The 141199-nt window shown below is 43.1% G+C and overlaps 5 protein-coding genes across 5 annotated transcripts; 2 read left to right on the forward strand and 3 right to left on the reverse strand.

Annotated features, from left to right (window-relative positions):
• Nucleotides 1-19609: 19609 nt before the first annotated feature.
• On the forward strand, nucleotides 19610-23352 carry rfc3 (replication factor C (activator 1) 3). Its single transcript, XM_083987291.1, has 9 exons — nucleotides 19610-19795; nucleotides 20461-20598; nucleotides 20731-20798; nucleotides 20928-21025; nucleotides 21166-21347; nucleotides 21486-21622; nucleotides 21700-21798; nucleotides 22646-22715; nucleotides 22816-23352. Exons 1-9 carry the CDS (start codon nucleotides 19709-19711, stop codon nucleotides 23005-23007), a joined length of 1071 nt encoding a protein of 356 aa, XP_083843417.1. The 5' UTR covers nucleotides 19610-19708; the 3' UTR covers nucleotides 23008-23352.
• A 916-nt stretch (nucleotides 23353-24268) lies between these two features.
• On the reverse strand, nucleotides 24269-34567 carry kl (klotho). The gene is made up of 13 exons (XM_083986725.1): nucleotides 33755-34567; nucleotides 32196-32626; nucleotides 32019-32098; nucleotides 31710-31872; nucleotides 30724-30829; nucleotides 30115-30264; nucleotides 29119-29354; nucleotides 28207-28402; nucleotides 27880-28058; nucleotides 27437-27544; nucleotides 27113-27218; nucleotides 26544-26670; nucleotides 24269-25342 (listed from the first exon to the last, which is right to left on the reverse strand). Exons 1-13 carry the CDS (start codon nucleotides 34472-34474, stop codon nucleotides 25008-25010), a joined length of 2937 nt encoding a protein of 978 aa, XP_083842851.1. The 5' UTR covers nucleotides 34475-34567; the 3' UTR covers nucleotides 24269-25007.
• Nucleotides 34568-37058: 2491 nt separating this feature from the next.
• pds5b (PDS5 cohesin associated factor B) lies at nucleotides 37059-68209 on the reverse strand. The gene is made up of 35 exons (XM_083987452.1): nucleotides 68140-68209; nucleotides 61116-61243; nucleotides 60554-60757; nucleotides 60229-60315; nucleotides 56700-56797; nucleotides 55584-55710; nucleotides 55152-55232; nucleotides 54311-54451; nucleotides 53094-53209; nucleotides 52548-52642; nucleotides 52279-52424; nucleotides 51343-51494; nucleotides 48920-49033; nucleotides 48170-48251; nucleotides 48032-48080; nucleotides 47738-47877; nucleotides 46810-46925; nucleotides 46588-46693; nucleotides 45845-46005; nucleotides 45543-45666; nucleotides 45125-45283; nucleotides 44924-44992; nucleotides 44535-44671; nucleotides 44193-44316; nucleotides 43798-44002; nucleotides 43134-43248; nucleotides 42796-42928; nucleotides 42550-42669; nucleotides 41648-41710; nucleotides 41355-41500; nucleotides 41016-41088; nucleotides 39318-39739; nucleotides 39151-39231; nucleotides 37985-38081; nucleotides 37059-37869 (listed from the first exon to the last, which is right to left on the reverse strand). Exons 2-35 carry the CDS (start codon nucleotides 61221-61223, stop codon nucleotides 37837-37839), a joined length of 4224 nt encoding a protein of 1407 aa, XP_083843578.1. The 5' UTR covers nucleotides 61224-61243; nucleotides 68140-68209; the 3' UTR covers nucleotides 37059-37836.
• Nucleotides 68210-69960: 1751 nt separating this feature from the next.
• zar1l (zygote arrest 1-like) lies at nucleotides 69961-71385 on the forward strand (the record flags this gene model as incomplete). The annotated part of the gene is made up of 4 exons (XM_083986722.1): nucleotides 69961-70569; nucleotides 70915-71007; nucleotides 71087-71161; nucleotides 71242-71385. The coding sequence occupies exons 1-4, from the start codon at nucleotides 69970-69972 to the stop codon at nucleotides 71383-71385; spliced, it is 912 nt and encodes a 303-aa protein (XP_083842848.1). The 5' UTR covers nucleotides 69961-69969.
• Nucleotides 71386-74599: 3214 nt separating this feature from the next.
• On the reverse strand, nucleotides 74600-115857 carry fryb (furry homolog b). The gene is made up of 65 exons (XM_083986125.1): nucleotides 114950-115857; nucleotides 112257-112450; nucleotides 110561-110614; nucleotides 110314-110453; nucleotides 109817-109907; nucleotides 109483-109562; nucleotides 109263-109343; nucleotides 107853-108021; nucleotides 107425-107517; nucleotides 106695-106793; nucleotides 103075-103176; nucleotides 102467-102570; nucleotides 102208-102316; nucleotides 99400-99486; nucleotides 99000-99171; nucleotides 98773-98905; nucleotides 98517-98624; nucleotides 98264-98390; nucleotides 97182-97295; nucleotides 96885-97049; nucleotides 96525-96611; nucleotides 96146-96405; nucleotides 95861-96050; nucleotides 95396-95520; nucleotides 94575-94632; nucleotides 94092-94183; nucleotides 93410-93582; nucleotides 93121-93281; nucleotides 92914-93024; nucleotides 92638-92792; nucleotides 92306-92405; nucleotides 91998-92169; nucleotides 91165-91415; nucleotides 90925-91071; nucleotides 90622-90790; nucleotides 90414-90501; nucleotides 90218-90291; nucleotides 88985-89135; nucleotides 88039-88142; nucleotides 87383-87474; nucleotides 86721-86814; nucleotides 86373-86592; nucleotides 86075-86196; nucleotides 85769-85956; nucleotides 84805-84899; nucleotides 84483-84684; nucleotides 83634-83855; nucleotides 83220-83418; nucleotides 83041-83138; nucleotides 82689-82859; nucleotides 82442-82582; nucleotides 82138-82323; nucleotides 81880-82044; nucleotides 81486-81560; nucleotides 81210-81380; nucleotides 80022-80216; nucleotides 79777-79914; nucleotides 79475-79692; nucleotides 78816-79020; nucleotides 78523-78672; nucleotides 77962-78060; nucleotides 77784-77867; nucleotides 77132-77242; nucleotides 75684-75919; nucleotides 74600-74928 (listed from the first exon to the last, which is right to left on the reverse strand). The coding sequence occupies exons 1-65, from the start codon at nucleotides 115005-115007 to the stop codon at nucleotides 74670-74672; spliced, it is 9084 nt and encodes a 3027-aa protein (XP_083842251.1). The 5' UTR covers nucleotides 115008-115857; the 3' UTR covers nucleotides 74600-74669.
• Nucleotides 115858-141199: the final 25342 nt, after the last annotated feature.

A 141199-nucleotide genomic window follows, 5' to 3' on the forward strand; every position in this document is an offset into this window, starting at 1 on the left:
AGAAGTCCGGTTTTATCCCAAAGTGGGAATGCAAACAATCCAACAGCAAGGATAGTGAATGAACACAAACCTCCCCCTGACACACAAATACACACAGACAGGGATACACACTTTCGCTTAAGGGTTATCGTACCTGCTGATCCGCTGGTGATCCTCGCAGCAGCCTGAGAGGAAAAGAGAGAGAGAGAGATGGAGGAAGAAAGAAAAACACACAGTGAGTACCAAAATAAAAGAAAGAAAATATGCAAACACTTCTCATGAAGAACAGGACTTCTGGAAATTGTAAACTCAATATCAGCCAAAGACAATGACTTAGTTTCCGTGATTCGCAGCTCCACTGGGAAAATGACCCAAATTCTAAATCTGGTTCAAGATTTCCTCAGTGTTTACGCCACACGATCATATGAAGAGCTACCAGGCCCCAACAGCTTATTTATTTGACTATTAACCACATTCAGTGGGATCAGCTGAAAAAAAAATACATGTGAAGAAAATGTAGTTTAACTGGGTGACATCCGCTTGATGAATGAGGCTGAAGCTCCCCCAGGAAAAACAACTTAAATCATAATAAATGGTGCAATTGAATTAGAGGAAATTGGAGAGGATATTGCATGTGTGTGTGTGTGCGTGTGTGTGCGTTTGTATCCATGTGTGTGTTCTCTTGAGAGTTGGTTTGGAAAGAGAAGAAGGAGAAAAAGAGGACGTATCAGAGAAGGTCAATCAAAATAAATGATAGTACCTGATGGGAAATGAATACATAAATGAATACATAAATAACTAGGAAAGAAGAGAAAAGAGCGAAGGACAATAAGGTGGAGAAGAGCAGCTGTAACATCCAGCAAAAAACAACAACATGACTTCAAACTACACAGGAAATGAGAGCTTATAGACTCACGATCACGAGGAGTACAACACAAACACACGCATACACAAAAAATCCCAGAATGCACAGGAACTGACAAAGATCAGGGGACTTATGTCTGGCCTGGATTACTTTCCTAACCAGTGTGTGAAACGTTATCCCATCACAGATATGGCGTCATGAATGCTGCCACTGTCGCCAGGAAAACCCCACACAAACACAGAGAAGCTGGGATTCACCACACCAGCCACCTGCAGTGTTGCTACCATGTAGATTAGAAAACTCCTGGCTCCTCTCAAGGTCACTGTGTTTACTGGAAATGACCACACACACCACCACCTGTCATTTCAAGCTCAGAAAACACAAAAGCGAATGATTTACATTTAGTTTCTCAAGTCTGAAACTTCCAGTGTTTTTTGTTGTTGTTGTTATTCTAGATATTTTTTAGGCATTTTTTGCCTTTATTTGACCGGATAGTGGAAAGAGACAGGAAAGTGTGGAGAGAGACTGGGGGAAAGACACGCGGTACAGATCGACACAGTTTAGAATCGATCCGGCGATCACTGCATCATTGCCAACATGGGACGTGCTCCTAACCACTCGACCACCTAACAGCCCTCCAGTCTGCAGGAAATGACAGAACAGCTCACTCTCATGAATCTTTCATTCAGTATCAATATTTAACCAGACACAGCCCTAAAATTATCACCACGGTATCCGTGGATACTCATCTGCAGTGGCAGGAGATAGTTGGGTTCGTCAGATGATTCCAACGACTGGTAGTTAACTACTGCAGCGGTGATAACTCATCCTGAGTGTGACCAGACTCAGCAGCAAACATCTCCTGAGCAGAACAAAGGTAAAGCCAGGTGACATCCTCCTGAAGTGTCTGACATCAGATCAGTAGAGCAGAATAGAGTAGAGTAAAACTTTATTCATCCCCGCAGGGAAATTCAGATGTCAGAGAGCTCCTCACAAAAAAAACAGATAACAACAGCCACACTTCCAGATTTATCCAAATGAGCACAACCTAACACAGAATAAAGACAGCACAGGGACATCCCAGTCTGCAGACCAACTGTTTCCATCTTTTACATCACTGAACGCCTGGAGGTGTAACTATGACGCACACTACACATGCTGGAAGGTTGTAAACAAATACTACATCTCCCTATTGTTCAAGCTCAGTGTTTGATCTGAATGTTGCTCTTGAAGTGAAAGATGGAAAGTGAAGAGTGGAACAGCAGCAGACACTGTAACACAAGGAAGAAAACAACCATCAAATAATTTAACTACTGAGACTCTTCCACGAATTCCTGTGACACAAAATATGCTCTAAATTTAGAGAATCAGCTACATGTGTGTGTGTGTGTGTGTGTGTGTGTGTGTGTGTGTGTGTGTGTGTGTGTGGGTGTGAGTGTGTCCATGTCAGTTTGGACAGCTGTACTTTATCAGTCACGGTTAGGCGAAAAATAAACCCACTCCTTGGCATCAGTCTGATCCCACGGCCCCTGCTGCTCTCTACCTACCTACACACACACACACACATGCACACACGCACATACACACACACCTAATAATCCTGACACTTCAGGATCAACTACACACCAACCAGAGGCATGCTCCTCTTACTCCTCAGAACCAGGAGCCTCTGTTGAGAAACAAAGAGATCTGGCTCCTCACGTCTCCCTGCCCACTCAGTCTCTATAGATCAAAACATTTATTCTAGTTTTTCTTGTCTTGAACATGAAGTGTGAGGCATGTAGGTTAAACTGAGACATATTTGATTTAATTTTTTAGATTTCTGTGGCTCATATAGTTGTTTAATATGAATATTTCAATCTGTACAGTACACGCTGGTTAAATGCTCCTAATACATACTTACATTTAAGAAATAATAGACTTTTACTTTTCAACTAAATTCAACCCATTTGACTCATTTCCAAATGCTTTACATCAGAAATCTTGTTCTGTTTCATGTAAATGTCTGAAAATAAGATAAATTGTTCCACACCACACTTTTTGTTAATGTAATCAATTATCACCATTTTCATTGAATTTTGTGAATTTCATGAATGTGTAGTCTCTGTTGTCTTCACTTCACTACAATAAGGTGATATGTCTCTCAGTCCAAAAGAAAGCGTAAGAGTCAAGGTAACGAGTGAGCCTGACCTAAAAGATATAATGCAGTTATTGTGTAATTATTTTATACTCTATAATAAATAATCAACAAAGATCAGGTCCATTTAGATTTTCATACTCAACAGGAGGTTTTAACACAGAAGTCTAAAACTCTTCTCCTCTTCAGTTTGACATTATATAAATATTGAGAAATATTTAGTGGTCTGACCACTTTCTAGCTTTCCCTGGTGCTTTCACAAATATATCTTGGCAAACTACTATTTTCAAGATGAAAAATAAACTTAACTTTTAAGACACCATTGATAAAAAGACTTCATAGTGCTGACATCTAATGAGACTACACGCCAACAGATCCACATTCGTCATTAATGAGCAAACTCCCTGTTGATGATGGCTACAGTACACTGGGTTGATGGATTTTTGAAGCTAGCTTCCAGTTAAACCGTCTCACTGTTTCCCTGCCGTCATCTGTCTGACTGTACCTGTGGAGCTGTGTATGTGTGTATATGTGTATGTGTGTGTGTGTGTGTGTGTGTGTGTGTGTATGTGTGTGTGTGTGTGTGTGTGTGTGTTTTTATTTGTGGTGGGTTTTGTTGTTTGCCGCAGTGCTGACTCAGAAACAGGTGACCTTGCATAATCCTGGATGGAGCACAGCTGTCTCATCCTTTTACTTTCACCTTATTTACACAACAGCGGGAAACATGCAGACTGTACAGAAGCCCAGAGAGAGAGAGAGAGAGGGGTGGGGGGGGGCGGGGGGGCACATGAAAGGGAGGAAGGAACAGAGGATTTTACAGAAAAAGTCAAAAGAGAAAATGAAGAAAACATTTGCTTTTCCACTTTTCAGGGAGTCGCTTTGAGCTGACATGAAATACAACAAGGCAGTGCAAAGGGGAATGAGAGATCCATGTGTTTAGGAAGAGAGAGGCGGCTATGACGCGGCAAAAATAAAATCCTCATTCTTTTAGCAGAGGCTGCCTCAGAGAGCAACAGTTCACCGACCGCGATTACACAGCACACAACAGGCCGCAGCCTTCGCGTTCGACTCAAAGGCGGTTCAAATCGAGTTTGGCAGACATCAAAACATTTCCTCAGACGATCAACTGATCAACTTATATCAATCAGACGTGCCTCTGAAGCTCCTGTCTGCAGGGTCAGCTGCAAAGTGTTAGACACTGGTTCAGCTCCAAACCAGCGTGAACACACTTTTCAAAGACCGCAGGTTTCAACTCGATCTGAGAGCTGATCAAAGTCGTGGACGTCATCGAATCTGCTTGAGACGGTGAGCTGATGTTCTGAGTGAACTCTGGGCCGCAGTGGTTTCACCGTGACGTCCAGACAAACACAGAGGTTAAACTGCTACAGCTACAGTTATGCAGCGAGGCTCACCCTGGCCCGTCGGGCGTGGAGATGTGCGGGGGACGAGAGGGACGAGCGGGTCAGAGGTCTGCTGCGGGTCAGAGGTCGCGAGTGCCGTCTGGTCAGTGGCTCAGGTTTGTCTGGAGCTCTGGAGGCTCCCTGGTCCTGGATCAGGCCTCGGCTCACCGTCCTGCTCACAGCAGGAGGAGCACCCTGGGGGGACAGACAGAGACGTGTTAGTCAAATGTGGGACAGACAAGGTGAAAACTGTTCTTTGTCTGAGAGAGAGAGAGACAACACAGTGACCACAGGTTTTACTCAGGAGCTTTTTTTGGAGACGTGATCACTCTGTGTTAGATTTATTTATCGCTATGTAATAAACTGTGACAGCTGTAAGAGTGTGGCCCTCCTGCTGTTGCTGCTGTCCACTCTTTTCTCCAGTTGTCTGTTGTCTCTCAAGCTACCTGTGTGTTAAATACCAGTCCCTGTTCAGCTGAGTCTCCTTCAGTCTCTTACCCCAGTCCCTGTCTTCATGTCACCTGTCTCTGCGGCAGCTCTGTGGAGTACTGGGTGGATGTGGTGAGTAGGTGGGGACTTTTGGACGCTATAAGATGCTGGTGACGATGGATGGGCCTGCCCTCCCCTCATTCTGAAAAATGGACCTTATCTTAGATCATCCACGTCCCCTCTCTGTCTCCGCTCAGCCACAACACTGGAAAGTCCATCCCAGCTTGACCTCATGACTCATCTTACTGTACCCACTTCAGCGCTCCCCCCTCCTCCTCCTCTTCCAGTCCAACACTGAGCTGATAACATGGATATGTGTGCAAATATGTGTGTGCTACAGAAAGTGAAGGAGGAATGGCATTAATTTCTGTAAACACTGTGCTTTTTTTTTTCCTCGTCCAAGAATCCAATCCACAAACGCAGGCGTAGAGGGACACATTTTCCCTTCACCACAACATACAATGCTCCCCTGTGTAGAAAATTCCCGTTCTGACCCTGTAGAGCCTTTCCATCATAGAGATGGCATGATGCTGTTGCTAATTTCCTAACTGTGCGGTCACAGTTAGATAACAACATGAAGGACACTGTGTCTCCAAAACAAAGTGCAGTTCAAACTGAAAGCGAGTGAGCTGCGTTTCCCTATCTTTTTCATTTTAATTAAAGTGTTCTGTTCCATTCCTTCTCATTTGACTAATAGGAATTTAATGGAGGAAATTCCCAAAGTGGAAACTTAACGTAACGGAGAAGACTAGAAGTCTGCAGCCATGTTAGTGGCACTGGGAGATGAGATGTAGCCACAGTGCTGCTTTCAGACAAACCAGTGCTAAACATTAGCAAGCTAACACGCTCAGAACTGTGCTGGTGTTTAACAGGTACTGTATTGGCTAATGTTTACTCTGTTCTTAGCTCAGCATGGTAGCATGTCACCGTTTGCTAGCGCAAAGAAGAGCTGAGGCTGATGGGAATATAGCCGTCTAGATAATAGCCAGGGTTCCTACGCAAGTATGGAAAGTATGGAAAAGTATGGAATTTGATTTTATACATTTCCAGGTCTGGAAAAGTATGGAAAATGGAAACTATTATATGGAAATATATTTTTCTTAATACTTCTCTGGGTTTGGTCTCATCTGAAGTTATTTGGGTTAATTATTTTGTATGCGCTATTATACCTAGCTACAATCTCCAGGAAATTATTTGGTTACATAATGGCATACACATTCAGAATAATGAAAACAAATGATTAATTGCATGCTTTTTTTATATTATGCACATCTATTTACTCAAATATCACAAATAATATGAATATTTTAACGAGAAGTCTGGAAATTAGGGTCTGGAAAAAGTATGGAATTTGGAAATTTCAAATGTGTAGGAACCCTGAATAGCCTACACCAAATTGAACTTTAAGATGAAAAGTTAAGGGATCATTAATGCGGTTTGGCTACAATTCATCCAGAGGCAGCTATGAATGTGTGAACCAATTTTCATGGCAATTCAGCTTTTATTTTGTTGATATATTAAGACATTTCCCTAAAACCTACAAATATGCACATCACAGTAGTGGTAGATAACACACCTGATGATCACATCTTTAGGATTCATTGTCTGGGTACCACAACCAGCGAAAAGTCACAGCTATGCACAGAAGAGCTGTGGAAATATTCTGTCTAAATCCAAAGTGTCCAAAGTCTTCAGACATACTGAAGGAGTTTGTTGAAGGACACTGTGTGATCAGACTGCAGTGTAGAAGAATTAACAGATAATCAGAGAATACTGTTTGGAGTGAACAGTTATTTCAGGAGTTGGACTTGCGCTGACCGAAAGTTCACTGAGACAGTATTTAAATAAACGGTCTTGGGAGTTTTTAAAATGAACTTTTTATATTTCACTGCTGGTTTTTTCTTTTATTTTTATTCAAACAAATCTTAATTCCTTATCACTCAGCCCTTTACCCAACCCTGAAAGCTTTGCTGCCAAAGACGACGCCGCCTCCTGCTGCTGCTGCCTCACTGTTCTGGACTGAGATCATTTAATCTTAATTACGCCATAAATATTTGACATTTTTGGGATAAATGGTTTCTCAGCTGCTTTTCTCCTCTCCCGGACATTTTTATTGATTTTCCTTTTCATTCATCATCATATTCTGTAGTATTGTGTATTTTACCTTGATGGCTTACTACAAAAAAAAATCTATCCTTGCTGCAAATAAGATTGACCTTAGTGTGACATAAATATACTGAAAATAGAATGTGATACACACAGCTAAGCGTGTCTGTTTTCTGGCTGTTTTTCTAGCTTGCCCGACAGTTTGATTAAGATTAGCTTGATTAAATACAGCCTTTTTATAAGAATTCCTAAACTTCTGTGCCGTTGGTTTAAGAGCTATTTGAGGTTACCAGATTTACACTTGGTAAGCATAATGAGGCAGCTGGAATGCCCTGTGAGAGGAGAACAGAGGAGCACAGCACAGCAGCCATCTCCAGACTGTTCCTCTTCCAGGAGTTATGTTAAATATACCTTTAAAAATAATAATAAGCTGGAATAAGCTTAGCACTGATTTCCAGATGGATGCCAGACGAATCAGAAACTCCCAATTTATGAAAGGCTTTAATGGCGGAACAACAACAGGCCTGGAAACCGTCCAGACTGTTCTTCCTAATGAATCCACACCATATTAAATAGTGGGAGAGACTGCAAGCCAAGCAGCCCATTCCCCTGAGCAGGCTCTCTGTCCACCACGTGTGAGATGCACTGTATGACTGAATGGTACATTGTGCTTGAGTGTGGGAAACCAACACATTAGACAAAGTAATGGGAATCTACTCCATTTTCAATTTTAATCTAAAGTTTCTAGAAACCTTTATGTGATATCTACATTCATGTTACCATTGGTTATTTATACTCAGCAACTGTGGTGATCCAAGTGATGTTTTAGCAGCTCATTAACGTTGTCATGAACTTGTGTGAAAAGGTTAAGGCCTTTACACACTCAAGTCTGAGAGGACGTCAAGAGCAAGGGGACCTGCATGTACGGTAAATGAGCTGTGGAATTATCATGATCACTTCCATAGTTAATTTTAGTGCAGTTTGACTCCAGTTTGATAATAACCCTAACCCTTAAAAAGAAGACGACCAATTTCAATGATCCTGAACAGCAGCTGGCAGTAAGTCTAGGAGACATACACACGGGCAGCTCAGCCGGGATCTCCGTTACAGCCTCGAAACACTGACGTGACTGGTCAGAAAGACTTTTTACAGAAGCCCAAAACATAGAGTTTCCTTGAGTTTATTGTTTTTAATTGAATCATGTTTTATTTAGACCACTCTCTAAACTTTCTGTCACTTTGTCTATAATAGTGAAGCATTACACTGGTGAATAAAAAATCCTGATTTATTTCCAACTCAGTAAAAATTGTGTTTGTTTTCTTAAGATTAAAAATGATGGCAGCATATTAAGCTTTACAACAGTATATCCAGGGAGTACATCTCAAAGACTGTTTTTTTTTTTTTTTTTAATGTTCAAAAGAAAAAAGTTAAGAAAAGAAAAGGACAAGAAAAGAAAAGAGAGTCCATGGGCCAGACCAGACGTTGGTACCACTCAAGGTGGCAAAGGTTACTAATTTTTGAAAACATCCATGTCTTCCGATGATATTTTAGTATGATTTCAAAATTTGAAGTAACCTTTGCCACCTTGAGTGGTACCGACAAAGGAAATTTTGGCATCTGGCCCATTGACTGAAACCCAGTTCAGATAAGGTTGACTAAGGCCTCCCTGTTCCTCTTCCAACTCTTTGGTTTCCTCAGCCCCATAGAGTGGCGGATCCTCGTCCATGTTGACCTCGTCCTTGGTGTGAAGGCCATGTCTTCTTGGGGAGACTGGCTGCTGCTCCTCTCTGGTGAGGGGTCCATGTCTTCTTGGGGAGACTGGTTGTTCCTCTCTGCTTCGAGCTCTGCAGTCAGCTCACGGTTTAGTAAGAGCTGACTGTTGAGCTGAGCTCTCAGCTCCTCCAGCTCCGTCTTCAGAGCCAGGTCCTGGTCCAATGTTTTTTGTTGAGTTAAGCTGACCTCTTTGGTGATCTTTTGTTGGAGGGTGTCGATCTCAGCCCTCAGGTTTTGCTCCAGGAGCAGGTCTTCTGTCACCTTGGCAGCATGAGCCTTCATTTGTTTTTCCAGCTCATGCTGCAGGTTCTCAGCCTGCAGTCTGGCCCTGAGGGCTTTAGCTTCATACTTCTTGGTGTGTAGGTATGAAGTTTCTTGGAGATCTGTGTTCTTCTCTTTCTCCTCGCCAAGCTCTGCAGTCAGCTCATGGTTTAGTACGAGCTGACTGTTGAGCTGGGTTTTCAGCTCCTCCAGTTCTGTCTTTAGAACCAGGTCCTGGTCCAATGTTTTTTGTTGAGGTAAGCTGACCTCTTTGGTCATCTTTTGTTGGAGGTTGTCGATCTCAGCCCTCAGGATTTTCTCCATGAGCAGGTCTTCTGTAGCCGTGGCAGCGTGAGCCTTCATTTCTTTCTCCAGCTGATGCTGCAGCTTCTCAGCCTGATGTCTGGCCCTGAGGACTTCAGCTTCACAACCCTTCATAACTTTCTCCAGTTCTTCTTGGAGAGTCAGGCTCTTCTGTATCTCTGCCTCAAACTCTGTGGTGAGCCCCTGCTCAGATGTTCTTTGTTCAGCAAGGTTGATCTCTTCTGTCATCTTTTGTTGGAGGACGTCCATCTTAACCCTCAGGTTTCTCACCTGATGCAGCATGGCAGCATGAGACTTCATTTCTTTATCCAACTCAAACTGCAGTTTTTCAACCTGATTCTTGGAGTCGAAGACTTCAGCTTCATACCTTCGGTTGTCTTTTTCCGCCTGAAGCTCAGCTGTTAATTTCTTTTCTTTTTGCACCTGGGTGGTGATTTCTCCAGTGCTAAGGATTTCTGTGTCGATTAACCTCTGGAGACACTCCAGTTCCTCCCTGCTCTCTTTCCCTCTGTTGATACATATTTGTTTCAGGGATTTCTGTCTAGCCAGCTGCTCTTTGGTGCGTTCCAACTCTCCGGAGAGTTGGACTGCCCAATTATGTTCTTTTTCGCAGTTCACTCTTTCGTTACCCAACAGGAGATCCAGGGTGAGGGTTTCATTTTGGAGATCCCTCGACACCATCATTCCAACCTGGATCGTGTCATTCAGTCGTTGGACAGCTCTTGTTTCAGTTCCGAACTAGTAGTCGCAATTGGGTTAGCTTTAAGTTTAAAGTTGGGAAACATAATGTCTAAAAATCACACTGTGCGCTCTGAACAGATCAGCTCTACAAGGATTGCCTGATGATGTCACAACAGACATTTTGACTGTGAAGCTGAGTGTTCCAATTTGACATCACTGCCAAAAGATGTTACTTATGATGCCGCTGATGATGTCACAACAGACATTTTAATAGTGGATTTCCTACTTGGAAACACAACCCCCAAGTTTAGTGACATACGGTACGACTTCCGAGCTAAATGGAACGCAACATAACTTTGAAGATGAGTGTTTTTTCTATAAAAAAATTAATTCATTTATTTTTCTATTTTTAGTGCCATGGGGCTAATGCTCCACTGACTTCTATGACTATGAAATAGCTGTTGATAGGTATTATAGTTTTTGACCAGTCACTGTCCAATGACCTTGATCATTTTTGGAGAAATGTTGAGATTATTATGGGTGTGTGTTGCGCAGAATGTTCGGGCTACAGTGGTTGACATCATCAGCTAGAATAAGTTGTCAGAAATTGTCTGAAATTCTTCTATTTACGCACAAATTACACTTTACACATATGATTTTTTTCCCCACAGTTGTAGACAAACCTGCCCTCTCTAACAATGTGCTCACACAAACAGGGAGACTTACAGAATTTAAATTGTGAGCCTCTGAGTGCAGCCAGATCCCATTCTACTGCTCATAGACAAGCAGAAGGGACCCCTGCTTATAACACGCAAGGGTTTCCAAAATATTACTGTAATAACACCACATATCAACGTGTGAGCCTCCACATGTTGATATGTGTTTGGTGTTTCTACAGTAATATTTTGGATTTTTTTCCTGAAAAATTAGGGACTCCCTTTGATACCTCTGCAGTTAATCAACTTCTGACCCTTATATCCCATACATTTATATGAAGTCTCTGTGAAACACAATCACATACACACATGCGTGCGTGAGAGAGAAAGATGATTATGTGTCTGATTAGCTCTGTCTTGAGGTCGTGGGTTTGATTCATGGCACTCTCAAAATTTATATGAGGAAATTTTCTAGTTTCATGTTGTTCTTTTCAGCAAATACAGAACATGCAGAGCCTATTGTAAAGGATATCAACATACATTATGCTGACATGTCGGTTAACTATTCCCTCAGCCTTTTTACTTACCACAGAGCTCTGCTGCTCCTGCTCAGCGTTGGCATCGTCAGGGTCCGAGGAATCAGCACTTTGGACGTCTTGGATCCCCTCACTGAGCTGATCCAACCTATTCATCAGCTGGGTCATGGAGTCACACGTAGCCGCCTGAAGGTACGGGTCAAGAGACACACACACACACACAGGTGAGTATGGCTCAAGGGGAAAGTCTGGGGTTAACACCTTGTACTGGGGCCTTTCATGTGTGGTGGCCTCAGACAGAGAGGAAGAGATCTGCTGAACCTCACTCCACACACTCTCCTTTCCCTCATCCACCTACTCCACCCTGTCCTGCCTCCAGGCTCCTTGCAAATGAACATTGTGCTTGTTCAGCCTGCCTGGGGGTACACAGTGTACCCTACACTGTGGAGGAGGAGGTAACACCTTCTCAATGAAAGGACTGTTGAGCAAGAAAAGAGGAGAAAAAAAATAATATATAGATAAATATAACAGCTAGTGAAGTACAGGTTGTCTTTTGCTACATTTTAAACAGCGACATACGCAATGCACGTCATATCTGTTTGTGTCACAGATATGCACATATCTAAACCCTCACTTTCCCTCTCTTTCCTTCTCCTCCCATTGGTTGTGGAGTCTGACTGAGACACTTGTTCACTGGCCTTCCAGGAAATGAACAAACTGCTTTGTTTCTGGACCCTATGTGCTGCCAATCCCAGAGTCCCAGTGGCTGATAGCAGCACATAGGGCCCCTTTGAGGAGCTTGAAGTCCAAAAACAGCCCCCTCACTCACACACATACATGCATACACACACAAGCATGCATACACACCCACCCACCCACCCATCCGCTCACACACACAAACACACCCTTCTGTCCACTCCTATTCCCAAAACCCCATCATGTTGACCAGTTTAAAAAATATCTGCAGTAACGGCTTTGGCAGTAAAGCCATTTCCTGTGTGTTGCAGCCCCCACATCTCCAGATTCCTACACACAGAAACACAGAGGGCTGCCTATGTGCAGCAGGGTGCTATTTTTACCCTCACTATGGGGGACAGAGCCAGGGCCAGGGGAGAACATGGGGAGTGGAGGCTTTTCGTGGTGGCACGAGTGACTGCAAACATCAACACACACAAACACACAGAGAGAGCTGCACGTAAATGTGCTAATGCGAACACAAATGCACACCAATGTGTACACACACAGACACACTCACTTTTCACAGCACTGTGCTCTCACAGTTCATGAAATGTTAATAGGCTTCTGTCCAAAGTGTTTACAGAGGACAGAGCTCTTAATGCATCACTATATCTCTGCTTCAAGAGCATTTCATTATTTGTCTGAAGTGTCCCGGACACACTGGGCGCCTGTTACTGGGATGCATCTCAGTATGAAGAGCTAGAGACGAGTATCCTCAGTCTCTTAGTGTTCCCCGCTGCTACTTGGTGTGGTTCAAAGAGCCAAAAACCATCTCAGTGTAGTTTTAGTTTTACATCTACATACAGATTGACTGGGATTGGTGTTGTGACATCACAAAGTTACAGAAATCATAATGGTGCGTTTTAAGGTTCAGTTTCTGAATACAGGCTGTGTGCCATTCAGTGAGACATGGAAATCTCACTATATAAAATAACGGACCTTTAAGCCCGTCCAAGAAATGTTAAAGACCAAGTCGTAAGGGGGTCAAGACTAGGACAGAGTGAAAAATGACAAACTCAAATCCTCCTCTTGATCAAAGTTTCCATCAGTTCTCTATTCTGTGATTTGAGTGTTATATGTATCACAGTCTAGAATCACAAACACAGCAGTCAGCTGGATGAAAACATTTAATTGAAGCAGGAGATCTCCAGTGGTGCTGTCTGCTATTAAGATGTGTATGTATTGTAGACATCTGTCAAAGTATGTCGAACTAATTCTGGTGATTTTCCGTATCGAGAGAACCATGTGGCACATTCCTGCTAACAGGCTCGTTATACCACTGGAAATTTGGGCGAGAGGAGAGGACAACCATCTAAGATACATGCCTTTATTTTTTTAACAATTATGTCATAATCATATATGAGAACATTATTTTTTCTGTTACATTTTAAGTTTATTAATGAAAAGCTGACTTGGTCCTACAGTAACGTCACCATGTGCTCAGTGACCAGGCTGAAACCTACAGACGGAGACATGACAGAACAACTGCCCTGAGATCAGACTCTGGCATTACAGCCAAGTTTATTGGCTGCATTTCACTTTAAATGCCGTTTAATAACTTGTGCCTCACTCCAAATTCCTCAAATTATTTCATTTGGCAAAGTTGTTACCCATATTGTGGAGTGTGACGAAACTGGCTGAGCCAAGATATTCCAAGAATGTGGAGGCACAAAGGGGCCTCTTTGACTTAACAGGTATTCAAATGAGCATTGGCCTAAGCCTGTCTATAAGTGACTTTAAAAGCTACTTGGTCAAACCCTGAGGAGGACATCACAAAAGGAGCACGGGGAGAACAAATCCTTTCATATCAGGCCAGAGGGGGAGGGGGGCGGGGGGCAGCGTGCACAGTGCCAGAGGACCGTTATGGGAACGTGCCAGCGGCTGAGGGCTGCACTGACAGGTGTGAGAACACAGTCAGGGGCACACTCACACTATACGATGCCCGCTGGTGAAGTGCATGCTGGGAGGTGGAGATACCAGCACAGGCCCAGACAAAAAAAAGAGAGAGGAATTTATGATTGAAAGTACACCTGCCAGAATAATCTTATTCAGGTGCTGCTGTAAAAAAAACAGATAAACACACCGTTTACTCATGGAGCAGATAATTCAAATTATAGTGAACAATTAAACTCTGCGTTCGGCATAATATGTACAGAAAACATTCAAGAGGATGTCTCTACATCATAATACACACAGAAACAGACAGGAAACATTAGAAAGTAAGAGGAAGATCATCATAACAATGATGTTGAGCCAGAACGACAATATGACCACACCTCTACATTTCTGAATCGTTGCATTTTTAACCAAACTGAGAATAATGTCCTATTAATTCAACTTAATTAATAACTATGAAGTGTTAGAGCAGTGATCTATTTTTTCTACAATCTGCAATATAGGAGAAGATTTTCACAGCAAGCTCATGCTGGAGAATATAAATGAATCTCTTTGACAGTGCTGCCCTCTGGTGGTGCACAGTGGTATTACAGTACTGTCTTTTTTCCACTGAGGACTCTGGCATGTGGCAGTTAAGAACAGAACAGGTGTGAATAATAAAGTCAGTGATACAGTGTGTTCTGGCTCACACTGTCATTACTGAGAAGCCTGACTCATTCATTTAAAACATGTGCTTCTCGCACCCTGACAAGATAAATGTCCAGCTGTGAGCCAGGCCCACAGGCCCACAGAGCCACAGACTCTGCAGCTACACACTGATCAGGACGTCTCCGTCTGTGTTATCACACCGGCCCTGTCTTGTTTTTCTTACCTGTCTGCCATTGTTCTCCTCTTCCTCCTGACTACCTGTGAACTCGCCTCTGCCTTCGTCTGTGGGCTTTTGCCAGCCAGATGCAGCGCCGCTAGGCTGGGCATCCTGTCTATTCCTCAAGCACTTCCTGTTCCTGCTCAAGTTTCTACGGCGACGACTGATCAGGAATTCCTTATATTGTAATGTCTCAGGAAAAACATCATCCTCGTCATCGTCGTCACCCTCTCCCTCTCCTGTGTAGGAGGAGGAGGATTCTCCATCATCAGAGCTGCCGCTGGCCAGGACCTTCTGGTTGTCACAGTCACAGAAGACGATGGCGCTGGGGTGGTGCTTTACTATTCTGAGCAGATCCATCGAGCAATCCTCTGATGCATTCACAGGTGCAGGGAGACGGCTACAGCTGCTTTCATCCCGGGCTGGTGACAAGGCAGGAGGCAACCCATCAGGACAGGAGGTCTCTGTGGGCCTCTGGTCCTGTTGCTGAGGTGATGTGGCTCCACAACGTGCCTCCACCTGACAGTTACTGTGGACAGCAGCTCGGTCCGACACCTCCATGTCCTGACCCGATGCAGGAGCCACGTGTGAGCTCTGGCTGCTCCCACAGTGTCCGTTCTGCTTTAAATCAGGTTTAGCTGTATCACAAGTGGAGCCGCGGCCCGTCTTCAACTCCATCCAACTCCGAGCATGGCCGGCCACAGGATCTGGAGCGCAGCTGAGCAGAGGAACAGGCTCAGACATGGTTCCTCTTTGATTGCTGAAGCTTTGGGTCAAGAGGGGAACTTGACCTTGCAGGTCACCCAGAGGAACAGCCACAGCCTGGGGGTGAATATGCCTGTCAGGCTGCTGCTGAACAGGCAGGGCAGCTACTGGACCATCATGCATTACGAGGGAACCAGTCCTCATCTAGACGTTCTTCGCCCGTGTCGCTAATGTTGAGTTGATTGGGTAAAGCTGCTTAAATGAATCTGTGATTGATCAATATTTAACACTTTGTCCCATATTTGAATCTTCCAGAAAATTCCTTTGATGTCTGAGCTGGAGAGATGAAGAGATATCATGTAAATTTGGGGAAATTGATCTGTTAACACATGCAGACTAAAGAATATGTGCATGTATAATGCAGTGTCATACGTTCCTGTAAGTGGGTGTGTATGTCTGGATTCAGATGTGCTACTTAAAAAGGGATTAAATTTCTGTTTAGACACATTTACAGTATCTGTCCCTTCAATCATCTTTGTCTCACACACGTGTGGGCAATGAGATAACGCCCAGAGTTTAAACTCTACTACATTACATGCAGCTAAGTTTGAAATAAAAAATGTAGGGGAAAATAAGTTCAATATACTAAATTACCTTTTTTTTTTACAGCTACAATTTAAATGGTTAAGATTTATATTTTTACTTTTTCTCCCTCCATTTTTTGTTATAATACATGTTGATGTGATTTTAAATAGCTTAAAAAAGTCAATTTTATAACTTTTTTTTTTCACTATTTTGAAATGATTAAACTCCACTGGTGATAATGGATACAAGCCCAGTGGGATAAATGTGATTGGCTCATGCCAAAGTAATCAAAGTTTGTCTTCATAACAAACACACAGGGCACCACTCAGGAGCTGTCAGAGTTTGTTTTTTTTGTTTGATAAAAAGCATTTTGCTGAAACACATTGTTTTTTCCTGGTGGATATTTTTGGCTGCAGCCAACACACCCTTTCCTGACGTATTTTCTTTGTCTTTCAAACACAACAGTGTTGGGTTTTAAAATCCTGGAAATTCTACAGCTCTGAAACTCAAGACACTGTGTGTGTGTGTGTGTGTGTGTGTGTGTGTGTGTGTGTGTGTGTGTGTGTGTGTGTGTGTGTGTGTGTGTGTGTGTGTGTGTGTGTGTGTGTGTGTGTGTGTGTGTGTGTGTGTGTGTGTGTGTGTGTGTGTAAAACATACAAGCACTTCATAGTACTGTACACACTTGCAAACAAAGAGACGTTTGTTACCGGGCCACGTGTCTGTGTGATAAAATATTACTGTGCAGTCACTTTAGTAACTAGTATTCAATTACTACCAATAATACAAACATAGAGGAGCATTCAAAGCTTTGAACATTTGCCAAAAATGTCCTGTGGGAAGTTTTAAAGAAACACAGAATTCATAATTCAACATACCAGATGTTTTTGTACAGAAGTTGTATCAGCAGAGAACACATCCAGCGCAGCGGCCTGAGGAACCGGGAGGCAACACAAGTATCCAGCTGAGGCGACTCAGTGTTTGTATCCTGCATGACACAGATAATACAGAGAGAGTGGGTTTACGTCTAAAAAGACATGAAATGCTCAGAGGGGAGGAGAGATGAAGAGAGGGCTGAGGAATTCTTTTCCCTCCTACATTACCTCAGCAAGAAAACAGGGAGCTCCACAGGCAGGTGTTTGTGCTGCTGCTACTGGTGCAAGTGTGTGTGTCTCTGTGTGTGTGTGTGTGTCTCTGTGTGTGTGTGTGCAAGGAGTGAGACTGCTAATTTTAAAACGTATGCGCTGAAAGCAAATCTAACACTGTTGTGGAAGTGATGAAGCAGGTTAAGTAGCTGCATGTACATTAGTCTTACAGACTTTGATGAAAAGGCTCGGGGTCTGTTGCCCTCCCCATTCCTCCTTTTCAATCACTGCTGTATAATGTGGCTCGAGGCAAAAGATTTTTCACCTTGAAAGCACATTCCTTGACAACACATGAGGTAATGCTTCAAACATGCTCTTATCCTCTCAAAGACTCACTAATTTCAGAGGTTTTGTTACTCCAGCAAAGCTGTCTGTGAGCCTTAATCAACAAGGAAGACTTATGGCCCTTACAAAGCTGTCGACAGACTGTGGAATTCCTCAGGTTTGCCAGCAAACATTGAATTTCATGTTTTGGGGGGGAATGTCTTTGGTCAGGACTAAAGACCTACTATTTGTACTTTAACACTGAGGCTGATTCTGCCTGTTGAGGCGTGTTGGACCCTCAACATCTTGTGGAGAAGAGGTCTGGTCAAGGTTGAGGTGAAGTGTGACTGCAGTATTATGATTCTGCTTTCTGTTATGTCCCCTCACAATAACACACAATAAAACTTTCTCTCATCGACCGTGAAGTATGGAAAATCTTCATATTTACTCAGGTATAGTTATTAGGTAGCCTACATAATTATCTAAGGACAGTTTTGCAACAACATCAGTGGTTTATGATGTAAATGTTTTTATAGTGTTTATGGGTGAAAAGACCACAAAGCAAATACCATTTAAAGTTCCACCATGTTCTCAGGTTCCTGGGCTCTATTGAACAATCATACAGCATAAGCGCAAGTTCAACTACCAGGCAGCCAATTCATAATAACACACTTATTCATGAGTCAAACTGATACATTATGAATGAGCTTCATAAACTGTCCTGCCTGCAGGGACATGGTAAACTTCATCCATCAGCCTTGGGATTTTACACTGTCCTACATCGCTGTGAAGATGGATGCATCTTAATTTTACTCAAACATTTCAATACAAGCAACGCCAGCCTGCCGAGACACGCTCCTTCATCTATAACATTCCTGTCACGGACAGGTATAGTTACCTGGGTCAGGAGAAAAGCAGGGCAATGAAAAATGAGGAGAGTGGAAGACAAGGTGGTACAGATACAGAAAAAAACAACATCAGATTGGGTGTTTTTTTACACTGCAAAACAGTTCAGCTCCTGTGAGAGAAAACACATTAAACGTTTATAAAGACTGGCTGCAGGGGAAAAAAACTCACAGATACATCCACAGTGACTTATGCAAGCTGTGTTATCTTAGCTGTGTGCACTGTAGATACTGTAAATATGGAAGACAATCAAAACCCATTTTGACAACAAACATTCACGTGCATGGATTGAGATAAGCAGAGAAATGTACCCTCTACCTCTGGCACAGCATGACTGAAAACCAGATTTGAAATTCTGCACACTTTTTTCTGGTGTGGGAGGGGAAAAAAATAATACCTGAACCAAATAATTGCCTTTTTGCATGTTGTATGTGACCCTGAAATTGATTCAGAATAAAGTTGGTGTTAGGCTACTGTTACTAATGTTTTTCCTTTTTTTTAGTGTTGCCAAAAATCAGACTGTTTGATTAATTAGATCCTAATCATGTTTAATAAAACCTTTGTACTAATATACGTTTTACCACAGCCAGATAGCTAAATGGCATGACAGCTTGGTGACATTGTGATCTTCTGTTTCTGTCACATGGGATTAACTGTCTCACATTCCTCAGTGGCAACAGACTGTTTCACTGTAGCCATGTAAACACTGTCAAATCTGCAGCAATAAAGGAAAAGATGTTATCCTTCCAACTCCATAGGATATAGCTACTGAGACAAGGGCTCCTGTTAAACAATGTTTGTCCTGGGCTGGGTATACACACAAATCTGTAGGCTATACACAGCACACACAATAACAGAAGACAATCTCTGGTATCATCTGTTTGTGTACTGCACATACAAGCAACACAGAGTGATTTGGAGTAAAGCTGCAGTGAGTATATTAATCTTAATTCTTAATTGTCGTTCTTAATTAGTCATTAAACTTTGCAGCAGTTCTTCAATGAATTAATACACGTTAATCAGGCCTGCTACCTGCCAACACCTCTACACGGAGTCCTGGTGCCTCTCCCTTCCTGCTACACTTACAAATATTAACACCCGGAAAGCAAATACCAGTGATTTTTGGCATTTTCTTTAAAACAATGTAAAAATGTGTGTAATTACTCGTTACTTATATTTTTTCCTTGCCGTTTGACTTCCCAGCGTCAGTCGCGTCTATTTACCAATCGCCTGTTTCCCTTTTGTCCCCCTCGAGTCTCCGTAGCTCGGAAACGAACGGCGGCGCGCGGTTTCTTCTGGGTGAATAACAACATTTCGCGGGAGAGTAGCAGCTAGCGACGGAGAGTCGGAGACACAACTGTCAAAAAACGGACAGTAACAGGCAATAAAACCAAAACACGATGAGTCTGTGGGTGGACAAATACCGACCTCCTTCTCTCGGGAAGCTGGACTTCCACAAAGAGCAGGCGGCTCAGCTGAAGAACCTGGTGAGAAGAGAAACAAACCTCCTGTGTGTTAACGGTGTTGTTGAGCGTTAGCATGAAGCACCGGCTGAAAACAATACGTTTAATTAGAGCTGGTCAGTCTACAACAACCTGGACCAATCGGTCATTTGCCTGTATATAGAAAATGCACAGTTAAGAGTTAATTTATCTTGTGAAAGACACCGGTGTGTGAGTCACATGTGACGGCCTGTCATTACTGCTTTAACATCGCTTTCCTCCAGTTTTATTAACACCGAAACGCGAACACTAATGTCTATTGAAAAGTGATTAGGAGTTTTTATAATATTAAGCGGGGATCTGATGAGTATTAAAGTAAAGACAGCAACATTTAATCCATTATGTCACAAGAGGCAAAGGAAGTTGGGAAGACTCTTATTGTGAAGGGACAACGAGACCCCGGGTAGAGTAAAACTTGAGCAGAGCTACTACTATTAATTTTAAGATTCACAAACGTTAGAAAGATAACTTCATTTTTTATTCATCTGTATTTTACATCATGTATAAATTGTTTTCATTATGTACACTCCGGTCTCTTGTAAATGAGATGCATTATGGTTGAAGTAAATCCAGTATAGGCTATATCGTAGTTTTGCCTACTCTTAAGAATTCTTATTCAAACAACAAATATCCTATTTTTAATGTTTCAGGTTCAATGTGGCGACTTCCCACACCTGCTGGTGTATGGTCCGCCAGGCGCAGGGAAGAAGACGCGCATCATGTGTCTGCTGAGGGAGCTGTACGGAGCTGGAGTGGAGAAGCTCCGCATAGAGCACCAGACCATAGTGGTGAGTGTGTGTGTGGGGGGGAAATGAAATACAGTCCAGAGACCCTTTACAATACAACACTGGCATACACACATCTCTAGTCAAATGACACTGTGATTCAGTTTCTGTTGTTTTGTTGCTTTATAACTGCAGGCTCCATCAAAGAAGAAAATTGAGATCAACACAATAGCCAGCAACTATCACCTGGAAGTCAATCCAAGGTAGCTTCTTTTTTTTTCTTCACTTCACTGCATTGCTATACACATAATTCATGTCCTTTTTACTTTATTACAACATTTGATAACTGTTGTACAGTATGAGCCTCAAGTATTTCTGTTTTGTGTGTACAGTGATGCAGGAAACCAGGACCGTGTAGTGGTTCAGGAGCTGATTAAAACTGTGGCTCAGTCTCAGCAGATCCAGTCGAGCACCCAGAGAGAGTTCAAAGGTGAGAGAGACACACAGCTCTGTGATCCTGTTACCTGTGACTTTAAAAATTAATTCCCCTGTGAGCTACTTTCCCCAGTGCCACCCATAATATCAGACTGTGACTCTTGTAGTAATTGTGACATTTTTGTTCCTTTGTAGTGGTGCTGCTAACAGAGGTGGACAGACTCACGAAGGATGCCCAGCATGCTTTGCGTCGGACGATGGAAAAGTACATGTCCACCTGCCGTCTCATCCTCTGCTCTAACTCCACCTCCAGAGTCATTGGGCCGATTCGGAGCCGTTGTCTGGCGATCAGAGTTCCTCTGCCCAGCACTGAGGAGGTAAGATGGATATGATGTGGTTCACATTGTAATTAATAATCACGATCTCTGAAAGTAGCATATTAATGTGCCTAAAGTTTTCAACGTTCAGCCAAGATCAGATCATTTTGACCTTTTAGTTTTTTACCCGTCTTCCAGGTGTGCAACATTCTGACAGCAGTCTGTAAAAAGGAGGGTTTGCTCCTCCCACCAGAGCTGGCCAAGCAAATCAGTGAGAAGTCTGGTCGCAACCTCCGCAAAGCTCTGCTGATGTGTGAGGCCTGCAGAGTGCAGCAGTAAGTGTCACAACACTTTGTCTGAGGAATCTGAATGGAAAGTTTGTTGTTAATGGGCCTGTGTTCATCTTTTCTAGATATCCCTTCTCAGTGGACCAAGATGTCCCAGAGACGGACTGGGAGGTGTACCTCAGAGAAACAGCCAACGCCATCGTCAGCCAGCAGAGCCCTCAGAGGTAGGAGAAGCAAAGAGCAGGAGATTTGAGGGGAGGGTTGTTTGTTTCTCTTGGACAATACATATGGCAAGCGGATTTAACATATAAAAGCCAAGTTTGACTATCCGGAATTAACATTGTAGATATCAACAACGTCTTTCTGACTAGTCGTATTACATTTTGAGTAGTTGTATTTTTCACTCATGATATCTGTAACGTAATTATGACTAATTGAAATGACATATAGAGATATCTGTAATTCAGTTTTGACTAAGTACAACTGAATTACTGATATCTGCAATGACATCACTGTAAACATCATTCAACTCGTCACACATCTTGAATGACAATTGCAGATATCTGTAATTCAGTTTTGACTAGGCAGAATGAAAGTTAAAGATATCTCAAATGTCATTATGACAAGTCTTTGTCCTTAATCTGCAACGTCATTTTGCCTAGTCAAAACTCTAATTCAAGATTTCTGTAATTACATTCTGACTAGGTGGAATGAAAGTTACAGATATCTCCAATTTCAGATATCTCTAATCAAATTTCAGTTCAAAATATCTATAACTTGATAATAGATAGCTACAATTAAATTATGACTATTCCTAAATCCAGTTTGAGATATCCGCAATTCACATAGCATATCTGCAACTGAATTGTAGATATCTGTAATGACAAACCCCATGCACATAAATGGCGTCATTTGTCCTAGGAAGAATGTAGTTGCAGATATCAGAAATGTTCCTTTTGACTAGGCAAAACTGAATTGAATGAAACACATATCCAGTCTGGCCTTTAAATGTTAAAATGGCTTGCCATAACTACAGACAACTTGACACTAACTACAGACAACTTGTTTCAGGTTGTTGGAGGTTCGGGCTAGGCTGTACGAGCTGCTGACTCACTGCATCCCTCCAGAGATCATAATGAAGGTATCGTTAACCACACCATCCTCCCATCAAGCAGTTGAAACTGTTTGCAACAACGTCTGCAGTAACAGGTATTAATTGTCTTTGTTCGATCCTGTAACAGGGGCTGGTGAGGGAGTTGCTGAGTAACTGCGATGGACATCTGAAGACAGAGGTGGCCCACATGGCAGCTTACTACGAACACAGGCTGCAGATGGGCAGCAAAGCCATCTACCACCTAGAGGCATTTGTCGCCAAGTTCATGGCCATCTACAAGAAGTTCATGGAGGACGGTCTGGATGCCATGATGTTCTGACTTTGAATGGACTTAAATACTCTCTGGGCAGGAGTTCAACAACCCTCAGTGATTTCATGGTATCTCTGTTTTGTGCCGCAACAATTTACATGCTCATGCTGTAACACTTTGTGGTGACCCAGAATGAACCTGGATAGTCGGACAGCTTGTGGCTTTGTGCCATGGATTGTTGCCCCAAACCTCAGCACTGTACACAGTTAGTAAACCTTAAATTGTTGCTGTAGTGGAGTAAAATATGCATCAAAACACAGCAGCTTTGATGGTGACTTCAGCAGGCAGTGAATTATGTATGAACATGTACTACAAGCACAGATGTCTTCCTAAACATCTACACCTGAAGTTTAAATAAATGTCTTTCTTTACAACATGCAGATGGTGTTGCTCTATGGATGTGACCAAACACAGAAGTAATTACCATGAACACACCCACAGAATCCTGTCAGACTTAAAGGGATAGTTCAACATTTTTGGCAAATTGGCCCATTGCCATATCCCTATAGTCATAGCAGTAGGTTTGTTACCTTCGGTGCGAGCTGCTCAGAGCTACGCTATGGAGGCTAATGGGATTTCTTGGTTTCCCTCATTGAATACACAATCCAACAACTCCAATGCTCTTGTGGACAAGTTGTGACCTGCACATTCACCACGCTATGAGATGATAACGGAACATTACGAGACAGAGTTGTTTTCGAGGTAAATTAATGCAAAGCCACTGATACGCGTTCCCGTCGGGGGCAGTTTTCAGCAAGCAGTCTCTGCATTTGCCTCGAAAACAACTCAGTCTCGTAATGTTCCGTTATCTCATAGTGTGGTGAATGTGCAGGTCACAACTTGTCCACAAGAGCGTTTTGGAGTTGTTGGAATTTGTATTTGATGAGTTTGATGAGGGAAACCAAGAAATCTCATCAGCCTCCGTAGCGTAGCTCTGAGCAGCTCGCGGCTCTGCTCCGCCGTTCTAAAAATAGCTTGCACCGACAATTAAAGGTAACGAACCTACTGCTATGACTACAGCGATTATGGCAATGGGCAATGTTGAACTATCCCTTTAATGTACAGAAACAGAACTTTTCCCCCACATCAACCGCATTGACCATCACTCCTGAGGTCATGATAATGAGGTGGTTGACAAATGCTGTTGGTTATTACAGAACATAAAGCTACAGTAAACCTCGGGATGGGGGGTTTCTAGTGCAACATTCATTGCCCAACTGGGAGAGTTGAGAGTATCTACTTTAGAGAATTAATTAATGGAGAACTGTAGTGTCTTTTTTCACCTTGTCTAAGCAGATTTATTGTCAGTTGAGCAGCAAACAGCAGATAAATATTCATCAGTCACAAAGGTGCACAAACTAGTCCGAAGAGCACATTCTGAGATGTTCTGTCCATACATACATACATACATACATACATACAGGTACAAACATGGGATTTCAGCTGTCCAACATACCTTCCATGGGTTTCTTCCTCTCGATGACCTCTCTCTTTTAGATCCTGTGGGGAAATCATCTTGGCAGCATGATGGAGTGCAGTGGAAACCCCTAATAGCTGATGCTTGACTTTCTGAACAGCACATGCTGTTACACCACAAGCTCGAGTCACCTGTTGAGCTTCTTTTGTGAGTCATCGCACTTAATAGTCCTTTTCCCTGCAGTGTTTAAAGCAAGGTTCGTCTTAGAGCTGTGGTGGAAGAAGGATTAAGTCTGGACATGAAGTTGCTATCCCACGGTCATCATCAAAAACAACTAGAGATGATCTAAAAATATAACTTTTGTCATATTTAGTTGAGTTTACAGGTGTTGAGCAGTCCTAACAAATCTACAACAACTTTATACAACATTTAATAAAAGCTGTAACATGAAATATTGGTTGATTTCATTCAAACGTCATTTAACATTAAGTTATTATAACCAGAACTATAATCAAGAGCTGACTTGAATAAATTCAGTCTGTTTTGAGTCTTTCATAAAAAAGACACAAAACAAACCCTGCAGTCACAGCCGTCAGTAACACTCCTTGTGTCTCTTGGCTGTGTAGTAGATGATGAGGCCCAGGGTGATCAGCACACCTGAACCCACCAGAGTCAGGAAGCCCACCACGGTACTCTTCACCAGCACGTGGCAGCCCAGGCAGGGCTGAGGGGAGCTGGGGCACTGCTGGGGGGCAGCCCCCAGGATGGGGAAGCCGTTGTACTGGATGATGTTGCGGTAGTTGGAGAGAGAGGCCTTGACGATGACCTCCTCGTGGACCTGGCCGTACAGGCCGAACTCCGGGTCCCTTTGGTCGCTGAGGGCGTAGGCAAAGTAACCCTTCAGGTTGACCCCGTCCAGAGTGTAGGCTGAGGAGAGAGGAGGAGGGGCTGAGCTAGTGATCAGTCTTCATTTTCATTTAATTGTGTATGTGCGGCTGAAGTGGTGGGAGGGTGTGTGACAGCAGCAGTAAAGGTAACAGTCAACCTTTGACCTCCACTATTTGTCATCTGTAGCATTTTAACATAGAATGAATTAAAATGTTTATGAAATCATAAGAAGATACAGTCAATTATAGACTGGACTTTTAACCTGTTACTGTTACATTTTCAAAACATACTGAATCTGCTACTATAGAGTACATAAAGTATGATAGAAACTATATATATTAAATTAAACTATTAAATATTTACATAGTGCTTATGTGGATATGCAGAGTCAAATAAAGTGGTAGAGAAAAGAAATATTTAACCCCCCAAACTATTTACAGTATGTAGAATGGGGGGTAATCACAAGCACTTTCATTTAGTAATTGAGTAATTTATTTTATTGTTTATATTGCATTATTGTTTGTTGGAGTTTTATCCTGGTGCTTTAAAAAAGTCTTTGTCACAATCTTCTCGAGTAATTTCACATAACTTTCAGACATTGCTATAAATAACATTATATATATAGTATAAGTATCATTATAAACATTTGCTTAATACTAAGATACCCTTAAATGCATTTAACTTGTAATTACACAACTATTTTATATAGTCTTAGAATAAAATATATTCACATTTTTTCATGTATTTATTTCCTTATCCTCCTCTCATCATAAAAGTGTTTACTAATGTTTTCCTGTGATTGGATCACAGCTGTGTGGATGGCTGCCACTCAGTGGTGACAAAGCACATTACAGCATGTATTAAAAATGACAACGTGTACAACAGTGTGACACTACGAGGCTTCAGAGGGCCGGCCAAGGTCATCGCTGTGCGACACCCAATAAACTTTACAAGGACAGGTAACTCAATAGTAAGTGGCCTTGACTCAGCAATTCAGTGCAGAGTGTGTATCTCTATGTTGATATTTTTGTGTGCTTAGTGTGTGTTCTGAGTCAGCTGACTCTTCAGAGGTCAGTGGCTTGTCTAATATTTAAGCTCTGCAGAGAGAGGCTGTGTAATGGAAGTTGTTGACTAGTAACGGGAAAACTTTAGTCACCCCTGGAGGATAAATGACTCACCACACACACGTAAGTGTAATAATAACATAGGACTCTTAGGTAAAATGTGTTTGTGCTCTCACCTTTCAGCGCCTCATTGATGTAGTTGTACAGGTAGTAGACTCTCAGGCTGTCTATGAAGTGGGCCGGGTCTTCCTGGACGCCATTGGCCATCACATAGACAGGTACATCACAGTAGTGCTCCTTCACCTGACACAGCACAGGGCCGACGTCACTGCTCTGTCATCAGCTCCAGAAATGTTTGCAGACTTTAAAAATGCTCTGCTTTGAATAGTAGTTTGAGTCTGTTCAACATATGTGTGGTCACTAAGGTTAGACTTTTTATTTTTAAAATCTACTACAACCTTCTCTCGTTTTTAAATATTCTTCTCTTTTTCTTCTTTTTATATTCTTGTATCTCTATTTATGTTATGCAAATGACCAACGGTACAGTACGTAAGAATTTCAGTGTAATTACTTGTATTATATGTGACAAATAAAGTAAACTTGAACTTAAACTTGACCTGCTGCATAGAATTACACCAGTATGAAGGATTAGGTCAATATCTATCTCTTTTTAACACTTCGCAGGAACACACAAGATGAGCCAAGTCTTTCAGAGCCTCCAAACAAACAGTGACCCAACTCTCACCCAGTTTAAGGCTTTCCTCAGGCCCCAGGGCACAACAGGCCTCGGGGACATGATCCACGTGGTGTCGATCATGTGTTGGACCTCTAGCATCGGCATGTAGGTGTACCTGCAGACATGGGGGAGAGACAGAGCCTTGTTGTGGGGTCGAATATCAGTTGAGAAATCTTACAAAAGTGGTTCAGTGGTTAAGACACATGTCACTTTGACTCAGTTTTCCTGGTCTGGAACTATTTTTACACATCATACACCTCACTCCCCCATTTCCTGTCTGTATGTCCTGTGTCTCTTTCAAAGTAAAGGTCAGAAATGACTATAATCACTTACGAGTCTTCCTTGGCATGTGTCACCAACTTGGTGCTGAAGTGACTGATGGCAAAGAAGTCGTATGTCCCTTTAACCAGCTGTCTGTCCTCCTCGTTGAAGACTGGCAGGCTGTGGAGACACACACACAGAGCAGGTAGAGATGATGTAACAGTAGTATTTAAGAAGTGCATGTTTTCCTCCATAAGTATTAATTGTGTTCCCTTAACATTAATATTAATGACACAGCGTTCATAAGCTTTCAAATTGATTTCCCGTCACCCTGACAACGATTGATTTCCATCTAATCCAGTAATGATAAAGATCATCAATAATCTACTACAGTGAAGATGTGGTGGGTTGTTGTCAGAGTTCAGGGAGGTGAGAGCAGGAAATGCTCCTCATTGACTCATGGCCGTATCCTGTACTGTACTGATGTATGAAGTATGAATGAAAAGTTTTTGTACTCGAGTGAGTTGAGCTGACGCAGCCAGCTCCTCATCCCCAGAGGATAGTCCCCGCTGCCGAAAATGGGCTCCGCGAACCAGCCGACACGGAAGTCTAAAACCCTTTTAGCCGGCTCCACATCTTCACGGCTGAATGAGAAAGCTGGTTCCACCCAGTCCATGTGCAGAGCCAGAGACACCTGGGACACACAGCACCTCAGTTTACTTTTCTAACATTTAGACTTTTGAAAACTTAAAAACTTAAAATAATTTTACCAAGACGAGAAAGAACACCACATTTAAATGAAGGTATAGGAGTAAAGAGCTCGACACTGCGGCTCTACCGACCTGTCCTCCCTGTGCATCTCTGAACTCGCTGTCGTAAGCGCGCCAGGCCAGAGCGTGCGCCCGCAGCATCTGATGACCCTCCTGGTAGCTCACCATCTCGTCGTTTGGCTCATTCAGAGTGATCCACATCTTCACATGGGCCCCGAGTTCTCTGTAGCAAAGTCGGGCGTAGTCTGCAAACGCCTCTGGAGTCTTCCTGAGAGCAGTCAAGTGTGCAAAGTTTACAGTTCTGTATTTGGATCATTTTCTAGTTTCTACTGGTCATGAAAACTCATTTTTATTTAAATGTATTCTAAATCAAATGGGGAACAGACCCCTGAGGAGGAGTAGTGAGATAGAGGGCTGAAGGAAGCACCAACTTCCTGTGACATTAAAGGGATAGTTCAACATTTAGGCAAATCGGCCCATTGCCATAATCCCTATAGTCTAAGGAGTAGGTTCCATACCATACCGTACCATAAATTGTCGGTGCAAGCTATTTTTAGAACAGCAGAGCAGAGCCGTGAGTTGCTCAGAGCTACGCTACGGAGGCTAATGGGATTTCTTGGTTTCCCTCATCAAACTCATCAAATACACAATCCAACAACTACAAAACGCTCTTGTGGACAAGTTGTGACCTGCACATTCACCACGCTATGAGATAATAACGGAACGTTGCGAGACAGAGTTGTTTTCGAGGGAAATTCATGCAAAACCGCTGATGCGCGTTCCCGTCGGGGGCAGATTTTCAGCAAGCAGTCTCTGCATTTGCCTAAGGACATAGGGATTATGGCAATGGGCCAATTTGCCAAAAACGTTGAACTATCCCTTTAAACCCTCTGCCCTGCTAAAGCATCATTTTTTTACCCCATGAAGGTGCCAAACTCCAGAGATAAAAAACAGTTTAACCCCATAATGATCACCGTGTCTGACCTGTTCAGCCACTTGTTAGCGCTGTCCAGCGGCGCCGGCAGGCTGCTGCGCTGGTGTGTGTGATGCCACAGAGTGACCACGGGCGTGACGTTGGCCTGCAGCAGCTGGCGGGTGAAGCAGTGGTAGTAGCCCAGCAGGGTGGTGTTAGGGTGAGACACGTCGCCCGTGGGCACCAGAGCCGACCAGTTCAGAGAGAAATGGAAGTGGTTTACCCCCACCTGCTGGATATCATCCACCTGAACAGAGGGAGCGCAACAAACAGGTCACAAACAATACAAATATGCTGTGATGCACTGACGGGTCTGTCAGATCAAACACTGTGACGGAGAAACAATCAACTCTCCACTTTATTGTTACAATATTATCTAAAAAATGTTGTTCTCATCATTTTTCACTGTTGCCCATGAAGTTGCAATAAAACATTTTTTTAAATCTTCTCATGAAGCGATTGTGATTTATTCTTGATAGATAAAGTGCATATCTTCTCAGAACTAGTAACTGGGACTAATTCATGCACCTGGTCAGAGGTGTTTACTGAGGTGTATAAATAGGAATAAAAAGAGGAATGTGTCTGAAAACAAATGTTTTACTTATTCCAACTTTATGGGCAGCAGCGATTTTATTTTCTATGTCTTGAATTGAAAAACACATCATGATCCCTCATTTGTCTCCCACACACGAGCAGGTTCCTGGCTGACTGAGGTTATTTTAGTTGAGGAAGCTAAAGAAAACATTTGTGTTTAACTACTATTTGATTCATTGGCTGCTGATGTTTATTTTATTTTATTTTTTATATTTACTTATTAATTAATTAATTTATTCTCCCTTTCTCTTGTTTTGTTCTCTCTTATCACAATTTATCTCTTATTTAAGTCTCTACTTTTGGCTGCTGTGTTGTGGTGTTATATGTCTTTCTTGTCTTGTGCTGTGTCATGTCTTTATGTTTGCTTTATGTTGTCACTTGTATTGCACAATAAAAAAGGAAAAAAGACGGACTTGTTGTCGGATGGAGGCGTAGTCAGCACAGTGTGTGGTTCTCCGTAAAGGCGGCGCGACGAAGCCCTCCAGCTTGGTCAGCGCTCCGTTGTTGGAGATATTCCAAAGGTAAACACTGGGGTCCGCAAACTGGCTGGGCACCGTCTCCACCTATGACAAGAAAAAAAATACACACTCACCAATGTAAACATGCACCTGCTAACCTTGTGACTCGGCTTTTACCTCATACACACAAATGCAAATATGGGCCAAATAGGGCAAATCGATATCATCAGCCGGTCCTGTGTGGTGAAGCTCTGTGAGGTTACGTGGTTTATGATTAAGAGAGGAGTCGTTGTCGTGGCTGTTTCTGAGCTGGACTTTCACCATGAAAACTGCAAAGCTTGAAATAATGAGGTTTTCACAGAATCTCTGAATCCAAGTTAATACTTAGTTAATGTTTTCACAGTGTCCTCGATTTCTAAGGAAGTATTATCAGTGTTTTCAGTGTGAGACCTCTGTCCTATGTGTCACACCTGACGCTGCACAAACAGCCCCACAGTACACACACACACTACTCCCTCACACTGTCCTCAACACCAGCACAAAACAACAGACATATAAATATACCTGTATGGAGTTGGCAGAAACCCCCCAGGCAAAATCACACGGGAAGACCCCCTGTGCTGGTCTGTTCTCTGGGAGCTCTGGGAAACCATTCCTCTGGATGACGTTCCTTTGGGAATAAGAGAAGATAAATGACCATCATTTAAATCAAATTTTTAAAAAAAATCAATCTTTATTTATAAAGCACTTTTCATACAGATAAGAAATCAAATAAAACCAAAGACTGTAGTTCTTTTACACCAGACAATTGTACACAATGTCAAAATATGTACAACAATCTTTTTAGTTCGCTAATATTTTGGTAATTGTATGTGTGTTTAAAACTAAATAAAATGTAACAATTTTTTTCCTTTTTGATTTTTACAACAGTTACTGTGAAAGTCTAAAACACCTCCGGTGACTGAGGGGAGCTGTTTTTTCTAAGTGCAACAGAGAAGCGTTCAATTATTCACCTGTGGTAGAAAAATGGAAGAACTAAGTGAAGTGACAAGTTTATCAAAAATAAATGTCGGCTGCATTTGAGTTTGAGCTCCTTTTGTGACTGTGTGGAAATAACACTCAATAATAAATAAAAAGCAGTGGTAAAGAGAGTTTTAAGAGCATCTGTCACAGTGTTACTGTCGTTGTGTGGTAGATAAACTCAGCAGGTGAAATCTCAATTATAACTAGAGGGTAACACTTTATAATAAGTAGTGTACACACTATTAAACATTAATAAATACTGAATTCTTCATTTATAATGCATGAATACTCATTAGTATGTAGTTTATAAATACAGTTAGTGCTTATCAATGAAGAGTAAAACATTTTAACTGTGTTTATAAACTACATACTAATGAGTATCCATGTGTTATTAATGATGAATTCAGTATTTAATAGTTAACTAATGCTAATAGTGTGTGATTATTATAAAGTGTTACCTACAGTATAGATTAGGCATCAGACTGTTAGGTGGATTGTTCATCCCTCGTCTCCACTCAGTCATTCACCTGTAAAAGGTGGCTGACGTCTTTGGCTCCCTCTTCATGTCCGGAGTGTTGAAGTCGACGTAGTAAAGTCCTCGTCTGATGCCGTATTCTCTGTGCCACTCGAAGCCGTCGATCAGAGACCAGGCCGTGTATCCAATAACGTTCACTCTATCGATGACAATGGCTGCATGGCAAACACAGACAGATGGCCGGCCCTGATTTAAGTCAATACTCATCTTAACTGGAGGTTCTCGAGTTCTTTTTAAGATGATTCATGCACCTGTAGGAAATGGGGAAAACTCTGGATCTTCGTGCTGAGTCATTACTCACATTTCAGGGCCTCTGCGATGAACCTCTTGAGGTAGTACATGTGTTTCGGGTCTTCTGTCTTGGTGTTGCCAAGAACATACCTGTTTGAGAAGCAGTGAGCACAAGATGTTCCACAAAGAAACCAGATACCAGATCATCATACATGTTCAGATCAACAGAGACAGCGTCTACACCTACCAACCACTCTGCACCACAAAGATGGGCGGCTTGTCGTACTCGGCGTTGACCCAGTAGAGCAGCATCCTCAGGTCCAGCTCCTCCTGCTGCCCGAACTTCAGGCTGTCGTTGATGAGCTGGAAGCTGAGAGCCGCTCCGTGAGAGAGGGCGAAGAAGTCGGCGGTTCCCCTCACCCACTCCTTCTCCTCGTGCGTGAAGGTGGGCAGCCGTGAGCCCAGCCTCTCCTTCATGCAGGGGGGGTAGTCTCCGTCCGTGAACAGAGGCCGTGCGAACCAGCCCAGGACGTGGTCCAGGGAGCACTGGCACTCCCGCAGGCTTTCCAGGCGCGTGCGACTGGGTTTGATCCAGTGAGAGGCCAGAGCCATGGACAGCTTGCCCTGCTGACGGGGCCGGTAGTGACGGTCGTAGAGATGCCAGGCTGCTGCGTGAGCCTGGAGGACGGAGAGACGGAGAAATGATGAGGAGGAGGTGAAGATGTTGTAGAGTATGGGGCGAACAGAATGGTGATGGATGGACCAGACAAAGTGTGAGGTCAAGTCATTGAATTCACACCTGTACAGCAACATAAGAGAGATGGACATCAAAATCTATAAAAACTATAACCAAAAAGATCTTTCAAAGATCAGAAGAAAAAACAAGTCTTTTGTGAATCAAATCTCTTCACTTCTTGCTTGCTAGGTACGAACCTACTCCTAAAACTATAGGAATTATGGCAATGGGCCAATTTGCCAAAATGTTGAACTATCCCTTTAAGATCCTTTTTATAAAATATTTTAAAGCTAAAACAATAAAATGTTCTTTCAAAATTCGCAGATCAGTCGTAATTATCCAAGACCATAATAATAATAAATGTTATATATAGTCTGGGGAGGTTTTGTCCAAGTGCTTATATAAACACAATAAACATTTGATAGTTTAAAACACCCTATACTGTAATTAGAGAGATCTGTCAGTGATTCTAACTTCTCCTGTTAAAATATATTGTCAGTTATTATAAGTGTGATATCATCACATTGTTTGTGTAGGCTACTTAACATACTCACTTACCTGATCTCATTAGGAATTTATCACAAAAACATTTTAAACAAAACATTAGGGGGATTTTTTTATGGAGTATTTGAACTCTTTTATTGTAACTGTATGACTGTGATTGAGGGTATAGCTTTTTATGTAATATTATCTGTATGAGTTTTGTTTTTGTGTGTATAATGCCATTCATATGTTGTATGTATGTTTTGGTTTGTGTCTGTTCTATATTGTATTGTGTTTCAGTTCTACTGTATTGTGTTTGTACTGTATTCTGTCAAGTTTTTATGATATGGACTCTTGGCCCAACTAGGCTCGAAGAGATCTACTGTAAATAAACAAATAAAAAACAGGTGCCCACTGGAGGAGTTTGAGTCAAAAATACATTAATAAACGCATTTACCTGCACAACAACCACATTAAAGCCTGTAATAATAACCAGGTTATTAAATCCTTATGTGAATGTTAAATCACCTTTTAACTCTATCATGTGAAGTCATAAATATCTCTGAGTCTGAGATTAGATGTCTCACCTTCAGCAGGTTGTGTCCCACCCGGAACGGAAGATCGGGGTCGTTTTTTATCCCGGGAGCGACCACTCCGGTGCCGTAGCCGTGCCGCGCCACCACGAACGGGTTGTCAATGGTGATCCAATACTTCACATCGTCCCCGAAGGTCTGGAAACAGAAATCGGCGTAGTCCTTGAAAATGCCCACAAGCTGCGGGTTGCTCCAGCCGCCCAGGCTCTGCTGCAGGTGGTCGGGCAGGTCCCAGTGGTAGAGCGTCACCACCGGCTCCACGCGGTTCTCCTTCAGCCTCTTGATCAGCGCGCGGTAATAGTTGGTGCCGATCTCGTTGTAACTCCCGCGCGTGCCGTTGGGGAATATCCTGGACCAGGACAGGGAGAACCTGTAGTGGCTGACCCCGAGCTGCCTGATGGCCCGGACGTCCGCGTGGATGTTGTGGTAGCTGTCGCTGCCCACGTCCCCCGTGGCCTTTCGGTTCCCACCGCGCGTAAAAGTGTCCCAGATGGAGAGCCCCTTCCCGTCCTTCTCAAACGCGCCCTCCACCTGGTACGCCGCCGTGCCCACGGCCCACATGAAGTCATTAGGGAAGGTGTCGTAGAGGAAAGCCTTGTCCCCGGGGTAGGGCAGCTTTCTGAAACGACCCCACGTCCTCAGACCCGCGTTGGGCTTCGCGGCCGCGGGAGCGAGGACGAGGAGCGAGAGGAGGACGAGCAGCGCGAGCCTCATGGCGCCTGGAGACAGCGGCCTCACACGTCCAGCTCTGACTCTGGTCTTCACTTGACCATGCTTCGAGGCTCTCGGTGGGTAAACAGCGGATTGCAGAGTGCAGCCAGCCAGCTGTGAACCCACCACACACCGCCTCTTCACATCTATCAATCATTAGCCAAAGCACCTGACGCACGAAGGTCTCCGAGCACAACATGATGTTAAGAGCCCCAAATGATCAATCTTCCACCGAGCAAGAGCGCATTAGTATCAAACCTAACTGCAGGGATGGATGAGTGTGTTTGCTGTTTCCATATTCAGATACATTTTAAAAAGAGACTTCAGAGTGACCCCAGGTGTGATCTCAGCACCAGCACCGTTATCATACATCAGCAGCTGGCGCGTAATCTCATAACTGCAGTTTAAACGCCACACGTCAAGAGCTCATCAGCATCTGTCACCGGATCAAGTCCAGCAGGGAGGAGGTCATGCAGGCGGAGGGTGATGGCCCGAGGTGGAGAGGTGGTGGGTGTGGGTGAGGGTGGGGGGCTCGAGCTACGTTACGCAAACAGCAGAGTGAGTGTACCGTGCTGCACCATGGTCACAATACTTCCTTATCTTCCTGCTTTTAGCTCGGTTGCTTGGAAACTCAGGCCTCTCAGTTTGGTCCACACAGCACCTGCAGCAAATGTCTGAGGAGGGGTCAACCTGCTGGTTGGTGTGTGTGGCATAAACTCTGGTCGAAGAACAACCACTACTAAAATGTGTAGATCTGATACTGTCTGAGAACTGTTTAGGTCACTTTTAAAACTCATTATCTGATTGTTTAGAAGATTACTTGGGGTTTTAGGTTTGTGATTAAGGAATCTTCTTTTATTTTACAAACCAAAAAGTTTAACAATTAGCTATTTAATCGATACTAAAGGCAGTTAGTTTAAGTTCTACAATTGTAAGAAAAAAACCCATCTGTAATTTAACTATTTTGTTATTCACTACCCAGATAAAAAAAAATCCCAGCATGCACCCTGTGTACACTTTTTATTGTCTGTATGCAATAAAAATGTCATCATAGTTTCAATGTGGTTTCATTTTGATATATGATGTTTCGTGGACCACATTAAGGATAAATGTAGCTGCCAGTCACAGATTGCAATAAGTAAGGCTCCTTCTTTCTCCCTATAATCAGGGTGAACCAAATACCTGCTTCTCTGTAAGTGTCACAGTGTTTGACAATTAATCAATAAAATAAATTAGGAGTCAAGGTTTCAATTTGTGTCCAAACTCTTTAACTTCTGAGACTTATGTCATTATAAGAAACCTGATTAATGTTCCACAAATTTCAGCTCTTCTTTTAATTAAACTGCCAATTGCCTACAGTCAATTATTAATAATTAATACAGTCTGTTAATTAACTATTTAAAATATTTCTTTTACATCCTGCTTGGTGAATGTGAACAGGGAGCGAGGTGAAGACAGTGGTCATTCATTGAATCTGTCTTACAGGCAGGTGGTGTATCAGACGTAGGGAAACGGTCATCTGGAGGCCGAGCAGTGAGAGGTGACGGTAAAGGTGCAGGTCATGGATCATAACCAGGGACAGGACGTGGTGCGTTGGTGTTTTTCCACCGAGCAGCTCTGCACTGGAAAGTACAGCTCTGGAGCGTGACATGCATAAACAACTTAAAGCACCACCAGTCCCCATATAGAACACAGGAAGAACACCATAAAGTGATGCGATGCAGCCGTAGAGAACAAACTGTGAGCAGACTGTGTAGTTAAACTCAGTACTGTACACTATGTATGTGCTAGTATATTAAAAAAAAAAAAAAAAATCATAAGACTGCTGAGTTTTTATTACCAGTTACCATGTGGTGTGTGCCGTGTTGTGAACAGCAACACCTCAACTTCCTGTGGGCTGCGAGGCTCTAAAACTTATAAAGGAAGCCGTCACATCTCTGCTTTTTTTTTTTGTTGCTCTTTTTGGCCTGACGACAAACACAAGATGCATCAAATTCATTACTCCTGTACAGTGGTGATTCATTTTTTGACACTCTAATGAATAATTAGCAATTAATTGTACTTCGAAGGAAACTAGCATCAAACATCACACCGACTATGTAAAATATGAGATAAAGCAGAATATGTAGCATTTTCACAATTAATGAAATTAATAGTCAGTATGTAAACTCAAACAGCCTGGTTTCAATGTGCTACTGATGTTATTTAATACATAAAAACAAACAGAGAAGCTGCTCAATACTGGACCGTTTCTAACTTAACTCATTTGAAAAAAACTAAACTAAATTAAACTGCCTGCTCCTGGTGGTGAATAAAATGTTTTAAACAGTTTAAGTCAAGTTATAAAAGAGAAGTGTTACCTGCAGGGCGACTCCAGTAGAAACAATCTAAACTAATCTCAGCTGACTTGAACACTGAACTGGAGGTGGTTTTGTGACACCACCTCTCCTGCCTGACCTGCCTGTTGACAAGGACGAGTGCACAGCTTCATCCAGGACTTCAAAGTGAAATAAAGAGAGATGGAGCGTGTCAGGTTTTATAGAGAATTATATTGATACAACGGAGGATCTGACTGGGTGGATGTGAAGCCAGGTTAATCAGCAGTGACAAAACACTACAACCACAGCTGCTCATGACTTCTGTCTACCAGTGAATACAAACCTAAAAAGGAGACGCACACTACAATCTTTCCCAGAGGCCACTCTACGTTTGGGGACAGGTTCCTGACTTTTTTTTTTTTTTCTTAATTTTTCAGTACATGGTAAAAAAAAAAAAAAAAGAAAAAAAAAAGTATTAATATACAGAGCTGTAAACAAAAAATGTTTCTTTTTAAGTAAAATGACACAATTAACGCCACAAAAAAAGATAATGGTTAATCTCTTTCCGTTTTTAAAAGTGGGACACAGGGGGAGATTGATAAGCAATACTGCTTTATGGGAGCACTTTAATAATAATAATAATAATATTGGTGGGTAAAGGCTTTACAGCATCCCCCCAGTCAGCATCAAACACAACAACAGAACATGAAACAGACATAAGAGACTATTTACAAGAGTGAGCTTTTTTTTGTGTGTGTTTGTTTTTCTGTTAAAATTATTTCTACTTAATGTGGCGAACATCATCACAATGCAACACAATGCAACAAACCACAGCTGATGATACAGATGTACGGATGTAGTGTGCATGTGGTATATGCAAGTGTGTGGATTTGTGTAACAGTAGGGAGCGTCGGCGTATGAAAAGTTTTAAAAAGTTCAATGTCCATATTTTTTTTTTCCTACGTCAATCCTCCACGACTTCAGAGCAGACACGGTGTCTCCTTTTGTCCTCCATCATTTTTTTTTTTCAAATTTTTCTTTTTTAGCTCATCTTCTTCGCCCGGCTGCCTTCTTGCGACCCTGGAGAGAAAACATGGAAAATAAAATAAATGTGAAGTGAAACTCTGGTTCCTCTCCTGTCTGCAAATTGGGTTGGTTACAGATCCACAATTCCCTCATGTGACTCTTTCTGCACCTTCGGTGTTGGCTCGTCCTCCTGCTCTTCCTCCTCCTCCTCCTCTTCTTCCTCAGAGTCTTCTTTAGCAGCTGCTGCCTTCGATCGCCCACCACGGCTGGAAAACACAGAGAGGAAACACACTGAGTCAGAATGTCTCAACATATGACAGGAAGACGTCAGTCAATGTCGAAACCACACGTGGACTGAACAGATAAAGCCTGACTCATCATAACTGAGGGCGGTGACACTAATAAATCCATATTAAAAATGCTTAAAAAAAACCAAACATTTTTGGGGATACTGTTTTTTAGGTCTTCATTTAATGTTAGCCATAATATAATTTAAATAATGTATTTCAATTAAAATAAATTGAATAAATAAAGACATGAAATGTTTCATTCTGTGTGTAATGTATGTATTAGTTTCACTTTTTGAATTGAATTACTTTCACTCATTATCTACTCACCCTCATGTCGACTAAGAGCTGTGAGAATTTTCAGAGTCCTCCGTGCCTTCTCTGAGTTACGGGGGGGGGGTCCGCGCAGCAGTATTTTTCCATATAATGGTTGTCAATGGATACCAACTTTCTTCGTCCAAAAAGACACACCAAAAAACATCCAAATACCTCCATACTGCTCGTCTGTAATGTCCCTCTGGTATTGAAGCCCCGACATGAGAAATTGTTCCGCCGGTCAGTGCAAATCACGCGAGATTTGCACTGACACAGGAAGAGCAGTGAACCGAGACACTGGGAGCTTCCGCTACAAACAAGCTTAAAATATAGACTTATTTAATTTTTTTCGAACAATTTCTCATGTCGGGGCTTCAGTACAAGAGGGACATTACAGACGAGCAGTATGGAGGTATTTGGATGTTTTTTGGTGTGTCTTTTTGTTACAAAGACAGTTGGTATCCATTGACAACCATTATATGCACAAATACTGCTGCGCGGACCCCCCCGTAACTCAGAGAAGGAACGGAGGACACTGAAAATTCTCGCAGCTCTTAGTCGACATGAGGGTGAGTAGATAATGAGTGAAATTTGAATTTTGGGTGAACTATCCCTTTAAGAAAACTAATGCTAGGCACAACATTATGTTTCATCACAATCATTATTGTTACACCTTCACTGTGACTGAGTGATGCGTGATGGAGTTTGTTACAAATATATCAAAGCTCCTTACGCTGGTTTCTTGGCGGCTGGCTGAGCTGATTTGGGTGGACGTCCTCTCCTCTTCTGTGGCGTGGACTCTGCTGACTCCGGCCTGTCGGAGGCAAAGAGCAAACAGAGTCAAAGTGAATCCTGCTGACAGATCGTCGGCGTCGGCAGCAGATATTTCGTGGAGCTTACCCTTGTGATCGCCGCGGCGTCCGGGCTGGCCTTCCTCCCTTGGGTTTCACCTCCGTATTTTCACTGCTCCCGTCGTCTTCTTCCTCCTCCTCCTCTGCTGCTTCCTCCTCGGCCCTTTCCTCTTCCTCTTCCTCCTCCTCCTCCTCGTCCTCTGGTGGGGGGGCGGCCTTCTTCCGCCCCCTCTTCCCCTTGGCAGGCGTGTCCTGACTGGGGGTGGCGTTTTTCGGTGGCCGGCCCCTGCGTCCTTTTTTCGGCGGGCTGTTCTGCTCGTCCTCTGGCCGGTTGTCCTCGTCCCACTGGTCCTCCGTCTCGGCGGCGGCGGTCGTGTTGGCTGCCGCCTTCTTGCGTCCGCGCTTTGGCTTGCTGTCCTGGTCGTCGCTGGACGCCACGCCCCGTTTGCGGCCGCGGGGCTTTTCAATGTCCTGTAGAGTAGATATGAAACAACATGGAAACGATGTGTTTAACATCCTCTATCTCATCCCACAATGCAATTAACAAGTGGCAACTTCCATGTTGACGTCCAGTGAAACAACTGAAACTTTCATCTTCCATATTGTTGGACTTTAAAATACAAAGGACCACCACTATGGAACAATTAATCTGCATTGTTGAAATCAATATCTACACTGTCAAGTTTGTAAAAAAAACTAACAAAAACTGAAAATCATTCTTTAGCAAACATTTGTAGCGCTGTATTGGATCTTTCAATCTTTATCTTTCATTTTTTTATGTAAATTAAATTTTTTTCCCTCTTATTTTTAACGTAATGAATTTCTGTATTATCAAGTTTTTCTGACTTTGAAGACGACCATTGCTGTTTTTACATAGGAGGTATTTTCATAAGCCTTTTTTGGCTTCCTCCTCTCCTTCACAATGTTTAATGTCATTAATTTCATTGTTTTTTGTAGGTTATATAATGCGCAAATAAACTAAAACACATGTACAATTTATTTTTGGAAAGCAGATCCCTTCCAGGAGGAGGGAGGAGCTGCTAAACCATATTGATGCAGAACAAAACACGGAGCAAAGGAGCAGCAGCAGCAGCAGCAGCTCTGGAGCTGTTATTAATGATAGTTTACACAAAGTGTACTTGCAAATCCAATCTTGACTAAAATCCAGCTGGTGTTTGCGCAGCAGAATCAAAACACAGAGACACGAGAGTTTATGACCGGCAACTCTTAACAGGATCATAGCAACACGCCCCTCTCAGCTTGTCTTAGCTACTGTGTCATTTCAGATCATGTTCTTGGTTTATTTGCGCACTCGCGCTGCAGGACAGATTAGGAACATATCAGTTTGACATTAATCAACTGTTTCTGCAAATTTGCCACCGAGATCTGATTTTATACAAAAGCCATTTCATTTTTGCTTTTTTCCTGCAGCTGGTTCCACTTGTCAAAACTAAATTACACCGATACAAAGGAAATCAAGCTTCACTTCCTACGAATGGGGTTGTGACAATAATAATCATTTCCGATGATCTTTCTAATCGAGAAGAGGAACATTTTCTAAAATGATTATAGCTGAGAGACTGTGACAACCACAGATATCCTGTTGTTTTCAGGATGACTGCAGGAGCCGTGATCATTAGTCTTTTAGATACGACGGCCGCACAGTTGTTCATTTTATTCTCATTCACATTCTCGGGGGGCCGTTGCACAGTCGATATTGTACGTGGACATAAAGAGGTTTTAATACCTTGTCAGTGCTGTCGGCTCTCTTTAGGCTGATGTCCTCGTTTTCACTGTGATCCATTTCTGTGCTGTCGAGCCTGGAACATAACCATTATTAATTATTACCATTATATACTTAGAAATCAGATAAACAACTCAAGGTGACGAGATACAAAAGCCACGTCTTTCTGTTTCTTGTGTGGTGTGAGCATCAGTGAACAGCTTTCTTCATTTTCCAGAGTAGGTTCAGACATCAGACTCAGATCTAAAGTGTTTGTTTACAGCCCATCAAGAGGATAAAGGCTTGTTGTTATCAGGGTGTGAACTTGTGTGTGTGTGGGCATTACAGTTCCATGTCTTGTACCTGGTCTTGCTGCGCTGTGGGGAGCCTGGATTGGACGAGGAGTCGTCATTGCTGGCGGTCTCCATACGAGAAGCTTTGCTCTGGAGCTGTTTCCCCGCCGTCGACAGTGGCTTGTTTACTGCACCCAAAACGTTAGCTGACTTAGGCTTGAGGAGCGAGAAAGAGAGAGAGAGAGAGAGAGAGAGAGAGAGAGAGAGAGAAAGAGAGAGAGATGACAAGAGGTGAGTTGTTCCATGCAACAAACAGAGGCAGTGATTAGAAAATACTTTGATGCAGCTGTCGACTCAACTTACCTTTCCTGGTGTGAAGAATGACTTCATCTCTGGCGGGAGATAATTTTTTGTGTTGCTGAAATTCTGAAAGAGAGCAGTTTTTGTGTGTCAGAGAGCTTGTTTGTTTGACAGAATAACAATTACGGAAAAAAACAACAAAAAAAACACAGCAAACGCAAGCTGAGGATTATGAGGAGATTTAGTTTGGTCCTGACAAACAATGTCATTAGTCGACATGTGCAGCAGCTATGTTGATAATTCCACTGAAAACAAAGCTCATGTTGACACGAAAACCTGGGGTGCAGACACTGAACACTAGAAACAGTTCCCACAACCAGGAGAAAACAAGTCACCAGCTCACCTGAGTTCATGTTAGAATCAACTCTCTGACTAGTTCAACAAATAGTTTTTGAGGCAAATGCAGAGACTGCTTGCTAGAAAAACTGCCCCCGACGGGAACGTGCATCAGTGGTTTTTCCCATGAAAACCACTCAGTGTTGTAACGTTCCGTTATTATCTCATAGTGTGGTGAATGTGCAGGTCACAACTTGTCCATGAGAGCGTTTTGGAGTTGTTGGATTGTGTATTTGATGAGTTTGATGAAGGAAACCCAGAAATTGCATTATCCTCCGTAGCATAGCTCTGAGCAGCTCACGGCTCTGCTCCGCCGTTCTAAAAATAGCTTGCACTGACAATTAAAGGTAACAAACCTACTGCTACGACTATAGGGATTTTGGCAACGGGCCAATTTGCCAAAATGTTGAACTATCCCTTTAAAATTTCTGTATGAGGTCCTATCAGTACAACTAAAAGAGCATGTGCACCTTGAACAGTCATTTACAAGGTCAAAGAAAAGAAAGGATGTCCTCGTTTGAAGCTCAGTCGTTAAGATATACGATGGGAATAAAATATAAACCACCAACCTTGTCGGGTTTGGTGAAGAAGCGCGAGGGCAGTACAGGGTCTTTCGGAGACTCGAGGCTGTAGGTGGTGCTCTTTGACATGATAATGTTCATGGCTACATCACACACTGTGTAGAGTTTCTGTACAGAGAGACACAAAAGTGTGGTCAGACAGATGGCACCCAGGATGACAGGCAGAACAGTGAACGGGTAAACTCTGTTAATGTGTGATATATTGCATCACTGTATCTGAACTTGCAGACGTACCTCGTTGGTTTTGGCGTCGGTGGGGGCCTGGGCATCTTTCGTCTGCTTGATGTTCTCCACCATTTTCCTTATGAAGGCGTGGCTGTTGTTCTCGTTCTTGGCCATGATGATCTCAAGAACAAACCACAGGGCCCTGATGAGGAGAGCAGGTTTGACATCAGCATACAGCACTTTGGAGGACGGCCAACACTGTGATTTTGTTTTTAAGCATTTTCCTTTTCGATTGCTGGCCATGAATCTTAAAATACTTGATAAATGACAACAATAGAAGAAGAATATGCCAAGCAGTCTCTTCACCATGCTTGTTGTTTTCACTGGCAGCAGAGTACTCCACTTACTCTTTGATTTCTTTGAGCTGCTCGATGTCTTGTACTTTGACATAGTCTGGGTCGTGTGCCAGCAGATGGATGGTGTATGGCACCACATACTCCGGCAGCAGAGAGAACAGCTTGTCTGTTGGTGCACACAAGATAAATGTTACAATGTTACCTCAGCGCTAACAATGCTAACGATCACTGCTGTAAGCACAGACGTTCACTGCAGGGAAAACAAAAGATCTCTTTCCCTGAACAAATCCTTTTTATTTTCTCTTAGCACTTAATATTATATCATCCCCATACAGATACTCTGATTTTAGATAAAGTACTGTGTAAACTTTACATGTTTGGATTTCTTATCTATTGTGCAACCCTGCAACAGATGGTCTGGCCCCCAGAATGATCTGATCGCTACATCATGGAGTCAGTCTGGGATTACATGAATAGACCAGACAACAAGATGAGCTGTGACAAACTCTCCCAGATGCTTCAAACAACCTACGTACCAAAAAAAAAAAACACTGCAGGTGAGGCGGGAATAATTCCTGTCTCTTTCAACTTTACTATCAAATAAAAGGCATACAAATCCCAAAAATATATTTTAAAAAAAGAAAAAAAATACTTTAATAAATAAAAAAGAAAGGTTGTTCATTTCAAAATGTTTAGATTTGTTGTGTTTCTTTACCGCTGATGGCTGCGTGCTGTTTGAGGTACTCTCTGCGTATGTTGACGTTCTTCACCAGGCACTGGCGAGCATGAGCCCTCCTCTCCTTCACCGGGTCCTTGGCGCACAGAGCAAACACCGCCATGTATTCCAGAGGCAGACGGAGACGGCACAGGCCGCGGTGGAGCTTCTGGGAAAAACACTGCCGCACCTGGTAGCACTCATCCTACAGAGCAAAGAGAGAAAAAACACAGAGAACAGAGTGACAATGGTGAGGAGGAGAAGGAGACTGATGAAGAAATGGTTTAGAGAAATATGGAGATAGAGAACGTGACTGGGTGCGGGAGAGGAAATTATATCTTATAAATCAAAACCATAAAAACAAAAGCACAGAGAGGACACATGGCGTTTCTTACATTGATGACGAGAGCACACAGCTGATATTGCTCCAGCGTGATGATTTCGTGATAGCAGGGCTCCTGTGCCAGCTTCAGCAGGGCGCACGCCGCCGCCAGCCGCAGCCTCGACATGTCTGGTTTACTGGGGGAAAGACATGGAGGACATAAGAGTAAACAAGGATGTCTTTATACAACTGGAAAGTCCAACATCCCCCTACAGTCCACGATCCCCATGACAAATGGAAATGACACGATTATAACGTGGAGACAAAGCTTCCTCTGAGCGGCTCCAGATGCCGACACACACAACAAGACCTCACGTTTGTCTAATGAAGAAGAAGAATAGCCTTTGTCATTTACCCCATCCTGCCCTGCTCAGTTAGGTCGCCGTCACTGTGCAGAATAGCAGTCAGCATCCTCAGGGTGGAGTTGCCCGATTTGCTCTGGTTGTTCTTCACTCCTAGTAACCACCTCACCATCAGCTTGATGCCCTGGATCTACAAACACAGGAGGGAAATCTGACATCATCTCTGGGAAATCACTGTCAGAATATTCAGAATTAGAAAAGACATGTCCTTGTTTATTTGTTCAGGTAAATGAATATAAGATTGTGATTGAAAATTGACAAGACATGACAAGTCTGTCTCTGGAAGAATTGATCAGATTTAAAAGAATAATAAAGTCAAAGCACAGAAGCAGCAGCAGCAGACTGAGTGGAAAGTCAGATTTTAAGAGATTTCACTGCTGACCTTGGCCAGAGTCTCCGCGGACACTTCATCATCAGGAACCCAGAGTTTGGTTGTCTTCTTACCTGGGATCTGCAGAGAAAAACAAAGAATAATAAAAGCTTTACCTTATCTGATATAACACATACAGACAGCAGCTCTGATCCCAGAGCTGAGGCTGAACAGATTCTGGACTTGTTTTCTATAGATGACGCGTGTGTGTACCCTGTCATTCATGAGCAGATCCTTCACAATGAAGTTGGCGACTAGAGATTTGAGAGGTGCAGCAAACTGTTCTGGGGCCAGCTGGGCCAGGTGACCCAGGGTGGTCAACGGTGTGATGAGCTGCTCCAGGTTGGCCGGGTCCAGGCCTTTGTTCAGAGGCTGGACAAACACAAACCAGTTACATATCACTGACTGGTCACGGAGCGCCAGTAGATCAGACAAACACTGACTCAGATGCAACAATGTTTCAACTTTCATTCATTTATTCTACTGATACAGTTTATATAATGTGCATGAAGTCAACACTGAGGGTGATTATCTTTTTACATTTTCTAAATATTTTCAATCTGATTCTCTACATAGTATTTCCTTACAGAGATTTAATTTTATTAAATAGTATTAAGTCACAAATACTGACCTCAAAGATTTGGGCGAAGTGTGTGTCTCTGTTGCTGAACATGGCGTTGATGCAGTGGATGGCATACTTGGCCTGACGAGGGGGGCCTCTCTTGGCTTTGGCCTGCAGTACTGGCAGTAAGACACTAGGGGGAGAGGGCAAAGCAGGACAATGAAGACCCAACAAAAGTAGTGGAACTTAAACAGAGTGCATTTAAACAACCACAGGGATTTGTATGAATGATTCAAATGAGCCGGTGTTGAGTGTATACGTCCTACTGTAAAGCTACAGAGTGAAGTAAAGCCTCGAGCAGTGGAACGTACGATTTGATGTGGGGGAAGCTCTCTTCCATCTTGCTGCCGGTGTTTTTGAATATCTGCAGCGCGGCCTCGGCCACCTTCTCGTCGTCCATCTTTAGACATCCCAGCAGAGACTCGAACGTCTCTGCGGAGTGGAACGACACCGGGTGTGTGAACGACAGCACCTGTGGGGAACGGACGGCAAACGGGTCAAACATCTGGTAAATACTGTTATGCTTATAGTAGTGCATGATTTTTTTTTTTTTTTTAAAGGAAATAAAATGATACAAATGAATTTGGTTATAGTTGTTTGTGAAACAGGGTATATGATTGTTTTATATGTTAATTGGAAAATTACAAATAAAGAAAAATAGAAAATAAATTTAATGGTAAGAAAGATAATAAACCAACAGAAAAAAAGCCATCATTATCAATGTGACAAATGTGTCAGCATCAATTTAATGGCTGCTGCTGCCAGCTCCACCTCCAGGGCAGAACTACAGGAGGGGCATTATCCATCAAAGACTGATGGTTTATCCCTGCTTGTTATTCTGTAATCATTTCATTCAGCACAAGCAGCATAAAATAATATGTAGGCCTCGACCCACACTGAGACAACTGTAGCTGCAGAGCACAGAGCCTATAATTTAGATGGTTTTGCTAAATGGAGCACCATCGTGAGATAATCAAACGACTTCCAACCTGGTGTCAATCATCACAGTTTGTGGATAGAGATGCTGTTTGTTGCTTGTCGCCTGGTTTTTTACCTTCAGCAGCTCCAGTCCTGCTCTGATGGCCTCTTCAGTGGGAACGCCCTCCTCCTCATCATCAGCCGTCCCGTCTATAGATTTGTTCACCTGTTTTATCAAAGCGCTGACAGATGATAGAGAAGAAGAGAGAGAAAAAGTTCAAATACTGCACAACTGACTCAGATGTCACCGGTCACTGTATTGTTACCATGTATATAACGTATATCACAAGATGAGTACCTGATGGACTCTGTGTCGATGTGTACAGGAGCGATTCTCTCCAGCAGGAACTTGACCATTTCCAGGAAGGGATTGCTGGGCTGTTTGGGACTGCCGAGCTTTTTAGTGATGTCTCTCTGAAGGAGTAACAAACAAATCATTCAATGACAATAATTAATTAAAAACACACCGAAAAATGACATGTGTATTTTGGACTTTAGGCCTTATAGGTTCTGCAGAGCCACAACTACTTCAAGTGATACTTCAGCCAAGATCTTACTGTCCTACAACATGAGTGTTGGTAACAGACTGAGCAGAGAGACAGTGGAGAAACAAGTTGTAAAAAAGTTTCTTTTAATGTTTTTATCCTTCAAAACCAAATGAGAAACTAGTTGCTGTAATCCCGTCACCATCACAGCTGCTATCATACTTGCCTAAATGACGTCGGTTTGAGTAAACTCTGGACTATATCCCTTCAGGACCCTTGGATTGCAGTGGACGAGCAGTGTGGAGGAATATTAAATGGTTTTTGTGTAGTTTTATGGACCTTTTTGTGTCGGGCCCTATTACTCTCATATAAAGTTTTCGTTGGACTACGAACCGGTCTCCAGATGCACTTTCATGAATAAAAAACTACTCATTCATCAGCATGAGGGTGAGTCACTAATGACTGAATTTCATTTTTTGGTGAACTATTCCTTTAATGCACAAAGACACTATTGCTGATTTAATGCTCAACGCTGCAGAAGGAAACAGGGCTACTGTAAAAAGAAACATAAAATTGGATTTAAGGTTAAGAGCTAATTCATTCCAGAGCTTCAGTCCATTACTACATGTGTCCACTTGAGACTTAAAGTGTCAAACTAATTTCAGGCTACTAAACCCAGATGACAGCATTTTAATGACAGAGCAGTGTACTGTGATGTCAAGCGGCAGCATCAGCACTCACCACGCAGACTTCGGCCTGCTTACACGAGCAGGAGGGACTGACTAAGGTTTCCAACTGATCTCGGATCCGCTCGTCATCGTCCAGGACCTGAGCCAGCTTCTTCACAAAGTCCTGAGCCTTGCCCGGGTCTGGCAGGTTTCCTATGAACAGACACAGTTACAAGCTGATGTCTATGTGGAATAGATTTCAAAGGGAAGTGAGATCATTTGAAAGTGCATTCATTTTCTTTCCCTACACTAAAGAAAATAAAAAATTTAAATGTGGAGCTTGTGTTGTGTGTGTGAGGTCCCTTACTTGTGATCACCATGACTTTGGCAAACACGGCTTTGCTGGAGGCTTCAGACTAAAAAGGAAACACATAAACAACATTTAAGTTCAGGGAGTAACAGTAACTGATGTGCTTACTTCATGTGTGCAGTGTGCTTCTGTTACCTTGGGTTTTTTGACCAGGTCCAGCAGGTCTTTGACGTGGTGTCTCAGCAGATTCTGACACTTCCACATCTCGTTCAGAGCTCTGACAGCCACACAGGAGGAAACACAGGGGGAGAGTTCAGCCGATGTGGAGGAGGTGTGGTAATAATACGGTAGTAGTAGGAAATAATGGCCCTTCTTTTCACTATTCCTACCCAGCTGTTTAAAGTTGGGTTATTTTAAGATTTAATTCCAACAGTATGTCCCTCTGACTCTTTTACAAATCTTCACATTTGCACAAAACAAACAGATGAAAACTTGTCCAAAATTCAGCTGCCGTCTTTTAACTGGAAAGAAAAAAAGGACCATTTCACACCAGTGTTGGCCTCTCTACACTGGCTTCCTATCAAAGGATAGGTTAGGATTGATTTGAAGATTTTATTGTTTGTTTTTAAGCTTCCTACCCACATAAAAACTGCTGAAGATGTCTATCAGTTTAATTCTTTGCTCAAGACCTACCTATTCCCTTTGGCCTTCAACGTGGGTTAAATCTGGGAAACTCAGTTATGTATGCTGTTTATTTGTGTATGTATTGGAATTGGAGTCTGGATGTGTTTGAACTGATATTATGTGTCTAAAATGGCTTGTACAGCACTTTGGTCAACAACTGTTGTTTTTAAATGTGCTATATAAATAAACTTGAACTTGAACTTGGAAGGTTGGTTTTTAGTGCCGTGTTCATCTAATGAAAACGAGTGAGAAAGAACTTACTTGACAGCGTTTGTATCCAGGGTGGCGTACAGGTAATACAGACACTTCATCCTCTCACTGGTTTCCAGGTTGTGAGGAACCATATACTGGGCAAAGACTCGCTCCACCAGCAACCTGTGCACAGTTAAAGAGACATTTAGATAAACAAATATCCTCAAAAACTACTATTTGATGATTGTTTGCTCTGTTTTTACTGCTATCTTAACGACTTCTTCTTGATGCGATCCCATCCCCCCGTAAAGCACTTGCTTTTCTGTCCGAACAGTGTTTAATAGATAAACTTGATTTGCTTTACCCTCTCTAAAGGCTCTGAGCTGACAGGTCCAGGCGTTCATTAACCAATCATTAGATGTGTTTAATGGGATTATCTACATCAGGGTATGAAATTAGGGAGGCATCGATACTTTCTAGGTCCGCTGTTGATTACTTTTCTCATTATCAAATATTTATGCATGAATGAGCTCAGAGTCGCTCACTGGCAGCTTCTAACCAAACCTATCAGAGATTATCCATTTCAATAGATTGATATGATTTCTCCACACACCACAAATAGTCTAAGATTTTAAATTTTCCTCAAATAGAAACGGACACTTCACGCTCTTCAATTCTGGATAATCACATTTGTTTTTTTAATCGGGCAGTGGTTGAATCCATATAAACAAATAGGGGGCAGCATATTCATATCACTAGATGCTGCTCTGTGTGTGTTGTGTGTGTGATCATGTGGGATGTGCATCAGAGTGTGCTGCATGTGTTCAGGGACTAGTTTCACTGGCCACTCAGAACTAAGTCTGAACTAACTTTAGCTTGAATAAATCCACTGTCAGCAGCGGCGTTGCAACAGGGCAGGCAGCCCAGGCAATCGCTTAGGGCCCTGAGCTGGAAGGGGCCCCCAGGGACGGCTGGCATTGGTCCATATTGGTGACAACCTGATGTTGCCACTGGCTGTGTACATCAAGTGTTGTGCCTAGTCAACCCAGTATCATATATAAAAATGTAACCACCCTAGCGACATAGCAAAAACAAGCAAGCGAGTGATTATGTACATTCACTGAGCGAATATTTTGAAATAAAATATACATTTCTCGCTAGAAATATAATCAAAGGACATTTTTATGCAGAAACTACCTCAAAATATTGATATGTTACTATACTATATGTTTTTTTGTTCTCACGGCCGGAAACTTGAAAGTGAAAAAATGTAAAAGTCATACAATTTAAGAGCCGTTATTGTAAACCTTCTATGTTTTTGCACTTTGGACCAACATAGCCAAGGTAAGTTTCATATGAGACTGGGTTGGCATAGTATGCAGAATTGAATCATCAATGGTTTGGGATTTTTGGATTCATTAACAGTTAATGTTTGTGGTCCCGGTTGGGGGTGGGTGGGGGGCCCTCCAAGTTACCTCTTGCCCGGGGCCCACAGAGTGTCTAGAAACGCCCCTGACCGTCAGCTCTGGACAGTTGTTGAGAGAAACATGCGTGGACTGGACAGTAATGTTTTCTACACATGTTTTAGGTGCAGTCTGTGGATGTAAGTGGTTGTTTCCTCCCCGGTCACAGAGACAGACGTAGATGGCGTAGTGGTGGTGGTGGGAGAGGCTGATGAAAGCCAGGGAGAGGCAGAGCAGCTCCGGCAGATCAGATCAATAGCTGCAGTTACTTCTTCACCCTCTCATGTTGGTCTGAGGTCAGACTGGTTGCCACAGTGACTCACTATTGCCTCTGTAGTTGTTATGGGATGGGACAAGCTGCTAAGCATGCTAACGTCAGTGCATTATGTCGATTTTAGTGCATTTTCCACTAAAAACACGCACACATATTTACACACTGCCCCTTTATGGGAGACTTTGCTGAGCATGCACAGGCTATTTCACTATGGCCCAGCTTCAATTTCAGAAAGTCACACACACACTCACACACTCAGGAACTGCCTGTTACAATACAGACTTTTCCTGTTGGCAGCCGAGCAGCCACACTGCAGCAGAGTGACTCAAAGATTAACTACAGCCTCAAACACTCTAATGCAGTTAGTTCAGAGGATATCGTGCTTTGTGGATTTGTTGTGCGTTATGTCATTTGTTTTTTTTCCCCCAGAGGTGCCCACTTTGCCTCGCAGTGGCTCATCTGCTTGACATTTCAGAGAATGACTTTCAACAAAGCCCTGAGAGGTACCGCAGCCTCTCCATGTTGTGGGTGGAAACACAATAACACCCCAAACTTCCTAGCTCCGAGTGTGGTGAGTGATGACTCAAGGATCTGGCTCAGAGTCTAATCAGCATCTTTTTTGGAAACACAAGATGTGAATGCGCAACCTTTTAAACACTTACCCTTCAGGTATGAAACACTTGATTAAAATTCATGAGGGTGTCTTGATTTACTTGTATTTTTATTATAAGGGACGGGAACAAGTGCACACGAACCTGTCGTCGATGCTGTTCTGGTAGTAGATGTGGAGCAGTTTGTCTTTGATCCAGGAAATCTGTTTGGAGGCCTCCCGCCCTCCCTCTCCCTGCAGCGAGTACTTCCTGTAGACCGATGCCAGGCCCATCATGGCTTCCTTGCGTACACGCCACTGATGACGGACAGGAAGAGATAAAGAGAGAGAGTCTGTCAATTGTGACAGCTACTTAAAATCAGACCTTTACGTGATGCTGCAGAGACTCTGGTCCTCAAAGAAGAAAATTGCAGTAAAGCTGGGGCACGCTAATAGAAATCAAATAAACACCACTGACTGTGGCAGAAATTTAAAAACACATTTGATAAGCTGTGACTAAAAAAAATCTTGATCGCGTCGGAGCAACAAAATAATTTCTTGCCAAGCGTTTTACAGTCCCTCGGGAATGAACAGCCGTCTTCCCCTGATAAGCGACAGCAGGTTGGCGGAGTTTGCTCAACACCGCACATGCTGCTGTTTTACTCACAAGTTGGAGAGTGAGACAGGAGACGGGGGTCGGCACGGGAACAAACAGCAACTTTAAACAAGAGCTATTAAAGGTTTGAAGGTCACTACTACAGACTGGACTTAGACCTGTCCCCTGAAACAAGCAGTGAGGCCCCTAGAGAAGCATGTTTATATACTGTGCTGAAAATTAGTGCGTGATTAAGTATTTAGATTCTGGTGGGTTTATTTTTGTATCAATAAATAAAGAACTTCACATATGCATATGAAACATATGAATAAATGTCGGGATTTAAGACCACAGGTATCATAATTAACAATGTATATTGTAGTTAATAGTACAGTATAAATAATAAATTGGTATCAACATAAAAAATAAAAACATTTTCTTGACATTTCAGCCAAACCAACACACAACACACACACTTTCAAACATACACACAATTTGCCCACTTACTCTCTTGTCCAAGGTCCTCTCCTTTACAAAATTGAGCAGTGCATCATTGACTAGAGACAGGTCTTTCTTGGCAGCGGTTACTATGGAGACAATGACATCGTGGCGGATGGCCTCCTCTGGGTCATGTGATCTAACCCTCAAGAATTCTGGGAAAGAGAAAACAGGAACAATGAGTGGGATGCGAGAGAGAGACGGACAAAATACCGCGGCGACTGCTCCGCATCCAGATCACACAGGTTCAGGTCCGTTCCCGCTTTCAGCTGGTTTACCTGTGAGGTCTTTAGCCAGGTCTGGGTGGTTCATGAGACAGTGGCTGGCAAACTTCACACACTCCAGTCTGATAGGCACATGGATGTCGTTAAACCTTGAAGGAGAAGAAACAAACATGAACTTTACGAGGTGACACACACACATAACCGTTCAGGAAAGAACACAAACAGCCAGGCACGCATTTGCCACAAACACATCGTGCCTCTCAAAAGTTAATTCAACAAAGTCATAAACGGAGAGACACGCTCATTCCAAAAAACAATTTCTCAAACCAACGAGACGTGTGTGTTCGGCAAATTAAGACAAGGAAATTGACTGTTGAAGACTATGAACAAAAACTAATTAGGCGAGGCAAATGTGATTATGGTGTGAGATTACAATAAACACTGGATTGTATAACAAAAACAAACCCTGTCTTGTTTTACGTAAGAGTGAATCACCTCCAATAAAAAAACTCAAACCAAATGTTCTGCTCAGATGTATCAAGTATGGTGAGACGCGCTCCGAGCATCTGCAGATGCTTTAGCCACGACGCTGAAACCCACCTGCCCAGGTAACACTGCCAGAGCGGTTTGTTCTGCGCAGCCAACTCAGAGTCCTTGGCTCCAAACATCTTCGCCAGCAGCTTCACCACCTGAAGCCTCTCGTCATTATCATTACTCTGCAGAGACGGAGGGACAAAGAGACAAATGATGCACTGAATCCTGGCTGTGTCGATCGGACAGACGTGCCAAGTCATCGACATTAACTTCATGGGAAACATCGCCGCTTTCATAACGCACAAAGGCGGCAGTTTCTTTCATAGCAATCCTTTTTTTTTCTAGTTGCGAAGAAGAGGAAACGGTAAAAGACAATGAGAAGTAATGCCAAGGGAGGGCAAGAGTCAGGGAGGGAGGATAGAAAGAGGAAAATAAGCAGTGGGGGAGAAAAGGGAGAGGGAAGGACTGTGGCGAGATAAAGATGAAAAGAGCAAGGGTGAGAGAAGGAGCGAGCGAGCATGAGAGACACAGAGAGATTGTGTAGTCTGTGGGGGAGAGATTTTATCGCAGCTATTATTTTGAGGAGACAGCAGTGATCTACACTCCCTCTGAACAGTTAATGAGCGTTATCCATCAGCAGGGCGCCTTTATGAGACACTGCAGAGGCAACATTATGCTGACTAGCTGGCTTTATCTTTCTAATATGAATCAACAAAACCTGCAGAGAAGGAAAATGTGCAGTTCTGTGGGTAATGGGTCAGAGAATTTCAGGTTTTTAGTCTGGTGTGGATAAACTCATAATACCAACATCAGCATCAGCCACCTCTTTCACTGCTATTAATATGACATCTGAACGTAATGACAGTAATAATGTCACTCCTGTGGCAAATGTTCTAATAAGATCTATTAAGATGTGAAACAAAACAAATCTTAAAATCCACAGTGCGACTTGTCTTCCGTGTTAAAGGGATACTTCACCCAAAATTGATAATTCACCAATCGTCTACTCACCGTCATGCCAAGGAAGGGTTTGGAGAACTTTTGGCGTCATCAAAACGCTTTTGGAGTTCCACTGATTTTTATATAATGGCGGCGGATTGTGCTTACTTTTGAATCGTCCAAAACACACACTATGAAAAGTGAGCACTATCCACCGCCAGCCGGACCCCCCCTGGAAAGTTCTCCAAACCCTTCCTTGGCATGACGATAAGTAGGAAATTGGTGAATTATTGATTTTGGGTGAAGTATCCCTTTAAATTAAAGAGATGTTTTTTTTCTAATACCTTGAGTTTAAACTCGAGCTGCGGCAGCACAGAGAGCAGGAGGTGACTGTCGATGTTGTAGAGCTCCAGGATGAGGTCGAACACGTGTTCGGACAGATCGCTGACTGACGTCTTCCCCAGCATCAGCACCTGGTTGAAGAACTGATGGAGAAAACAGAGAGGGAGGAAAAAATGCTCACTGATCCTTCCACAGCCTTGTAAATCAAAACTGTGACTTTTCTTTTCGTGGCTCCTTTTTCACGGCATTCCTGAGGAGCTGCATGCAGTGTGTCTGTGCATGAAACGGATTTAGAGGCTGGCGCAGGCCTCATTATGTTGAGGTCAAGAGACAAGCACAGTGCAACATCTCTAGAGCAGGTGAGTGTTAACTCAAGCTCCTCGGCTCTGTGCAAACCCGGTCTCTGAACCCGCCATCACACCCGGTTTCAGCAGCCTTGTTTAATCTGAATTTACGACACTGAACTCGCGTGTGTACGTGGGCCGCAGCGTAAACATTTGGGTGCATCAAATGTTTTATGTTCAACAGCTGATTTTAATGTCCACCATATCACTTAGCTTCATCATTCACTCAGATATGAGCCTCTTGCGGTGCCAAGACATTTCCAGCGTGGCTGGCCCCTGTTCAAATATTCTGGCTGTGTTAGTATCATGCTCTTCCCATTAGGATACCTGAGACAAACTGAAGCTTCACCAGTTACCATTCCACCAATAACTGCTACAATTATGAAAAGCATAATTTCTCCATGTATGATTATTGCAGGATGCACACAGCAGCAAGATATCTGGTGTTTAATGCAGAAAAAAACATCCATAAAGAAGAGTGGGAAGATTTCTGTCTTACATTTGTGATGTAAGGCTCAATGGCCTGAGCAGTCCTCTTCAGCAGAGCCTTGGCCAGGTCGTATGCTTGTTTATTCAAATTCTGGACAGACAGAAAAACAAGCGGTAAAGAAAACAGCAGGTCAGAGAACATGTTCAGACATGGATGAGAAAAACTACATATGTGAAGAATAATGATGCTGTGTATCATGTTTTTTCACTCAGAATCCCATCAGGAGGATTGAAGCTGCTTTACCTCCTCTCACCTGCAGGGGTCTCATTGAATTACAGGGGATGGAAAACAGATTTGGCTTCAGTCTACTGGTGATATCAACTCACTTCAGATTGTCCATTACTGAGCCGTTTCTACTGAGATCAATACTCATGGTGGGACTGTGTGTGTGTGTGTGTGTGTGTGTGTGTGTGTGTGTGTGTGTGCAGGATGTGCATGTACCTTATGGGCTGGCACCAGGTTGACCAACACCGTGTCCAGCAGCTCCTGCGACACAGTGTCTCCCTCGCAGATGATGGAGCTCATCAGGTCCACCATATGCATGTGCACCTTCTGGTTGTGGCCGTTGCTGTGGAGACGGGACAAAGCAAAGAGGGGTCGAAAGTCAAAGAGGAATAATTCAAAATGTTTCATTCAACACTGTGTCGTTTGAAGCAGAAATACTTGTGGATGTGTTTTGTGCCGATCTGAGCGAAGGATCTGAAATGTGTGAAGCCGGGCTGTGATGTGATGTGCTTCGCTGGCAGCAGCCGTTTTCTGGGGATTTGTGTTGTTCCCTTGCTGGGTTTTTTTGTTTTGTTTAAATAAAATCTGCAGAAAACTGTCCACGAGACTGCGATGCACTGACCACGTACATGGTGGGTGTACTTACTCATAATGATCTGCATTATGGTGGGAGGTAAAGCAAATTACCTAGATTTGTATCTCGGCAACTGCTGTCCTCTGAGCTGCCAGGCATTACAAGTCTCATTACCTCCCATTCACTGAGCGTGTGACTTGTATACACACACACACACAAAGACACGCACACACGCACACAAAGGCTGCATTCCCTCACACCTTCTTGCTCACTGCAAACATTTCAAATAGGAGGCTCTTTAGAGATTCTTCTTATGTAAAAAGAGCATTGAGCTGGCACAACCTTGACACACACACACAAAACCACACTCACAACCACAATTTTGTTGAAATGGCAAAGAGCCAACTTCTGTACTGCAGAATTCAGCCCTCAAGGTTGTGTTGAGCAGAGTGAAATTGAGAGGAAGGTTGGGAGGGGGATGTGGACAGGAGGAGGAAGGGAGGGAGGGGGGGGCAATCAAAGAGAAACAACCAGACTGCTACTGTGCTGTTTCATGATGTAGCAGCAGAGACAGACTGAGGTGTTAAGAGTGGGGCCACAAGGGCTCATTTCTGTTATTAAAGGGCCACTGCAGCCAGAAACGGGAGGGAAATGTGGAGAAAATACAAAGCTGAGTCCACAGAATACAACACGATGAAATGGACACACACACATATTAACAGACACGCACTGGGGCGAGCATTGATAAAACGACTTACTTGATGACCTGGAAGAGTGTTCTGTAAAGCTGGGTGAATATCTCATTGCTGTCTTCAAGCTCAAAGCAAATATTGTAGGACTTCACCCAAGCTATGTTCTGAGCAATGAGAGAGGAGGCAGGACGTTAGTGACAATGCAATTTACAATGCAGATGCAACTTAGGAAGGTGAGAGAAGAGTGTGGTGAGGGGAGTGAAGGACGGCCATGTTTGCTGAGTGGTTGACTTTGAAAATAACAATCTGCCACGCCCCCAAATCAAACATTTCAATTAAAGAGGAACCATGCAAGTCCAGTTGCTTTTCCACTGTTTTGCTAACCCTCCTCCTGGCTGTGTGCTTTGTTTACAACAAAGCCGGTGAGAAATCAATCAATAGTGCGAATGTGCGATACATAACATTATATATACGATGTTACGATGTGTATATTTGTGTACTTTAATCTGTCATAAACAAGAGATTATGGTTTACGGGGCACGTTTGTGCCGCAGTGCGCAGGAACAAGAGATGGACCACCGGGCCTCCATTTTTCCTGGTAACAAGTTAAGCCATTTATCAAACCATCACAATTACACCAAAGCTGTTTAATTAAGGTACAAATGTAGCATAGTTAAGCTACAAATCCTGACATAGTTCCCCTTTAAAGGCAGTGACACCTGAAGACCCTAAATAATGAACCAGAACTGTTACGTTTGTAGGCCAGACAAATAAAGAATGAGGTGAAGAGGAGCCGCAGGTTTAGCCAATGATTCACTGTTGGTTAATAACTATAAATGATACCTAATTATACACTGTCATTTGATTCATTGTTATTATTAAAAAAGACTTCAGTTATATGAGTTTTCAATGAACCAGCATTAAAAAGCTCTGTTTTTATTTATTACTTTCCATTTTCATACTGGTGTCTAACTGTTAGAGACTAGTCGAGGTTTCTTCTCCGTGTTAAATTAAAAAGAGAAAAAACAACAACCTTCAAATCTACTGTTGTTAATTATTTGGAGTGCAACTAAATTAACATCATTAAAATTGCTGGCTAAATTTCCTCCATCTCATAATTGCTTCCCATTGTCCAATTATGCCCTGATGATTGCACTGACAATCTTAATAATATATATCAGACTTGCAAACATAGGATATTTGCTCCCAATTAAATCTGCCCTTTGATTTTGTTGGGATATATCCTCTTGGTGCAAATCCCTACATGTGAATTAAAAGTACTGAGATTCAACAAACTGAAAGAAAACTGAAAAACAAACCGACCATTTATGATGACGATCATCAGAGTAACATTTGAGGAAGGATCCTAAAATAACTGAGGGATTGAGACTAATAAGGTCTGAAGACATAAAACATTTTCAATGATCTGTTCCAACTCGGTGTATAAAAAGGAGTTCAGATGGAGTCTGCTGCGTGTACTGGAGGAGATTACAAACAACGCAGGCCGACTGCTGCAGATATAAACACGTTTCCTATAAGCCTCTGTTGCACAGTCAGAGAGAGTGCTTGTCATTCTATCACTGCTCCTTCCTGTGTCTCTCCACTCGCCTTCCACATTATTTATTTAATACGATATGGTTACATAAGATCTTTAATATGCAAAGGTCATTCAATTCAATTCAAATTTAAAAAGGGGTAAAATAAAACTCAGGACAGTGCTTCTACGCACAGGATGGGCCCAGGGTCAACACATTACACACCGAACTCAGTCCTCCACAGGTTAAGTTGTTTATATTAACTTTGTGAGTAAGTAGTAGCACTCCTGTTGAATTGTACAAACTTTAAAATAAAATATCAGTCCACCAACAAAAGAAAGCACAAAAGACCAATGTAAATGTGAAGATTTGATGGTGAAAAGCTAAAATGCAATATTGTCAAGCCAAACTGACCCTGTACCCAACACTACACCAGGTGGCTTCACCCTCAGAAGCATTTCATTAAGATCACCAGTCAGGCCTCGCTAAACAGGAATTCAATTTCATAAAGGAGGTTTAAAGAAGTCTGGCTGAAGTAACCATGAAATGTATCCTCAACATCTCAGATTTACCATAAATATCCCCGACAGACACGTTTTAAAGCACAGAAAATGAATCTCTTAGAACAACAACGTGTCAGATATAATCTATTTTTAAGGTTGAACTTGTGGGCACAAGATGCCTCCTCCTCCACTGAGAGCTACTAAGTTGTACATTAGGCCACAACCGGACTCCACACACTGTCCCAGAGGCAGATTTAAAGCAGCTCAGACAGCCCTCTTCAGCTAAATGTAAAACAGCTTTTTCAGTATATTAACTATAGCTTTCTTAATCATGGCCTGGTGTTTACATGTGCTAATGGTTTTAATTGAAACAGCTGTGTGACTGCATGAAAGTGCTGAATACGTCATCGAGTATGCAGTCGGAGCGCAATCAGGCTGAATCATTTACATGCTCCAATTTGTCTTTTGATCGATTTAGGAAAAGATTTAAACCAGCCTTCTGCAACCAATTGAAATCTGTTTGTTGTCTATTTATTTGAACTGGGGTGTTTACATGGAGCTTATTTATCTCATTTGGATGCTAAAACCAATTATAATCAGATTATTGAGCTCCATGAAAACATACCTAAGGACGCTCAAGCATCCAAGTGAAGTAACAAGAAGGAAGACACATTTTAAAGTGGAAGAAGACTTTTACCCAGATGGAGAGACAGTGCTGTGAACATGAAATGTAAAGTACGAGACAGGCTTCAATAAGCTCTGCTTTTCTGAATCTCCTTCATTAAACCTTACTCAGGTTAAAGACGTGTCTCTCTCTTGTGTGCATATAACTGCAGCAGCTCATTAAAGTTTTGTTCCAATAGTCAGGTCCAACCTGGCAAAATACTCAAACGTCCAAGTCCAACGCTAACAACTCCCTTATCGTTTTTCTTTTTTACTAGCAGTGAGCAATGGAGAAAACATTTGGGTAGGCGGCTTCTCATTTTACCCAGCGCCGACTGCTTCACAGTGTGCATGATGGCACGAATCACTGGTGGCAGTCTGTATTAGCGGCCACTAATTACTGTGAATTCTGCAATGGAGAAAATGAAACTCTGCAAGCTGGTGTGTAAGGAGACACGCGGCTCGGTTAACATCCTGCACGACGGAGAGTGGACTGTTCAAATCAGATCACATCGCTGCATTTTCAGGAACATCTCTCAGTAATTTTTTATGAATGTCATATCAATATTTTACACCCGTGAACTTAATAGTTCTGAATCAGGAATTCCAGGATCTGGATCAAGTCATTCATGAAAAATGCAGAGTACAAAGTGGGCTACAGCTGTTATTTCACTGTCAGACTCATCTCATCAACACTTCTGCCTCTCACCAGCTTCACTCTGTAGCTACAGGTTCTAGTATTAATTAGGCTGCCACCCTAAAACCTTACCCTACATCTCTGAGTCTCAGTTACTCAGAAATGTAAATAACCAACAACAAAAGATTAAAGATGAAGAATTTAAAGGGCTGAATAAGTAGATTCAATAGTGACTAGAGAATATAAAAGTCACACACCTCCAGCAGGTAGAAGTATCTGTTGAACTGAGCGCTTTTGGTGTCCTCCAGTCCTTTGAGCTGTCTGGTGATGAACATGAAAATGTCCTGGAGACAAGAAACACACACAAAGGATGAACATCAAAAAGGTGGGGGTCGTGTCAAGTGTCCAGCCAAATGCTGCACAAGCTTCAGGCAAAACTTAAATGAAAACACAAATACATTTGTCAGTTTGTGTTACATGGATGCTCCGGAGAAAAAGCTACGTCAGTGAAACAATGAGCAACTTATTTTGCAGTTGTAGCATTTTGTTTCGTTTGCTGGAGGACAATCTTCTTCAGTGTACCTTGAGTTTATCTGGGGAGGTGTAGGGCGCCTCGGGGGCGTAAATCCTGAATATGTCTGCGAGACAGCAGGCCACCAACAGGCGCACGTCCTTGTCTGGGTGTTTAAGGAAGAAGTCCGAGGCCAGGTGCAGAGCTAGGTTCAGGTACAGCTCCTTCTCTTCCTCAGAGTCCTGGTCCATGTCCATGAAGGTCTTCACAACCATCTGGAAGAGCAGAGAAGGATTTTACATACAGTCAGCTTTGTTTCACCCTATCATTTCCCCTGGTTTGTTTTTTCCCCCAGTGTAGCGTCCTGCCCCCGAGTTTGTGATATTCCAATTTAGTGGTTGGGTTGGTTGACAGATGTTCTGGTCATCGAATTTAGGAGAACCAGTGTTGGACAATGATATTTAACATTTTTCCACAGCATTGATTTTGTTCTGTTGCACCATGTTAATGCAAAAATCTAACTTCAAATTAAAATTCTTGCAATAATGCATCAGTAGTAATTTAATCCAGTGAGTTACTCATGAGTTAAAACAAGAAAATAAAACTTAAACATTACAGGAGGAAGACACTGACCTTGAGCCTCCGGACCATTTCTTCTTTGGAGATTTTGTCAGAAATCTCCTTGACCCCCGGGGGGTAGGTCACCTTCCCGTCTGCGGCTCGAGCTTTAGAGTGAGCCATCCTCTTTAGCTCTTCACTGCCTGAGGAGAGAGGAAGAGAGAGAGAGAGAGTGAGTAATGTTTGTAATTCAGCACCGGAGAGAAAAGAAACAAGGTGAGACTGAACAGACACGGGGACTAAAAGCTTAGAAGAAATGAACTGTGCCTCAACCAAAACAAAAAAAGTAAAGAAAAAGCAGATTGTTGCCATTCAGAACCCAGGGCAAATCTTTTTAATACTTCAAAAGGAGCCTGCAACGGAGCAACCTCTGAAATATTCAGCAAGGTATTCACAGCACAGTTACAGCTTTTCTAAAAAGCTGAATTGAGGATGTAATTGCCGTATTCAGAGAGCAGGCTGTCTTTTCATGGCGAGCTGCTGCTATCATTATGGGCCACGTTTCATTACTGTGGCCACTGGCCTGTCAAGGATTACACACAATTCATGTTTGGGGCATTCACAATGGTGCAAAGTGTGCACCCTGCTCATGGCCAGATAAATCACGCTGCTCTTTGGCAACGGCTACTAAACTGACCTGTTTCACCTCGTCACTGCTTTTTGTCCATTACAGGTATTTTAAAAGGTAAACGTGTAAACCTCCATACAGTATATGACTAAGCTTGACTCCTACGTGGCCCTTTGTCGGACAAACTAAAAGTCTGACTCATAGTTCATGAATATACAAGAGTGAAATACAGTTTGGTTGGGGCTCAGTTAAATAATACAGGAATGTATTAATTACAGCGACGAGGCTTGAAGGTGAGGGCTCTCCACACGAGCACCGAGTGTAACGGAGGGAAGCGTGCTGGATGAATAGTGGATGATGTAGCCGGTTATCATCACAACATATTAATCACCAAGGTCAGCGAATGCATCACAGTCGGTGTGTGTGGGTATGTGCCCCCGTCTCCACAGACAGACGCTCGGTTTCAAATATAGTACATTGTCTGAATGATAATAAGCCGTAATACCGTCATCTGTCCCGTGGTGTCGGATGAATACGTCAAAGAGCGGTTGTCAGCGTCGCAGGGTGTAGCTTCATTTAACTTTGTTTTGATGTTTATTTGTGAGACAGCCACTGAAGCTGCTCTAGTGAGTAAATGAACAACAGTGCCATCATTTTCTCCCCTGTCACTTTAGCTCTGACAGCTGCTATAAAACACATGCTTGAGGTTTATTTGTTGCTAAATTAGTTAGCCGCAAAGCTCGCTGATACTAATGTCGTGATTTGTCAACAGAAAACAGCCGACGACCCATTAAAATATAGTTTTATGCTCATTCTGCTTAAATGACGTATGTAAATCACAAGTCGGGCCACTACAACAGCTGCATTGGAAAGACTTTCATCAGAGATATTAGACTGCTGGTTTGTCTAAAGCTGAGACACAGTATTTTCAGAATTACCTCCAGCCACCACAACTGATGTCTGACCATTACATCTCAACAACACCTGGCTGGAGATGCTCATTATAAAGGATTGTTATTAAAGCCGTGGACAAACACTGAAATGAATGTGTGCACATGTAATTGGTAGAGAAAGCAAATTCACATTATTCCTCCTCTATAACTACATGTCCACAGCATTTCTGTTATTCAGCACAATCATCTAAAGAGCGAGCGAGATGAGAAGCAAATTGGAAAAATGTGCTTCTCATTCACACACACACACACACACACACGGCAGCGAGCGATAATGAGAGGCATTAGTTTGGGCACCAGGAGAAATTTGGGGCTCAGTCTGTGTCTTGCCTGAGGACATGTTGATGTGAACTGGGGGAGCTGTGATTAATGCGACAACCATCTCCACCTCCTGAGGCAAAGCTGATCATCATCTCAGTCCCCAGGCTGAATGTACAGCTCCATCTATACCACAGCAAACTCAATATCCTTCGGTTTTGGGCACTTTGGCTCCGGGAGATGATTGTCTCTGCACATTTCATAAGACTCCTATATTTTCTTTGTTCTCTTCTGGCGCTTTCCCACTACACAGTCATGGCACGGCTCAGTTTAGATGCTTTTCCATTACATTTGAGTTGTTCATAGTTCCTCCTCAGCGGGGGCGGGGTCGTCAAATCACGGCGGTTACGGCCACGCCGTCTCGCTCTCTTTTTTCGATCCTCTCGTCAGCTCCAAACTCACTCGTCTGCACCTCGATTAAAGGACCACAGCGTGGTTTTCCACACAGAACTCATTTAACTCACATGACAGAATAACAACAGTCTCAGCACAGATCAGTGGTCACTGGTGTCCGTGTGTTTTTAAATTTAGCGGGTTTGATTCTCGTGTCGGAAGTCGTGCTCACAACTCTTCTTCCTGGCCAATCAGTGGAAGGCAGTCGGCTGATGTCATGTTTTAGTATCGCCTCGGCTCGCTTGGAACCAGGCCCGAGGCATCACCAAAAAGTACCAGGTACCAGGTACCAGGGCAGTGGCTCCCAACCTTTTTTGGCTCGTGACCCCATTTTGACATCACAAATTTCTGGCAACCTCGCAATCATTATTTGAACTAAATTTATTGTCGAAAAGTGAAGTATAGAATACAGTTGTTTAAGATTGTGTGTGTGGTGTTTTTAATCATACATTTAAAAAGAATAATAATTAGTTAAAAGAATATTTTTATCAGTAATTTTTTTTTCATCAATTACTAGACATTTGAATTCCAGGTGACCCCACGTGGGGTCCCGACCCCAAGGTTGAAAAACACTGTAGGGCTAGTGGAAAAGCAAAATAACGAGTAGAGCCGTGCCGTGCCGCGCTACGCTTGTGGAAAAGCACCATTTGAGTCAGGTTTTCAGTGTTTTGCATCTCTACAACATTTGTGGTCAAATCAGATGGCTGCTTGTATAATCACGCTGTACATCAAGAAGCTACATGGACGACAGGGTTTTTACACAGGATGTTGGTTAGCTGAGGTGTTATGCATTGACCTCCTCCAGACTGAGTGGTTGTGAGTGGTTGGTTTGTCTCTGCGAGGCTGAGGAAGGTGTAGCTCACAAGAAGCAGTGTGACTGTGTGTTGATTTGGATATTTCTTGAGTGAACATGTGGAAAGAATGTGTTTAAAATGCAGTTACTGCTTTTTGTGGGTCACTGGTGCTTCAAGTTAAAAACAGTTCAGACAAATTCCAACTTCATGGCGTCCACTGGTTTGTGGACTTAAAAAAATGCATATTTGAGCACCTTGTCTCTCCAAACTGTTAACCAGCTCCATCTCTGTCCTACCAATTGCAGAACTCAGTGCTCTTTTAACACTGTGTGACAGATGTAGCTTCACTTAAGACCTTACAGTGCTTCTTTAAATTAGGATTCAGACACCCTCTGAAAGAATTCAGTTTTAACCGTTTTCATTTTATCAATTTTATCTACAGCTCTTCTGGTGGCAGAGCCTTTCTTCACATTTTTACACAAAAAGGAGCAAAAACGCCCTGGTTCTATTTACTCAAGTGAAGATTTGCTGTTTCGCTGAACGTGATGGAAAGCTAAATATTTCAGGTTCTTGACTGTTGATCTCATAGACGAATACATTTGGAGAAGTTGCCTCAGGCTGAGAAAATGATAACACTCTGCTTCTCTCCTTTCCTTTTTTAATTTGTAGACGAAGCTACTGATATGAGAAAAGAAAATGGATAAAGAAAATAAATGATGTTCATAATAATTTTTTTGCAACTACTGCATCAACAGCAGACAATCTGCTCTCTGTTTACACCGGCTTGTGCAGTGCACACAAAGTGCACAATGCACATGACAGCTCGCGTTTAGTAATAGTATTTTTTTTCTGTCCAAACTTTATTGTAATTGCAAATGTACATACTTTTAGTAATAGTATGTGCAGTGATAATTTCTGATATGTAGCTGAAACAGTCGTCATGACAGAGTGTTTTCATTTCAAGATGAAAACACAGCAGTGTGGACAAAGTCACTCTGGCTCTAATATTTTGATTCCTGCATTATTATTGTGTAATTTCATGGAAATAAAGAAAATAAATCAGAGTAATGCATTACTATTCTTAGGATTGTCAAAACCGACGAGGTGACTGACACATCCTGACGACAGATGGGCGAGTCAGGGCGACAGTTAAGTGAAATGAAGCGACAGTGACTGGACACCGGCTGATCCATCACCCTCCGTCTGAAGTTCACATCACTACAGTGAAACACAGGCAGCAGCAGCTGCCACAAGGTAGGACTGTCTGTGTCACACTTTCACTTTGACTGCATGACGAATCCAGTCTGCTCCCGCTTCCACCGCCATCACAACTGGCTGAAACGTGGAATACATCATCCGAATGTGTTTTCTGCCCCGCTCCAATATCTCACTCCACATAATCCACCTCCGCCAGGGGACTCATCAAAACAAGGTTATACTACTTTTCAAAAACGGTTTCATACCGCGCGACTGAATGCTTTGAATGAACCAACAGATGGACTCACGTAACTGCGGTCTTGTTTGTGACTTCTTGTAATTTATGTGGCTTTTATTGCTGAAGGAAAATTGATTATTATGAATCAGTCTGGGTCAGTAGGTCTGCCGTCTGACAAAAGCACTTTCTGGGTTTGATTTAGAGGCCAGACTGCAATACTGAGTTTTTAATCACAACCCAACAATTTTCTGCAGCTGTACTTGAGCTTTTATAAACACACATACACACACACATAGATGCACGAGGGGCCAAACACACACACACACTGGACACTGGCCTGCTGCCAAATTGCTTGATTCTGACCTTCTGTTCCACCCCACAGCTGCTGCCAAATTTGAGTCCATCCCTCTCTCCATCCACCACACTGACACACAGAGAGAGCCCTCGCAGCCAATCACAGCCGAGTATTTCTCAACTTAGGGGGTCTGTCTGGGTACTATCCACCAGGGGAAATTTCACTTTAAGAAGCAGCAGTAAATACACACACGCAAGATTCACCCTTCACTAAACCTCCTCAACATGGGCTACTTTCAACTCATTACTGGTTTATCAAAGTCAAACACATTAATCCCCCCCACCGAGGGGTTTCTATCTGTCCTCCGCTTCTGCTCTCCCCCACTTTAGCCCCTTTAAACAGCTGCCAGCAAAAAAATATGGAGAAGAGTTAGAGCGGTTCTCCTCACCTTGTCTGAACCTTGACACAGACATGCCTGTTTTTAACCCTGTGGATGATCAAGGGCTTCGGACTGGCAGCGGACAGAGGGAGGACTGGACACCAGCTGGTCCTAACAGCCTCCATGCAGGCAGGCGCTCATACAAACATACAAAGCGAGGGAAACCCACTGAAAAAAGGGGAAGCACAGGCAACGAGTGCAGTTTTTCCCCCCCAGATGCCACAAAATAGACAAAATTTACTGGAGCGTGTCTCTGCCAAATCTAAACTGTGGAAAACCAGCCAGAAATCACAATGAAAGAGCGAATGAGGAAGTGAAACAAGTCCAAGGGTTGTGAGAATGAGATGGTGAGGTTGGAGTAAACCCAGCAGGGAAGGCCACAGGACATGTCACCTACAAGCAGACAACACTGCTAAATGGCTTATAAGGCAGCGCAGTCGTTTTTTCTTCATTGTTTCCATTCAACACAAACAAACAGAGCCTGAATCTGCCAAAATGTGATTCTGTGTTTTCCTTTTAGCTGGGGAAAAATGAATCTGTAGGGCAGCTGCTGCGAACAAGTGATCAAAACCAAAAATCAGCTCCATCCTGAACTGCTACAAAGATGATCAGTCTGTGAGCACATCCATCAGACAAGGATAGGAGTAGTAGGACACACGAAACGTGTACAAGCTCAAACACAATTATTTCATTTGACCCACATTCATTAAAGTTATCCGAAATGATAACAAATTCCCATAATTCAATCCTCTAATAAACAAAAATATGTATTAATTAAACGCATATTTCTGCCTCTTTTTACAGCCTGTGATCCGCTGGCCAGTTCACAATAATCAATAATCACAGGCTGATAGCTGTCACAACAAATGCTCTGACACCTGACTCAGTTTAGACAACACCATGCGGTGCCTGATCCAAGACAGACCTCCTCCTCCTCCTGTCTTTGTGGTTTCTGTCGCCGCTACTCCTTCGCTCAAATCTCAAATCCTTTTGTTGTTATCAAACATATTAATATCATAACAATAATTGTGCACAATACCGACTGTGTCGCTTTCTATCACAAGGGGACATCGTCTTAAAAAGTACAATAATGATCTGATCGGTGGTAAAAGGCTCAGTTATGCAGCCGACCAGCCACTAAATAAACCATTTACGCTCCGAGACGATGTCTGCAGTCGGAGAGCTCCGGAGCCGCCGCTCCGTCTCTATCGGCGCAGTTAGGGGTTTATGTCCGCGGTCAAAGTTGTTGTTGGGTTAACACACAGAGGAACACATTGTGTGAGCGGTGACTCTTATTGTTGTGGTACAGCAGCATGTCAAGGCCGGGGACTGTGGTGTAGCCGGGCTCCGTGCTGCTCTAACGTAACCGTGGCTAATCTGGTTAGCTGCAGTTAGCTGGCTAGCTGCTGAGCACATTAGCATCACGGGGCTAACGGTGTTAGCAGCAGCGGCGGCTCACTGACAGAGGGCGGACGGTGGCAACGTTACACCGAACAAAACACCCCGGTTCGCCGCTGTTTACTGCCCTTATCCTGGCCGCATTCACACAGCCGAGCCGAGCCGCTGCTGGCTCATGCTGTTGGGACGGCGAGTCCAACGGGCGGGCTCGTATTTCTGTAGCTAGCTCTTCTGCGCCGCAGCACCAGGTCAACCAGCGCCGCGAGTCGGGACTCGGCTGCCGAGAACAGAGGCGAGCGAGGCGGGCTGCTGCTCCCCCCTCTCGGCGCTGGAAACCGGGCTCCTCCGCGGAGAAATCCCGGGTTGTACCGTGTTTTTCGCAGCAGCGCCCGAAAATAGCGCTCCGTTTGAATCAAAGAGGTTCACTTATTTGTGCATTTTCTTACCTGTTACGGTGAATTGTGATCAATCGTGTCCTCCTCTGCAGCCCTCTTCCCCCTCCTAGCTCCAAAATGGCGCCAATATGTGTGGATCGAGTGCCCATGGGTACGAGTCATCAATGGGAGCACAGCGCCACCTATGGAGCGAGTCCATGTAGGTCTGTGGGCCCTTCAGGTGATGCTCGTATGATCCTCCCACTTCATAACACGACTATAAATTCATATTTTCGAAATATTACTGGGTTTCTTAACAATAGTCCTAGTATCTAGTGTGTAATACTGATAGTATTTTTACACATAAATGGACCAATTTGATTTTTTTTAAAAAGGGAGAAATGTGCTCAGTAACATGTTTTTGGACTGCTGCTGCTGAAAAATAAATAAATAAATCAGTGTGACAGAGTGCATGGTATTTTTAAATTTATGACAATAAAATCCGTCTGCTGAGGAAATATATGTCATTAATAAATGACAACATTAAACACTGCTGCCTTAACAACACTATGGAAGTAGTAGCCTATGTAGGCTACTATAAGAAATGTGTGCCACTCACAGTCTCTGGTTGTTCATAGCATGTAAAGTTTATCGCATCCAGTGCTGCTCACAATATAAAATGATGATGGCTATGTTTTAACCTGTAACCCATTTAAGATCTTTAAAGTGTTTAGATTAAACATGACTTAAGTGACATTACTGCCTTCTTTGGTTCAGTTATTTGAGAACCGATTTTCCTGTCAGCACTTGAATGCAACAGAAGGCTGGTGTTTCAAATGAGTTTCTTTTTTTTCTGTGTGAAAAATGATCTCATAAATGAAATAGGGTCACAAAAACATCATGTTCTCATTAGCATGACATTCATGTTTCCTCTGTGTGAACTATATTTACAATCCATTAGCTGCCTCTCAATACTGCTATTCATGTCTTTAAAGGTGTCCCTGCCTATTAAAATGCATTTTATCAAGTCACTGTGCCTCTATTCACGCAGCTTTGTCACGCACGTTTTAAACTATGAAGCTGTTCATTTTTCCCTTTCTTTGTCCTGCTAACCTATTTATTCATACAGCAAGAGCATCTGCTCCCCTTTAATGTCATCTGCTGTCACTGATTCCCCTGAAGAAACCTCTTGACCTTAACAAAATGACTGAAATCACACCGACCTTCTTGCCAAACAGTTTTTCAGAGCCTCAACCTAAAAAAGGAGCATCTCCATGTCCCACAGATCTGCATGCTGCATGCTTTGTCCTGTGATGATGGATCTCTGGTCAACATGATCTATAGGGGGAGCTCCAATATTATCTTTCAGATTTGCACTGTAGTCTATACTGGACTGCAGAGAACCAACACAGTCAGCATCTTTAGAGTTATTTGTTTGGAAAATAAGCTCAGACAGACCAACATACATGTAGCTAGACACACTATCTCTGATTTCAGCAATGGACTTTAGACCAATTTAGTGCATTGTATAGGAGGAGTGGAGAGGGTAGAAAATAATAACAATAAATCCAATTAGGCTGCATGAAATTGTAATAAAGATAATTATTAGTCAACATTAAACAGGGAGTAATTTTTTGATTTTTTTTTTCTTTTTACACAATGAATTACAGTTAATGTGTTCCTGAGCATATTTGATGATGATGACACTAAACCTGTGATAACACTGAGGTATTTAGGCTACCTTCCAGTCTTCAGGCCAGTTGCAGCTGAATATTTGTTTATATTTTTATATGGCAGCTCAATTAGAGACCATTCGCTCCTGTTCTCAATGAAGCAATTAGTGCTGCTAAGTTGTGTATAAATCTCAGCTGGAAGCGCTTACACTGGTTTCATGGCTCCAGGATGGAGGGGTTCCTGTCCACGTTTCCACCCTACAACGTCTGCGGTAACGCGGTGTGCGCTCCCCCGGCTCAGGGCAGCACCTGGGGGAAGCGAGAGGGCCGCTTCATCACCCCCCAGGGCCTCAACTACCTGGAGCTCTGCAAGGCCATCCTGTCCCAGGTCGGCCCCGGGGTGCCCCCTCCCCTCAAGAGAGCCAACACCAGGGAGTGCGGCGTGCAGGTGAACGCCAAAGTGGATAAAATCGTCCAGTGCTCGCTGGGTCCCAAGACGCTGTTCGGCGCGGAGGGCGACCGCTCCCCCGCGGCCTGGAGGTCGCCCAAGAGCCCGGACGTGTTCAGGGCGGCGGGGGAGAGGGCGCCGTTCACCCCGCCGCCGCTCAGCAACCTCCGCTTCCTGAGGCCCGTCTCCATCTACTCCCCGGTGTTTGACCGCAGGCTCTTCACCAAGAAGCTCGGTGACGACGGAGGGAGCGAAGGAGAGGCCGAAGCCGCCGAGCCAGCCGAGTCTGAGAAGGAGGCCGAGGCGGACCAGAGCAGCGAGGACACGCTGAGGGACTTCAAGACGACCCTGCGCCAGGCCTCCAAGGGCTCCAGCTTCCAGGTGGGTCTCCAACACCCACCCACAAAGCTTTGAACCCTTTGGAGGCGACTTCCCTTACACTTAAAGTGTACATACATTGAAATATGCTTCATATGTGTAAATATACAGGTAATTTAAGATAGTATTTTGCCATAAAGAAGCTCTAAACTGTCTTGAAATTGAATCATATGCAGACAGTCTCAGGGGCATCCACAGGCCGGTGCAGGCCTTGATGATTAGAAGTGACTGTGTACTGAAACGGTTTATTTCCTCTACTTGGCTTTGAGGCCCAGTGTTTCTCCTGCATCACATGCCTTCATTAAAACATAACCTCTCTAATAAAGTTTAACTTGGTTTTAATTTTAGTTCCTGGAGCAGAGGTATGGCTTTTTCCACTGCAAGACGTGCAACATCCGGTGGGAGAGTGCTTATGTCTGGTGCATCTCTGGAACCAGTAAGGTGAGTGAACAGTGATTAATGTACATGTGTGATGGATGTGCACAACCTCATGTTTACACTGTAATTATAATTTTGTCAGGTGTACTACAAGCAGCTCTGCCGGAAGTGTCAAGTGGGATTTAACCCCTACAGGGTGGAGCCCATCCTCTGCAAGGTACGTTCACTGACGTTCCTCCAAGTTGCAATAATCAGGTTTCTGATATAAATGTGTCTCACTGTCTGACTTGTTCATAGGGCTGCTCTCAGACCTGCTGCAGCTGTGAGAAGAAGCAGAGGCACATTAACATGAAGCGGCCTCACCGCCAGGACCTGTGCTGTCGCTGCAAGGGCACGAGGCTTTCCTGTGACGCCACCTACAGCTTCAAATACATCGTCTGAGCTCCCCAGGGTGTTCGCCCCAGTCTAGTCTAAATGAGTTTCTACACTTGTGTAGGTCTGAAGGCGTTTTGTCACCTGGGGTTGAGGCCAATGTCACGCATGTGAGCAGACGTGTAGTAACTGTACATATGATGGGTGGAAACTGCTTCAAGTAACAGACTCAAGAGATTCACTTATTCTCCAGCGAGCCAGCAGCAGAGTCTCTGGGTGTTTTGTGAGAAAACATCTCAAAAAGGGTCTGTCTTTGTTTCCCTCCATTGATCCTGGTGCTCAAATTAACATGAAAATAGTTTTTGCAAGAAGAAATGACGTGCATGAAATAAACATATTGCACCTCAAACATGAAGCTTGTGCTGATGATTGAATTTACACTCACCTCATACTGGTTTGACTTATTATATTACAGTAATAATATTACAGTAAATCTGGTAGTGTCAATGAGAAACTCACAGGTCAGTGCTGAGACTTGACACATGATTTGTTGTCAAATGGATCATAACAGGGAGTAAGGCCCCAGCTGACCTTCACACATCCATCCAAACTAAACACTTGGAACGGGTTGCAAGTGAAACACGCAAGAAATAATTGATATGTCTTTACTTTGACACCGACTTGTACAGAGCATCAACTCAAAACAACTTCACAAAGGCTGTAAAAGTATTTACAAGGTGAAAAAAAACAACTACAGTCTTCATCTAAAAAGCTTTAAAAATGTGCAATTTCTGGTTTGGCATGCACACACACGTTCTCCCACACACGAGGGAAGAAAAAAAAAAAACATACCCGCACGAGCTTAAAGCTCCCTTTTGTACCTCATACAAACATATCTTTCAGATAAAATATGATTTTTGTTAATAAATATTTCCAACACTCCATACAGTACACATAAGATGCATGCATGGCAGTTTGATTTGAAAGAACAAACAACAATATAAAACCTAAGTCAAATGAGTGTTGATTTATAGCTGATCAGATATAAATAGGAAAAAGACATTTGTACAGCAAAGGAGGGGGGGATGGGGGGGGCAAATGACTGCTTGGAGGGGAAATGAGGGAGAGTCACAAAAAGGGGCTGACGACAGGAAGTGTTTGACTTCAGTAGTAGCACAATTTTTGTTTTGAACATCGACAGTGAGTGCTGAATGTCAGCATTCCCTTACATGTAAGGTAACTACAAACCACACACAAACATATGCTACTATGGTTGTGTGCCCATAACTATTAACAGTATACAGACAGAGGGACAAAATAGTTGAGTGTAGACATGCGCCGTCCTCTTGGCATGTGAACACAGAAGGGCAAAGTGTTAACAGTGTAGGACAGTCGAGAGATATACAGTGTGCACGCTCACTAATGATGCTTCAACTAGCCACAGAGGAGTGTGTGCCGTGCACAGATAATGGCATGATTCGTCTACCAATGTTTACAACAGTAGTCGGAGGACAAGCTGGTTCACTGACACAGAATATAAACAGAGCAAAGGGCAGCGTAAGGAATTGCGCTTGAATATTCTGCATCCGGTCTTTTCTCCATCAGTCTTTCAGTCAGTCTGGACAGGTCAGACTTTAAGGGAGCAACAAAAAAAAGAGGGAGGGAGGGGCACTAGTGTACAGTAGAAAGCATTCAACTGGGTCATGCATTGCACAGTTTCTCAAAACAGTAGACACGACAGGAGAGAAAAGTCACCCCAGGTTTTGGCTTTTCCTTCTCAGTAAAAGTGACGGCCTTTTTCTCTCACAGTAACAAAACCAACAGTAACGTAACTGCATTTCTGTAACATTTTTTCTTAAAAACTAATACCAAAACTTCCATTTAGTGCAATTGTGAAAACTCTACCAGTGATATTATGTAGTGCCACGGGTAGTTTCCTCACTGTCTCTGGCGATACCACCAGCAAACTATGTTCTTCCTGAAGGAGGCAGCAACAGTCGGTCAAGTTCAATCAGGTCTCGAGTTCCTCTGGGAAGCCGGTTAGAAAGCAGGAGCCAGGTGCCTTCACGGGTTCCTCAGGCGCAGAGCAGGTTGATGCTGAATGATGACCATCGAGCGGGACTTAAACTAGGAGCACATCGATTTTTACAACGCGTAGCTGTGAAGCGAAGCTCGTGCTCGAATAGAATAGAATCACATCAGGTGGTCTTTATCGGCGTACAGCAGTTCTCATATCCAGTGGGTTCAGCGATACATCCCTTTACATCTGGGACATGACTTTCAGTTCTTTAGAGTGTAAAAACTCCAGGTGTCTCTGGCAGGTCGCCGCCTCTTAGATCCAAAGATCTAAGAGTTGGTCGGGAATAAAGTTAGGTCAGGTAGTTCAGATAGTTTTCGGATTCACAGATGTCTCGTCATTGCGAGTTGGACGTCTCAGGTCTGGACGTCTGAAGGTTCGGCGTTCAGGAGCCCCCCTACGTTCAGCAGGGGCAGGGCGGCGTGCCCCACCTTCCCCAGGTAGCGAGATAACGGCGTGGCGGCTCCACCGAGGGAGCAACAGCAGCCCCACGCCGCAGCCTCTCCTGGACCGGTGGGACAGGGAGGGGGAGGCGGGGGAGGAGGGAGGAGGGATGAAGAGGGGGCGGGGCCGCGGGTTAAGACTGCGTCGTTGCCCGGCGGGTGCGGGACCGATGACAGGCTCGGGTGTTTGTACGGAGAGCGGGGGAAATGGGGCAGATGGGAGCCCTGAGGCGGGATGGGCGATGATGCGTTTGTGTCTGAGCGTGTGAGCAGCGTGGGCTCGGAGGCCACGGTCGGCAGCGAGCTAGACGTGAGGGATGATCTAAGGTGTTTGGTGCTGTGTGAGTGTGACAGGGGGGAACTGTGCGATGAATGTCCTCTGAAGGGACAATACAGATTAGTGTTCTCTTCCAGATACCTCCTCCTCTGCTCTTGTGTGCGCGGCAGTGTAAAGTCTGGCTGGCATGGCGCGTTTGAGCGGCTGCGTGATGAGAACAGGTCGGGGGGTTTGGGGAAATCAAGCCAGGAGCCATCGGTGTCAACGACGGAGGATGAAGAGGGCAGGGGAAAGTTTGGATGGTGGTGTAAACGTGGTAAATGTGGTTCTAGCGCTGTGCGGGGCGGTAGGAAGGGAGCTGTCTGGAGCTGTGCAGCCGAGGCAGCAGGAACACGGGAGGAGGCAGCGGCCACGTGTGTGGGTGCTGCGCCTCCTCTGCGAGGGCGGGCGGAGATGGCGGCGAGGGATGCGGAGGAGGTTTCGGCAGGGTCATTGGCTGCGGTGAAGGGGGAGGTACGGGCGGGGAGGGAGGGGGCGGGGGGCTCCTGAGGTCCTGTCAGAGGCTGGTCCCGGACACGCTGGAGTCGGGGAGGTAGGTTGTGACGACCCGGTAACCCTGGGCGCGGCGGATCATGTCGCGGATCTCCCCGTTGAGCTCCAGCAGCTTGGAGCAGATCAGGCTGAGGTCCTGGCGGGAGCCCACCAGGGCGATGGTGCCGGTCTGGCCCAGGGTCTGGTGGCGGAAGTAGATGTTGAGCAGCGTCTGGACCTCACTCTCTGAGCTGCCACCAAACACGCCGCTGGGCCACTGCCTCCTGAATGAAGGGGATCAGGACGGTGTTACAGGTCAATATGATAAAGAGAATCAAGAGATCAAACTTAATTTCTATTGCACTTTTCATACAGTTAAATAATAATCAGTGCATGTTGTTTTGAGATCAGCGGGGCAGAGACGTGAGCTGCTCAGTGAACACAGTGGAGGTGAATGGTACAGGTAACATTACAACACATGAAGCAAACACTCATCAATTCAATTGAAATCACTCCGCCCAGCAGCCGTCTGGAATGTAGTTCCAGCTACACATTTACCTCGAAAAACAACTGCGTCTCATAATGTTACGTTATTATTTCATAGTGCAAGTCACAACTTCTCCACAACAGCGTTTTGGAGTTGTTGGATTGTGTATTTGATGAGTTTTGAGGGACAGGGGACCTGTACCGTTCACCTCCATTGTTTTCGCTGAGCAGCTCGTGTCTCTGCCCCGCAGATCTCAAAACAACACGCACCGATAATTAAAGGTAATGAACCTACTGCTATGACTATAGGGATTATGGCGATAGGCGAATTGGCCAAAATGTTGAACCCTGAATCCCTTTAATGATGATCACTTATGTGTGCTTGTATGTTGTGTGCATATATGTTATAGTGTGTTTTTGATTTGGGTCCAATTCTGGGTTTTATTAATTCCCCACAACATCACTTCAACTGTGATACTTAAACATTAAATTTCCTTATTTTAAGATATGAAATATCACAAGAAACGACTTTACGCAGACAGTCATAGCTCACCTGCACTCCTGGATGTAGCGCACGGCTTTGGCGAACTCGTGGTTCTTAAGGCACTCCAGTATGGCCTGCACCGCTGCCTCCGAGGTGGGGAAGCTGGGCACGACCACGGCCGCCACCTGGGTGGCGTGTGCGTGGGCGTGGGCCAACAGTTTGTGCTCCAGGTCGCTGGCTACAGCCGCCTCTGCCGCCTGCAGGCTGGTCTTCAGATCGGTGAGCTCTCGGGACATGTTCAGCAGCTATGTAGTAGGAGGGAAACAGATGGTGGTTTAGTGTGTGTGTGTGTTTGTGAGTAATTACAGAAGAACCTTTATTTTGTTTGATTCGATACTGAAGATTTTCTTCAGGAGATTGTAGTGAGGAACATGTTTTCTCTAGTTCAGCAGTATATTTCATTTGCTGCCAACAGAAGCCACTATTATTACATATCCTGTCCCAGATAAACTGTGTATATCATTTTATTATACAATCTGTCGGCTGATCACAAGAGAGTAACACAGTACAAATATGGAAGATAGAACCTATTTTTAAGCACTAACTTGAGCAACTGAGCTACATCTGTCTTTCTCTGGAGCAGTTTCCCTTTAATGACCTAGACTGAATCCTTTAGAAATCTGAATTATTAGGTTTGCACACCTGAGTGTTTGAATATATTAAGTGTGTGTGTCTGTCCTGTATATGTATGTTTCTCTCTTTTTCTTTCTTTTTCTCTCACTCTCGCCTATTTATTTCAGTTGACTATGTTACCACTTTTAACTAGATGGCATGGTGTACTGTACATATTGATTTTTGTGTTTCTGTTTTTCATTTTCCAAAGGATCCAAGTATCATTGTTTGCTTAAACTGATGGCTCCAAGTTCAGGATTGGGGGGAGGGAGGGAAGTTTTTCTAAAGACTTGAAAGATATAACAAAATATTTTTGGACGAATGATGTACCAAGTTCAAAAATCTTGTGTGTCAGGGGTGAAACCGGGCGATCGCAGTGCATGTAAACACACCACACAAGTCTCTGTTATGTACAGTAGTTCATCCACCAGAGAGAGAACTGTAAAATGTCCTGCTTGGTACATGTCATGGTCACAATTTAATTACTAATTCAGACAGATCCAAATGCAATGTGGAAAACATTTGATTATTTAGTTCAAAATGAATCATTTAACTTCCAAAGCTACAGATGTTGTAAAGTCTGTAGCTTTACACTCAAAACTAATAGCAAACATGAGTTATCCACCTTGACATAATTAAACCCACCAAATTTTTTACCACCCAGACGTGATCATTTGACTGTGTGGGACAGATGTGTAACATTTATAAAATATACAATAGAATGATAGCTGTGATTTACATGTTATAGTGTATTGATGCGACTTGAATAGTGAAAATACACACACAAAGGCGTCTACTGTTTTAAAACTGTACGTGATATCTTCATGAACAATGACTTGTCTCACCTCTGGCACAGAGCTGATGGCGTGAACTTGACCAATGAGCGAGCAGTAGGACTGGAAGAGTAGGAGAAGCTGGAAGTGCAGCTTGTAGAGTCTCTGACAGAGCTCCAGTTGCTAGAAGACAAGAGTCGCATTCATCAGCAGCCGAGAGCACACGGACACAATGACACAGCCACGCCACATTCTCGACAGTGGACATCACACATAGACGCAACATGCAGAGAAATGCAAACACACTGTAACGTGTCTATCTGACTGTCTTGTGAATTAAGCAGTTCATTTAAGAGGAATCTACGGCAGTGAAGTGAAGAAACTTGTAAGAGAACTTACTGCAAGAGACTCCATTTGCTAGACAGCGAGAGAGCATGTTAGGGCATCAGAGTGAGGCGAGAGGAAGACAAAGCGTCAATCAGACACATGCACCGCACAGTAAACCACAGTCAAGCTGGCAAAGAATTAGTCAAAAGTGTTGTCAAACACAGCAACTTTAAAATTTCAATGAGTTCTTGGTGGCCAGGGGACAACATCAAAATAAAAACACAAATATTTCAGTGTGACAAAATCACAGCGGAGCAACGAGGCAAAGAGAAACAGAAGCACAGATATGAGTTTTGTGTTTATTGCAGTGAGCTACTTGTGAATAAGTTGCCTGTACCTTCTCCTCTGAGTCTCCAGGCTGGCAGGTTACCACACTGTCGCCGGGACACCTGGGAAATGTGTCCTTACAGTTCCTCAGCCACTAAAGGAAAAAACAAAGAGGAAGATTTGTTAATATTTCATCAATTAGTCAGATGTTTGCATGAAGGAAAAGCGATGTGAAGAGGATGAGTTACCGATACAGCAGACTCCTCTTTGGTGTTGTAGGTATCCAGGTATTCCTGCAGCTCCAGCGCACTGAACTTCATCTTTTCAAGGAGACCGTAGGACATGATCTAGGAGGACCAACAAGAAGAGAGGAGGAAGTGAAAAATGAGATTTGCTTGACTCATTAAGCACAAATTCCATCTTGTTCTTACCAGCAGCCCAAGACTTAGTCTTCTCGTTTGATTTGAAAATACAAGTCATAATACGAACTCTGTCCTGGTCTGTTATGGTTTTGTTTTGTTGTTAGTTTGTTTGTCTTTTGTGTGTTAGTTTTTATTTCCAAGCTCTTTATTCACACTATGTTTTGTTGTTAGTTGTTTGCTTGTCTTTTGTTTGTTTTATTTTAATGCTCTTTATTTTCACTATGTAAATGGAAATCTTATGTACAAAGGGTAGGCATAATAAGCTATTGCTTCGGCCTACACCTTTTGGTTGCATGTATTACTGACCAAGCTATGCATTTTGTCATTCTCTTCTTTTTTAATCGACCAAATTAATAAATAAACTAAACTAAACTAAACAGTGCTCACCGTGTCGGCATCGATGTAGATGGTAGGACAATCTGAACATGTGGTTAACATCTGGGAAGACCTGAGGAACTTTGACCCGATGCCCCTTAAGCCCTCTCCGAGGTAAGTGGCCACATCGGTTGTCAGGGTGCAGAATTTACCCTGGATGTTCTGGGAAAAGGAGAGAGGTTGAAGAGTTATTGCACCTGCACTTGTCTGATGTTTAAATAAAGAAAAAGAGTCACAAAGAGAAACACAAAGACAAAATGTATGTACACAATGTGATGAATTATGAATGTGTTTATCTGTCTTACCTTAAAGAGGGATGAGAAGACTTGGAAAGTGTAGACGGCGCAGGACCCATCCGAGTCTGTCACGAGCTGGTTGATGTGACAGCGCCACGCCTCCTCGGCATCGTCACACACTGTGGGTTGGAAGGCTGCCAAGATGGCGGAGAAAAATGGAGAGGGGGGAGGAGGAAAACCAAGGTCTTCCAAGTCATCTACATCATCACGTAAGCTGTCAGCGACGGGAACGGGAAAGAAACGGGGGCACAAAGAAAAAAAAAAGGTTTTGATAGCTTTCCCCCCAAATAAAAAAAAGGTTTTATATCAGAATCAAAAGCCCAGCTGTCTCTTTGGATTACATGAGCTGGATTATGTGATTGTGTCTATTTAGATCGGATTCTGAATGGGCAGAAAATATCAGGCATATACCTCATGAACCAGGCTTAATCTGAATTACCAAACAACTGAAAATGAATTACATGCTACAATACATGACCAGCACTGTAAATACAAACATTACGGTTGAGGCAGATTAAAATAAGGCGCTTAGACTGCACTTTAACTGAGGTTTGTTCCATTGTCCATCAAGCTGCCAGCTGATAAAACCCTCCAGAGAAAAAAAATATTCCATATTGCTTCCTGCTCTGCTACGTCTGTCTGTCTGTCTGTCTGTCTGTCACATTCACCTGGGCAGACAGTTGGGGTCTAGAAAGTCCAGCGGTGGTTGGCAGTAGTCCGGGTTGAGCCTGTGGTCCAGATTGGGCAGCTGATCCTGAGCCTGCCCCCCCGGCAGCTCCAGGGTGAAGCTCTCGCCGCAGTCCGAGCCGTGAGGGAGCTCGTTGACGCTCAGCGACAGGTCGTCGTCATGGGCCTGAGTGTCCTCGTCCTCCACACACAGCCTCCCCTGAGGAGACAGAGGTGTCACGGTTAATGACAAATCTACCAGTACAAACACATAAGTACAGTACAAATGTGCGTTATTCCTCACATGGAGTCCAGTGTGATCGTCGTGGAGGGCTCCCTGGCCCGGCGTGGTGGCGTTGAAGGATTGTGGGTCGGCAGAAGTGTCGTAAGAGGTTGATAAAGAATCAGTGTGGTTGGTTTCCTCTGATGGAGAGGGGTTAGTCTGGAGAAGAGAGGCGATATTCTTGACTCGCTTACAATAGCAAACAATTACGTTTTTCAGGCTTCGGTGGATGTTAATGTACAGATCCAAGTGTCGAGGCTACGCACGAGCTGAGAGTGAGAGAGGCTCTGGCTGGTGGAGGACTCCTCTTCCTCCGACGACTCGTCTGAGTCGTGGGGGTCCTCGTGACCCAGGCTGGGGGTGCTGCCCGAGTGCTGGCTCTCCTCTAGCAGGTCGCCCAGCTCCGTGCTGTCCAGAGATCGCCGGCGAACGCCCCAGTTAAAGTTATCGACAGTCTCGCCCTGTGATGAAACACACACACATATGCATTGGAAGACAAGGGCAGGGGCAGCGGGAGCAGTCATCATCCTCCTTGTTAACTTTCAGGATAATGAATGGTCGCTGTCTAAGAGCCTAGTGACAAGCACACGATGCAAAATGAACTGTTATTCATGGCATGGAAATATGCTGGAGAGGCATTCATTCATTCATTCATTCAATATGATCATCTTTATCCCATTAAGGCTTTATGATATCATTCATCTCCAATATAACAAATAGCAGTATTGTCAGAAATGTTTTGCAACCAAGCTGTGAGAGCAAAATGAAGCATGATCAACATGTTTTGTTGTTGGTTTTTTATGTTTTTCAGTAGGAGCCAGCAACACCAAAGCGCTGATAAAAGCTAATGCAAGTGCTCAGTGTGAGACACCTTACCTGGAGCTCCTAGGTAGCAAGGGGGAAGAGAGAGAGACACAGAGTTAGACAGAGAGGAGATGAGGAGGAGGGGCAGAGAAATACATTTCAAATATGTTGATGTTAAAGAAAGACAGGCAGAAAAACTGAAACACACAATTTAGATCAGTGTTTTTCAACCTTGGGGTCGGGACCCCACAAGGGGTCGCCTGGAATTCAAATGGGGTCGCCTGAAATGTCTAGTAATTGATTAAAAAAATTACTCATAAAAATATTTTTGAACTAATTATTATTCTTTTTAGAATTATGATTAAAAACACCACACACAATCTTAAACAACTGTATTCTATACTTTCACTTTCTTTAATCAGTCGAGTTCAAATAAAATGCAGCATATAAAAATATCTGAGCTGGTGCATCTTGATTAACGGTCGTGATCACGTAACTGCGCGTGATAATGGGGTCGCCAGAAATTTGTGATGTCATAATGGGGCCACGAGCCAAAAAAGGTTGGGAACCACCGATTGAGGTAAAAAGGGAAGGAAAGAGGGAGACATGTCACTGTATAAACTTGCATGTATGGGATATATGAGTCTAACCTCTCCGTCCTCCAGCTCCACGTCCAGGAAGTCAAAGTCTCTGAAAACCCTGAACTGCTGCTCGCTGGCCGTGTCGTCCAGCGTGTCCTCCCTGGTTCCACCGTCCTCTGAGGACACACCACTCTCCCGCACCTCCATCATGTCCAAGTCACCACATGATGAGAAGATCACCTGATGATATATGTTAATATGTTAATATATGGAGACACTGGAGGACTAGATAGTCCATAAACAAGCAGGCTGCACAGGTAGAACATGATATGAGACGTAGCTTACAGATGGGTTCTTGGTGAGTCCAACTTCTTGTCCACAGAGAGACAAAACATTCACCAGCTTCTCTCTGGTTCTTTTCTGTGTGGGGAAAAGGACAGCAAGAAGTAGAAATATGAACGGTCGTAAACTTTATTATACTGGAGACAGTCCACTCCACTTTCTTGGCTTGTTCATTTTTATCTGCTCCAGTTTAAATAAGCTATAAATCAGTTGAGCTCACTCCTTCCGTGAATTTACATAAACACAAAGTTGAGCATAGTTTATGGTTGTGCTATGTAACCAAGGGAGTACCTGCAGATAAATATGACGTTGATGTCACAACAAAACACTAAACAGCACTGAGATCACATGCCAAAGACTTTCAGTTCAAGCTACATGAAGAAATGTTCAACTTCACCTGAGATGACTGTGGTCTCCTCCAGCTCACAGGCACCAGGATGGTGTTGGAGTTCGAGCCAGAGGAAGTGGAGGAGGTGCTGCGTGTTACAGCCATGGCTCTGGCCTTCCCCTCTCTACCCGCTGAACCCTGGAGCTCGTCAAACCTGCGTCCGATCACTGGAGTCTGTAAAAAAACAAAAAATACAAGGAATGGTTTGAATATGACGAGCATCAGTGTCCGTTTTAGAATATCAACTTTATTTTGTAGCTTCCTCACTTCAGAGATGTCGAAGGTGAAGTCCAGTGTCTTCCCAGGCAGAGCCTTGGCCGAGCCGTCCCACACCCTGCTGACCTCCAGGTTGGAAAGGTCGCCCTGCGAGTGGCCGTACACCGGATGGACTAAGCTGGCAGAGCGTGAAACCACCAGCTTTAAGATGTTCAAAGCGTCCTTCCAGTGGACTGTCTGTGGAATCACATGTCAAAAACGCAGCGTAAGGGAAAGCGGCGCATACCTTATAGGTCACAATAAGAAAATGGAGCAGTATAAACAGATATAATAAGAATGTATAATAAGCACTCACTTGGACAAACTTCTCGATGGTCTTCATGACGTCTCCATTGAACTGTTTGACTTGTACAGCAGTCAGGTCCATGTGGCTGAGAAGACAGTAGATGATCTGCAGGAGGGACTGCTGCATGCTGGGAAGGCCCTTATCCAGCAGCTAAGAGATGGGAAGATGCATTTAGCTGGTGGTCAATGGGCAAATACCAAATATAATACAAAATACAATCTTTAACCTGCATAGAAGAGTGTTTAACAGCATTTACCTCGGCCATGTAGGTAACCATGTTGAGTGTGATGTCGGAGAAAGCCTCATGGAGGTAGCGACAGACCACACTGACCCAGGAGAACGGGTCCCGGGTGTAGGAACGAGTCTTGTAGAGAGTCATCACATGGGCCAGGTGGGATAGCTTTGTGTTCTTCTCCTCCAAACACACCTGAGAGAGGCGATGTTAGAGGGAGCATGAGAGGGAGGAGGAGGCTCACAGAAAGCTGGGACTTTTATCCGTCTTTTCTCATATCTACTTTTAGATAAAACCTTCTTTATTGCCCAATAAAGTTGAACCTTAAAATAAACTGAAGCCATGGGAAATTAACCAAAGCTCGACTGCATCGTACCTGTGCGATCCTCTCAGCGCTCTCCTTGCAGAACTGAGTGGGGTGGCCAAAGTGCTGCACCAGGTGAGGCAGCAGACACAGCACATTCAGAGGGAAACCTGCACACGGACAAGAGGTCAACGAAAACAGACAGCTACACAGCCGAGCTACAAATCTTTAATGGGCTGTACAGGACGTACCTATGGACTGTGAGCTGTCGACGACAGGCACACGGGAGACCGGCGTGAGCTGGCAGAAGAGTTGTAAGGTGAGGTCCGACGTGGCCTGCGAGGTGAAGCCCTTCAACAGAAGCTGCTGAATCCCAGAGAAGCCGCTCCACCTCAGCTGAGCCTGCAGCTTCTCCAGACGCTCACGGTTCTCTGCTCTGTCTAAAGGAACCTGATGGACAGGAGAGAGAAATTTAAGAGAAGCTGGTAACAGTTACAAGTGTCTGAGACGTACCTGAGACATTTATGTTATCTTTTAAAAAGTTAGAAGATAATTCCCTCTGAGCCATGAGCATGAGTCATTAGGTAACACTTCAGAGCGCTGATAGCTGTAGAATACAGTTATATAACTTTCCCTCTGAGATCGGTATGTTTCATCTTATCTACCTTCGACAGCAGCTTGTGAACGAGGCGAAGCGACATCTGGTATTCAAACTCAAAGTCGGACTCCATGAGTGACACCGCCACCCAGAAAACTGTGGCCAGTATTGTCGAGGGATGGGAAACGTGGGCGGGGTCCGAGAGAACGCTGGGATCGATGCGATTGGTCGACGATGTGCAGGAGCCGGGGGTTCTTCCTGATCGGGAGAGGCCGTGACTGTTGAGGGCCTGGACGTTGAAAATGAAATAAGGAATAGATCAGGAAATTAGTCAACGTAATTCAGTTCAGCAGTTCTACATTACAATTTTAAAGGACTATAAACACTGCTGTTGTTTCATTATATTATTAGCAGGATCCGTTATACAGGTGTATTATAATATCCTCCAGAGGGCATTAACTCAAAGAGAACACAGGGGACGTTCAGTGTCATTAACAACAGGCAGCAGTATCGTACAGAGCGTCTGATCATCTTTGCTTCAAGTTGGCAGTTGTTCCCAGCTGGTTTTACAGCCCTGGCTACTTTGTGTTTATCTGTCAGTCAGGTTACCATAGTAGACTGAGATTAATCTGAGATAACCTTCCTAGATATCAGGCAAACATACACTCGTTCCAAAACATTTCTACTGACACTAAAACCTCTGTGTTTCCTGATAAGAAATAAACTTGTTTTATATACAGTCAGAAATAAACTCTAACTTTCTTTTTTCTGGTAAAGCATCAACACGTTCTGCGAAATTCAGGTTATTCTGCTTCATATAGTTTGGAAAAATAGAAACCGCAGCCCAACTGTCGTCATAGCAGTCTCCTCAAGCATCAAGTATCAGACCAAACAAATAATTCTCCTTCTCTCTTGCCTGTATGCGATCGAGAGTTGCGCTGCGAGGAGGATCACTCGACTGGTTTCCACACTCGCCAAACTTCTTGGGGACGGAGTAGGAGCGCTGATGTCGCTGTGATGATGACAGACCAACGAACCCCGGGCCGGGGAAGTTGAGCTGACCTGTGCTCTTCCTGTTCATCAGTTTTTCACTAGTCACAAAATCTGGCGAAGACGTCCTGTGGATTTAATAGAGCATAGAGTTATGGTTATCTAAGATGAAATGTGGTGCTGCTGTATGAAATGCACAGTAAAATGGCACCGTTTTTTTTTTTTTTTTTTAAAGAGCAGAGGCGTACCTGGTCAGAGCTGCCATAAGGTCACTGTTTTTCAGACACTCTGCTAAATTCACCACCACTGACTCCAGTGTCAACAGTATCTCCATCACATAACCCTGAAACACAGGTGTTGTTGAGTCAGACGAGCACACACTTCAGCATCAACATATATTTTGATCTATGGAATAAATATAATGTCAGGGCTCCATACTGAACCTGAAAGGAGGTATTTTGCCCCTAAAATTTGAGGCAGTGCAAGTAAAATTTTCATCTACTTGCTCATGTGCAACCAGTGGACTTTTATTTTTTACCACTGGTGGAAGTGGCGACTCAAAGAATGTGGAATCTGTCATTAGAGGCAGGATAACGTATGTGAGGATTATGAAAGAAAAGGAAATATTAAAAGGATAGTTCAACATTTTGGCAAATTGGCCCATTGCCATAATCCCTATAGTCATAGCAGTAGGTTCATTACCTTTATTTGTCGGTGCAAGCTGTTTTTAGAACAGCCGAGCAGAGCCGCGAGCTGCTCAGAGCTACGCTATGGCGGCTCATGAGATTTCTTGGTTTCCGAAAACAACTCTGTCTCATAACGTTCCGTTATTATCTCATAGCGTGGTGAATGTGCAGGTCACAACTTGTCCACCAGAGCGTTTTGGAGTTGTTGGATTGTGTATTTGATGAGTTTGATGAGGAAAACCAAGAAATCCCATTATCCTCCGTAGCGTATCCATTGAGCAGCTCACGGCTCTGCTCTGCCGTTCTAAAAATAGCTCGCACCGACAATTAAAGATAACGAACCTACTGCTAGGCTATATTGACAGGAAATGGGCCAAAATGTTGGACTATCCCTTTAATGTCAATTTACAGGGTGCACCCCTAAATTTTCTGCTTGCGCTCCTATAACTTTAGGTTGGCAGCCACGGTGCTCCTAGTAAGAAAAGTTAGTCTGGAACCAGAACAGTTCTAACGCTTCCTCATTTACCTGCACCTCGTCGCCATGCTCTCCCACCACCTCCACCAGTCGTGAGACCAGGTCGGAGACGGCGTGGTTGTTGATGGGCTGTTTGAGGGCTCTGAAGATCTGGAAGGAGCGGCCGGCGTAGTGACGGGAGGAGCTGCACAGGGCGGTCTGTAAGGCCACGTCACTCAGCTCGTGCTCCAGGTGGAAGTCTGTATGAAGAGAAGACACACAAAGAGACACACAAACACACATGTATCAATTATTACTCAATGTTTTGTCTTTTCACTTTTACAAAACTGTCTGGTGTTACCATGAGAGCTTTCTCACCTGACTTGGACTCCTTGAAGACGGAGACAACGTGGCGCAGGAAGTTGGAGAGCTGCTCCGTGCTCTTGGAGTTGGGGTTCTTTGGTGTGATGTCCTCGTGCACCCACAGCGGCCCAAACGCTCTGAGCAACAACAACACAGTACTCCAGGCACTGTATACCCACCACCAGTAGCACCACATACACGTTACAAAAGCTCTTACGTTCTATATGCACAGGGCACGCAGCCTTCGCTACAGTGACATTTTCACACGCACACGCACACATACACATACAGGCAGCGGTGGAGGTGTGTGTACCTGGTTGAGAGGAACTCAATGAGTTTGTTTGTCTTCTCGTCCGTCTCGTTGGGTGTGTCTTCCAGGTCCTCCAGGTCGTCGGGGGTAACAAGGGGCAGATTTCCAACACTGCCCGCAGTGCTGCCACCACCCAGACTGGCGGAGGACGAGTTGGAGGTGGAGCTGAGGCCGGAGTCGGCCACTGGGGACGCCTGCCACTCCCGCAGGAAGTCAGGCGCATCTAAGGAAACATGACGATAGAGTGTACAGCGTCCTATTAATATCACCCTGTAGATTTATCTTGTTGTTATGTGCTGTTATGTGATTTTATACACTGGTAAACATGCAGGTTCAGTATTTTCTACTTACGTGACTGCTGGTACTCTGAGTGGTAGCTGGACTTGATGGTGAGGGTTTTGTTGTCACTGATCTCTCTTGTCAGCATCAGGACCGAGGCTATGACCTGAAAACAAAAGGGAGGTTTCTTCAGTTTGACCAAAGCTCCACTGATGGATGTATGAATTCATTTTGGACTGAGGAGGTCTCTTATGGGTCTGAGCCTATTTTGGTCGTTTTTGAATACTTTTGAATAATTCTGATTTTGCCTTTACAGTATATTCATGGAAAGAAATGCAACACCTGAACCTCCCATTCCATTTTTGTACAATCAAATTAAAACTATCATACACTTTGTGTTTAATATCAACTTTTTTGTTATGTTTGCTGACCAGAAACTAGAGGGTGAGGGGGTGAGATTTTGGGGAGGGAAAAAAAAGAGCACTGTTTTATGTATTTTACTTGTCTCCATTCTGTGGACACGTTGTAATGTTGATGCTCAATAAAACATATTGTGAATAAATTAAAACTATTATATCTCTGGTTTTACGTGTTCTACCAAAGTCAAATAAAAACTGGAGTGAAGTTGACGACAGTGCTCCAGTGCCATAGTTTCTTTTTTACGGCACTTTGAAGACTTCATGTGATCTGATCATAGACACCAGAGGGTTAACAAATATTAGGACCACACTGACCTGGAAGTTGTTGTTGCAGGAGAGGGCGATGAGGAGGTGGAGGAGGAGGCGTTTGCTGTGTTCATAGACCTCCGGTCTGTAGTGATCCAGACCTGACCCATAAAATATACATCAGGTAAGATGACGACAACAGGATATAAATAGACACAGATTCAGCTGTGCTCAGAGATGTTGATGTACAACGTGTTAACTGGTTTGTTGTGGCTCACTGGTTGCTATGACAACAAGGTACTCCCTTTTTCTTGTTTCTTGTGTACATGACAGACTATAAACAAAACACGTCTCCCTGTAAACACATCATAACAATACAACATGGATTCTTGCGCACAGTTGCACTGATCGGATGATAATGAACCACCTGAGGTTGAGGGTGAGTATGCTGAATATGCAGAGTACATAATTATACATTTGTGCAGTGCAGCGGTGGCCGGTGAGAAATACAGGCCCCGGGAATGTGTCTGTGTCTGTGGTGACTCAAGAGAACTGTCTGTCCTAAACTGTGTGTGTATGTGGGATGCAGATAAACCCTCGCGCTGTCACGGTATGAGCTCACCGGACGTCACAGAGGACACCGACACAGACACACCTCGTGGTTATTTTAGTGTGTGTTAGGAGGGACGGTAACTGATGATGTTTGATCTTATCACTCAGCATACCTAAGAAGAGGGCATGTAGCAGCAGGGGCAGGTGCAAAGCCCAGTCCTCCCTCACACTGTGGTCCACCACCATTTCAGTCATGAAGATCACCGCAATGTTACACCTGAGGATGGAAAACACATGTCACATCTAGTGAGAGCACAATAACAATCAATGATCATCTGCTTCTTCCCTGGGTTTCCTGGTGGTGAACTGGGCATGAACCCAAACTTATCATCTTATCATTTGGGTTCATTTGAGTTCATGCCTCCCAGACATCCATCAACCCACAGGCAGCACCTTGGAGCAATGACTATGGACAAGGATATTCTGTTCTCTCATACATCATAAAGCAGTAATAAGAAACAAAACCTTCAATAAATCCAATAAAGAGAAAAAAGTACTTCCAAGAAGAAAACCTTCGTCTCTTATTGGTTTTATCATCTCTGTTCGAGGTATTTAAGGAATGTGCTAGAGACGAAGGAGAGACAAGATTGCGCAAAAAAAACACAATCCATCTTAGAAATGAAGGGCAATTAACATGACAACCTCCAGATACACAGGCTGTGTATTTGCCTGCATATGAGGATCCAGTAATAGAGCGTAACAGCCGGCTCTCTTGTAAGGCATGGTAAGTACATGCGTCATAAATCCTGCCTGAATCCCATTTTAATTAATGATTTTAAGGTGCTGAGAGAGAGGAGAAGATAAATGAGTAAATCCTCTCTGATATTCATTCTCTACATAGCAGACTGAGGCGGCTGCTGGATTTCATTCTGTGCAGCAGTTCAGGCCATCTGTGAGGAGGTGTGAGAGAATACCTCGCTTTGCTGATTCTGCTGATCTGCTGCTGATAGTAACATCGCCGGTCTAAATCTGAGCCTGTTTTCCGTGAGCAGCTTTTGTGGTTGTTCCAGAGAAGGGCCGTGTGCGAGGCGTGTGTTTGTTTGTGTATGGTGTGTGTACCTATGCAGTGGTCCTCTGGGTGTGATGGTTTCTGGCAGGTAGTCGACCAGAGGAGCCCAGCAGCCTCCGTTAACGGGCATGGGCAACGGCTGAGGATGGTTGGTCTCCAGAACACCCAGTAGCCAACCAGCATACGGTGGGAGTGGGTCAGCTACAAAAACAAACAAGATTATACAAAGGATTTAAAAAATACACTTAAAACATATATCAGATGCTGCTAAGCACAAGCAAACAAATATGTTAAAGGAATAGTTCAACATTTTTGGCAAACTGGCCCATTGCCATAATCCCTATCAGGTTTGTTACCTTTAATTGTCAGTGTAAGCTATTTTTAGAACGGCAGAGCAGAGCCGCGAGGTGTTTAGAGCTACGCTACGGAGACTAATGGGATTTCTTGGTTTCCTTCATCAAACTCATCAAATACACAATCCAGCAACTCCAAAACGCTCTCGTGGACAAGTTGTGACCTGCATATTTGTATTTGATGAGTTTGATGAGGGAAACCAAGAAATCCCATTAGCCTCTGTAGCGTAGCTCTGAGCAGCTTGCGGCTCTGCTCCGCCGTTCTAAAAATAGCTTGCACCAACAAATAAAGGTAACTAACCTACTGCTATGACTATAGGGATTATGGGAATGGGCCAATTTGCCAAAATGTTGAACTATCCCTTTAAGTCATTGTTACTTTTTTGTGGTCTTAAAATTACTAAACAGATAAAAAAAAAAATTGGAAACCACACTAAATTGTCAGGGTTTAGAAATTGAGTGAACTTTGTACTTGGCTGGTTACAGCTTTGCTATGTCACACGAGGACAACAGCAGCACACTCAGACCTGGAAGTTTCCCAACAGAGACGCCTGCTGCAGACAGGCAGACAGACAGTCACTGTGGTTAATGTTGTATTTGTGTCCTTGGCCTTGGCCAGAGTTCAAATGAAATGACTGATGAAAAACTACTGTAGCTTACTACTGAAATCCCCGCCATTTGACCGATAAAAGCTGCTGATGTGCTCATTTACAGGATGTAGGTATGGAGGGTATTTGTGACAGATGCAGTAAGTGACTCTAAGGCTGAAGTGGGGAGCATTGACGACTGACAAGAAGAATCCATGTCCTGGAGCTCTCTCTAAATAACACCCAGCTGTGAGTCCTCTTGGGCTGTGTGTCTATAGATGTATTGCACAAGTCCAGAAAGTTCATAAATTCACTCTCATGAGAGAAAAAAGATCCAACTTACTCTTCTCGTCCTCGTAAGAGCCTCCAGAGCTGTTGCTGTAGCGAGACTCCAGCCTGTTGTGAGCCCTGGCTCTCCTGAGGTAACACGAAGGACGCCAAAAGTGAATTTCAGAGTTTGAGAATTTATACAGAGAGACTTATTCAAGAGTCTTATTAAAACTAAACATATCCATTTATAAAGATGTATCAATACTAACCGCTCTTCCTCTCTGACCAGCTTGTTCTCATCTGTGTCGGGCATGTTGTCCTGACCAGCCACCACGGTGTTACTGCTGGAGGTGGTACCTAAGCAGAAGACATTCAAGATCATCCCTCAGAAACACACAACTGTCAACCATGTGTCACAAAAGTCGTGGAGCTCAAATGAAGAGTCAGGGTTAGATCAACATGGGCTTCAGCTCTCACCTGTCTGTGAAGTGGAGGCTTTGTTGCTGGCAGCAAACCGGTAGAACGGGGGGTTGTCACAGTGTAAGACCACTGGGTTGACGGGGTCGGTCTGCTGCAGCTCAAACAGCAGCTCCTCCATCGTCTGGATGGTGTTGTTACGACACAAGTAGATCACCACCTTCTTGATCTAAAACAGAAACAAATAAACAGCATGAACTGGTTTTTCTCACATGATTGCAGCACATTCACCCCAGCACTTTTATCAGTAATTCGCATTTCATTAGATTTGACCATTTTGATCGATAGATTTGATAAACCTACATAAGGCAACAGCGTGGTATCACTGCTGACTCCGCACAAGCTGATGAGGAACTGCAGGGTGATCCGCAAGTTGTTGCTCCACCTCTCGTTGGACACCAGAGCGTTCCATGCGTTCTCGATCTCTGGGCCAGGAACCTCGTCTCCGTACTGAAGATGGAAAGGAAAACATTCAGTTGAGAGGAGGTGGATGTTGTTGGGAAGAGAATCATTTCATAAAGAAGAACATAAATGGTTTCCCACCTTAGCTGTCATGAACATGAGGTTGTTGAGCACCAGCGAGGTCGCCTGCAGGGACCCCCAGCCGTTGCCCCTCAGACTTGGGGACAGACCCTGTCCCTGACCGCGAGGCTCTTCCTCTGGTGTGCAGGGGCTGGAGGCGGGGGGGAGCAGCCCCGTGTCCACCAGCTCGATGTTACTGAGCCATGGCAGCAGGTAGGATAACATGATCTGCCTGCCGTTGGGGTGGGTGGTTGGGAAACGTTGGCTCACCTCTGCACAGGTGGAAAAAAATCATCAGAAGAGTGAAAGTGTTAAAGGGATAGTTCAACATTTTGGCAAATTCACCTATTGCCATAATCCCTGTAGTCATAGCAGTAGGTCCATTACCTTTAATTATCGGTGCATGTTTTTTTGAGATCTGCGGGGCAGAGACGTGAGCTGCTCAGTGAACACAATGGAGGTGAATGGTGCAGGTCCCCTACTGTCCCTCAAAACTCATCAAATACACAATCCAATAACTCCAAAATGCTCTTGTGGATAAGTTGTGACCTGCACATTCACCACCGCGTTTTGGAGTTGTTTGATTGTGTATTTGATGAGTTTTGAGGGACAGGGGACCTGCACCATTCACCTCCATTGTGTTCGCTGAGCAGCTCACGTCTCTGCCCCGCAGATCTCAAAAAAACATGCACCGATAATTAAAGGTAATGAACCTACTGTACCCCTATGACTACAGGGATTATGGCAATAGGCGAATTTGCCAAAATGTTGAACTTTCCCTTTAAGTACCACAAGATACAAGATACGCTGTCGGTGCTCAACACATGCACATATATTCATTATCAAGTATTTACCTGAGAAGAGAGGCAGGGTGAGCTCTGGGTACATGCTGGCCAGCTGAATGGAGAGCTGAGACAGGTTGACGCTGTACAGTGGGGGCAGGGGGCCGTGTGTGCCATACAAAATGTTGCCAGGCTTCTGCTCCACCATTCGCTTGGAGTACGCACACAGTTTAGACTCCAGCACCTGCAGACACACGATTAACCCATCAAAAAGTGTTGACATATTTTTGGCGTTTTCCTTTGTCTTCCATCCCACCACTTCACCTGGAACTGATAAATGTGTAATTTTGTTTTTCCATGTGCTGCATGTTTGGATGTACCTGCATCAACTGCATGGATATCTCATATATTTCTCTGCTGGTGTCTGAAGCTTTGAACAGCACCAGATTAAGCAGGGTCACGAGGTCACATGGATAATTCCTGGAAAAATATGGAAAAAAAACATTAGTTGCTGGTTACAATGAAAAGTCAGTGGATGCTGCCACATGTGAAGGCAGTGTGAGTTAGGATAATAACTCCCATATGCCTAATAAAACAAGACTAAGTATTTATTATGACAAAGTTTCATCATTCAGCATCAGTATTTCTCAATGTTATTCTAATAACAGTACAGTCAGGGGTCAAAACATCAGCAGTGCAGTTCATAACGGACCTGTTACCACAGACAGTGGCGATGGCCTTGAAGCAGCCACACGCCAGCTGGTAGGATCCAGTGAAGCAGCGGTCCACGGCCCAGTTGAAGAGATTGATCTGGTCTGGGTTCAGTTCTAAGAGCAGAATCACCACCTCACAGCCCAGACGATGCACCTGTGTCATCATTTAGAGGTAGAAAATGAGCAATGATGTACCTAAGTATGTATCTAAGGTACGTAAACTGGTAGATATATGCTGCAGTGCAACAGGTACAAGGCACCAGTAGATGACATACCCGTATGTCGTGGCAGGCCAAGATGTTGTCAAGCCATTTGTAGAGATAGCCATCAGTCGAGAGGCCCACATTGTCAAACACTGGACCGCAGCACAGAACTGCTGACATCGCCTGGCGAGCAAAAGGAAAGTTGCGTCAAACACAATGAAAAGGACAAAGACTGACAGAATGACTCCTGCTGTGTAGCAGGGTTTGGACGTCACCCACCTTGAGAGCACAGTACTGGTAGCGAGTGATCTGGTGGTTGCGGTCACTGTACCGATCGAGGGGAGTGAACATGACACTGAAGGGTCCGGCCCACTGGCTGAAGAGGATGAAGAGGTGGTGTCTCAGAGACTGCTGTGGGAAGAGGAAGCGCCTGTGGTGGACTGCACAGATGAGGAGCGTGAGACAAAAGAAAGCCAAGGAAGGTCAAATAGAGGACAGACTTCCACTATGAGAAGATCAATGTGAAGTGTTGTGATGATCTGTATAAAAGAGGAATAAAATGATTTACCAGGAACACACTGAATGAGATTGGCCACCATCCCGCTGAAATGGGCTCTGATGTCTTTCAGGACGTCCAGCTCCTTCTCGTTCTCAGCCTCCAGCAGCATCCGGGTCAGATCCACATACTCAAGGAACAAGGCTCCCAGTGCCAGGGAATCACGCTCCAGTGCTCCATTGGTGCTGTGGAGGGAGAGGAGGAAATCGGATTATGGTAATCAATCATACACTGACACTACATAAGGAATGTCACATGTCTAAAGGCACGTGTGATTACAGTTAAAGGGATAGTTCAACATTTTGGCCCATTGCCATAAGTCCTATAGTCATAGCAGTAGGTTTGTTACCTTTAATTGTCGGTGCAAGCTATTTTTAGAGCGGCGGAGCAGAGCCGCAAGATGCAGAGTTCTTGGATTGTGTATTTGATGAGTTTGATGAGGGAAACCAAGAAATCCCATGAGCCTCTGTAGTGTAGCTCTGAGCAGCTTGCGGCTCTGCTCCGCCGTTCTAAAAATAGCTTGCACCGACAATTAAAGGTTACGAACCTACTCCTAAGACTATAGGGATTATGGCAATAGGCCAATTTGTCAAAATGTTGAACTATCCCTTTAAGTTATATAAGCCTCAGTGGATAAAAGAAAGGCCCAAACAAAATAGCTCGGGGCACTGAGCTGACGAAATGAGCGGGCTACCTGTCACTGATAACTCCTGCGTTGGCCAACAGCTCGAAGATCCTGAGCAGCTGCAGCCGGAGAAGATCCCTCCTCTCTCTGCGCTTCTTGTTCTGAGAGCAGAGACAGATTTTCAGTTCATCATACAACACACTGCAGAGTATGATCAACTCTCAGTGTACACCACATCCATCAAAAACTCCAGCTGCTGAAATAAAAAACACTTAAAATAAACTGTTCATGCTGTGACAACTGGTTTTTGAACAGAAGTAGCTTAAGTTCAAGACAGAGAAATAATCCATAGATTCATTTTCAGAAATAACACAGTATTTACTTATGGATCTCTAACAGCCACAAGCCAACACTATAAATATAACAAACTGCATCTGAAATGACTGGTGTATTAAAAACACAACTTAAAATAGGAGGAAAATAGGAGACTATTTTCACTGAGATCAATGAAGTCAGTGTGTGTGTGTGGGGGGGGTTGTGCGTGTGTGTTACCTCAGGCCTGCGCTCCAGTGCTTCCTTCATCAATGGGTGTAGTTCTTCTACCAGCTCCCTGCAGACAGACACACAGGATCAGAGGGGAAACAAACATGATTGCCTCATTGTCGAGTTGCTAAATGAGATGATCAAATGTTTCCTCCTTGGAAATAAAGGACAGGCTGATTTAATGGAACAGGGCAGTTTGTAATAGATACCAATCTTGTGCAAACCCAAATGGCACATGCCCCAAAACCCACTAATCCTTAACCACAGTAACAAAAAAAAAATTGTCTAGGGAGAACTTAATCCTTTTAAAAACAAACGAGCGCCCTTTTGGAAAACATTCAGGTTAAAAATAGATGATCTCTGTTAAAATGAAAAACCTCCTTCACAATGGAAGCACTGTATTATGAAAAAACATCTGATACATCTCTGTCGCTTCAATAATTCCCTCGTACATCAGCAATGTTTTTTTTTTCTTTCTCTGAATGTCACAGAGGTATGCTGCTCATCTCAGTTATGAGGAGAATGTACAGACAGACGGGATTAAGTGATAGATGAAGACAGCGTGAAAAAGTGACTCGTGAATCATGTCTCTCTTATGTATAAAGACTATTCCAGCGTGTCATTCATTTTCTGTTGTAATCTAAATAATTTCGAAGTGTGTGTTTACTCTGCCAAAGCACAGCAGGAGCAAAGAACTGTATCCAAGCATTCAATCAGTTTTCACTGTAAATACGTTATTTTACATGTAAAAACAATATTTACCACTAGGGCTAACATGTGAATTGTGCATTTGTAGATTGTGTATTTATGCATGTTTGTGGATCCAGTACCTGAAGACCAGGGCATTTGTGCATCCAAAGCCCAGAACCAGAGACTCAGTGATCTCCAGACTCTCAGCTCTCATCAGCGGCACCAGCTGTTTTAAAAGCCAGGCTACGGAGGGGGTGCCTATCACCTGAGCAACACACACAAACATGAATCAGAATGACACACACAAAATCATACATACGGTTACTGGAAGTTTATCTGCGACAATTAAAAAGAATTTCAAGTAAAACTGCTTTTCTGTTTTACATCATTATAAACTGAATATTTATGGACTTTTGACATCTGAAGACATCACATTGGGGTTCTGGAAAATTTGCAATGCATTTCTTTTACTGATTTTTGGCAGGAATAATCAATAAAGACTATTTCTATACAATTCTAAAGCTTTTCAGGCCATAGATAAAATGATGATAAAAATCTTCTCAAACACATTGAAACCTTCCACACGGGCTGCTTGTTACACATACCTTGTTGTCATAAGTGACGCTGCCGTCGGGCGTGGTGGCCGTAATCTCTGGTGTGGAGGCCCGGAGGTGACCGGGGGACATGATGCTGGGCTTGGCCACGCCAAGACACATGATCAGGTAGTTCCGCCACAGCGAGATGTAGTTGTCACTGGAGCCCGCTGTGCTCGTCTTCTTGGCGTTCACCGGGCTGCTGTGGGGAGTTGGGAGGCAGGTGGTGAGATATTTTAACCTTCTGTGGCCACAAATGTCTGAAAAGAGCAAAGTAAGTGAAGTGTGTTCTTGTACTTGGGGTCAACGAGAGGCAGTAGCAGCTGTAGCCGTGTGAAAGCGTAGGGCCAGGCGTATCCCAGGGCGGTGGGGCAGTGCTTGGGCAGATGCTCCTGCCGCAAGAAGATGTGCAGACAGAGCACCCACGGGTCCTTTAGGCACTGGGCAAAAATCCAGACGTGACTGGGGCTCTTCACGTCATAGGAGCTGCTGACCAGCCGAGCCGTCCACTCCACCAGCCACTGGAGGTCAACGTGGTGGCTGAGAGGCAGCGTGGACTGAGGCGGAGCGGAGGAGAGGGAATTTAAAAGATAATACACGGCAACAGAAGCAGCAGTTTGGAGGATTGTGACATAAATAGTTGACCTCATGTGTCTCTTGTCGCTAATAGACGTACCGAGTCGGACACAGCCACATGAACGAAGCTGTCCATTACAGCCGGGCTCAGCTGGTCCATGACCTCTATCATGGGTTTGTCATCATCCTGGAGGGGAAGACATTTATAGAATCAGCTATTTTTGAAACTGCGTCACACAACGCGAGAGAATTCACAGGCAACTCTAATCACACCTACAGTCAGATGGCTCTCCCTCCATCCAGCTATTTCCATGTCCTGTGTCTTTATCAAGTTACAATGTGCCACCAGCTGTCTGTCACAGTTGTCACTGAACTGTATCTTCATCTATTTCTCTAGAGACTTACAGTCCATACAGGCGTTTAAATGCTGAGAGCAGGCGAGGAGCTTCCTGTACTGTACCTCAGCGTGTCCCAGAGCCGTGAAGAGGCAACGGATTTCTCTTAACACGCCGACCGCCAGCTTCCTGGTGCTGATCTGACACGAGCAGAGGAGCAGCAGAGCCAGGCCCTCGACCGCATGGAGCACGGAGCAGTGGGGGCTTCTCTCTGGCAGCCTGGGGCTGGCCTGATGGAACCAGAAGACACATAAGTAGGTATATGTCTGTGGAATAGTTTCTTGAAAGACACACTTTAACTGATGGAAAATGGCTCACTTGTGACATGCACTTAGTTAAAATTAGCTCTGCTCTGTACAAACCTCAACTCCACCTCTCGTCTTCCCCTGGAGCTGCAGAGCTAACCTCCACTGTGTGAGCAGCTGGAGGAGAAGCTTCACTGACGCATCCTGCAGACCCTGATGGGTGTCTTGGACCTGGAATAGATTGGAGTGACATGTTTAGAGAGGCTGTCAGCGTTAAAGGGGAACTATGCAAGTCTGGTCTCTTTCCCTCTGTTTTGCTAACCCTCCTCCCGGCCATGTGCATTTGTTTTCAACAAAGCCGGCGAGAAATCAATCAATAGAGCAATACATAACGTTATATATCATATACGATGTTACGACATGTATATTCGTGTAGTCTTATCTGCCATAAACAAGAGACTGGGGCACCGGCTCTGATTTTGCAAAGTTGGTTTTGGTTTTCGGCCAAGAGACACTAGGTGGAAGGCAGAGAGCCTCCATTCTCCCTCGTAACAAGTTACATGTCATTTATTTTACACCAAAGCTGTAAAATGTAGCAGAGTTGAGCTAAAAATCCTGCATAGTTCCTCTTTAATATTTTACCATATTCACTCAGTTCAGTTTTTGAATCACTCTGGTTGTTTTTCCTGTGGCTTTCTGATTGGTCTCCTGTGGCACAGAGGATCATTCTGCAAGGCTGAGCTACAACAACCTACTTAGATCATAAACCATGGAGACAGATAACCAGAGGCAACGTTTTATGGGTTTTGGTGTAAAACAATTAAGACGCACATTAAGAAGTTACAAAGTGTATTGTTGTAGCAACCTACTTTGAGATAGACTGTATGTTGTATCCATGTTGGTTTTCAATTTGACCTGGATTCTACGCATTTAGGAATTTTGTGTGCTTGTGAATCAATCAATTCATTCATTCATTTATTTATTTATGACTTAAATAATTCATGTGAATGTGATTGTACATTTTACTTAACAAATTACTTTGTAAATGGTAAAATAAACCAACAACAAAGACACAACAGTATCATCATGGAAATTTCAACTTAAGACCAATCCTCTCAATCTATGTCATGATTGTCTTCTTTTGTATTGTGTCAGTGATTACAATGAGACCAGTGTAGGTTGTCCAAGTTGAGTTGTACCTCACGCAGAAGGAAATGTGTGTAACCAAAGAGGACGTCTTCTCTCCAGTCTGAGAAATCTAGTAACAGGCTCTGCAAGGAGTTCTGGGAAATGAGACGAAGCTCATCGTCCATGTGCACTGTGAGTCTGAGGGGCAGACAATGACAACAACATGTTAACAAAGTGGAGTGAAGAAGGTCACGCAGGCAAAAAATGGAGACAGAGAAAAAAATATAAAAAAACATTTGAAAAGCCAAGTGTTGTGTCTCTTACCGTGACAGAAGGTCAATGAGCTCAGGTTTGGACATGCCGTCAGGTAGGATGCGAGGAATAGCTGCCACACACGTCCTGAAGAGGTCGATTTTAGGCTTCCTCTCACCACTGTCATAGAGGAAGAGAGGAGTTAGACAAAAATACACCAACCTCAAAACTCAAAACACGATTAGTCGAAGAAGTCAAAGTATTTGTTATAAGCATGAATGACAATAAGAAAAAACATCTTCAGATATACACTTTGTAGTTTACGTACGTGATCATGTCCTCTGGTTCCTTGTTGAGCATCTGGACGCTGGTGAGCATCATGCACCGTCCCACCTCCTTGTCCAAGTGCCTAAGGATGTTGTCCAGAGCCTTTCGCACCTGAGAGTAGTACAGGGACATGCCTGGGAAAGAGACAGAACAGAGTTAAAGACTACAGCCGAATGACACCAGCTTGAATGTCTACAGACACAGACACAGACACAGACACAGACAGACCTATTAGTTTGGCTTCCTCTTCAGTTAGTGTCTTGCTGAGATAAGTTTTCTTCTTCTTCAGAGAGTTTCCAGAGGGCAGAGTGGCTCCTGTGTTTGGCATGGGCGGCTCTCCGTCTTTCTGCTGCAGGGCATCTGCTATCACCAGGAACGCCCGCAGACCTATGTTCATACGCTGGAACACACATCAAACACCATTACTACATGGCAGAGTTGTCCATCATACTGTAGGCAGACGGTGAGTTAATCGATCCATCTAGACAAGTGATCAGATTTCAGTTGTGTAAAGTCAGTGGAGGTCTCTCTAGTCATTTAACCAGAATCCTGGAAACACATATGTGGCCCTTGGGATACACTGTTGATTGAGTGGATATGATTGAATGTGTGTGTCTTTCATATTTACCTCTGGGTTGAGACTGAAGGCTTTGGCAGGTTTCCCAACACTGAGCAGGTCAAATATGATCTCCTTCATGGCAAAATCCAGTCTCTCCTGTACATAGGTGAAACACACTGGTGTTAGTGGATTTCAGAGGCAATGAAAACGATGCATCAGGTGTCACCAGAGACTGATCATACTGATAAATCAACAATTAAATCAAAGACAAAAGAGATACAAAGTTGAATTATTTTCATCTATATTTGATTTCTGTGTTCTGTTGCTAAATAACAAATGTGCTGTTTGGTGATGGCAGCATTAACAAAGCCTTGAAGAGCCATGATTGCTCTAATCATACTAGAACGAGCTTGACCCTTAAAGGGTCTATTACCTATGAGGTAATAACCGAATGTTACGAGACAGAGTTGTGTTCGAGGCAAATGCAGAGACTGCTTGCCGGAACGTGCATCAGCGGTTTTGCTTGAATTTACCTCGAAACAACTTTGTCTCATAACGCTCCGTTATTATCTCTTTTTTTTTTTTTTTGAATATGTTTATTCAAATTTTCAAGAAATAAGACAGAACATACATAACAAAAACAAACAAACAAGCATAACATACATTTGGCTCACATACCAACTCAGATTCAAATTTGTACAGGCGAGAGATTCTGTAGTCATCCCATAAAATAAGTTAAGGACGAAAGATAAGGTATACACTGCCGTGCGTGCATAATACATTCACATGTTCAGAGAGTTACACAGAAATAAACAAAGAAATAAAAAAAGAAACAAATTAAATGATGTGTCCTCTCTGCCACGCAGAGCATTTTCAGTTACGATACGAACCCTCTTGCAAAAATGGTAGAGATATTCAAACCAAGGTATGACAAAAAGGGTTCCCATGTTTTACGAAAAACATCATCTTTGCTGTGCAGTTTATATGTCAGATAGTCTAAAGCAACATATTCGAGTACAACCCTTTGCCATTGAACCTTAGATGGAGCTTTATCAATTATCCAGTTTAAAAGAATACATTTTCTAGCACAAAAAGCAAGTGTCTGATAAAGTTTTCTTTTAAATTTGTCAGCGATGGACAGGTCAGATATACCAAGTAGTAGATGTAAGGGGTTGATATTTCTGTTAATGAGTAAAATCTTATTAATTTCCTGCCCAATGACCCACCAAAACTGCTGTACTTTTCTACAGTGCCACAAACAGTGTGTAAGACTACCAATCTCAATTTTACACTTAGGGCACAGTGGAGATGAATTAGGATTGAATTTATGACGTTGAGAGGGAGATATATGGGCCCTATGCAGGAGCTTTAGTTGCATGGCTTTCACTCGGTTGCACACACTCAACTTTTTTGTATTCTTCCACGCATCATTCCAGTCATCATCTGTTATCTTAACATTGAGCTCCTTTTCCCATAGACCTTTCAGAAAATAAGTGTTTGTGGTATTATACCCCTTAAGGATATTATAGAATAAGCTAATGGACCTGCCACATTTCTGTAAAAAGAGTTGTCTCTCTACATGTGAAATATCTTGACACTCCAGTATTGTGGTATCCTTTGTGACAAAGTTTCTTACTTGTAAAAATCGAAAGAAATCTTGTTGTTGAATGTCGTATTTCCTTTTCAGCTGGTTAAAAGACAGAATGGTAGAACCTTCAAGTAGATTATGTAAGGTGGATATTCCTTTATTTGTCCAGATCCTGAAGTTATTGTCCATCGTTCCAGGAGGGAAGTCAGGATTATCGCATATTGGAGTAAAAACAGAAGTGAATTGAGATCTGCCCTCTAACTTTCTAATAGCATGCCATGCCTTAACTGTGGAAATTGTAATCGGATTAGTACAAGCAGACTTCAAAGATGCACTTTTTCTAATAAACAAAAGATTACTCAAAGGGTATTTGGACATTGAACTTTCTACATCTAACCAGAGAGACATGGACTTATGACACATCCAGTCAGCTATAGTACGCAGATGAACACTAAGCTGGAATTTTCTAATGTCTGGGAGATCAACACCTCCTTCCGTGTAAGGCAAACATAATGTAGTCATTTTGAGGCGTGCTTTCTTTTTAGACCATATAAAGGAGCTAAACCAGCTATTTAGTTGTTTGATGGTCTTGTGGAGAAACATGACTGGGATCATTTGTATTGGGTAAAGTAATCTGGGGAGGATGTTCATTTTCAGCAGTGCAACACGGCCTAACCAGGAAATTGGGAGAGTGTTCCATCTCTCAAGGTCCAACCTTATACGCTCAAATATGGGTGGGAAATTTGTTTTATATAATTGATCAAGGGAGGGTGTTATGCGTATTCCTAAATATATAAAACCTTCGGGTGACCACTTAAAGGGGAAGGGAGATGGGTTTTGGGGTACCGTTATTATCTCATAGCGTGGTGAATGTGCAGGTCACAGCTTGTCCACAAGAGCATTTTGAAGATGTTGGATTGTGTATTTTTTATGAGTTTGATGAGGGAAACCAAGAAATCCCATTAGCTTCTGTAGCGTAGCTCTGAGCAGCTGGCGGCTCTGCTACGCCGTTCTAAAAATAGCTTGCATTGACAATAAAAGATAACGAATCTACTGCTAAGACTATTATGGCAATGGGCCAATTTGCCAAAATGTTGAATTATCCCTTTAACATCTTATACTGCCTTATTAGATAAAATGTAATTAAATTTGATATTTAATTCTGATTGATGCTGTATGTTCATGGTATTTGACACTGTTATGTTTTTATTCAGTGATGGCAGAGAATTAGAATAAAACTTGAACCTCATTTTATTTGTCATGCCCAAGTATAAAAGTGTTATACACACCTGAGCAATAAACTGGATAATCTTGACAAAGATATTGAGGGGCATGTCTCTGGGCATGACGCTGCGACTCCCTTTGGGGAACAGAGTGGAGGTGATGGACGTCAGACGACTGAGAGAGGGAGAGATAAGAGATTTAAGGCAAATCATTCATACAGGAGGAAGCAAAATCCATGTAGCATTAGTTAAAGGTCTTATGGTGGTGAAAACATTACAAGTCTCAAACTACACCGGGGTATAACCATATGCTGCTGTTACTTACCTCTGTGTTCCAGTGTTGCTCTCACACTTTATTCTTATCATGTAGACCCACAGCAGGCGGTAGAGTGACTCCAGAGCCACACGAGCCATCTTGGGGTCTTTATTCTGCGTCCACACACACAAACACAACAGGTTATGCTTCATCAACTGAGCTATTACACACACCTCCACTAAACTATGGGGCTTTCCTCAAAGTCCAATTAGGTTCCTGAAAGAAATGCAGTAATACGCTGACAGGCATTCCTCACATACCGTACCGTCTACACATGTTCACTGTTCCCACTGCGTACACAGCTTTCTCTGCATTCACAGTCTGATCATTAATCAAACTATAACAGGAGACTTTAGGAGCTCCCATGAGTTACATTGTTTTTAACCTACTATGTTTCCCTCGAGGCATTACATACTGGTGGTTGATTTTAATGTTGGACAAGTATCAGCTCGTACTGGTGCAGAAGTTCACAGCACGTTCAGTGTTGTGTTGTGTGCTTGTACTGTTCATCGCTTTATCGAAAACGACTGCCCCAGGACTGAGATTTACTGCACAGGCCATGCAGTTTTATGATCTACACAATAACTCCTACTCCAATAACAGACAGGATGGCTGACCTTGAGGTTTGAGAGGCAGTTGTTGAGGAAAATGTGCCAGCGGCTGAGGAAGAACTGTTTCTGACTGACGCACAGCAGGCAGGTCACCAGGGGATACAGAGCCTGGTGTGGAGAGAGAAGACAGATGGGAGACATTTGCATCAGGCAGTTCGGATGACAAGTAGTAAAAGCATCAGGTCATCAGCCGGTGAGAGGCTTCACACTGCTTTTCTCAGCAGTTCTCGACAGACATATAATCTTTTAATGAAGTCAAGCCTTAGAGCCAGTGAGCCACTTATTGAATCTTAAATCTTATTTCTAAACTCTTACATCTTTTAATATAATGAGAAATTAGATTAGAAACAAAGTTGAACTTTTTAAAATTATGTTCCCCTTGTTTTGGGCTTTATAAACACCCAATGAACCTATTCCCCAAATCTCTGTCTTCCTCTGTGGAATTAGACAAGTTAGCAAGTTAAAGTCTGATGTTTAGTTTGTTGCAGAAATATATATTTAAAAAAGGATCAAGTTTAATATTTGCACATTGGCTCAGCACTTATACATGTAGGTCAAGTTCCTGTGAAGACAGAACAATTCAGTCACTATAGAAAACAAGAATGCAGGAGTACCCGTCCCAAGGTGGCAGTTATAAGCTGCGCTGGCAGGACAACATATGCAGGGCACAGAGGCAGATCGTACTATTACTACTATAGGAAGACATGTCACAGAAAAACTAGGTCACAAAAAACAATCACACTAAAGTTTTCCACAACATACTGGTACTTCATTTACAAATCTTAAATTATTCAAATCACCAGAACAGGGTGAGAAAATAGTCCCACATATCAAACTTATCACATATAGCACATACACTGCTCATAAAAAGTTACGGATATTTGACTTTAGTGTAAAGTAAAAAGTTCATGCTACAGTGATATTGTATCATGAAAGTGGGGCGGTCATTTATTCATCTCCAACAATGTAATAAAACAAAATCTAACAACAGTGGTGGGTATACCACAAAACAAAAAATGTCAGTGTCTCAATAACTGGTCATGTGGCCAAAGGACATCAACTTCTGTGTCTTTCTGTGACTCCTCCAGTCTCTCTGTTCAACCTGCTGATAACTCTCCTTTACACTCTGAGCTCAGTGGACACTTCCCTCTGACAACATCCCATCTAAAGCCTTGACATGTCCAGGTCCTGTTGATGGATGGTTAGGCGTTGTCTTGGTCTCATAATGTCAACATGTGAACAGCATGATGGAGATGATGTTTCTATACAAACTGTCACTGAACCAGAACAGTTAGTGGTGGATTCATGGATCAGACACTTGTTGTGATTTCTGCTGTTAATCACCTTGTTAGAGAACAGTATGTAATGTTATAAATACTGAAACATTGAACAGTTGGACATGAGCATTCAAAAGTTTAGAGAAGATCAAATTAAGTTCACCTTAATTTGCATATTAGGTGCGTTCTGAAATGTCATCGATCCCAAAGCCAACTATCACTAACTTTTTGTGAGAGCTGTATAACATATAGCTCACTTCCAGGGGTGTGAACCTGTCGTCTAGATGGTTCAGTCATGTGGCAAGGGCATGAACGTCTGCATGCAGATCATTCTTACACACAAATACCTGACTAATGGTCAGTGTGAGTCAAGGTACACCCTTGTCATGAGCAGTCTGGGAAATGCTTGGTTTGACAAAGCACATCATTTACCTGTCACTCCTTATCAAAGTCACTATTTGTTTTCTGTCTTTCTCCCGTTTCAGCTTCTGCTCTCTCTTAACGGCTCAGAATGTAAAAGAATAACAATTACGGGAATGCACAGGATGACTGTCATTCCTATCATGTCTGTCCAGTCAGCTCTGACGTGGCAGCCTATTGTTTGTTTGTGTGCATGCGTGCCTGTGCGCTGCAAAAACAGTATGTATGCAAAGGAGTGGGTCAACTCTCGCATGGGTTGCTTTGGAGAATCTATAGAGGGAAGCGTGCATACAGTACAGGCTGAGCGAGGTGCAGCCCCGAGGACACGGCAGGAGGAACTCACGCGCAAATCACAAATGGCTCATCAACGGCGAGTCTGTTATCACATGCTATTATCAAATATTTCTGTGACATGGCTGTGGGAAACGACTCTATACAGATACACTGCCTCAGTCTGCTTCACTGTGCCAGACTACAAAACAGCCTCTGTCTTATCCAATCAATTCCTTCCAAAAGGCTTTTTTTCAACAAATATGAATCAACTTGTTATCATCTAAAAATCAGTGTCTTTATGTTGAGGAGCTTAACACAGTTACAGCATTAGAACAGGGAAAAATAAACATGATACGTTTGGGGAAAAAAAGTCAATTTACACTGGAAACAAGTTTAAAAATAGTTTTTTTCCTTAATTCTCCAGGAAAGCATCAGTGAAGTTAGCATGCTAACCAGTTAGCCTCAGCCCGTTTCATCACTTTCCAGCAGGGACTCACTGCAGCCTCCAATCTGCCCTGATGATGTAACCCTCCACAGAGAGTGTAATTATAACATCTTGTTTTATAATAAAGTCAACAGTGATTGAAGCTCTTGTCAAGAGACAATGGCCTCCACCCGCTCCCAGAAACAAACCACATTCAAGAGCTGAGAAAATAAAATAAATAACTCCTTTTTGCCATAGTTGTCTGTATTGCAAGTCTAAATTTCCTTCAGTCAAGTGATAAAGTCTGATGCTGAGCAGAGGTTCTTCTTGACTCTTCTATTAATGCTAACACTGGCTTACAAACAGCTCCTTTAAAGGGATAGTTCAACATTTTTGGCAAATTGGCCCATTGCCATAATCCCTATAATCTTAGGAGTACCTTTTATTGTCAGTGCAAGCTATTTTTAGAACGGCGGAGCAGAGCCACGAGCTGCTCAAAGCTACGCTACGGAGGCTAATGGGATTTCTTAGTTTCCCTCATCAAATACACAATCCAAAAACTCCAAAACGCTCTGTGGTGGATAAATTGTGACCTGCATATTCACCGCGCTATGAGATAATAACGGAACGTTACGAGACAAAGTTGTTTTAGCTGTAACTTTATGCAAAACCGCTGATGCACGTTCCCATCGGGGGCAGTTTTTCGGCAAGCAGTCTCTGCATTTGCCTCGAACCTACTAAGACTATAGGGATTATGGCAAAGGGCCAATTTGCCAAAATGTTGAACTATCCCTTTAATCAAAAGGACACTTTAGTAAAAATCTTGTTACAAGGGAAATTTGGTAATCCTTTGTCATCAAGTGTTGCCTGTTCATACTAATGGATACAACTTTTAGGGATTAGCAAAGGGACTTTCCATGCCAGCCTAACAACTAAACAGAGTAGTTTTATTGTATTTGTGTGAGACCTTTATCTTAATCAGGGAGATGTACTGCATCTAATTTGCTGACTGCCCAGCCTGCTTCAGTGCTGTGGGCAAATATTGCCCATCTGGCACTGCTTCAAAAACTAGCCTGTGTGCTTGCATACTGCACTCCTGTCTCCTTCCCACGGAGCGATGAAAGGCCACATGTTGGAGAGTTACAGTAAGTGCTTTCCCCCAATCACTAGTAATGGAGAGGAAATGAGAGTGAGATAAGCAGCGATGACACAGAGTATGCGGAGAAACTTACCAGAGAGTGTTTCTTCCTCGAGGACAGGTCCAGTGTGGTGTCGTACAAACTCTCCACAAAATTTCGTAAACATGGCACGTTCACCTCATTCTTCACAGTCTGGAGGAGCACAACACAAGTTACATCCAAAACTGTCATTTTTCTTCTTTGTTGAGTGCAGAAGGACAGACAAGACACTTAAATGATGGTCAATAACACTATATAAATAGAAAATAAATGAATGAATAAATAAATAAATAGATCAATAAATACACATATACAGGTGCATCTCAATAAATTAGAAGAAAATTTCATGGGCAAGTCCATTTCCAGTAGTTCAAGTCAATTAGACTTACCCAAGTATTGGGTGCATATACCGTACGTGTATATATATGTATACTTTTTAGAAGGCCAGCATTTCCATATTAAAAATGCTCTTTTTAAATTGATTTTTTGTAATATTCATTTTTTGAGATACTGAATTTCAGGTCTTTATTTAATGTAAACCATAATCATATTGAAAGAAAATACATTTGGAATGTTTCATTCTGTGTGTAATGGGTCTATTTAATGGATCTATATAATGTATTAGTTTCATTTTTTGAATTGAATACCTGACATAAATGAACTTTTTTCATGATATTCTAATTTATTGAGATGCACCTGTTACAGACATACTGTGCTGCAGACACACACACAGACTATTCAAATAAAAGTGAAAGTGCATCTTGAGCAGATGACAGGCACTTACAGCAGCTACAGGTACAAGTATCTCCACAAAGAGTCCAGCTAATGAGTGTTTAATGTCTTTGTCCTTCACTTCCAGGAAATACTGTGCGCACTCCTACAGACGGAATAAGAGACATGAGTCAGAGGCAGCCAGTGGAAACAATATATGTGCATAATTATTCTCTGAATGCATAGTCACTGGATGAAATGTTCTCACTGCAATTACCATCAGAGGGCCAATAAACAAAGCACTTAAAGCCTAATTGCTGTGAGGAACTTCCCCAACAGGACAGTTCTATGAGAGCACTAAACTGTTTCCAGACACGAAATGCATGAGGAGGAAACAAACGAGAGCGTCTGTCATGTAGATCCTCGCTGAGTTTCCTAAACCAGAGCCTCGGGACAGTTTGTTGACATGTAAATAGCAGGTGAGGTCTCAGGTCAGTCTACCTGCATGAACTGGAAGGAGGCTTCAAAGTCCTCCACCGGGTACATCTTGATGCGGAAGAACTTGAGTCCCATGATGAGGCTGATGGTGGACTGGATGACGTAAGGGCTCTGCTCCTTCTGTCTCAGCTCCTTCAGCTCGGAAATGAACTTCTTCCTCACTGCCGGGAACCTGTTGAGGAAAATGGAGGCCAAATGTGAAGAGTTCATGTTGCCATATCCAGGTCTCAGCTGAGCGCCGGTGTCATTAGCGGAATTACTGTACCACGATGAAGCAGCAAGATTTTATTTCATATTTGGAAATATCGTGGACCCCTGCTCTTTGCACCTGTTTCTTTTTTGTTGTTTTTTTGCATGTGCACATTGGTGTGTACTCCACAGTCCTATATTTAGAAAGGCATCTGGAGGGGTGATGTGGAGGGAATGTGTGTGTGTGTGTATGTGTGTTTGGGTGTGGATGTGTGTGCACTTGCTCTTCTTAGTGCTGTGGGTTTTTGCGTGCTTCACAGGGGTGGGGGGTGGGGTGTGTGTCTGTGTGTGTGTGTGGGGTGTCCCACAGCAGTTAAGTGAGCTGTGCAGTCATCAACCATCCAGCTTCTGTGTTAGAGTAAGAAACAAATAAACACTGATCCACAGACCAAACTGGAAAAACACACGGTGTCAAGAATAAAGAACGAGCTCTTGTTCTTATGTACTCTGTAAAATGCAAAGCCATCATCTAAACAAAAGACAGTTTACAAAACCAGATCTACAAGTATTGACTGATTATTTATTAGATCGATGACTGTGTTTAACAATGGGATGGTGTGTGTGTGTGTGTGTGTGTGTGTGTGTGCGCAGTAGCAACTGAGCTGCCCTGTGAACCCACTGCCTTTTCAATCACAGTAATAACCTCCTGGAAAATGGGAACACAACAGCGCTCATCTCTCATCACACACAACATTACACAGACAGAAGACCATCATCAGGAGCCGCATTATCCTCGGTTACCACAGCGCACACACACACACACACACGTATTTACTAACACACAGACAGCCACGCTCCAAGCCCACACAACACACGCAGCATCCATAATTCGGTTCCTGCTGAAAATGGGGTCAAGAGGAGGACAGGTAGCTACTGTAACTACACATTCAGTTTTCCACCCCGACTGTTCAGCCCACAGCTACGACGTGACCTGGATTACTAATCCTGCCTTCACAGTGAGAAGAGACAGGGATTACTTTACACTTAACTGTAAAAAAAAAAAAAATAAAAAAAGGAGTAAACTGAGGCGTCTTGTTGGCAGTGGCAAAAAAATAGGGGCGATGAAATCAACATAGTATGCAAAGATATTCACTTTGTATGTGGAAAATTTAGATAAACAGATCAACACTGAATTGCATGGTTAGTAAAAAAAATCTACAGTACCTGGACTGAGCTACAACTCCAACTACCTCGGCATAGAGGTCAGCCACGATGTGCATGTTGCCCGTGTTGGGTCCCAAATACCTGAGAGGAAAACACAAACATCAATGACTGACCATGTATAACACAGTAACAGTGCTCTTATTTAGAAGAGCTGTTGGTCCAAAATTTACTCAATGCACTTATGTCAGTTATCTGTGTTTCTTAATGGTGTGATTCTTACCCCTCCTTGTATTTGAAGTGCTTGAAGGCCAGGTTTATGACTTCTTGGATGAGACCATCCAAAAGAGGATGAAGGGGGATCTGGATATAAAGACAACATTGTTACTTTATGATATAAAAATGTATCTAAATACTATTCTTGATCATATTTCCTATAATCATTACTGAGAATGAAAATATGGTAATGTGTTTGTAAAATGCAATTACAGTTTGACATGAAAGAAGCAGGGAAAACTGCAACTACACAAGTGAAGAACTAAATGCTTGTCTCACAGTTTTATCAGTAGTTTGAACATTTGAAGGTACAGCACAGCGAAGTGCAGGCTGAGACTCACCTGCTTTAAAACTTCTATGAGCACGAGAGAGAAGATGAAGTCTATCGCCAGGTCCCTCCTCTCCAGTAAGTAGTCCTTCTGCTGCTCATCACTGACACGGACAGACACACACGCATTATTTGTCAGAGTCACTGTAAAAGTGTTTGTTCCTGTTTCTGTGCTCGCTCGGCACGCAAACACGTCACGCGTGAAAATCAGCTGTTATTGAATTTCCATTAATCTCTTAAATGTAGGCGCCATCTGCTCCATCATCTACTGTAACTGTGGGTTTGTTTGTGATTTTGGGACAAGTTCCTCATTAGTTGTTGAGCTGGTGCAGTTTTTTTGTTTTGTCACCGCTGCTTGCGTGCGTGGCACATCATTTATAGTTAATTATTTTCCTCCTCACTGGTTTTCATTGACCTGATTACATTACTTTATAAAATGATGTGATTATTTAGTCCTCCGCATCTATTCCAGCTCCTACAAACTGAGTGTGTGTGTTTGTGTTGTCTCACTTTTTGGACTTGGTGTTGGCCCTGGGTCGATACTCATGGGACTCGTCTTCCAGGCCGTTCTGCCTCTTGTACCAGTCAAACAGAGTCCTGAGGATAGACGGCAGGCAGTACTCTGCCAGAGAACTCATACTGCTGATTAACTGCACAGGAGGAAGAGGAAAGAGAGGTTAATCCCGTTTTCAAATTGTACGAGGAGAACAAGGGCGGCACATGTTGTCGATGACGTGTCCATGTCAGATGCACACACCTGGTCGAACTGCGGGTCCTCTCCTCTCTGCAGAGATTTGTTCAGTGGCTTCTCCTGTCAGATAAGAACACTTGCGTCAGAGGAGACGGGTGCAGGTTAACAAACCAAACAAACCAATCAAAACCTTCTGTCTTTCCTTTAACGTGTTGTTTTCATAGCGACGTTTGAACCTGAAACCTCAATTCATGCAACAAGCGTAAGGCTGTTGCAATCAAAACAGGAGACAGCTGTGAGGTGTGAGTCTGACGCCCTGCCGCTGCACTGTCAGCAAAATGGAAAAAATGCCTGAAACAAAAATGTAACTTTGATGTTTGAAGCCCAGATGTGATTTCTTCACTTAGATTAGATTAGATTAGGCTGTTAGGGACTAATCTCGTTATGTTCCTTTCATGAAACATACCAGGCCGAAGTGCAATGAAACATACAAAAGGCCAAAGCTCTTAATGGCGTTTTATTATTCCAGATTGTGCTCTGACATTTGATTTATTGGAAGAGCCACATTTGCCTAAACTCAAGCCAGAGAGTCAGAAATGCAATAAGAGAGTTAGAAAATGGCTATGTTACAGGATGACACACACATATTTGTTTTGTTCCGCAGGCAGAAAAAATACAAAAAAATGCAAGTGTGAATCCTGGACATCTACATAGCAAAACATTCATCCCTTAATCAATTCCACCCTACTTCTAGGCACACGTCATTTAAAAACCACTGGGTACTTGACGAGACTAGGAGGTATGTGACTGATCTGACTATAAATTAGTTTATTCTATTATACATTTCTGGTAAATTATATGATAATCAGCACATGGATTCTTGAATTACAGCCAAAAATCTATTTTGTGGGGTCTCAGTGACCTGGTACCGTTGGACACCAAATTCTATTCACTTTATCCTTGAGTCAAAAAGTGGATGTTTGTGCCACATGTGGTGAAATCCCCTTCAAGCATTCCTGAGATATTGAGTTCAGTGACCTTGGCCTTTAACCTCTGACCATCAAACTCTAATCAGTTCATCTCTGGGTTTTGCTGCATTCCTCAGACCCAGGATTCATAAGAACGTGACCTCCGTGTACATCCAGTGTGTAGGTTCACCCAGACAGACGACATGTAAACATACAGTAAAGCCTCTGGCGCCAACACAGAAGCATAAATAATATGTGTGATGATGCAGCATTTTTTCGTAGTTGTAGCTGCTTCATAAGTATGTCAGAGGTTAGACAGAGAAACTGTAAAAAGATGGTTTAATAAACAGTAGCACTGTGAATCATCAGCAAAGGTCCTACATTTTACTCTTTGCTCTTCTTTAGTGTGGGTCCTGAGCTCAGGCGCTACCTACAGTACAGTACAGGTTCAGAGTGTTTATTTTTGCCGATGTGCTGTGCTAGTTTGTCTGGACCCTGGCCTTTGTTTAGAGCATACTGGAAAATGCTCCATCACTCATGACCTTGAAGAAAACGTTAGACAATTTGTCAAACCTGTTTTTCTTTAATAAGCAAGTAGGGCAGGAAGGTGAGTGCTATTTCAGACAAAGGCGCACTGCACTTCCTCCGCATAAAAAAAAAAAAAATGAGTCAACAAATACTGCCATGAAAAGCACAATCAGATGAAGTGTTGAGGAGGCTGTAACCCGAGAGAGAGAGGCGGCCTGAGAAATATGGACGGAACAATATGAAGGGATCAATACGGAGACACTCACCAGTGGTTCGGCCATGATGATGCGAATCTTGCGTTCGGAGAGCAAGGTGAAGTTGGCAAACAGGCTCTTCAGGACGAATTCGCCCGGCTTGCTCTCGGGGTCCACGTTGACCGGCGCCATGACGACAGGACCCTTCCTCTCTCCCAAGGTTCCACTGACTGGGGGGAGCGATGGCTTCAGTCCCACTGGAGAGGCTGGGGAGAGGAGGACAGGTCAGGTTAGGGGCCACACACAGTCAGGGGAGCCAAATATTGTTTCTCTTAAGGCTGGGAAATCAAACGATTTTATCAATTAATTTATATTTGTGTATAATGAGGATAATTTAAAACAAAAAACAAAAAAAGGAAACCTAGATTTTTCCTTCTCCTCCCCCACTTCCCTTGGCCTCTCTTCGTTTACACCCTCCCCCCTTGTTTACCTCCTACAGAGACACAGCAGCAACATGACCTCCAGCGTAAATGAAGAGGTTGTTCCTAAGAAAAGGAAACAGGACCACCGGTTGTCTGCTGAACTGGTTGGGTTTTCGAGTCAGACCTCGAACGCACCACAGTCTACTGCAAAGTTTGTTCAAAGGCTGTTGATACTAAAGGCAGCATCACCACCGATTTATGTCAACATCTCAAACAGAGGGAGCAGCCGAGCGAGAGAGATGTGTCTGACTACGAGACGCTGCGGCTCACAAACATTAATAAAAAAAGCAGCGAACAGCAGCCGCGTTACTGTCCCAGTGCATCACATATGACAAGAAAGAGACACGGTGGGAAACTATAACTGACGCAGTCACACTGCATATCGCTTCAGATGTACAGTAGTGATCAGAAATACAGGGGAATAGCAACAACTCCCAAATGACACAGTGCACCTTTAAAGACAAAGTCACAGTTTGTACATGTACCCCACAAAAGGAAATCCAGTTAGATTTTGTTGATGAAATAAATCAAACTCATTTGTGTTGAGTCATTTCTTTGTTGTTTGTTTTGGGGGGAGTAAACAGGAAGCACGATGTTACTGTGGATTGAGGGAATTAGCTGTGTGTTACAACTCAAGCACAGTTATTTTAGCCTGCTTTACTAACACACCGTCAGAGTTATGCAGAATTACAACTGTGGGCTCAGAGACCAGGGTTATTTAGAGCACCTTAACTGCCTCCATTAGTTGAGAGTGCTGCAGCTCCAAACCAATGGGCCGTGTCACAGTAACTAACCTGAAGTTGTTTTCAGAACACCAGCATGAACCTGACCCTTCATCCACACCCCCCACCCAACCACAACCACACCTTCCTCAGACTGAAGACTTCTGCTGCAGGCTCCTGTACTGACATGAAGATATTAAAGGGATAGTTCAACATTTTGGCAAATTGGCCCATTGCCATAATCCCTATAGTTTTAGGAGTAGGTTCATTACCTTTAATTGTCAGTGCAAGCTATTTTTAGAATGGCGGAGCAGCTTGCACTCTCTGCAAATGCAGAGACTGCTTGCCGAAAAACTGTCCCCGATGGTAACGCGCATCAGTGGTTTTGCATGAATTTGCCTCTAAAACAACTCTGTCTCGTAACGTTCTGTTATTATCTCATAGCGTGGTGAATGTGCAGGTCACGACTTGTCCACCAGAGCGTTTTGGAGTTGTTGGATTGTGTATTTGTTGAGTTTGATGAGGGAAACCAAGAAATCCCATTAGCCTCTGTAGCGTAACTCTGAGCAGCTAGCAGCTCTGCTTCACCGTTCTAAAAATAGCTTGCACCGACAATTAAAGGTAACGAACCTACTCTTAAAACTATAGGGATTATGGCAATGGGCCAATTTGCCAAAATGATGAACTATACCTTTAATCCTTCAGTTTGTTCTGTGTTGTCTTCATACACAACACAGAGCCTTCTCTCTCCTCTTGCTTCATACTTAAATTATACAAAATTTGTCCTTGTCAGAATTATCTTATTCCTTTTTCTCAAAGTAAAACTCCTCAACCATGACTGATTTATGCTGAGTCAGTGTCCAGGTTCTCCACACATACACACACCCACACTTTTCTCTGTTGTCCCAGATTACTTCTATTCATTCTTGCAAGATATGATGATAAACAAAGCAGAGGAAGACAGACAGACAGACAGGCAGTGGTTGGAGTCTAGGAACAGTTCAAGCGAGAGACAGACAAACAGACAACAGACAGGGGGCATTTCCTGTCATGGGTTTCTAAGAATATTCACGTCATGTCCTTTAAATATAACAAAGTCAAGCGCAACACATTTCCGCAGCGTCAGTGACGACATTGCAAGAGCTTATAGGCTAGACTCTGTCACTGACAGTGAATCATAACTAATATATAGCACAAACACACACACGCCTTCACACACAGTCAGAGTGTAGGATTGTCAAGAGCTGGGAACAGATGCAGAAACACACTTCAGCTGAAACAAAGCAGTCATTTACAGGATTCATTTCCCAGGAGTGACAAGTGAGTGTGTGAGCTCACGACTCCATCAGATCTGACTGACCTTTTCTGACCACGTGACCTGACCTCACTGGGTAGGGGAGATGTACACAGATACCAAGTCCCCCAGGCAGGACGGGCTCCCCGGGGGCCTCACGCAGCAGCAACACAGCAGCTTGTTTGTGTGAAACCTAAGCGCTTGCACAATGCAAACATGCATGTACTGTACAGGAACACGCAAACACACACCCCCCTGCACGCTTACCGAGGCCTTTGATGAAGCTGATGACACTGGCCCTGCTCCATTTAGTTGGCATTTCCATGGTGTGGACAGGACAGAGATACCGCGTGGGTAGAGGTGTGTAAAATAGGAAGAAACGGTGTGATGGAGCAGGAGTGGGACGCAGAGACAGGGTGGGAGGCTGAGCAGTTTACGGCGTGTAAAATAAGCCCCCCATGATTAGCAAATAAAAGTAATTCCTTGCAGGAGATTAGAGGCTCAGAAGTCTGTTTTTATTATGCAACCACTCCACCATGACAGTAACTGTAGGTTTATGTGCTCGGCAGGTTTAACCGAAGCTAAAGGTGTGAAGCTCCATCCTTCAGAAAGCGACAGACAGGTGAAGTGACAAGGAAAACTCTCACGGCTGCAGCGTTACAGCCGCATTCAATCCATCTGAAGGAGGAGGATCTACTGTATCCACGGGCCGGACGAGCCATCGCCAGAGCGGAAAACCTCCTGGGTGAAGACAGCTTGGCGCCTCGGAGCTTGCGGGTGTCGCAATCACAGAGGAAGAGATGGTGTCAAAGTGTCTTCTCAAAATAACGGGAAGACGCAACAGACTTATTCCGTGAGTGAGCGAACTCTACAGAGTGGGATCGGGAGATATTCCACCGGCTTGGCTAGATCACAGGTTGTGTAGGGCCCCATGCTTGTGAGCTATATGAGCCCTACATACCAACTATCAGTTCTTAGAAGTACTTAAACTTCTGCTGCGCCTCCGGGCCGGCCGTCACTCCTCTGCGCGACGGCTCCTGTGACCTTGGGATCCTTGAAGCCCATTGGAAAGTTGCATTGGAGATGAAGCGCTTCTTAAAAAGAGTGGTTCTGTGGCCGTCCTTTAGTTGTCACTAGCAGTTAAGTAAAGTCTGCTCCTTGTGGAGGTCTGACCAGAGGAGTTGGGTTGGAATTTCAACACTGCCCCGAGAGAGAGGCGAGGGGAGGAGGGAGGAGCTATATATAGACTGCTGGCGGTCACTCTCTTACATACCCACCACTCCCACTGACCCCTACTCATACACAAGTGCACACACATGCAAATAGAGATACATTCGCGTTGCATAAACACACATAGAGAACCACGTACACACACACACACACACACACACACACACATGCACTGCAGTTGTCCAGGGTAAAGTGATATATCGGGAAAACGAAGTAATGTGGTTACACTACAAAGCAAAGGGCACTAATCTAATTTCGTAAATACAAGGTTGACTCTAAATAGAGATAATCCATCGTGGCTTCTCAGTGACATGAACTCGAGGTGTGTGTGTTAATATGTACATGCATGTCGTGCGTATGCGTGTGTGAAGTGTGTATCCATATCGATGAAGGATGAAACGGGATGAGGCCGGGAAGACGTCACCGTGTCAATACAGCGCGCCAGAAAGCACATCCCAACAGCTCCTCTGTGACATTTGCATGACTCGGCATTTTAAGGGATGAATCAGCAGAAATCTGTCACGTCTCGTCAATACGGGTCTACCTTGGTTTACAGCTCGTCGTATATCCTGAAAGATTTATTGAGCATTACCGAGACAAAGGGAGAAAGAAGAAAGGAGATATACGGAGGAAGAGGCGGAGATGCCAAACAGAAAGAGGCAGCTAAGTGGAGGGGATGGGCAGGATGAGAGGAGTTATCAGGACCCGTCCAATAAATGATAGGTAATACATCAAATAAAAACAACTGAGCTAATCAACAGATAATTAATTAAACAACTGCTTTTTTAAAGGGAAAACCAACTTCCCTTATATGATGATTTGATCCTTTTCCTTTTCTTACATGGTAGTAAACTGAACATCTTAGGGGGTTGGACTACTGATCGGAGAAAACAACAAGTTTAAGACATTACGTTGGGCTGAAACTATATGTGCTCTACTCAGTGTCATTCTTGTTACAGTTGAAGTGTTTGTCATACAGCTGAAAAATTTAAATTCGCAACAATAATTCAAACTGTGAGAGTTTCCTCTGCTCATGTTCTTACACACATGAAGATGTAAACAAACTCTGAGGGAAAATATAATAGATAAATAGATTGAAATGGCAAGTTAGAATTCTGTGTTTTCCTTTTTGGGTTCAATATTGTACTTTTAACCATCAAATACCATGTAATAATGAAAACAAAGAATGGAGTCAGCTTGTGTGTTGCTGTGGTTGATATACAGGTCTACACATCTCAGTGAGGCTGGTATGAGGTGGAGCAAGTGCAACTTGATGAGGTCAACAATTTATCCAGTGATTTCACTTGATAATAACCTGAAGCACAGACCTAACTTGGACGTACCAGGCCTGTTTCTTGGCTTTCTACCTCTCCCACTGCCATCACTATGGTGACCTTGAACAGACATGACTGAATTTGGTCCTATAGCTAAAACCAACTGGGGCTTAGACCGGGAAAACACACTCTGTGATTTCTTTTATTATTACATCATCATAAATGGCAGACCATCAACACATCCCCTGCTGTTCCTCTGTAACCAGCGTAACCCCTGCTGACAGTAACCTTCAACACGCACATAATATGAGCTTGACCGAGCTAACCACACAAACAGACACACTGTGTGGATGTTTTCATGGTGTCTAATAAAAGGCACCCATAACATGGAGACTGCACATCCAGAGACATCTATATAACTCTTAAATCACTCGCATATGCACACATAGACAAAACAAAAGCTAGCACAACTGGTGTTCAGTCAATATGAGAAATCACACACACACAACAACACACTCTATGTATAGCAACAAGGAAATACTGATGTTGGAAATACAGCAGACTACACACTGCATGGTGGTGTCTGTATTCCACTCTTCCTGGTGCAATAAGACAGTAGTGCTCTCTGTTTACTGTAATGTTTCAGGTTTATGAGCTCACTGCTGGGAGCGAGGGAAGTACTGTATGTTCAGTTGGCAACAGTCTAGGATGATGCTGCTGGGTATTCATCTCCGTCTGACTCAGGCTGCTATACTGTAGCTTTACCCTCTGTTTGGTAAACACTGACTCACTGGCAGTAGGAATGATTGAGCGATTTGAGTCTTTGTAGATGTAAACAGAGCATTTTGAAAGGTTGACAGAATGAGAACACATGTAAACGTTCAGATCTGTCTTTACTACGATTTGAATTTTGGTTGAGGTTGACAGGTTTTGAACAAAAGTCTTGAAAGGCTGCAACAAAGTGGAACAGTGACTTCTTCTTTTGCTGAGTAATGTGTTGTATAATTAATATAGAAAACTGCTGAGGAGCCAGATTTATCCTTAGCTAACCCCTGCAGCACTTCTCTCTCTCTCTCTCTATCCCTTGACTTCCATTATTCCATTACGTAACATTGCCAAATATTGACAGTGTGGATCACAATGTATACTGCCTGTTTGTCTCCTTCACTCCTAACACACAGAGATACAAAAACAGAAGCAGTGTAATCTGTACACTGCAGGATGAATTGTCAACTGGTCCGTCCTCCAAGAGCAGACCCGTATCATGCATTTGTTTGGCATGCAAGCAACAACAACAGTCATGTCTTTAGCTGTACTCACTCCCTCCTAAGGACTTGAGCAGAGACTTGATGCTGATGTCAAAGAAGCCTGAATCCTGCTGGCTGGTCGCCATGGCTGCAGAGGCAATGTCGCCACGGTGACAGACAGCAGAGGGGGGACAGGATGGCAGGATGAGACGTTGCGGACAGAACAAGCAAGAGAAAGAGGAGTAAGCTCCGAGAGAGAGGAGAGAGGGATGCGGGTGGGCAGCCAGCGATGCGGATGTTGCGGCTGTCTGCTGCTGAGAGTGTGTGTGTGTGTGTGTGTGTTTGTTTGTGTGCGCGTATGTGTGTGCGTGTCCGTGAGAATGAAAAAAAGAGCGGTACTCAGCCTTGTCTGTGCTCTGTGTTGCTATCTTGCTGGCTAACACCCCCCATCCCCTCTCTGTTTTGCTCTCTCAGGACAGTGATACACAGATGTTGGTAGACGCGAGCAGCCAATCCTCTTAGAGGAGAGGCAGAGAGAGAGAGAGAGAGAGAGAGAGAGAGAGAGAGAGAGATGGAGACAGAGAGAAAGGGAGAGAGGGAGGGAGGGGGAGAAAAACATACAGTAGATAGTACTGCACAGGGGCATCACAGAAAATACGGGGAGGGAAGATGAAATGGAGAAAACTACTGAGTAAATGGCCAGAAGGAGACAACACAAGAAAGGATACTGGAATAATGAAGATGAAAGAGGCAACGAGCAGTAATGTAATGTTTCCTGATTACTGGTGTCCAGTTCTGTTTCACAGTAAGTGCTGAGTGAGCATGCTGTAAGCCCTCCTCAACCAATGGGAGCCAGGCAAAGCAGTGACAGGCAGGCTGCACCAACAAATAGCCATGAATAATAACCAGTCAGCTGCATCATTGTTTCAGATGAGTCTGAACTCTTTCATAGTTAACTCAATTTAACAATGATAATAATAATCATTGTTATTATTATTATTATTATTATTATTATTATTATTATTATTATTATTATTATATAAGGAGACATGAAATTGAAAAATATGGGTAATTTTGTTCCAGGTCTTCAGCTGAGACCTTCCTGAGGACCACTGACTGCAAGCGAGTCAATAAGGATGCAGTGTTTCAGAGACAGTCTGGAGCCAATAAAGTGCTTTAAAAGTAATGAGTTCATTTTTAAAAAATCAATTCTGTAATGAACCGGTAGCTAGTGTAAAGACATTAAGCAGGCTGGACAGGATCTCTTTTCTTGGTTCTTATTAGTTATTAGCTGCTGCACTCTGGAAATGTTTACCTCTGAAACCTACTGTAGTATGAATAGATTTAAGTGATATTCTCAAGATAAGGGACTATGGGACAAGAACTGAAGAAAGTTTGCACACATTAAAAAGATTATTGAACAGGGGTTTACGGTTGACAAACCAATGGGGTTTCAGAAGTTACAGGGACAAATAGTAATGTATCGTCAGCATACGGGTGGAGACAATGGGACACTCACGAATTATATCAATTAGTGGAGGATGCATTACGAAAATAGAGCTGGTCCCAAAATGGAACCCTGGGGGACTCCACAGGCACAAATTATGACCAGATTTTGAATATGTTTTCACACTGAATAATTGACAAAAAAAAATAGGTATGCTTGAAGATGCCAGCATGCCAGCTATGCTTCATTCATTACATTCTATTAAGTCAAAAATTATGTCAAATCAGCTTCTAGCTCTTTTGAGAAACATTTTGCTTCCTTTTAAAGCAGATATCAGTGGAATGTTTTTGTTAATATAAGTCCTAAATAGTCCTATTTTCCGTCAGCAATCACTTACATGAAGTATTTCAGCCTAAACACGAGTCTCTCCGTCACTCTGCTCTGCTGTAACCCGAGGAGAAAATTTTCCTTGTGGGATACAAGTGTTATCCAATGAGGAGAGAGAACGGCATGAAGGGCTGTGTGTGCAGCCAAGGGATGCGCGTGAATGTGGTGACGTAGCACGAGGACCAATTGATGCCTGACAAGGGCGGGGGCTGCTAACTCATGGTGCGTTCAAAGAAACTCGTACTTTGTGTTTTTCCTTCCTGTGAAGTCATACCAGTTCGATCTGGTACGAGTTCACGGGTCGGAAGTTACGAGTGGCCGTTATAGGGAACTTTCACAGACAACAGGATGGTAAAAACACGAGCTACGGGTTACCTGGAACGCTACCAAGTCGTAGTTGTGACTTGAAGCTGTAACTTACGGTTTCAAAAGCCTGCCTTGAACGCAGCATTAGCCGAAACGGCCGTGAAGCTGATATCTGCTTTAAGTTTCCAAATGTATCATGTATCATTCGGAGCTCATCATGTATCACTTCCTATTTGTACAAAACAGTACAAAAAGCCTATTTATTTCCAAAAACTAACTTGGATCATTGTATTCTGATTAGTTGTCGAAAATGTGTTGTGCTTTCAAACTGTATAGTATTATACAGTGAGGCATTTTTGGTATTTGGTCTGTCTTCACTGACGTACCGTAAATATAAAATGGAACAAAATTAAAGGTCAAGTAGGAAGGGTGTCATCAGAAAATATGATGCTGCTGTACCATCAATTAACTTTCACTTCAATGTTTTCACAACCTGCTTGGTTACATTCACTACCGGGCAAGTCAATTCATGTCCTGGATTAATTTCAGGTGCCATGATGCATGATGCTAGCTTCTCTTCTTCATTTTGATGTCAAACAATGAATATCTAATGCTGTCCAGTGCCAAATAAAACTACAGCAAAAATGATGTTTTTTTCCCAAGTTGTATTATAATGCTGCTGTTTTGAGATGTGGGATGGCTAAGAACACAAATTTAAGCTCTCAGACAGTATTTCACTATCATTAGCTTGTCCTAGCTTGAGTGGTTTTACTGAATAATAATAATAATAAAAAAAAAATCTACTCTGACCCAACATTCCCATTGGTTTACCCCCTCCTTGGTATTTCATTTGTTACTTTCTCAGTTATATTGTTAAAGCTGTACAGAAAAGAAAATTGAATTTGAGCCCACTCTGGGTAATAAAATTAGTGTAATAACTCATCTTTCAGACGTTGTAGGCCAAACTTTGTGCAAAATTCTATTTTTGATTAAATCCGGGATGAAAGTGTGTTTTTTTTCCCGCATTGGATAATGCAGGCGCACGGAATACGTCAGCCTGCTCACGGTTCATCAGCCACTGATATTGGATCCGTCATCCGTCAATCAAACGTTTGAGACAACACACGGAGCTCGGTCTCACCCCAAGCTTTGAATATCCCGCCCGCTCGATAATGACCAATCAAATTTGTTTTCCTCACTCGGGTAAACTCGTGCAGCAACTCGTGACAACTCGGCGCGACAAACAGGACAAACGGCCATTTCTGTACACCTTTAAATAGGCCAATTCCATCATCACCACTTCTCTTCTAGGTGATAACCTTCCACACTAGAGCAGTGGTTTGATTCCTGACAGAACAGTTTCTGGCATTCAGACAAAGTGGAAGAGAATAAGGTCTCTCACTCCACCTTTACCTCTCACATACTTATTTTTCTTTGACTGTCCTCACAATTGTCCATCTAAGCTGAAAGGTATGATGGCCATCATAGCAATAATGTTATGGTTGGGTGAGTGAGAGTGGAAGTACAAGTGGATAATTAGGGTCATCATGTAATTCCCTGGATGAACTGTGGAAGTACCACAGAACTGAACGGGTGGGGAGGGAGTAGGGGCAGGGGGAGAGGAAATGAGAGTGTGGGGAGGGGAAGGGTGGCAAGTGCATAAGATACAGTATCATGCACAGCTGCAGCTCACAGGAGAGTTACCCAGCACAGGATGGCCTGGTTCCCATTAACAGACAATTACAGCCTAATCTCAAAGGAGGAGAAATATAGCAAAGAACCACTGCAGGCCTATTCCTGTCCGCAACTTCTGCTTACTTCATTACAGTCCGGGGCCAAATACTATCAGCAAATAATCACGTCTGACTTTATATTAACCTGCTAACTTGAGCCAGGACAGTTCAGCCAATCAGGACAAGTTGACAATCACAGAACATCAAAGCAAATATGATTCTCAAAGTGTTGTCTTGCACCTGTCCAAGCAGCCTTCATAAGATTTCTACATACTGTAATGTCCACTTACTTACTTACTAGTGTAACAAGCAGGTGAATCCCCTGAAATCAATACATTTGTTAAACCTATATTCACGTAGATGGAGCGATAGTCAAACTGTAAGGGCACATCACATGGGCATCTCCAGGTGGACTCTCGGCCAACTGGGCCATTTTCTGCATGTCATTCGCCTACTCTCCCTATAATTTCTGTCCATCTCTGTTGCTACCCATTGAGGCCATAAAATGGCTATAAAGAGAAAAAAGTCTCATATATGATAGCTGGCTTTATTATTATTGTCTTGCAAACTGTAACATGAATAGTTATACATTGAGTCGACCTGCTGATGTTTATGGGACAGTATAAAGAGATATTATCTCTTGCTGTGAGATGTGAAGCTGAGTGAATGTGTCATGTTAGTTTCTTTTTGTAATTTACCAAAGAAAAAGGAATCATTTTTCACACCAGGAAATGTACCTCTAAGTGAGTCTAAAATGAGTTCACAATCTTATATTCACAAAACAACAGCTTTGCTTGCTGGCTGAATGTAGAAGAAATTGACGTCTATCTGAATTCTGAGAAAGTCTGAGGTCACGGAAGCATCACGTTTTGAACTGAATCGAAACAAAATCGGTCGATTCTGGAAATTGGAGTAAAATGGAACTGGGAGATTAGCACTAGTACCCAGCTCTAGTTCTCTTAATGAAGAGAAAACAGCTGTTTGTTGGAGAGAGGTTCGTGTCCAAGGTATGAAAATCTATTCAAATTCATGGCACGCTGAAAGAGACACAGAATTTGATGCGCATTTATTTAGCTTGGATATAAAAATCATTCACTGACATCACAACACAGACAACACACACACACACACACACACACACACACACACTGAACTCCTAAGATTCCACACATTCTGAGCAGGGGCCTGAGCATGCCAGCTGTTGGAATGTGACTCCCCACACACACACACACACACACACACACACACACACACACACACACACACACACACACACACACTATACACAATACATTCCATTTAACCTCTAATTAACAGTGTTTAATCTTTCTTTTGAAGGCAGTTGCATACATAAAAATTTATTGACCAAATGTGCTCTCACGCAGCCACACACACACACACACACACACACACACACACACACACACACACACACACACACACACACGGAGGAAAATAAATCATGTCTGGCCTCTCTAGATTGCTGAGGCTTTTCGTATGTGGGTGTGTGTCTTTTAGGGGGTCCTCCATTAGGTTTTTCTGGCAATAACACCAATTCAATCTTTACATAGTAAGAATCTCCAAGTACAGAGTCTGATTGATATTTCCATTTATTTGAATGTTAAATGTTGTTTTATCTCACACTGTAAAAATAACACACTCATCCTACTGGATTGAGCCACCTGTATTTTTCAGTAGCTTCTTGATCCTTATACTGAAGGCCCTGATTGAAAACTACAAATCTGATCAGCTTTAGTAATAGTAGAGGTCAAAGGTTTAACTGGGAGAGTTTGACTCCTGAAGGTGATGTGATGCAATCAGTGAAGAGGTATCACTGTTAGTTGTTGGGACATCAGTCACACTCAGACTTACAGACAAAAGCTTCTTCTATTGTAAAAACAAACATTTGGCAGAGGGCAGGCACCGGTTTCGCAGAGAGAGCACACAAATCTGAAAAAAAAATTATATTTTGATCTGTCATCAAGTCCCTCACTGAATAAATTAGTTAATTAGCAGCAGCTGATATGACCTGCTGCCAAATGAAAAGTTGCCACCTGGATGTTTTGTACACAACTCCTTGCTTATTAGAGAGAAACGATAACAAATTCATTATTACTGTATGTGGTGATTGAATTAATGTAATTTGCCATCCCACGTGTCAAATCAGAGTCAAAGCAGCAGAGGGAACACATTATCAGGCGTTCATTTTCAGTCGCTTATAAAGCAAAAATGATGGCCCTGTACAGCCTGGTTGTCAATAAGCTATGACAACCAGCAACACTGGCCGCTGGATGAGCTGGAAAAATACAGCAACAACTGTAACCAAAGGACAACAGTCCATTAAATAAATTACAATACCAATTGCTACGATTAGATTCAAATGACATAAATCCACTCCAATCAATTCCAATGAGAGTAAGTTTATAGAAAAGCTAAAAAAAAAAAATGACATGACAAGGAGACCTGCTCCACAGAAGAAAAATCAAAAAAAGGCTTTAACTCGCATTTGTTCTTGAACAAATTAACTGATTTTTAAAGTTAGTCTGCATCAAACATTCTTGTTGCAGTATCATTTTATTTCTATTTCATGTACATGTCTTTGATATGTAAAAGCGCTATACAAGGGTTTCCCAGAACTAGTAAACATCACCTATTCAAAGACTGTTTCCCTGACAAAGATGCAACAAGCAGAAAAGCAGAGTGCGTATAAACAACAAGCCGATGAGAGCAGTGTCTTCCCTGTAGAACGTCTTTGATGTGTTGATCCTCCAAATGTATTCACAGTGAGATGACAAACTTCCACCAGTCAAACAGATCTAAAACAGTTTCAAAGCATCTCTTTGGATGACGAAAGACCAGTTTGTAAAGATCATGGTGTTCACATGAGGTACAGTAGCCTACGTCATTCTGCACCAATTTTCATGACTACTCAAATAATCTCTTGGTTTATGAAATGTCAAAAAAATGTGTGATGTCATCAAATGACCAGCTGTCCAAAGATAGTAAGTTCACTACTACAATCAAGAAAAGTCTGCACATTGGAGTAGTGCACAAACAAGCGTTGAAGGTTTTTGCTTAAAAATTACCTTAAAGGGATAGTTCAACATTTTGGCAAATTGGCCCATTGCCATAGTTTTAGGAGTAGGTTCTTTATCTTTGATTTTCGTGGCAAGCTATTTTAAGAACGGTGGAGCAGAGCCGCGAGCTGCTCAGAGCTACGCTACGGAGTTTGATGAGGGAAACCAAGAAATCCCATCAGCCTCCGTAGCGTAGCTCTGAGCAGCTCGCGGCTCTGCTCCGCCGTTCTAAAAATAGCTTGCACCGACAATTAAAGGTAACGAACCTTCTCCTAAAACTATAGGGATTATGGCAATGGGCCAATTTGCCAAAATGTTGAACTATCCCTTAAAATAATCAATCATGTCAATAAATCATTTAAATAGCTGCTGCTAATTACATTTCTGTCAGAGAAGTTATTGTTGAAAATGTTGAACGAATGAATTGTTCAAGATCACGCTGACTCATTAAAATAAATACTTTGATAATTAAACAAGTCACTCATTTGTCTCTCTCACATGCTCAGCTGACGTGCTTATGGGTGTTAACTGGTCAATCATAGCACAGCAGATGAATACAGACACACACAGTTCACACAGTGGTATCTTCTTGACACAGCTGGGTTGATCAAATAGATAACTCTTGTGAAGAATGTGTGTGTCAGTAGTCTTCATGCCAGGCCTATCTGTCTCCCTGACATCAAAGCCTCAGTCATGGACATTATCAGAGCATAGGAGCTCCATAAGATTTCATTTCATGGCATTCCTGGTGTCTACAGTTTGACCTTTATGATCCATGCACTTGTTTATTGAGAAGACGCTGTTAATTTCCCCTGAAAGACATGTTTGTGCAGGTGGTACTTGGTTACACAGACACTACCTCACTCCAGATTTCCCCTTTTGCCACACACTGTAAACGCCCACTTTGCTCTCTTCTTTTGAAGTTCAGCCAAATCCCACTGAAAAAAATGGATATTCAGATACAAAAAGGACTCCAGGAACCTTTCTGCTCTACTCGCCCTAATATCCGATTATCTTCAAATTAACTTCTCCTAACTTTTCCTTACAGGTCTCCCGGACATTATCTTGTTAGTGTCACAGGTTTATTCCAAAGACACACTTCGCTTTGAACTTCTTCTTACTAACCCTTCCTTACCATTGCTGGCTTATGGGTGACCTGAGAACTAAGGACAGTTCTGTCAAAACTGTAACTGTACGTCACTTTTGTATTTAATACAAAAGTGACGTACAGTTACAGTTACAGTTTTGATCTTGCGGTGGCTCTCTAGGAATAGGTCCTATTCACTTGATCGACTATAATATTCATTTTCAACAAACTAGACAAGGACAGAGGGCAAACAAATATCTCATTCTCTTCTTCTACATCAAACTGTGGTAGTACTGTTTCAAAATACACGAGAACACAAGCCTAATGGCATTTAATGGTACTTGTTTAGGTTTACTAATGCCAGATCCCACAGTTGTGTTCTCTTAAATGTTGTACATAGTAATTTAAATGTTAAAAATACATCAGTAACATTACCATTGAATTTAACAGTAGGCCCAGCTATATTGTACTTTGACTGACTGCTTAGGGTCTTGGTGTTTTCCCACAGTGTGAGTGTTTGGACATGAAATTCCCAGAAGTGAAGTTAAGCTGAGACAGAGTGAGTGGTTTGGTCAAAAAACGGCACTTAACATCTGAGGCCAGAACCACATAGGGCATGTCCCTTCTCCCTCTTCTGTAGACTACGGATTAGTGCAGTAATCTGGTGCTGCTTTCTCAAGACACAGAGGGTATCACTTTTCACAGGGTCTACAAAAGCCACAACAAAGACACCTGCCAAGCCAAGTCCTCAAATCACAGCACAGAACAACTTCATTGTGGTAAACATTGGGAGACTAAATAGGTAGCAAGAGATCTAATTCTTTTTTCCTTCTTCTTCTTAAATCCCAGGTTGGATAAAAACCCAGCCCACATTCCAGTGGGGGAGTTGAGGATCATTATTTCAGTTGGATGTTCGACCAGCCTTTTCACCACCTCCAGCCTGAGAAAACCTTCAGGTCATGGCATTCACATTACAATAAACCAGAATTATTACTAAAGCAAAATTTACATGTCCGTGCCTCCGAGGCTGATCAACTCTCCTTGTCCTGTCTTGACATGTCCACCTTGATATTTCCTCTTTAAACCAAAATAACCCACAACTCGTCTGCACCTACCTCTGATGATCCCCTTCCGCTTTCTGGACCTAGACTGGATCTTAGAGAACCTCCCAGTGAAGTCGCTGGGTTCAAACATGTCCAACGACAGGGAGGCGATACGGTCCAGCACTATCCCATCCTGGCCTTGGTTCTGGTTCTGGTTCTCCACATGCTGGTCTTGCCCTTGGCTCAGCGTCGGGCCATTGCAGGGGGCTGAAGCACCGCTTTCAGCCCCAAGACTGTTAGTGCATGTTACATCTTCCTGAGACATGTCTCCACTATCTCCTGGTAGTCTGTTGTCAACAACTGGCTGTCCTCAGAGTTAGCAAGGAGCCACTACATGATGGTCCAACAGGAGGCTTGACAAAAACAACAAAGCCTCGTCAGGCACAGTGATCAGGGAATCCTAAAACCCCCGTGTTCATTTTCATCTCCCTCTTGTCCACATCTTGGTATCCAGTTTCTTCTCACAAGGATTTCTTCTCTTTATGTCAAGTTCATTCAATCCACAGACAGTGAGCTCACAGCTTTGTTACAGACTCTCCTGAGGGCTCAGGTTCACCTTTCTCCTGTCCCTTTTGAGTAGGAAACGAAGAGGAAAAATAACATGTCCAAGTCTTCTTTTGTTTGGCCGATTTTATTTTCTGTTGAAGTTCAGCCGTGTTCTCTCGGACGCAACCTGTTTTTGCTCTCACCTGTGCTTTGGTTCGCGCTGCCTCTTGTCTTTCTCGCTCCTCTGAGTCTCTGAGGCACAACTGTGTTTCTCCGCTCTCAGGTGGTGAACAAGGGAGGGATCCAATTCCAAGAGCGCTGCTTGATTGGGTGGTTTGGGAAGTTTGGGTGGTTCCCTCATCCCCTCTCCCTCTCACCGTCTTCTTTTCTCTTTCTTCTCTCTCCAGGGGTGGGGAGGGTGAGTTCTTCAAACTCACCCCCCTTGTACCGTGATCTATGAACTGAGGCGGTTATTTCTTCTTTCTCCTCTTTTCTACCTGTTTCCTTCTTCTCGTTTCATCCTTTGCACCTCTCGCAGCAGTGAAGCACGGGGGAAATGGCATGCGTCGGCTTGGTTCAAACAGCCAACACATGGCATGTGGGTGTGAGTTAAGAGTTGGAGTCCCTGCACTCACTGGTCGAGGCTGTTTAGCCAGTTACAGTAACCTCAATGTGTTAATGGTGTAGGATTACGCAGGGTAACCACACCCCTTCACAGAAGAGGGAAACAAAGCCAAACACAAACAGGAAGACTCCTGACAGACAAAATGTGTTTGTATGAAAGTTAGCTGTTAGTTTTTTGGTTTAGTTTTTTAGCTGATGAGCAGATTTTAAAGATAAATCTGAGGCAGCCTTTTCAAGTGTTTTGAGAATCTGCCTCCACACAGACACATACATTTAAATTAGGGACTGGTTCAAAGGAAACTCTTATGCAATGTCATGATATAAACACTAAACAGCCTCATAAAAGTCTTTTTTTTTTAATGGCAAAAACATCTCACATCTAATCTCTAAAGGGTCCAGGGAGGTCTCCAAAACCAAACGCACCTTATCTACAAACAACTAACCTAACAGGAAGTACAGTACACTGTTTTGGTCTAGCCCTAATTACGTTAGGTCTTGTCATGCTGGCAAAATTAGGCAATCTCCACTCTCAGTGCTAAAATAAGACATGTGACTCCCTTAATACTGATAAAACACTGATAAACAGAAATGTTACTTAAGTCTGTTGTAACATCCTCCTTTGCTCCCCCAAATCATAGGCAGCATTAATTCTTCAGAATGAAAACAGTGTCAGTGATGTATTTATATGACGTTATCTTTCTGCCTCTTTCAAAAGCATGTTTGTTCATCCTATGTTTTACTTTGACTCTGCGGGTAGGGCAGTTAGCCCCTCTCAGGAGACACCTACCCCGAGGTGACTTCCTGCTGTTTATGCCACTATTGTCATGACATCAGCTCCAGCGAGTGCCTCGCCCGATAGCTCATGTGTTTAGGTGTGAAAACAACAAAACTTTCACATCCTCTATGCAGAGCCGGCCGCACGAGTATCAGTAAACATGATGAATGTAATAACAGTTTTTTGTTTTTCACACTGGTTGCACACGAGGGCTGCAGCACGTGCCTACAGCACAGAGAAATAGATTAAAGTCGCCTTTTGTGGCTTCACAGGGAGCTGCTACTGGTTCCCCAAATGATCAAATTATGTCATATTAACATCACTTGCCATTAGGTTATGAAATGAGACATGAGGTTTTCAATCAACTAAATTGCAACCACAAACATGATTACATTATTAATTTAAGTATTTAGTAAATTACAAATACACCAGTATTGAACATATGAGTAAAATGAATCAAATTTGCACTCAGCTGAAATATCCAATATAATAATAAACATGTAGTCACGTCACCATGATTACAGTTTTGTAGTCATGTCTAGACTTTTAAAACTCTTGGTTACAGAAAAGAATCATGGTCTGGTTTTAAACAGAAAACGTTGCTCCAGACACAATGTGCTTATTGACATTTAACCAAAATGACAATCTTTCCCCACTTCAACCAAAGTGCTGACGTTTCCTAAACCTGATGAGACTCTGAACATGAGCCCTGGTCTCTGTGTGATACAGTAGCAGTGCACATACAGTACAGCCACCAGCCGCTTGAAAAGAACTCTGAGGTCTTCAGTTGTTCAAAAAATATGTCTTCTCTGAATGTAATCTGGGCAACAACAGGTTTTGTTCTTGCATCTTAGTTGTATTGAAATGGGATTTCCATGAGACAGACAGAAGGACAGAACTGATGGTGATCAGGCAGGTGACACACAGGTGCACAGAAAAGGCTTCTTACGTATATTTTAATCAACCAGGATACATCAGGTATATGCTTTACGACGGCCACTCCAACTGTTCTCATCCTCATGGCCTTACAAAGGACTAAGAGTTTGAACAGACAGGAGTTGTAGCTTAGACCTCAACACTAGGCTATTTGGAATACATTAGCCGACCCTATAGTGGAATAAGTATTCAAGCAGATCAGGTTTTTTCACTTTTTCCTAATGTATTGATGAGAGATGTTTTTCTCACTCACTTACAGTACAGAGACAACCATTTTCAGTGAGCTGCTAAAACACACTCTAGCAGTTTGCTACTGTTTGTGAAATGTGGTTGGGTGCCAGCAGAGCAGAAAGACAACCATTTTAAACAATGAGGGTGCCTCCTACAACCTGGAGAGGAAATAGTTAAAGGTGGCAAACAAGCAGAGGGAGGCACGGTGCCAAAGTCAGTTAGAGAGGCGTGTCATCCCCTGGGGGAGTACAACAGCCAAGTATTAAGACACGCGCTCTTTCTCTCTATCACACACACACACACAAACAGGAGATTGTTTTTGCCTTTTCATTAGCTGACAACAGGGGCCAACCAATCAAAAATAACACATAGATGAACCAATCATGTTCGGAAGGTGATGGAAAAAATAGAATATGTTTTTATTAAATGATTATTGTCTCAGATCTACTGTATTTGTTGCTGTCTATTACAGGCATCATGTACAACATATTTCTGATTTGGCTGTGGTTCCACAGTGTTTGATAGATGATAATCAATTAAGATACAGGTTTGTCACACTCCTGTTTGCCTAACCTGATTAGTCAGTCCTGTTTGTATTGAAGCTTTGTCAATCTTACACTAGACACACACACAAGATAATCCAATCTGCAATGTCAATTAATGTGTTCATTATTTTGACATAGGTTCAAAGACATGAGTAGATATGCGGTTGATAACAGTGCTGAGACAGGGAGGGAAACGTCTTTAAATGCACAAACAAAGGTCAATTCTAATGGTGCATACGTCACAATTTTCACGCGTTGTTGGGAAGACACTGCACATAAATCTGCCTGAATATGAATTATGAGCCCAGCATCGCCTTCCACCCACTGTTCAGACATGCCGTGGTTGACTGGGACAACCAAACACACCCAAACAGGCACACAAAACCACAGGGTCATGGCCTGTTTTAGCCTGAAAGACTGGATAAACAATAAGGACTTCACTTGTGATTGCTCCCCTGCCTCAGAGTCCCTCGGGTCTTTCTTATTTTTAAATCCCATTTTATTTAGCCACTTGTCCCTCAGTCACTAGGCTATCATGTGAAAAAAAACAGAAATATTTCCCTTCCAATGGGGGAGATATGGAAATGTGGTGCTATCTAAGGTCACACACTAAAAGGAAGTTAAGAGGATGCTAAAGGAAATGCACCACATTGAATGTATGGAGCTTCCCGCTGTCATTAAAGGGATAGTTCAACATTTTGGCAAATTGGCCCATCGCCATACTCCCTATAGTTTTAGCAGTAGGTTTGTTACCTTTAATTGTCGGTGCAAGATATTTTTAGAATGGCGGAGCAGAGCCGCAAGCTGCTCAGAGTTACGCTGCAGAGGCTCATGGGATTTTTTGGTTTCCCCAAAGACGGTTTACCCCCCATGATGAGTCAGCTTCCTGTATACATGTCACGTGGGTTTCTGCACGGCCACGCCTTTTTAGGAGACTAGCGGCAGCCTTGAGTGTATTGACTCCAATGGGAAAATTGAACGTGAACACAGATTATGGTCGATCCTTTCGCCGCACCGTCACTGAAGTAAATTTTGAACTCATTTTTCACAAGCCACATCTCTTCTGAAGATTTTGACACAAAAATGGCAATTTTCAGACGGACACATCAGGAGAAAATGAACTTTGACCTGTCTCTGTCTCAACAACACCACTCTTGCGGGATTTGGCACAGATCTCCTAGGCAACGTCAAACAAACGGCCGTGAACTCCTGTGAAAATTATTTAAATAATTTTCATCATGTTAAATATGACTGTTAGTAGTGTAATGTTATCATAAGAAAATATAAATATCGCACTTTCATCTACCTACAAATTTTATAAATCCACACACGTTTACAGAACGAGGTGGGGTGACGGTTGGCCACGCCCATTTAAGAGACAGGAAGTTTATACCATTTCTGTCATTGGAGCAGCCTCTCATGGGGTATCTTGGTAAATAGAGTATCTTTGGTTTCCGTCATCAAACTCATCAAATACACAATCCAACAACTCCAAAACGCTCTGGTGGACAAGTTGTGACCTGCACATTCACCACGCTATGAGATAATAACGGAACGTTATGGAGTTGTTTTCGAGGTAAATTTGAGTTTTGGAGTTGTTGGATTGTGTATTTGATGAGTTTGATGAAGGAAACCAAGAAATCCCATTAGCCTCCGTATGCGTAGCTCTGAGCAGCTTGCGGCTCTGCTCCACCATTCTAAAAATATCTTGCACCGACAATTAAAGGTAACGAACCTACTGCTATGACTTATTGGGATTATGGCAATGGGCCGGTTTGCCAAAATGTTGAACTATCCCTTTAAGACTTACATTGGCTTCATTTCACCCTCACTACCTTATGGAGGTGCTGGAGTTACACAGTTACCTCACATTTGGCCAACAAATTGTGCTTTCAAGCATGTGACATGGATTGTCATGAGTTGTTGCCTTCAACATGTTAAACCAGACGCTACCACACCTTCATCTATTATCTCTAACTGATCGTTTATCCTCCTCTTAACTGACTTGGCAGCAACCTCACCCCAGAAACCAACTCTTCTCTCATTATCACCCTCATAATCATTTAAATTGCACCCTCAGCGAGCACTGCTACAAGCAGAAAACCTTTAATTTCTCCTGTCACTTAAATATGCTCCCATGTTAGCAGTTTCCCAGACCGCCGCAGACACTCGGCAACCCGGTCTAACAGGAGAACTGAGAGCATAAACAAGTTTACTTTTGGCTTAGCAACTCAAGCAAGACTCCAGTTCAGGGGTTCACTGGGATGAAGGGCTAAAATTAATGACGGCAGAGCAGAGCCACAAGAATCAGCCTCTTTGTGATGCAAAGCCGCTTTGTCAGCTCCCAGTTGTAGTCTGAGATCTGTTCAGAGTTCATATAATCAAGTACATATTTGGAGTACTTGTCTACATGAGTGCAGATAAAGATAAAACAAAGGGACATCTATGGGGTTTTGTTGGTTTGGGTGGTTGGTTGTATTATTATATAAGTATAAGTGAATTATTGGCATTTATAACATGTTATGTTATTGATCTGTTCTGGCAGTAGATGCAGATGCAGATCCATTGCTTCACTCTCTGAGATACTCCCCAAAAGCATAATAGTATTAATATCAACAGTATTAGTTTATGCCAATCATCCAGGCCTATTTCACAGTAACATACTTTATTCTATTATTACATTATAATGTCTGATTACATATACACTATGTACCTTTCTTACTGCATTGTGTTGTAGCTGGTTAACTCTTATATTTATTGCATTTATTGTCATTCATTGTCCTTGTTTTTGTTTTTGCAGTTGCATCTCCTCAGATGACTGACCAACATCTCTGTGTCACTGGACATGGGTATGTGTTACTTTATGTGTCTGTTTCTGTCTTGATGCAAAACTAATTCGAACATAAATAAAGTTAAAGCTGAAGATGAACTTTATACACTGCTAGGCAGCTTAGCTGATGAATTATCTTATCATAATACATCTTTCTTGTTAATTAGATTTTGTTTTATGGATCAGCAGAGTCCTGGTAAGCAAACTAATCAAATAAATGTAATAAACAATATTTGTTTCTAAAATGAAACAGTGCAATTACATATAATCAGAAAATGTGCATGTTTACAGTAGATGAAGTAAATCAAAACTCTACTTGACTTAATTACATTACATATTCACATTCCACTGCCCGTTTTTCATTATTCTATGCTTAGGTGTGATCTTAGCAGTGGTTTTAACGGGTACAGTAACAGTATGTGTTTATTTTCTCTGCCTGTTTGTGCTGGCATTACACTGAGGGTGCTGCTGCTACACGCGCCCTCTCAGAATGAAAGCAAAACTTTCCTTTCACTTCTCTTTGCGGTGATTTCCTCTACCGTCTTGTTCCCGTGACTCAAGGCTTAGAGAGGTCAGCTAAAACTGTGTGATCATCATTAGCAGGTACCGGAGCAACGGTAGCCTGATTATCAGACTGGACTGACATTTCTTTTTAATCTCACTTTAATCTGTGAGCATGGAGGGCACGACCGGCGGTAGGAGTTCACAGGTCTGGGAACAGGCTCGGTCTGCAATATGAGAACATATTCATAGTGAATATAAATATTCATAGTCGGTTTAATGTGGCAGTAATCAGGCAACAACAACAGCCCTGTGTCCTTCAGCTTCCTCCTCCTGTCAACAAGCCTGCACAAGGCACTGCAATGGTGCCCCCTGGAGCCGAGCAGAGAAATAACTCTAAACGCTTCGTCAGTGCTTCCTCAGACATTATTCTGTTGTTTGTTATGTTCTATACACCATTGCTTCTTTTTTAAGAAACTGATTATTTTTTTCTGGTTCCTGGTCTTGGATGGACAAAAACTGCTTTCGGCTCTGTGCCCATGCTGCTTCTGAGCCTGATCATTATGTACAACTGGCAAAATGTGACATTTAAATAATGTGACATTTAAATGTGTAAGTACAGATGCCATGAATATTAAATATAAATACTTCTCTATCAATAACCATTCATGTACGACTGCTCATTCTGTACCAAATGACAAAAAGTGCATTCATAGAGACATGTAAAACTTGACAGGACTGGAGTTTAAAAACTCACTGACGTATTGAAAACCTGTCAGTTACTGTGATGTCAGTCTGGATGGAGCGGGAATATGCAGTGCTGCTACATTCATTAAGTCGTGCACTGACATTATGGATGTGCACATACACAGACACACACACACACAGTGCAGTTTGCCCATCGGCCTTTCCATAGATATATAGAGTTGTGTTATGTAATGCCACCTCTGGGGTCTCTAATGCGTAAACTAATGGATCAGCAAACAGCCTTTAGAGATCCATTCAATCCAGCAGCAACAAACAGCATCCCCCTGACTAATTATATGAAGTCCTAAAACAAACACACAAAACACATAAGGCAAATAATTGATTCTTTTACAAAAACTCCATAAAACTATGTCAACACCAGGATTATCTGTGAAGTAAAGGAGTATTCTGCTATAAAGACGGCGCCTGTAAAACATGCATGGATCTCTAAGACAACAGCACCTGAGGCAAAATCACAAAGGGAGTGTGTTGGTGAGGAATTTGTGTGTGTGTGTGTGTGTGTGTGTGTGTGTGTGTGTGTGTGTGTGTGTGTGTGTGAGGATGTCTCCGTGATGTGTGGACTTGTGTTTGCCTGGCAGGAACACCAGGTTATGTAAGCCGGTGGGAGTGAGGTGCCCGGTGGTATCTATGGAAACCATGACAGCGAGGAAAGATAGATAGTTCACCAGCTGACCGAGGTTGACCGGTCCAGAGTGTGGGAGGTCAAGTGCAGCTTCAGCTTCTTTCCCACAGACCTGGTGGAGCTCAGTAACATCTCTACTGTAAATAACCAGCGGCCTGCACATGATGTCGGCAAGAGAGAGAGATGACATCATCTGAAAGAGAGCACCGTGTCACCGGCTAAAAGCCACGCAAGGACCTCCATCTTTCTGTGTCGCTGTCTACAGCAATCCACCGAGGATAAATACCAAGACCTGCTGGACTGGACTCTGCACTATTCATCTATGGCCTCTTCAGCGCTGATGCCTGGGCTGCTGAGTACAAGAGAAACACACAGACTCATGCATAAGTGGGATTAAACAGCCTCTCCACATATGCATGGCTCTGGCTGTTGGAGGGAGCCCGACCATTACACTGAACGACACAAAAACACGGCTTCATGTGGTTGTTAATGGAAAATCAAAATGCTTTGTTGATTAGAGACCTTGACAATTTAAAGGTTTTGACAAAGCATCGGCATGCAGAATACTGATCAATGACTAATATTCTAAATTATTTTTTTTTTCCAGAAAATAAATAGTACTGAAAAAAAAAAAACTGGTATATACAGTATGCGCCCATCCAGTCGATTGTACACGAGATTAACACATCTAATCCAACAGAAAAAAACCAAATTTCTTCCATTTTTCTTCTTGTAGTTATTTATATAGGCTACTGTATACATATATTTTTTTATAATTGCACTTACTGTATATGTGTCTGTTAAAAATATATATATTTAACTGGCTACAGAGATGTAGGAGTGGGGGGTGGGAGGTCTGCCACAGAGCCACAACACTGTGACACACATGACATAGTGTCTGTGTGTGTTACTTGTAGCGTAAGTCCAGACGCAGAACAATGGCGCTAACTGGGTCGCCAACTGGCTGTGCCAAACAGCTGGAGAGATGGAGAGGGAGGCTGATTGAGTCATGAGGAGGGAGGGGAGGGAGGGAGGGATGGAGGGAGGGTGAGGAATAAAGAGGAATGGGCTGAAAATAGGAGCATGAACAGAGCAGGCTGGGAAGGGAAACTGTGTCCAAAAGAGGGGGGAGGTATGATGGCCCTCCTGATACTGACTCACCTCACAGCAAAGACATGTGAACTGACAATAAAAAAGCACAAATATTCACATCCAATATCATTGTGTTTTTTCTGGGGGACAAGATATGAGGGAGGAGCCCATAATAAGAGGTGCTGTCTGCTATCTGGCTGCATCTGGGTGGATGTAAATAATACATGCTCTAACACTGCCCTCCTCTCACCAAACAGTCAAGCATCTCAGCTGCAGAATAATAAAGTGCACAGCTACTCAGGCGGGATGATGCGCGCCACTGGACCACAACCAATTTAACTTCCACTATTTGAAGGCGACCAATTACTATGTCATCATCTTCACAATGAGAAGAGGAAAAAAACACATTACATCAGTGAGTGGTCATCCGACATACCATAGTATCGGGCACCCGGCCAAAGCGTCCAGTTATGTCACACCACGAGATGATTTTCTAGTGTTTCATGTTTAATAAAGCGAGTGAGCAGCTCGTGCTGGTCACTGGGCTGGTGTTTGGTTAGTGTGGGCTACCTAGCTGGTGGCTAACGTGCAGTGTAGCATACTATCTCCGAGCGCCATCACGAAGTGTGTATTTACCCCCAGCCAGCCAGCCAGCAGCATCCCTGCTCACATAAAGACTGTTGCTCGGCTCATCCCGCCTCACAAAGCGACGCGGTGCTGTCGGCTGAGCGCGCGCTGCCGAGGAGACGCTGTGTAGCGGTGTAGCTCACGTTTCCTCTTGTCTTTTCTTTCTCACGTTCACCGGGTGTCGACCACTGTAACCAGCTATGCCCGGAGCTAACTCGGCGGCTAACTAGCTAGTACAAGCCCCCCCGTGGCAGTTAATCGATGTTATACCAAGACAGGTCTTTGTGGTCAACACAGAGCCGCGGAAGACCGGCGGACACAACACTAGTGCGGTGGGAAACCGAGCCGTACCTTTTCTGCGTCGAGCTCGCCGACTACAGGATCATTTCCAGGCACGGGTTTCTTTTGTTTATGTGGTTTTGGTGGCTTGTTTTCATCAATCCGTCTCGTCTCTCTCCTCCAGGAGTCGTGCCGCCCCGGCTGACAGCACTACTGCTCGGGATGATAGGGCCCCGCCCCTAGCAACCAACCACACGCCGAGCTGCTGGAGACTGAGGCGAGGGGCGGCTCCTATTGGTCCGCGGCGCTGTCCGTCAACGTGTCGCTAGGGGCGCACCTTGGTCCAAGGGCAGGGCTCCTGCTATGTAGGGATGCTGAGCGCGGCAGGTGCAGCCAAATCAAGTGATGGGAGAAATGTGGGCAGGAGACAAATAAAGACACAAGTTTACTACGTTAAACACAGACGGCAGTGACGAGATGAAATGGTAAAAGTATTCTTATAATGAATTTGTGATAAGGTTTTTTCCTGAGAAAATAATTTAATATGATTAAAACACACACATTTAAATCAGCACTTGATTCAGAATTTATTAAAAATCACCACTCTCCAATCATTCACCAATCATCACTCTCAGTTCCTGTCACCTCTGTTTTCCATACCTTAACTCTTGATTTGTATGTTTTTATACTCCAAATTTACATATAAAGTATTGTGCTTTGGAGTATTTTCATTTACCAACTGACTTTAGCAGAAGTAGAAAGAAAAAACAAAACAAAACAAAAGGCTCACACTAAGGGTACACTTGTGTAATGTTTTTCAAGGTATTTGGCAGATAGGTTGTATCTTCCATCTTGGGACATCTTCATTCATTCATTTCTATATAACATTAAAAAAAAACGCATTATCAGTGCTCATATGGCAGCATAAACCATTAACAGCTCTAATCAGACTACCTGCTTAATCAGACTTTGATACAGTAGCTAATGGGAAATTGAGTGTTGCACAAAATAATTAGCTTTATCAGGACTAAAATAGAAAATAAAATGCTATTGTGCCATATATAGAAAAGTGTCCATTTAGAATGGATTCTGAATAAAGAAGTGTCTCAGCTTTTTAGAAAAACAGATGAGAGAAACAGGGAAGTGGGTCAGAGCTTCAGTTCTCTGCTGGGTGTTTGTTTTGGTTTTCTGGTAGCTGTAATAATTTTAGAACAGAATTGCTTTGTCAGCTTTCCGCCTTTGAATTTACACCCTGGCTTATTTTATTCTTGCCGCTTTCCTTTTATAGGGTACAGAAAGCTGTTATCAGTTTCTTATTGTTCACACAAAAGAGCAAAACACTTAAAAGTTTGTTCTTATCTTATTTTCAGGCAAAGTACCGTCTCTGTCAGGAGGCATTAAACACAACATTTTCCAGTGTGTGTTCAACAGACACAATAATATACAGAACATACAGAACAAGACTCCTGACTCCTGTGCCAAATATCTTACAGTAAAAATAAACATATGCACATCTGAACAGCATGATGGGAAATGATAGTCCTTGTTTCTTCAGAGAGGGCAACTGTAATCTTTAAATCATCCCTTCTCATCATAACTTCCATTGTCTTGTTCCTCTTTCAGTTGTCACTGAATAGAGTAACTGTTAAGACAACTAAAGGAAAACATACTGTACCATATGCACATTTATAGCAGTAAAAAAGTATAAATAGAAACATGAACAGCAAAGTAGAACAGTCCAGGTCACGTCTGACAAGCACAGTGACAACAGATCTGAATGAGACAAATTCATCATGTATGGATTGGTGAGTTAATGTGTTCAAAGCAGAGGTTTTATTCCAGCCCAGGACAGTCACAGACTCAGGAGGCCTGAATAAAAAAAAGATGATTTAACAGTATCAAAATGCTGCAGCATATTGGCTCAGGTTCATCGTTAGTCATGATGCAGATGGAGTCCACAAAATCCCATATAACAAATACACAATGGAAAATTCAAATAACATTAGAATTACATAGAAAATATGGCAAAAATAGGCATCAGTTTAAAGTCAGTGGGGAACAGAAGATAAAGCTGCTGCTGCTGTTGTTGCACAACCTTCAATGACTTTTGAGAGTGAAGTCTCTTTTTCTCAAATTTTTCTCATTTGCCTGTTTCTCCTCAAATATTAAGTGCCTTGTATGAGTAATTAAATAATTTATTAGCACTTACTGTACATTATTAAAATTTAATTTATGTTTTGACATCATGCAAATGCAAAAGTCCACTTTACATGGTCATTTTTACCACATGACATATGGTACACTAGTGTTTATAGTGAAATTTTTAATGTTGTCCTGCCTTAAAGCAGATATCAGTGGAATGTTTTTGTTAATATAAGTCCTAAATAGTCCTATTTTCCGTCAGCAATCACTTACATGAAGTATTTCAGCCTAAACACAAGTCTCTCCGTCACTCTGCTCTGCTGTAACCCGAGGAGAAAATTTTCCTTGTGGGATACAAGTGTTATCCAATGAGGAGAGAGAACGGCATGAAGGGCTGTGTGTGCAGCCAAGGGATGCGCGTGAATGTGGTGACGTAGCACGAGGACCAATTGATGCCTGACAAGGGCGGGGGCTGCTAACTCATGGTGCGTTCAAAGAAACTCGTACTTTGTGTTTTTCCTTCCTGTGAAGTCATACCAGTTCGATCTGGTACGAGTTCACGGGTCGGAAGTTACGAGTGGCCGTTATAGGGAACTTTCACAGACAACAGGATGGTAAAAACACGAGCTACGGGTTACCTGGAACGCTACCAAGTCGTAGTTGTGACTTGAAGCTGTAACTTACGGTTTCAAAAGCCTGCCTTGAACGCAGCATTAGCCGAAACGGCCGTGAAGCTGATATCTGCTTTAATTAAAACCTGTCAAAGATGTAATTTAGGGACAAACTATTTATCATTAGCACTATGAAAACATTAGCATTTAATGCGCCTTTAAATATTTCTTAAATAGTTTTGCTTCATGAATTAAACATTCATGCATTTATACGATAATTTTACAGGACAACACATCAACCAAAATGCAAATGCACTCCCTCCTTCAACATGTCTGTGTAGAGCAGGCTTCATAACAGGGTTTTCAGAGTTCAGTCTAACCAGAGGAGTTAATCAGGTCAGTAAACCCAACATCTGATGAAGCATGGAGAAAAATCAGAGAGCAGAAATACAGTGAGAGCACTTAGAGGCCATCATAACTGTAATGGATTGTTCTGTTATCTTAATATATGCATTACTTTAAAATTGGTTAATCTGAATTTGAATTGTCTCATGGGA

This window comes from Trachurus trachurus, assembly GCF_905171665.1.
Source record: "Trachurus trachurus genome assembly, chromosome: 14".
Taxonomy (NCBI): domain Eukaryota; kingdom Metazoa; phylum Chordata; class Actinopteri; order Carangiformes; family Carangidae; genus Trachurus; species Trachurus trachurus.

Bases quoted from the DNA above. Each gene is read 5' to 3' on its own strand.
- rfc3 (XM_083987291.1), top strand. From the start codon at position 19,709: ATGAGTCTGTGGGTGGACAAATACCGACCTCCTTCTCTCGGGAAGCTG. The intron at 21,026-21,165 runs GTGAGAGAGACA...GTTCCTTTGTAG, and splicing joins CACCCAGAGAGAGTTCAAAG to TGGTGCTGCTAACAGAGGTG. The intron at 21,348-21,485 runs GTAAGATGGATA...CCCGTCTTCCAG, and splicing joins CTCTGCCCAGCACTGAGGAG to GTGTGCAACATTCTGACAGC.
- kl (XM_083986725.1), bottom strand. From the start codon at position 34,474: ATGAGGCTCGCGCTGCTCGTCCTCCTCTCGCTCCTCGTCCTCGCTCCC. The intron at 32,099-32,195 runs GTAGGTGTAGAC...CTTCTCAAACAG, and splicing joins TTTGTGGTGCAGAGTGGTTG to GTATGTTCTTGGCAACACCA. The intron at 26,671-27,112 runs GTGAGAGTTGGG...GTGCTGTGTCAG, and splicing joins TGAGGAAAGCCTTAAACTGG to GTGAAGGAGCACTACTGTGA.
- pds5b (XM_083987452.1), bottom strand. From the start codon at position 61,223: ATGGCTCACTCTAAAGCTCGAGCCGCAGACGGGAAGGTGACCTACCCC. The intron at 43,249-43,797 runs GTAAAGAAACAC...GTGCACCAACAG, and splicing joins ACAGCACGCAGCCATCAGCG to ACAAGCTGTTCTCTCTGCTG. The intron at 39,740-41,015 runs GTATTAAAACCT...TCTACTCTACAG, and splicing joins GAGCCGACAGCACTGACAAG to GACATTGAAAAGCCCCGCGG.
- fryb (XM_083986125.1), bottom strand. From the start codon at position 115,007: ATGGAAATGCCAACTAAATGGAGCAGGGCCAGTGTCATCAGCTTCATC. The intron at 108,022-109,262 runs GTACTGTAGATT...TTTCCTCAACAG, and splicing joins GGAGTTGTAGCTCAGTCCAG to GTTCCCGGCAGTGAGGAAGA. The intron at 79,693-79,776 runs GTGAGGAATAAC...CTGTCTCCTCAG, and splicing joins ACGATCACACTGGACTCCAT to GGGAGGCTGTGTGTGGAGGA.